This window comes from Sparus aurata, chromosome 21 (genome assembly GCF_900880675.1).
Source record: "Sparus aurata chromosome 21, fSpaAur1.1, whole genome shotgun sequence".
NCBI lineage: Eukaryota > Metazoa > Chordata > Actinopteri > Spariformes > Sparidae > Sparus > Sparus aurata.
In genome coordinates this window covers 16,126,753-16,265,704 of record NC_044207.1, presented here as the reverse complement: position 1 = coordinate 16,265,704, position 138,952 = coordinate 16,126,753, and the positions used below count along the sequence as shown (strand labels likewise).

The 138,952-nt window shown below is 41.3% G+C and overlaps 6 protein-coding genes across 12 annotated transcripts; 1 reads left to right on the top strand and 5 right to left on the bottom strand.

Moving 5' to 3' along the window:
- Positions 1 to 17,705: 17,705 nt before the first annotated feature.
- LOC115573345 (retinal-specific phospholipid-transporting ATPase ABCA4-like) lies at positions 17,706 to 56,705 on the bottom strand. Of its 4 annotated transcripts, XM_030404092.1 has the most exons (51): positions 56,268 to 56,705; positions 55,675 to 55,859; positions 54,524 to 54,636; positions 54,276 to 54,369; positions 54,010 to 54,151; positions 53,754 to 53,893; positions 52,910 to 53,037; positions 52,520 to 52,717; positions 48,027 to 48,116; positions 44,457 to 44,694; positions 43,424 to 43,563; positions 42,629 to 42,745; positions 41,375 to 41,572; positions 39,009 to 39,214; positions 37,828 to 38,004; positions 37,270 to 37,492; positions 36,834 to 37,055; positions 36,404 to 36,608; positions 36,221 to 36,313; positions 34,750 to 34,956; positions 33,683 to 33,860; positions 33,219 to 33,350; positions 32,913 to 33,052; positions 32,690 to 32,827; positions 32,164 to 32,345; positions 31,883 to 31,988; positions 30,982 to 31,187; positions 30,392 to 30,446; positions 30,109 to 30,156; positions 29,252 to 29,424; positions 29,019 to 29,143; positions 28,824 to 28,922; positions 28,160 to 28,441; positions 27,902 to 27,934; positions 27,693 to 27,798; positions 27,528 to 27,602; positions 27,084 to 27,253; positions 26,528 to 26,705; positions 26,316 to 26,431; positions 26,069 to 26,216; positions 24,262 to 24,385; positions 23,980 to 24,109; positions 23,676 to 23,796; positions 22,570 to 22,632; positions 22,098 to 22,204; positions 21,059 to 21,200; positions 20,681 to 20,815; positions 20,280 to 20,383; positions 19,969 to 20,061; positions 18,873 to 19,122; positions 17,706 to 18,589 (listed from the first exon to the last, which is right to left on the bottom strand). In XM_030404092.1, the coding sequence occupies exons 3-51, from the start codon at positions 54,587 to 54,589 to the stop codon at positions 18,473 to 18,475; spliced, it is 6,960 nt and encodes a 2,319-aa protein (XP_030259952.1). In that variant the 5' UTR covers positions 54,590 to 54,636; positions 55,675 to 55,859; positions 56,268 to 56,705; the 3' UTR covers positions 17,706 to 18,472. The 4 variants fall into 4 exon arrangements, with proteins under 4 accessions (XP_030259952.1, XP_030259951.1, XP_030259953.1 ...); XM_030404091.1 differs by lacking the exon at positions 55,675 to 55,859; XM_030404093.1 differs by lacking the exons at positions 30,109 to 30,156; positions 55,675 to 55,859.
- Positions 56,706 to 57,823: 1,118 nt separating this feature from the next.
- LOC115573003 (rho GTPase-activating protein 29-like) lies at positions 57,824 to 95,090 on the bottom strand. Of its 4 annotated transcripts, none has more exons than XM_030403564.1 (22): positions 94,917 to 95,090; positions 93,630 to 94,006; positions 76,964 to 77,107; positions 71,926 to 72,022; positions 71,634 to 71,706; positions 71,326 to 71,386; positions 70,598 to 70,768; positions 69,503 to 69,567; positions 69,300 to 69,410; positions 68,669 to 68,749; positions 68,115 to 68,282; positions 67,760 to 67,897; positions 66,751 to 66,938; positions 65,108 to 65,277; positions 64,429 to 64,563; positions 63,508 to 63,606; positions 62,571 to 62,734; positions 62,176 to 62,364; positions 61,875 to 62,012; positions 61,387 to 61,619; positions 60,561 to 60,861; positions 57,824 to 59,732 (listed from the first exon to the last, which is right to left on the bottom strand). In XM_030403564.1, the coding sequence occupies exons 2-22, from the start codon at positions 93,913 to 93,915 to the stop codon at positions 58,533 to 58,535; spliced, it is 4,212 nt and encodes a 1,403-aa protein (XP_030259424.1). In that variant the 5' UTR covers positions 93,916 to 94,006; positions 94,917 to 95,090; the 3' UTR covers positions 57,824 to 58,532. The 4 variants fall into 4 exon arrangements, with proteins under 4 accessions (XP_030259424.1, XP_030259425.1, XP_030259427.1 ...); XM_030403565.1 differs by having other exon boundaries at positions 70,598 to 70,747; XM_030403567.1 differs by lacking the exons at positions 76,964 to 77,107; positions 93,630 to 94,006; positions 94,917 to 95,090 and adding an exon at positions 72,988 to 73,310.
- A 3,333-nt stretch (positions 95,091 to 98,423) lies between these two features.
- On the bottom strand, positions 98,424 to 113,480 carry LOC115573341 (activin receptor type-2B). Its single transcript, XM_030404082.1, has 11 exons — positions 112,811 to 113,480; positions 110,567 to 110,774; positions 106,333 to 106,448; positions 105,813 to 105,964; positions 105,499 to 105,642; positions 104,299 to 104,442; positions 103,368 to 103,516; positions 102,163 to 102,277; positions 101,275 to 101,413; positions 100,899 to 101,029; positions 98,424 to 100,350 (listed from the first exon to the last, which is right to left on the bottom strand). Exons 1-11 carry the CDS (start codon positions 112,860 to 112,862, stop codon positions 100,156 to 100,158), a joined length of 1,545 nt encoding a protein of 514 aa, XP_030259942.1. The 5' UTR covers positions 112,863 to 113,480; the 3' UTR covers positions 98,424 to 100,155.
- A 2,959-nt stretch (positions 113,481 to 116,439) lies between these two features.
- LOC115572147 (gamma-crystallin N-A) lies at positions 116,440 to 118,886 on the bottom strand. The gene is made up of 4 exons (XM_030401976.1): positions 118,818 to 118,886; positions 118,360 to 118,608; positions 117,689 to 117,834; positions 116,440 to 116,710 (listed from the first exon to the last, which is right to left on the bottom strand). Exons 1-4 carry the CDS (start codon positions 118,836 to 118,838, stop codon positions 116,575 to 116,577), a joined length of 552 nt encoding a protein of 183 aa, XP_030257836.1. The 5' UTR covers positions 118,839 to 118,886; the 3' UTR covers positions 116,440 to 116,574.
- Positions 118,887 to 120,267: 1,381 nt separating this feature from the next.
- ly97.3 (lymphocyte antigen 97, tandem duplicate 3) lies at positions 120,268 to 122,221 on the top strand. Its single transcript, XM_030401873.1, has 4 exons — positions 120,268 to 120,332; positions 120,629 to 120,699; positions 121,573 to 121,695; positions 121,923 to 122,221. Exons 2-4 carry the CDS (start codon positions 120,651 to 120,653, stop codon positions 122,039 to 122,041), a joined length of 291 nt encoding a protein of 96 aa, XP_030257733.1. The 5' UTR covers positions 120,268 to 120,332; positions 120,629 to 120,650; the 3' UTR covers positions 122,042 to 122,221.
- Positions 122,222 to 123,836: 1,615 nt separating this feature from the next.
- LOC115573315 (GTP-binding protein Rheb) lies at positions 123,837 to 131,826 on the bottom strand. The gene is made up of 8 exons (XM_030404046.1): positions 131,497 to 131,826; positions 130,330 to 130,401; positions 126,583 to 126,650; positions 126,340 to 126,422; positions 126,178 to 126,234; positions 126,012 to 126,059; positions 125,518 to 125,599; positions 123,837 to 124,583 (listed from the first exon to the last, which is right to left on the bottom strand). The coding sequence occupies exons 1-8, from the start codon at positions 131,546 to 131,548 to the stop codon at positions 124,491 to 124,493; spliced, it is 555 nt and encodes a 184-aa protein (XP_030259906.1). The 5' UTR covers positions 131,549 to 131,826; the 3' UTR covers positions 123,837 to 124,490.
- Positions 131,827 to 138,952: the final 7,126 nt, after the last annotated feature.

Here is a 138,952-nt window from a genome sequence, read left to right as displayed (position 1 = left end):
AGAGGAGTGTGATATATCCTTTTCACTGACATACAAAGCATATTTGTGATTGTTCTGATTATAGCATGCAATGCTACAAATCATCCTGACAGCTGTGAGCTAATCCTTTAAGAGTGGGAGATCGCCTTATCAATGTGTGTTAAAATGGGATTCAGACATTCTGCCAAAGACAGGCATCACAGGAAAACTACGAAAGAAATAAAGCTGGGAAACAGATCTTTCCACTTTAAGATGGATGACATTGTGTTAAAAAAAGAGGGAAAAAAAGACAAAATGTCAGTCCTGAGAAATGGTGCTTTTTAAAAGGAGCTTTCAGTCCCTGTGCCAATTTCAGACCTAACTGAGGAAAGAAGTTGCTTTTAAACATCAATTCAGTTTCGATCCCGTCAGGTGTTCTCTTATGCAATCGAAGCACGTCCGAGGGCAGTGGAAAACAGTTTGAGTTCAAGACAGAGCCACAGAGTGTCTCTAAAACAAGTCAACTGTGGTGATTGAAGTCATTAAAGTTAACAGCTATCGGTGGCAGGGAACACTTAGACTTTACATTTAAAGCCGGAGTATAACAAGACAAGATTTAGCCTCCATCGCAGGCCTCCCTTTGTATGTCAGACTTGATAATTGGGTTTCTTTCCAGATGAGTAAGCATGGAAATAGTACTTTCATCGTTATGATACTTAAAGAAAATAACATTGCTGTTTTCAGTTTGAAAATGAACTAAAGCCTCCCCTCCCAGTCTCATTTTGCTCTGGATCTTTACCAAAAAGTAGATATTCTTCCCCCTCTTTGATCCTCAATGTTCCCATTTACAGAAATCAAAAACACAAAAGAGTTGAATATTTAAATAGTTGGAAGTGGTTCAGGTGAGGTTGCCAAGATGTAGTTAGCAACTTCAAACACACTTCAATAACCCCAGGAAAATCCATTACAAATGCAATACCATTTTAACTGCAATTGAAAGAGCTGTGATGAGACTGGACTTGGGTGGAGGTTTCATAATGTTTTTCCACATCCAACTTCTTTTTGCTGTCTGAAGATCACTAGTATACCGAGAAAGGTACAAACAATCAAAACGGAAGCAACCCTTACAATGCCAAAGACTTTGATTTGGCGTTGTAATATTAAATACATAAGCTAATTGGCCCTTGCAATAAAATGTTGGTCTTGGAGTTCAATTGTTTAAGATGCTTTCAAACTGTGACTATCATTTTATGTTCCTGGTCTCTCTCATTATATCAGCAAATTATTTATCTCTGTATCTCCTTCAGTTAATGGTGTTTATAATTGTGGTTATATTCAGAGAAACAGTGTTCCTTTTCAGCAAAAATGAACTTTGCCATTGCTTGGCCCTATCCCTATCCCCTGAACCCTAAACCCCCTTTTCGGGGTTTTGGGGTTAGGTCAGAGGCAGAAAACTGAAGTGGGTCAGTAACCGATGTTTCCATAAAAAATTTAATTCCACCAAAGTCCAACAAAAAAAGGCATTTGACATTGTGGCACCGATTTTGAGCCATGGGTCAAGTGACCTTATTGAAAAAGACGTGTTCCCATGTAAAGTGAATGGGATGGATCAGAGGTGAAATGTGTGTCAGTGTCACATGTTCAACTACCAAAAAAGGTCTTCCATTGGTACCTATTTGTAGTGACAATTTTTTTTAAACTTTCACATAGGTGGTCAAGTGACCTAGAAGTTACTGAATAAGACATGTTCTCATGCAAAGTGAATGGGATTGATCAGAGGTGTCAGATGTTCAATTTCCAAAAAAGTTCCTCTAGGAGGTGTTGAGGAGCATTTTTCGAGCTGTTTGGATTCCACTGGTACCTATTTGTAGTGACACTTTTTTGAAAGTCTTTTCTGAGCAGGCTTGTCAACAATCTCTAATGGTAGTGCTTTAAAATGGAAACACTTTGAAACCGCAGGCTGATCCACTTTGCACAAACAATGATTATATTAAGTGTTGGTCCAAAGATTCTTCAGAGACCGTAGTTTAATGGAATTATAACAGTTGGAGGCAATTATCTACTCACTGTGCAAAAAACAGTACACAGCTTTTAATGCACGCTTCACCACAATGGGAATCAAGTCTGCCTCTAATACACTGCTTGTACAAATAAAAAACAAAACATTAAAAACAGGACACTAACGCAACCAATACGCTTCACACTTCAACACATTTTTTTCCAACATCCCTCAGTCAGCAAATATTGACAAAACAAGTACACACACGCATAAATGTCACATTCCCTCAAGCTGCTTTGGATGATCAAAGCAACTGTAAACTCTGTACTGTCTACAAACAAACCGAAGCACTCAACCCAGAGGCAGGAATTATTATCTGAGATCATCTCAGATATTTCACTGTGGGAAAATAAGTAGAGGAAACAGACGTAGGGTACCTCTGAATTTATGGAAACAGAGACTGTGTCGATAGATAAAGATAGATGGAGAGAGATACAGCTGAAGAGATGTGTTTGTCCTTCACACCGATGCGCCACGCAATTGGTGTTCATTTTGAATGTCACTTGCTCAGGTTTGCATTTCTGTATTTGGCTGCACTCCTCTGCAATCATCCCTTATCTGTGTGCACAGCAGCTAAGGGTTCGTCCCTCTGAATGAATGGGCTCAATAAACCTGTCACAGCCCAGACTTGTTGACTCTGTATTGACTCATGTTACGACGATCCATCCTTTTTATTAGCTTAGGTTTGGCTACAGATTTACAACGTGATGTTCTTCCCACGCATGACAATACCACTAAAACACAAAGTCACTTAATATAGTACATTTGTTTGTTGTTCTGCTCAGTTGACGTTGCTCTTAGTACTTTGACTTGAAGAATACACCAGTAACTTGGTCGATTATTTTTCAGACTGGGACCATGGCCCTCTCTATTGCAGGGATGCCATCTACTCATTGACTGCTCAAATGCTTGGCTAAACAAAAGTGTATTTGAGAGTCCAGTCGGCAGAACAAAATATTGGCATTGTTTATTTCTGCAAACCACAAATACATTCAATTTGTACGTTTCATACTTATCATATCAACATTTATACAATAGGTTGATTGTCAGTGGCTGGACCTTCGTCAGATGCCCAGTTTGGTTGGGTTTTCAGCAATTAAACTACTTGGTTAGAAGTGGAGAAAAATCATGATTTGGCTAAAAATTCATACATCCCTGATTTAAGTTCGGCCACGAACTTACCTATGTAATGTACATAACTTTAAGTTATTTCATGTGTTTGACATAACTCAACTACATTTGTAACTATAATAACTCCTTGTTGATTAACACTTTCACACTGGACACAAACGGCAGACCCCTGGGTCAAAGTCCTGTCCTTTGTTGTCCTCCCTATGCAGACTTGTTGCACTTCATATTACGTCACCTGACTTCCTTCTTTGCTGTCATAATAATCACTACAGCCACTGGATGCCGCCTCCTCACGGGTAACTTGAATATCGATTGAAAATAACTGCTTTCGCTGTCGACCTTGTGGCTGTTCTGATAAGGACAGCCTGAATATTTACAGAACACCGCTATGACATAAACAGCTGGCCAGTCAGAGTTCCTATTTGCTGCGCTGGATTGTGAGTCCAATCCAACTACTTAAAAAAGAACAGAGCTGTCAAAATTAACAAAAATTTAAAAGAGAGAAACAGATCAACTGTTGGAATACTATACAGAATATACTGTATGCTTACACACACATAAGTGGTGGTAAATTTCATGTTTCATATCTTTATATCAGTGGAAGCTGGTGAAATATGTCAAAATAATTTGTCAGATGTGCTAGAACCATGTATCACCAGTAGGATGCACCAAAGCAACTGACTAGTGCTTCACAATAGTTTACTTAAATACATTTTTAAAATTAAAGGTGCAAGCAGCGATGTACCATCTTAAAAGTTCCTTTAAACACAGCAGCACTCTGCAGATGTTCTTGTACTGCTGCATCTAGTGATGCTACAAAATCCACCAGTCCTCTGAAAACACCTGGATTTTCTGAGCGTACACTTTCATCATGGCCATGCAGGATTAGCCGAAATGCACCACAGACCTATCTATTATTATATACCAGTCTATTATTTTAGACAGGATGTGCCTGCTTTTCAGATCCCTCTCTTGTAGCCTTCATCGAGCTGAGAAGCAATATTTATGTATTTATATTTATTCTATCAAACATGCCGAGATGCATGGGAATTTCCATGTGACCATTAGAATGCTCATGCCTTTAATCTCGCCGCATGCAGTTAGCAACGACTTCTTAGCGACCCAGCCTAGTGAAATAGACGGGGTGCACTGTCTCCAGCTGTATTGCCCTTGTTGTTTTATAACGATATCTGGATGATCAAGCCGAGGCTCTTTCACTCTAAGCTTTTCTTGCAGTGTTCCCCTCTCAATTGCTTGGCCAATTGTTTTCAGTGACTTCACTGAACTTTCCTTCTCCATTTCAATCTATGCTCTGCAACTCACTCAATCACACAAGGGTCCTCCAACTCTCCACGAACTTCAGCATTACCTGCTCCTACATCAATTCCTTCTCGTGCTGTTTACCACGGCCTCGAGGGTGGTGAAGCTCAGCGCAAAGCCAGCTCCCATCTCTTGAATAACAGTGAGTAAAGTGCACATGTGCAATTTATAATGGGGAGATTTTTGCGCCCGGGGCAAGAAATTTGTCGCCTTTCAGTAAATGTACACAACATAAGACATTTTTAATCTCCATTTTAATTCCAAATCATCCATTTTACTCAAATGTGTAATATCTAGTGTTGCTCATTTAAAGATACAAAGTCTTATCCAAAGAAGGTCTGATTCTTGGGAAGTGGGAAAAGTGGGGCAGCCCACCAGCACAGCCATCACTGCTGTATATTCAAGCAACTACTACACTACTACACCACTACGCTACTTAAAATTAGTAAGAGATTTTGACATGTTTTAGCGTTTAAAGGGATATTCCAGTGTAAGTTTAATCCATGTTCTAACACATCGTGACACCGAGTAGGACCCCCCCTCGAGAGATAAAGTTTGCGGACCACTAGCTTACGTAGTTTTAGCATCCTCAGAAACGACCGCATGACAACAATACATTGCAGTAAATGGATCCAAGTATAAAACCGCCATCAAAAAGCCACAAATAATGTTCAGAACAGCACCAAACTTTAGCAATATTAGAAATTTACTGCAATGTAATGTTGTCGTGCGGTCGTTTCTGAGGATGATAAAACTACATAAGCTAGCGGTCTGCAAACTTTATCTCTCGGGGGGGGTCCTACTCGGTGTCACGGTGTGTTAGAACATGGATTAAATTTACACCAGAATATCCCTTTAACATGATTGTTTACTGTGACATATATGAATTTTTATTGCGTTTTGTGAATGTTTTCGGTGCCCAAAAATAATGCAACACATTTCATTTGACCTTTATTGCATATCCATGCACATATGCACTAATATCCCTGACTACTTTTTAATAATGAATAGTAAATTGCTCAAATCATGCATAAAAGCCTAAAATGTAAATGTGAAATCGAGAACAGACTCGCAGTCACATATTGGGTCAGCTTTCAGTCCCTCTCAGTAATTTTGGTACTATGGGGTCGATGGATGATAAAGGGATGGCGGTCAACAGGTCCTGAAGAGGGCCATTTGCGAAGTTCGCTTCTATGGCTGTTAGGACAGGTGCATCGAGATCTTTGACTGACAGCCAAGCATGTCGAGGCATAGACGAACAGGCCCTTCTTCCAGATTAACTTTTTACTGCTCAAGCCTCGGAGACTGATCTGTGTGAAGGACTGGCATGGCCTTGGTGTGGGTATTGTAAAAAGAGATTGGATCTTCAAGGAAAGAGCTTCCAGGGATGTGGGGAAAGCAGCATGATCAAAGAAATATGATGCTTTTTATTAAATCACTTACAACCATTGTCTGTAATGTGTTCACTAGTTCAGGCAGGCATGGAAGTCATTTCAAAGTCATGCTCCACGCGCCCCTTGAATCATGCACGTCCATGACCAACAGTGTATGTCTCTATATAAACATATGGAACTCATTCAGTAAACAATGATGAGTTTGGTTTCCTCGCTGCTGCCTGCTTTCCGAAATGTAACTCCACACGCCTCCTCAGCTGCCTTCTTTCTTACTATCTGGTTGTTCATGAATTTGCGATGTTTGTAATATGTGTTCATGTTCATTAAATCTCTGCCAGGGGGTTTGTTAGCTCTGAGACAGTCTGTGGCAAATTTGCTCGGATTTGTTCCAGAGCAGCTAAATGTACTACAGTGTTATTATTTGTAAGTGAATCAGTGTTTGTGTGATTGTCTTTTATGACCATGCAGTCTTGCTAAGCAAGTATTGTTGAAGAGGGGCCGATGGAATATTTCAGTATTTTTTTGGAAATTAGCTTGTTCACTTCTTCTAAGCACGATGGAGGTAAAGCTGGCAGTGGTTAGCTCAGCTTAGATTAGCATGCAGACTAAAACTGGCCCCTTTTTACAAGTCCAAAAGCCTTCCTACCAACACATCTAAAGATATCTAATCAACATGTTGTATGTTGTCCCACTGCTAAACAGCTACCTCCTTGATCCAACTTCTAACTTGTGTAGGATATACTGTGAAGGATTTAGGGCAGAAATTGAATATAATATTGGAAGAACCTGAATTCAATATTGATAATTATGTTTTCATCAGTGTATGATAATCTGAAACTAAGAATATTTGTGTTTGCATTACCTTTGAAAGGCATTTTACATCTACAAAGGGAGCATGTCCTCTTCCAGAGTCTGCAATGTTCCACTACCATGTTTCTACAGAAGCTCAGAACGGATAAAACACTGGCTCTTTTGCATTTTTGGCATTTTTGGGCAGCTACCAAAGAGAAGGAGTGGGGTTGCAATCTTCAACCTCACCACTATATGCCCTTTATATCCTACAAACTCCTCCTTTAATGCACAGACATACGAATGGTATTGACCTAATTATTTTCTCTTGCCAAGATTATTCCCCGAACTGTGGAGCAATTCCTTTAACAGAGTCAACAGATCAATTTTTCTTTCTAAGCATAAAGTTTGTTTCATTCACTACATTGTTAGAAACATTAATGTAACCAAGAAATATCATTTTATATTAGTCATGGATACAGTAGAGGTTGACAGCGACCTGCAATAAGCTACAACTGCGGGGCAGTCAACCTTACTGTCTTTGACATTAAGGAGCTAACAGCAGGGATGGCATCGCCTTCATTACACTTAGCTGCTGCAGCAGGTTAGGTGGGACAAATTTGCTGTCAGCCTGCTCTGCATTAGGACAGATTGAAGAAGCCTGCGTCTGCGGATGTGTACGTCAGCTATTTTTAAAAGCTGTCACTCAGCAACTATCCTGGGTTTTTTTCCGACTGTATTGTCTCGAGATCAGCCAATGTGGGTGTGCATATATCTGGTGCCTTTGTGCAGTGTACAGTATAGATGTGCACATCTTAGCTAAATGTAACTTGCTCCGACTTTCTAATTTTTAATGGTCTAAATTTAAATCAATTAGACATTCATGAGAGATTAATATGTATTCCCCAGGCAAATGATTCAATTATGTTCCCTAAATGAGGCATGACTGACCTTTTAACGGGGAACTATTCATAGTTCGGTTACCACAATTGCTTCCACGGTTCAGCTAATCTATTTAGCATATTTTTATGTGTCAAATAGGGCTTACAATATCAGAACAATTCAGTCAGTGTCAGGTAACAATGTCATCTTGAAGATTGACCTATACTATAATGTTTAAAAACAGGAATATAGTTGGTATGGCAGAAATTGTGCCAGCGATGGAGACTCCCAGCTGTTATGGCGCAGTGAGGTAAAAATGTATGACCCGACTACCCCAACCAAAAAAGTACACAACAGTTCATCTTTACGCTGCATTAGACCGGCAGCAGATCGCCAACCATAAAGGGAAAAAAAAGTATTTGGGTATCTCATTAGCTGAAGGGCAAGTTTTGTGTCAGGGTATGATTGGCAGCAGCTGCCAGGCTGATGCTGCAATTCAATGCAAGTTGGATTTTGATATTTCAGTGTTGGTATTCCCAAATTCTAATCTGAATGTGCCTCAGTGCATCTACTCAGGAAGACATTGGACACCACAAAACATGGCACTTTAAAAAGTCTAGTTGGTGGTGCGGTCTTACTATACTGTTCAGTATCACTGCTACAACATGAATATAAACTATAGCAGAAGTTTGTTTTTTATGTTTTATTCTTTTAACTCACCCTGTCAATGCTTGTTCGGTCATTCAACAAGCAATAGTGCAGGACAAGATGCTCGATCAGTTTTTGTACTTAGAATAAGAGACTTTAGCTGCTGTCTGCCTATGATATAGCGCTGACACTGCACCTTTATGCCTCATTGCAGTTCTTAAGCGCTCAAGTTCTCACAGTTTCCATCAAACTAATGCAAAGTTAGAGGGTGCCATCAGGAAATGAAAAAATATTAAATATAAATATTTCATTTGTTTTCTCAAAGTAGAACACATGGCATGTGATTTAAAGAGCAGCTGGACTTTTAGGGGAAATAAAAGTGGAAACCTGGATGTCAAGGCGTTTATCTGTCATGGCTGGGAAGCTTCTTGGGTGATAAAAGTGTGTGATGTCACCACAGTCCCTCCATCTGCACACTCTTTTTTTAAAATACATTTTTCTATTTGCGTGATGGTGGTTTCTCACATTGCCGACTGAATCACCATAGAGACTGAATATAAATACAGGCTCTTCAATCTAATGTTTGCTAGGCTACAACAAGTATACGGTTGTGAAGGACTTATAATTTACCGTGACAGCTTTGTAGACCTCAAGAAAAAAAGGAATTTATTTTTGCTCCAAGATCTTAATTCAAAAATCACTTTTAAGAATCACATACAACGAGTGTCACATGAGCTGGTACGGCTTTCCATTAGCGAAGCCAGCTGTTCTTTATCTCCCTGACCTGTAGGTGAGACAAAAAAACGCTCACCTGTCAGACATTTCTCATAATCATAATCAGCCCAAGAATAGTACTTGAAGGTGAGCCACGTCGATCCATCTTCCTCAAACATCTTTTCCTGTCTTTGCCTCAGGTCGATACCTCTGCCTTTAGAGGCGACAACAAAGTTATTCACACCTCCACCAGGGAGTAAGAGCACTGAGCTGAGGTGCTGTGGGGAAGCTAATGAATGTATTTGTCATATCTCTAATGGCTCACTATATCACCACAGCACCTTGGCTTGAGATTTATGGTAATCATGACTGCAAATGCACTCTGTCTTAGGATTTTCAGTTTTTCTGTGTACACCGGGCTGCACTGATGAGACACCCAGGGAGAACATTAAATTGACAGCACCAGAGCATTTTTCTGAGCCAAACTTGTGAAAACGTTGACAATGTGCCACACCAAATGATAGCCATAACACACAGAGTTGGGAAGTTAGTATTCGCATCAGCAAGTGTGCGGGAATGGCAAACCAATGATGAGTCAACTCTGCTATTGATTAGAGCCAGTTTTTTTTTTTTTTTACTCCCTGAGGCACACACACACACACACACACACACACACACACACACACACACACACACACACACACACACACACACACACACACACACACACACACACACACACAGAGAACCAGTGATATTAGCTCGAGTTATGCTGAGATGTCTCCACCGATACCAACTACTAGGAACTTTTCACTCTACCTTCCCTTTTCTGCCTAACCAATCTTATCCAGCAGCAGAACTTCGTCTCCTTGCATTAAGTCCCAAGTGACTTCATTTTGAGACCATTTTTTTATCTCCAGTATGCACTCAAAATGCAAATGACCAAGAGTCTCAGTTAAGTGCTCAGGCAAGTACAGAACCTGACCGAATAAGATGAAAAAGACACGAGATAAAAAGTAGAAATTCAGATTAATTGATTTGTGAGTTTAGCACAACTTATCAGGGGACACGAGTCGTCCTTTACTTGTTGATCATCTCCATTGGGAGTGCTGAAGTGGGAACAACAAAAGTGTACTTCAGTTGTACGTTTTTGTGTAGCATGAATACTGGTGTGTGGGTGTGAGAGGGGAGAGAGAAATATTTGTTTCGGGATTTCTCAAGGGTGAGTCCTGCAGCTTCTGTAGAGACAAGAACACACAGGCACAAGGCGAGGAGATGCAGGCTGGCTGCACACTTCTGATGCACTTAAAAAGCACACTTGATCAGCAATTCCTTCTGTGAGCCTACACATCCCTAAGACTTCAAACAAGCCTCCTGAAGGTTAGGGGCACAGAAACTGAGGAGATGACAGCAGAGATTCCTCACTTTGTTGACGTAAGATATCACCGAGTATTTTCATAAAACTACTGCCCTCATGTGGTTGGTTCTGGGTCACAGGCAGGAGAAAACGTTACAAAACAACATAAATCATCAAGTTTTTATAGAAAGAAAACTGCTCGTCAACTGCTGCATCCAGTTGATCGAAAATCAGAATGATGAACATGCAGCTCTTTTACTGTAAGCTATCTACATTTTTGTAACAAATGATTGATGATTCCTGCCTTCTCGGGGAAAATGCGATCATTAGGCTAATCTAAGAAACAGCTGAGAGCTGAGGTACAGACTTTATCGATGTTCCTCTCCAAGCAATCTGATTCTACAAACTGTGGACCTGTAAGCCTTCAAGAGATCACTGTAAATATGTTTCCATCTAAGTACATTCAGTAATCATACCAATACAAGTGGCTAATTCATCAAATTGTTTTGTGTTTATGGCAGATTTGGACAATCCAATTTTTTTCAAAATTGTATTGTGAACTCTGGCTTTACCATTCTTAACATTTCATCTATGTATGTAAGTTCAGTTTTGCAGTGCTATAATATGAATACTGTACTCCTACAATAAAACCTTTTCTGAAGGAATTGTAACCTGTATGTGCTACAATGTGTTGCAGTATGAGAAAATAAAGGCTTTAAAGATTTGACCAGAGTCAGAAGAACTTAGGAAAGGCAGGAGCAAATAAAATGGGTCACTGTAGTGAAATAGAGAACAATACCCAGTAGTAAATTTTAACTATTTATAATAAACAGTTAGAATGGGATAATGACCAAATAAGCAATGGGGACCTAATGTAAGTTGAAGTTATAATGTACAGTATGTACATCACAATCAGCTTCCGCAATCAATTTGAAAACTAAAATAAACTGTACACTTTAAAAAGTAAATAAAGACTTGGGTATTAGTTTTTTTTATTTTGTATGAATCGCAATTCAAACTCCTGATCTGCTGCAGGACCAGAGTGAAGCAAGTTATGAATGCTATCTCCCGAGCTGTGTGTGTACAGTTCAATCCTACCGCACTTGAGTTAAGCATGGGTGATCCTTAGTTCACAGCCTTCTAACTGCAGACTGCTCAGTATCTCTTATGGGCTGGGCTCATCCTCCAGTATTTGAAGTCTCGCTCTGGAAACTGAAATTTTCTCAAGTCCCCCAAATCTCCTCTGTTGGCTGCAAGATTTCCTCAGGAGACATTCTGAACAACAAAACCTGACCTAAAAATGACATCAAGATAAAATAAGATTCATGCCAATTTCATGCACTCTCCTGATTAGGGGATAAAGCTTATGAAATAAACTTAATGCTCGAATTCATAAACTTCTGTTGTACAATAACAGCAATTCACTTCAGTTCAAAAATCACACCTACACCTAAAACAGCAGCCAAGGTTGCAGCAATTACAGAAAGAACACTAGAAGTATATCAAAAGACAATACCTAACAGTCACTTTAATGCACTATAATGGCAAAACATGTCTGCTTATCCACAATATTTCTTAAACCCCTTAAGGTTTTTGTTTTGTTGTTTATCCACTTTTAAAGTTTTTGGGTTGTTTTTTTTTTTACTTTTTTTGGCTTTATTGATAGGACAGTTGAAGACTTGGACAGGAAACAGGGTGAGAGAGAGGGGGAGTGACACGTAGCAAAGGAACCCAGACCTGGAGTCGAACCCGGGTCCGCTGCAGCAAGGACAAAGCCTCTGCACATGGGACGCCCACTCTACCAACCGAGCTAAACAGCACCCCTGTTTAAACACTTTTAGCATAATCAAATGGGATTTCACATTAGGTTAGCATTGCTAACCTGCTAGCATTGTCTTTCAGTAGTCTTTGGGCTCTGTGCAGACATCTCACTCCACCGATGTTGCTGATTCTCTGTAGTTTGGTACCAGTGATGATCTGGGCAGTTTAAATCACCTGCTGTAGAGCCTTCCTGTCCTTGGCCGTGAATGAACCGTGCCACTTTGTGATGTTACTAATCATGATGCTTTCTACTGCTCCTCTGTAAACACTGACAATAATTTGGCTCTGAAATTTAGCCATCTTATGTTCCCTAGGAAGCCTTTTCTGTGCTTTTTGTTGCCAGTGTTGTGGCATGCAACGACTGTGATATCTGTTTACGGTATGGAGTTAGATTTCATTTTGGTCTTGCTACCAAGCTATATCTTGCTGTTGGCTTATTATTATGAAGACATAACATTTCCAGGGAATGTTGATTCTTTAGTTTTAACCCAATTAAATGATTACCGAGCAACCAACTCTGTTAGCTATGTTAAGTTAGGTATATAAACATTACTAAAACAAAATCTACTATGTTTGACCATCATAATATTAGATGTAAGTATAAAAAAAAAGTTACATCTCATTTTTACTCATTCCAAAATAGTTGTATGCGTAAGCTAGATCAGTATCTTTATGAGTGGAGGTCACTGGAGTTTTTGGGGCTGCCAGACTCAACAGAAAAAACAGCTCCCTGTAGATCCTTAATTGCAATGATAAAAGCAGTTGTTTGCATTAAACTATACACACATATTCTGCATCCAAACATAGGAGGAAGAACAGAAAAAAGGAAAGGTTTTGCAGAACCGAGTGAACGATCTCTAAAAACGCACAATGCCAGGTTACAAAATGTACTCTCAGGGTCGTCCACTTCACTTCCCATCATGCGTTCGTTTGCACTGTTGAACACTTGTAGATAAAGCTGCACTGATTTATTTTAATTATTTCCTAGCATTGAACATGTCTATCTTTATCTCCCTTTCGCTGTCTCCTCTTATGCAACACAGGAAATCTTAATGCACGATTTTCCTCCTCGTGCGTCATTCTCAGACGGCAACCTTCGTCTCTCATTCTTCTGATGTTTATTTTGTGCCCGTTCTCTGTAAGTGACCTTTTTTGACTCCATCCTTTTACCATGCCCCCAATTAATCTTATGACCCAAAACATCCACAGCACTGGCTAACAAGCCAAAAAAAAAATTATGGGGGCAGACATATTTCACTTCCAAGAAACACATGCATCAGCCTCAAAACAGCATTAAGAGTTCAGTGTACTATGAAAACCACAACTTTTTTAGATTTCCCCCTGCATGAAAAACACTAATTCATAGTAAATCACATCATTTACCAAGATGGAACATTTGTCATCATTGCAGCTTACTGAGACAGCCAAGACAAAAGAGAGCTATGCAGTTCCCACAAGCAGCTTACAATCCTCTGAAACACCTGAGCCTTTGTCTTCATTATAAATCTTCTCACTTAATCATCACTCATTAATTTCCACTCAATGCCGAGAGCAACCTTATATCTTTTATTTCACACACACTCCCAGTGTAAACTATCTGCTAACCTTTTCATGTGGCAGGGGGAAAAAGCATGCAATTACTCTAATCCATAAGTAATGGAACTGCACTTACTTGCAATCAGATATGTCAGAGTGCATGCTCCTCTGATTATATTTCCTGAGGTTGAATGAGTAAACTATTATGATTATGGTACTTTTGAGGGAGAAATAAATCTCAATTTAGGCAGCCAAGGCAGAGATTCTTTAACGTTTACTCCCTTATATGGCACAAGCCATTTTGAAATGTCAACTCTTCTTTCCTGTGGTCCAAGCTGAGACTCCTGAGGTGATGTCACTTGAGCCATTTTTCCCTCTGTTTTCGCAGGCTGTGCTGGTAAATCAGTATGTGGAAGTGGTGGAAAGCAAAATCCCAAATAATGCAGATTGATTTGTCTGTTCCATCACACCAAGAGGCTGGTTGAGATCATCTCTGGTTGTAATTTTATGAGACTTCAATAATGTCTTTATAACATTCATATTGGCCAGTTCTCCGTGAGGCATTTATGTTGACAGCTAACAGTAAGCAGAAATCAATATTGTACTAGGTCATGTCAGGTGTGTTTATACCTCACATTCAATAAATTCAGTGGGGTTTTTATGACAGTGCTTTTCAGTTATCCTGAATACACCAAATACTGTAGATCGAGGCAAGGAGACTGATTTTGTTTTAGCTCAGGACAATCTATTTGAACCTAAGCACAGCTTTAGATCAATAAACTTTACGTGAGTGATTAGTAGGTACAACGGTATAGAGTGTAATCGGAGTGTGATCTGTAGCAGAAGATACTGGTCCTGTCAAGTCCCTAGACTAAGTCTTGTAGGATTAACAGTTCTTTATCTATACGTTATAATAAAACAATTACATTGATTTGACTTTCCTAAAAGATCTGAGCAGTTAAAATAGAGGTAAGTAACGGAGAGGGGGAACAAGGGAGTAACAATTGATCATGTTGGAGGAAATAAATAAAGATTATACTGGTTTCTTACAGGGTAAAGCACTGGAAAACAGAGAAAAACCAATACTGTCAGGAGGTTATTGGACTTGAATGGGTCATGGTGTGGATAGGTGGTGCTTAATGTGGAATATTTTAGTTTACTTAATTTGCTACTGTACATACATTAGCCGCATGGGACTTTGGGCCCCACTATTTTTCAAGGAAGTAGAATGTTCCTTTAGCCCATTGTTGTCCCACAAATATCACTGGATTAGTTTGACCTTAAAGACAAACTTAACAATGTGTTGATTCGCAGGCGGGTCAGGAGTTAAAGAGGTGTATATTTACATTTATTGACATTTACTTGCATTGGATGATATAAAGCAAATAAACAGAGGACAACATCACAGCACAGCAAGAGAAATCAGTGCATGATGTTTTGTCAATCACATCCTAAAGCCAACATGTAGATGGAGGGTTTTTGATATTATCTCTGTAATAACAGAAAAAAAAAATAATTTTATATTCTCGCTCTCAGAACACTTACATGACCGGGATTTTGCTGCCACATCCATCACCCGCTTTCTACACCATGAAATGAAACCCTTCATCTAAAAATAGTATTTCAGGAGCTTGATTTATAACGTGCCCTTAAAAAGGGATTAACTTTATTTTGCAGCTTATGTTTTTCACATTTTGGACAAAGATGTATGTCTCAGCATTACAGTTTATAATACAGACTGAACCTCTCTATAAGTTAGGCAACTTTTCTATTAATTTCATTCTATTAATTTAGGCAGCATTACATCAATTACTAATATACTTGCATGGATAAGATACAAAGGTCACATTCACTTTATTTTCCTATTGTAGCTGCTCCTTTATGTACTCAACACAGTCAAGCCGACTTTAGTAAAGTCACATTTCTGGCACTCAGCTGACTGACGTAATGAAAAAGTGTCACAGCCAAGTCTGTCAACAGCTGACATTCAGCAGTTCCAGGAGAATAAAGTTGGAAACTATGATAAACAAGAGTAACAGCTTTTCACTGATGTATGGCATGACCTGAGGGTGACCTCATGCCAAACTTCTCATCTCCTGTCACTCAGGGAGGACATTTCCATCATGCACTAACCATCCTACAATTTATTTACTTCCACATTTTTAGTGGAGGCAAGTAAGCTTTGCTCAGATTCAAACGGTTACTTACTGTGTTCAATAATTTCAAATTAATGCTCGGCCCATTTGATAGGCTACTTAAATTCCACTACATTGCAGAGGGAAACACTGTATTGTTTACTCCATTGCATGTATTTGACACGATACAAATTACTTTGCAGATAATAACCTCAAATACATGAACTTAGTTCAGCTTTTTAGCTAAATTCATTTCTTAAATGCAAATGCATCAGTGTCAGTTAGCCTAGAAGTGTCTGCGTAATGAGAGATTATTTAAAAGCATGTTGACATTTGCAATCTTTACTGGTGGAAGAGTTTTAGGCTCATTTGAGGTAATTAGTTTAAAGCTGCACTCTGGAGTTTTGAGAAAAAAGGGGATTTAGCCAGAATATTTGAATGGGCACAGCCCCCAGGTCCCTCCTTCTTCCTCTCTGCTGCACTGGAGCCCTGCCTTCAAAGACCCTCCCTGCAGACCCTCGAGCAGGCTTGTAACCACTTACCAGAGGACGCCTGATAACCAAGATGGCGCATTCAAAATAAAAACAACAACATAAGCCCTGATTGTTCCATTTCTGATCAATACAACAAAATTACAATGTGCCTCATGCAAATCACTGTAGATATCCCGTGTAACAAACAATATTCCTCACATCATGTTTGACAGAGTTACCAGGTAATCATTACCTGGTGCAACGCCATGCTGCCTTTCTGAAACATGAGTAATGTTATTTCTCTAAACCAATTCAACCACTTCAGAGCATACAGGACACAAACTAACATTATAACTGCCCGTTCACTTGAAAGACACTCTTGCTAACCAGTAGCCATGAAGATAAAGCTAAATAACGGTATGCTAACACCGTTAAGCTGATACCATTAGCATACGAGCTAACGAGCTCTTTACCAACAAGCTACGCAGCTCGACTGCAACATCATAGGAGGTATGCGCTATTGCAAGTAATACTGTTATCGCCGCCACCATAGCCTTGTGGTTAAAACACAGAATGAAACATCAAGCAGGGGTCCTTACTTGTCCAGCAGAAAAGTGGCCAACTCTGCATAGCTCTTGAGTCCTTACAAATCCCGTACTTGTACTGTCAGATCATAATGACAATTTTAGCAAATATAACAAAAAAAAGTTACAAACGACAACTTCGTAGTAGTTGTAGTTTCCTCCTTGAACCGGCACCTTATCGTGGTGGAGGGGTTTGAGCACCCGAATGATCCTAGCAGCTATGTTGTCCGGGGCTTAATGCAAACAGGTCCTAGGTGACGGGTCAGACTAAGATCGGTTCACTCGCCCCCAATGACAGTAAGAACAGCAAGGATGTGCACGTCGCCCGGATCGACGTCACCGGGAGGTGTTTTAACCTCTAATCAAGATGTTGTTGATATGAGTTTGTGCTCTTCTTAGTATTCAGCATTTTACAAACAGTCATATTTCACAGCTTGTTATGACTCCTTGGTTCTCCCACAGCGACACTATCCGTGCTCATCAGCCTCGTCCAGATGGCCATATGGGCCGGAGAGGAGCATGAGATCCACACCAGAGAATTCATTAGCAGCCCCATATCACACAGTGCCATCGTCCCTCTTGTTACTTTGAGGTAGCCAATGAAATTCAGGCTTGTGGGCGGCCTGAGGCAATGACACCACTACTTGCGGCGGGAGAACAGTAATTGGACTGTGTGTAAGATAAATCCAGGTTGTGACAAGCCACTCAGCGCAGTGTCGCCTTGGCCCTGATGCAAAGCTATCTCTCAGCCACTTTACTGACCTGCAGCAGCTTTCTTAGCTCTCAGCGGAGGTCAGTGGGGTTGCTTTCAGGAGGGGAAAAGACTTTCAGCTCCAAAGTAGCATCCAGTAGCTTCAAGGAAAGGGACCTTTTTGAGAAATGTATTTAAGAAATACTTCACATATACATTATGAAACTCTTTTATTTGTATGATTGCAGTGCAAATCAGCTAACAATGTGTGGAGCATGATATATAAAGCATGTTAAAGTTTTACTTGGGCAGACACAAAATATTGTTCCTCTTTATTTCCAGCTATACTTATCTAATCTAATTACCTTTTTTTCCCTCAAATTTAAATCATCAAGAGGAATATTTTGTACTGATATCGGAGAACAACATATCATGGCGATGTATGAAACACAGCGGACAAATAAATAATTGAATGCACAGCAATAAATGACTGAAAAGTATAGAAGCGATAGTCTTTTTGGAAAAAAACAACAACAACAACAACAACCAACATGACATTTGTTTACATACAGTATGTCACATAAAATTGAGGTGAGTGTGTTAATGTAAACATTAAAAAAAAAAAAAAAACTGCTTCTAAAGTGCTTAAATATTCTTTAAACATACAATATGTACAAATGTATACAAGCCAATCTCTCTAAGCATAATATATATTTCTTCTCTGCTTATTAGATAAAAAACCAGCTGTTTTTACATCATTACAAATCTAAGTGACAGTCAGACATGGCGTGGAAAGTTTATCTGTGACTGGAAAAATGAACTGTTTCACTTTGGCAGGTAACTGGCCAGGCTCAACTCTACCCTAAAAAGCAGTCTGGCTAAAGTAAAATATTTAAAGTGGCTTTTAAATTGCGGAATGTGAAAAAGTTACCACACCGCCCTGCAGAGTCTCTGTTTCTGTGCATTCACAGGCAGCAGGTTCATGTTTTCCTTTGAATAGGCGAGATCTTGATGTCTTTTCTTCCACCTGCCGTCCGCCTGTGCAACGTGACGTCCTCGTCCTCTCCTGTCTGTAGCTTGGCAAAGTTGACAAACACCTGCACAACAGACAAACTGTTTCAGTACAGACTCAACAGCTTTTTGGACTGAAATGTTCTTTCTTTCAGGTTGATTATACACTAATGAAAACGTGATTGTGAATACAATACTCCAATTCTGCTCCAAATCCTAACCCTGAAGTCCTCCACAGTGGACCTTTAATAAGTTATTGGTTGTTGATGGGATTCACAAATCAGGACAAATTCCCCTCTGGTTTATTTATCAAAGGTTGGCATTCTTTGGTCACTACCCCCTTCTGTCATTGTCTTGGTTCATGTGTACCTGGTCCAGTGTTGTCTGGGAAACGGAGTAGTCTTCCATGCTGAGCCTCTCTTTATTGGCCACCACCAGCTGAAATATCCTGGCGAGGGAGGAGGAGGCGATCTCGTACTGCAGCGTGTTGTAGTGCTTCTCCCTCTGAACACAGCCGGGGAAGGAGCTCTCCATGAAACTCTCAACGGGCTCCAGATCCGGGGACAAGCCTGCCTTAGCTGCCTTGATTTTCATAGTCACCACGTAACCGTCACCAAATCTGCATCGAGGAAACACAGCATGAAGATATGAGACGTGACCATAATCTTGATATTGAATGTGATTTCTACTATAGTTTATATCAACATACACTACTTGTACTACATTGAAATCATCATTTTATTTTGCAGAGGTTTCTTCAATGTGGAACATAAATTAAAAACAATTTCGTCACGTAGTTGTTGTACAACAGATACCAAGAGGAGCAGTAAGAAAACAAACTCTGGTGACCTTTTTTCTAGAACCTGATACCCAATGGTTTCTCCCCTGTGTTTCAAAAACAAGTGAAAAAACTGTTTTCCCAGAACAATAGTCTGAATTAAAAAAAAAAAAAAAAAAAAAATATATATATATATATATATATATATATATATATATATATATATATATATATAATGCTACTGCTGAAAATGTCCATGAAATACTACTTTAAGGTTTCTGATTGTGTCTTATATTTAGAGGAGTTAAAACAATGTACTTGCACTTTATACAAGTATTTGCAGTGTACTGCTTTTTTTTATTTAAATGAAATAAAAATAGAAAAAAACTGATGGAGATTTTCATATAAAAGCTATTCTGTACCGGCTTTAGTGCAATGATAAAATCACTGAGGGGGTGAGAACTGAATTCAATACTGATCTTTATCATGGTTTGCAATGTTTTTATTATTGTAAAAACAACCTTGACTTTTATTAAACTGTATTCAAGACACACAGCAAGTTTATATCGCAGGTGTTTTTTCTTCAAACTATGAAAACGAAGAGTCTCCAGACAATTTTGACCGTCAATGCATGCTGGGAAGTCTGTTTAAGATGACTGAACTCGGAAAATACAGGAAACCCCTTACTTGTATTTGAGATGCTGAATGGTACCCAGACACTTGAAGGTCCCGTTGACCATGATGGCCAGCCGAGTGCAGAGGGCCTCACACTCCTCCATACTGGTGGAACACAAGCATAATCAATCTCTATTTTTACTGCTGCTGTTTCATGTCTATGATCCATAAATAATCATATCATAGATCTCTGTGGTGAAATCAACCAAATGCTACTCTGGTCCTGATTTCATCGAGAGTCGCTGGCGGCAGAGTTAACTGTGTTTGGTCAGCTGCTGCAGCAGATGTGTGCCTCAGATTAATTTCATTATTAGATGTCGAACCTGTGTGAAGTGAGCACCACGGCCCTGCCGTCCTGAATGACACTCATGATGGCGTTCCACAGGAAGCGTCGAGAGTGGGGGTCCATCCCCGTCGTGGGCTCGTCCTAAGCACACACACAGCCACAAAAACAAACAAACTTGACTCTCTGAGCACATAATTCCATATGAACGGAGACCAAATCCTTATCTCTATCAGCATATGGCAAAGATCTCAGATTTATGCCAATTTGAATTGAACTGCGGAGTTTTCCTGCCAGTGTATAAAACATTCGAGGCCAGGCTTGACTGAACCCATATGGCTTCCCATCTGGATCCATAGACCATTTCATTGATAAATCCCTGCATAAAACCCAAAAACCCAAACAATGGGCTCTCGAGCTCCTCGTCATTGGCTAACTCACAAGCAGCACCAGCGCTGGGCAACCAATCATTGCAATGGCTGTGGAGAGTTTGCGCTTGTTGCCTCCGCTGTAGGTCCCTGCACAGCGGCCGGCATATTCTGTCAGACCAAGCTTCTGGATGCCCCACTCTGCCACCTACAGGGAGAAGGGAAACACTGAAATTACATTTCTAGGACGAGCAACCTGCATTGTTTAACTGAGCCCTTTGTCACAATTTCACAGCATCATTAAAAGGACACACATCAGGAGTAAAGGCACAATGTCCAAAACTAAACCAAAATCAACCAAATGCAGTGCTGAGCCAAACAATAGTTGCATTTAGACAGCAAAATGAAACATCCTTAGAGGGAGGATGCAAAGCAGCCGAGTCCGACTCACTCTGGGAATCTCTGACTCAGGTACCCCCCTGAGACGAGCGTACAGGTACAGATGCTCCCTGCCAGTCAGGAGCTCGTCGATGGCATCAAACTGAGGACAGTAGCCCATGTTCTGGTGCACGTCCAGAATCTCATTCAGGATGCTACAAAACAAGACACAAACAGACAACACAGAAAATAATGAATTAAAACAATAGCTGATTCCTCTTAATGGAATTATGTAAAAAATGAACAAATATTATTATTATTATTATCATTATCATTTCTGATTCTGATACATTTAAGTTTGAGTTTAAGTTGCATTTTTTATTACTGTATTATGTTCTGTATTTTTCCTTTGTTTGTGAAATATACGATTTTATGACTTTAAACTCTTTAGGCTTCAAATTGTCTTTCAAATGAAAGAATCTGAGAAAGAATAATGACTCTTTTGTAGGATTTGCTCATGTATCACATCCACACTGAGGCCAGGACCTGTGGGGGAGGGGTCATGAGGGCTTATTGCTTTATTTTAAGTTTGAGAACAACTGCAATAGATGGTTGGTAGAAATAACTGTTAGCCCAGACTCTCATTAATCTGGGATTTGATGGAGTTTCAGTGTTCATAAATGGTGCAAATGCAGTTTTGATGGGCTCATTCACCCTGACAAGAATTCTGAGTGGGCATGTCCATTTTGTTGGCATGGAAATCAGATGTTTAAAAGACAAAATATCACTTTGGGGTGATGCTCCACAACAAACATTCATTTGAGACTTCAACCGTCGATTGATCAAGCCTCTTTCCTATGTTTTTTTCGTATTTCCTTTACCACATGGGTTGGTTTTATAGCCAGATAGTGTCATCAAACAGAATTATGTTACATTGACCTTCCCGCGTTTAAACTTTCTAACTCACTGGACTGTTTCTGGTCCTCTCCCATCTGGAACTGTGCGCAGGACAAACAGGAAGCATTTCACAAATAGCATCTGATCCAGCCCCCGAAAACAGAGTTTGTGTTCTATCGACCATGTAGGGACGCTTTTGACCGATCTTTATATACCTGTAACCGGCCACGGTCGCCTCCCCGGAGCTGACATCAGTGTCACCAGTCAGCATTTTGAAGGTCGTTGTCTTTCCAGCTCCGTTAACTCCCAAAAGACCAAAACACTGGCAGGAGAAAAGAGGACAAATCAGACCTTTTGAGGACACATGCTGCTGAAATGCACTTTATGGAAAACAAGTTCATATAAAATCTATTTGGCTTCATGAATTGAGGAACGTCCTTGTATATGGATGCATTAACAAAGGAAATTTAACAGAAAAATAACAAACACACCCGGAAAAAAAATAAATAAATAAATAAACTTCATCATCTGACTGCCGGCGGTGAAGGACAACAATATTATCTACAACAGTCTGCAGCCCCTTCCACGCTAGACTTACTCAAGCAAACACCAGGAGAGAAAAACTTGAGTTGTACAAAGAAAAGAGACGGCAGCAGCTCACGCTGTAAATGAACTCAGTGACTTTACCTCTCCTGCAGGGACACCGACACAAATCCGGTCCACAGCTGCCCTCTTCCTGCCCACATACGTCTGTGCAGAGAAGGCAAGGAAACAATATTCCATTAGCGTCATACATTTTTTAAAGAATAGCAAAAATTAGAGGTAAAAAAGAAAAACAACAAAATATGCCAGAACCCTTTTTTTCTGCAGCATTAACCTATCTGCATAAACTCTCTTAAACCTGCTATTGTTTGTTCTGCACCGCAAATATGCTTTAATTTTTCCATATTGTACAGTTAGAGATTACTGAGAGAATTCTTGAATTTGTACAGACGACAATGCATGGAAATTATTTAGACTGTTATTAACATCCAAAAAATATGAACATAAAACACCCAGGTTCTCAGGTACCACAGGTTTTAGTCCAGTTTGACTTAAACTGCCTGCAGCTATAAAGAAATGATCATTTATTTCCATTATCTGTTTCTTTATAAGCTGTTAGAGACCGTAAAAAAAATTACTGAGGTGGCAATGGGAGTCAAATAAAATGTGTGTCTGTTAAGTTTTATATCATATCAGAACAACATCAGAAAAACATTTTTGTCAAACGTCCATCTGTCGTTTGATAAGGAGCTTCTGATCAATGATGCCTATAACAGCCACCGACTGAGTGAAGTGACCCACCTACCCACGGATTTGATGCTGACGGACTTTTCCACCCCCGAATGAATAATACAAGAAATATGATTCACAGAAGAAATTCAAAAAGCAAAAACAAACGCTCCTCCCTGCCCTCCTTCAAGCAAAATTTCACTCTTTTCTGACCCTTTATTTTAGAAGTCATGACGTTCATGTAACTTTTTATAGGTTGATTAATTTCTGCCTAAGAAAAGAGACGTAGGCCTGTAAGGAACGTGTCATTTTGTCTACATTGTTGTGTCCTGTTGTTTTTTTTTTTAATTATTATTTCTTCTCAGTTATTTGCCTGAGGAAAACCTGTAGTTTATTGCTTTCTATTTTTTTTTTTATAACACCAAATCCATGGAGGTTTCATGGAAATGCCTCAACATATTCCTTCTTCCTTTTTCCATGACTATTCATTCAACATTATAGTTGGAGTCAGTCATGTTTACCTTAGCGAGGTCTCTGATCTGCAGGATGTCAGACTTGCTCCCTCCGTCATAGATTCTCCGCCTCTCTGCCGCCACGTCGTCATCCTCATCCTGTCTTGAAGTCTGCTTGTAATCTGATAACCTGAAGCGAGCAAGAAATCATCTGTGTAGAAGCAGCTGGTACAACAGTGCTGCACTTTATCTGTTACAGCGCAAATATGAGCTCTGACCCTGTGTGGAAGTATTTCCCTGATCAAGTCAGGGCTCTGGTGAAAAGAGGAAAATATTGTGTGAATGTAAACTCTTACACTGAGCAGTTCCTTACCAGTGGTCTAAGAAGAACCGGTACTGAATCAGAAGATTGAAAATAAAGTAGACCAAGCCTTCTACTGCCATGAAAGCAATGTTTTTCCCCACAAAGTCCCACCGGAAAGGGTCCTGTATGTACTCTTCACCTGAAAGCAGAGAGGAAGTCTGTACTGAGAATAAACCCTTTGTTCAGTCAGAACAAAGTCAGTGTTTTCAACTGGCAACAAGCAAAATATAAGGTATAAATCTGTAGTATGTTAAACAGCATTTTCATAATGATGGAAACATAAGAGCTTACCAAATCTGGCGTAAACATCAGTAACAGCCTGGTTCATGGCCATGTCTATCAGCCCTCGCCCCAGGCAGAAGTGAGGGAGCACCAGCAGGCCTTTCTTCAGCCACTCATTAAACATCAGCAGAGACTAGCAACACACACACACACACACACACACACATACACACATATTCAATTCACATTTCAGTTGAGGGCTGAATGAATAGAGCACTTCATCATACAGTACCCAACATGCACATTAAAATAATAAACTAAATTAAAGTAGAATCATTTCTAAATATTTTGAGCCTCTGTATCATCAACTAAGCTCTGTGTTCGCCACACGTCAAGCATACTGTTGTTGTTTTACTCATTATCATTTAAATGTAAAGACTGGACGAAAACATAAATTTAACTCGAAGCAGAAAACGTGTGCAGTACATGGCTCGTCTGACTTTAAAGGTGCAATATGTAAGAGTTTTAGGTAAAAACATGTAAAAAATAAACTAAAAATATCAATCAAATGTGCATTTGTGTTGCAAAGATATATACTGAAGTTAGCATGCTAACAAGTTTACTATTTTTACAGACGCTTCTTCTATGCTTCAGTTTATTTCTCTTGATTTGGGAAAAAAAGATGTGAATCGTATATACAAAGTTAAACTTTCTTTAAAGTTAAACCTCAGTTGTACAGTAATCACTCTCCAGCTTGGTCTGCAATTATATACAGTTATGTGTGTCATAACGGATGGCTTGTCTGCTGCAAACCAGATCCACCTGCGGGAGCAAGTAAAGCATCCTGAACCTGTCTCTGCCAAAACCTAAATACTGAGTCTTTTTCCCACCGTTGCACACATAATCTTCAAGAAAAACGATTTTTAAGTTGTCTGTAAAAACTCAGACAAATAATCACAGGAGTGCATAATGATTCACTGTTGGTGACAAAGTTCAGACTCTTGGAAATAACCTCACAAAAATATTGCAGCGGCGTTTCTCTCATGAGACACCTGTTACGCGATTTATCAGTGAGAGCTGAGACGAGGAGTGCAGATGCGCGGTGGAGAGAGGAGCATCTGGCAATAATAACATTTTTCTTTTGACATAGAATGAAGTCACCTGTTACCATGACAGCAGCATCTGTGCCCTTTTGCACCTGCTTCTCTTGAAGGACTCACATCCCACACACCGACCACGGCAGATTTGTTTAAACACTTGACAGAGTGACTGGTGGCAGTTGTCATGGTTGTCTCATCTCGCCAGCCCTTCTGCTCCCCCAGCTGCGCCACAAAGTTAATCAGTCTGTGTCTGTATCTACCGTATAGCTTTTTGCTGTATACATAAGCTTTGGTTAAGTTTCACCGCTCTCCTAAAACCTGATTCCAGGTGCAGCATGCAGCTGTTTCCAGCTTTAAAAAGCTCTGATAAACCCACTGTGTGCTGCCTCCTCAGCACCAAACAGATGACAGACACAGTTAGCAGCTATAGCTGGCAAACATATTGATATATTCAGCCACTAAAGAGCCAGACATGTTCCTCGGGAGTTGTTCAAGACCCACGAGAGGCTAAAGAAGAGTGAATATTGGACTCAGCCACCCAGAAACAAGACTCTAAATGAATGCTCATTTTGTGTCTGCTGGATGTACAAATAAACACTTATTTATGTTTACAGCTTGTTCTACAAACTCCAAGCTTTCAAAAACTGACCTCAATGTATCTGCCTCTTATGACAGAGCTGCATTTGTTGAATTAAAGAATAATCAATAGAAATCAATAGTTTTAAGTGTGTGTTGAGTTTTTCTCTTGCAATAAATAACAATCCACATGCACTCACCCGATTGTTTTCAAACAGCTCCAGGATGAAGGTGATGGCGCTGCTGTTGATGCCTATGAACAGGTTGATGCAGGACAGCGACACGTATGCAGTGCTGGGGATGTTGAATATGTAGGACATGGGATACATCATGGGCGTCACCGACCACCTTCAAGACAGCCGAGTCAGAGAGAAGAGCAATGTCTCACAAACAATTCCAGTCAGGGTTTTTTTTTTTTTTTACGGATTAAATGACAGAAAGCCTCACCCGTATAACAGAAGCAGGGCTATCAGTGCCGGCAGGTTGGAAGGTGACGTGTAACACTTTTTGTCGAAAGCCATGAAAATGCCGACCACCATTGCGGTGCTGAGGCAGTAGTTAACCTTGGAGGGAAATAAAGCAATCACGTGAGAAATTATCAGAAAGAGAAACGATGATTATACAGTAACAACCTCTGTGTCCAACCCTGCTGGACTGACCATGTCCCAGAAGAAGTTGGCCACCCAGTACACTAAAGGGCTGACCCCGCTGACAAACTGCAGGTGCTTGGCCTTGGTCACGCGCTCCTGGATGAGGTAGAGGACGAAGCTGGCGGGGATGAAGGACATGGCGAAAATAACACAGATCGCCACCACGGCGTCTACTGAAGTGGTCAACCTGAGGAAGGAAGCAGAACACGTGTTAAAATATCAGTATAAACAGCAGGGTTCATAGCTAGTCAATGTACCTGAAATAAATAAATGAATTGAATTCAATAACACATATAGTATAAACTGTAGTCAGCTGACTGTCAGACAACTGGAATGGGAAATACATTAATTTAATTCAATGTAAATGGACACTGATGATACAGCAAGTTTGTCTTGCCTAAAGTTTGTATTCATGGTTATAAATGTACACTGTGTTAAATGCATAAAAGCAATAAGTACATGTTTTCAACAGGTGCTTTTGGTATGTATGTTATCTTATGTCATGTTATTAAAAACACAAATACAACATATTGAAAACATAGATACACGTAACGGTCACACTCACACTGTGACTTCTGACAGCTGTTCTTTGGTGAGGTTCAGAGGGTGGTTGATGACGGTGATGCCAAACTCAACAGGTTTGGCGGACGGAGGCAGGAGGGCCCGCAGGATGGCGTTATTGGCCACATTCATGAAGGCCACCATGGCGTGCCAGCCTTTGTTGTTGTACCACACCTGACAGAGGAGAGCGCAGTCAATCGAAAATGTTCCCGAACCCTTTGACTTGCTAATCGTGGACCTGATGCACAATATAGGCGGGCTGACCTTCCTTATTGTTACCTCAATGTTTAAACTGAAAGGAAAGCTATTACAGCGAGCACTTAGTCAATGTCTCTGAGATATGAACAGACTTTATAGATTAAATATTCATAATATAGAAGAACAGGAGCTGCAGCGGTATCATTTCTGCCACTTGCTGGGTTTATATCTGTATCCCGCCCACACGTACCTTTATGTTGAATTCGCTCTCCATGTATCGTAAGAAAGGGCCGATCTCTCGCAGTGCGAGCCGAGAGTAGTGACCCTGTGAAAAAACAATACTCATTGTAAGAAACTGACAAAATGGATCTAATAGAGGGCCCTCATGAACAGAAACAAGCAAGTGAGTACCCACCGCTGTGATGTTGAGCATTCGTCCCAGTTGGTGGAAAACACCCTGGATGTCTTTGGGGTTGACGTCCAGGATGGGAAGCTGTCCTCCCACCGACAGACCTCCATATCTGAGGGCGGAGAATACGTACACTCAGTGTCCAACATGATCGACTAAAGAGGGAGTAAAGACTGACAGAAAGAGACTTAGAGCGATAAAGTGCAAATGGTTACCTTTGTTCGTTCACCCAGTATTTGCTCTTCAAACTGTGAAGTGAAATTCAGAATTGAATCAGACAGGAAGGCAGTTATTCAGATGAATAGAGGGTGGTCAAACAAATTATTCATGGCCTGCTGTAGCATTATGAAGCTTGAAGGTCTTTCTGGGCAGAGTTTTGAAGATTTTCAGTAACAAACTTTTCTTTTATTATGATTTTAATATCTTTGAGGTATTTAACACATTTTTTGTGGGATTTTTCTTTGCATCCCTACCTGGTTCTGATGAGGCTGGGGTAGGTTTTAACCAGGTAGTCGGAGATGTTCCTGTCCGTCAGGTCCAGCAGTGTGTCTCCTGTGGCCTCGATTCGTTGGCGAGGCGGCAGGCCACCGGCTCCGGCGGGACAGATGGGCATCATGGTAAGCTTCTTACTGGTGCTACACTGGCAGGAAGGAGAAGGGTTCCTCTGGGTCCAAGCGGGACTCAGCAAGATGTTGCTGACCACGGGAGAGACATCGGGATACTCCCACTCTGATGTGCTGTTACTGCAGGACATTCTGGAGGGAGAGGCAAAATGAATCAGCAAGGAGATTGAATAAGTATGTAAGCACAAAAAGGTCTAGACTGGATCATGTGCAGCAATGGTGAGGGAGAGGTATTCTGATCTTTTATTTAGGTAAAAGTCCTGCATTCAAAATTGGACTTTGGTGGAATCTGACAACTGATGATGATGTGGAATACACTGGAGGTTCAAAATGTCATTTTCAGGCGAGATTAAGATTATCAGGGAAAATGTCTGCAGTTTTACTTGAACGTTTGTAGGTCTGCATGAGTTGAAAACGTTTGAATGCTGCAGGATTTCTGTACCAGTCATTTTGAATTCTGTAAATTCAATAAACATGCACTCGTGTAATGGTCCCATCCTGTCCTCATACTCACCCTAATGGTTCTCCTTCCATGCAGCGAGTCCCCAGGCCTGGTGTTTGCAGTAAGCGCTCCGTGAAGCGCTTCATTTTGGGGTCAAACGGCTGCTCGTTACTAAATTGGGATGAGGAAGTGTAGAGAATAAAATCAGTTAGTGATGTTTTATCTAAAGCTAGTGTCTTGTAGAATTCACAGTGTTTGAGGTCTGACCTAAAGAAGGTGAACTGCTGTCCATACATCCAGGGCGTCAGAGTCAGGCTCGGATACTCTCCGAACGGAGGGACGATCATGGTGAAGATCAGAGCGATGAGGACAAAACTGGCAGGAAGGACAATCTGAAATCCCCCAAAAATACAAGTAAGCAAAAAGTGGTGGAGGAAGTATTCAGATCCTGTTCTCGAGTAAAAGTAATAAATACCAGACTGTGAACATGTGAACTGTACCTGTGCCATGAAGTCCTTCTGGCTTCTGATGGCGTGGTGAAACCTCTTCACCAGCAGCGCATGGAACTGCTTCAGGATCAGAGTGGCCCCTTTCACCTGCCGGGAGCCCTTCCCTGCACTGCTGTCTGATGCACCATGGGTAACCCCGTTAGTCTCCATCACACCATTATGTCCTGCAATCAGCGAGAGAACATGCAGAAAATTACTGCACATGAACGATTGACATTTAGAAAGCAATTGCTAGAGAGCCAGTGGTAAGAAATCTAAACTCATCTGAGCTTTTCCTGGGCAGCAGCTGACAACTAACAGGCAGCATTTAAAGCAGTGTTGTTCTCAAGAACAGCAAGCAACCAGGGGAAGCTTTCTAAGTAAAGACTAGGAACATCGGCATAATAGCTGCTTTGTTTTTAAATCTACAAGCGGAGCTCTTGCTCCAGATTACAGATCGCTTAAACTGCTTGGAGCTTCCACAGGTATTGTCATTAAACTGATGACAAAAAGTATTTTAATGTCCAAATTACAGCAGAGCTTCTCAGGGTACCTGCTTAAGAAGCCAAAAAAGGTCTGTACCCTTCAGCCCACAATTTCTATCAGTCATTAATAATGAAAGGGGAAGCAATGAAGTAAACAAGATCCCAGATAGATTATAGTGAAATAAAGGTCTCAAACTGTTTTTGTTGTAGTTTATTTGCCTAATAAAGCAGTCCACCCACAATTTGAGAACCGCTGCTTTTGATAAGATCCCAGTTGCCCGCATGTGATGTGATTTCCTACAAACTTAGTCAAACGAACTGACATAGAAAAACAAAAAAAAAAGCGTCAATTGTCAGAAATCTTTTGCCTCTCAAGACTCTGACCTTCATCACCGACTTTGTCGCATTGTCTCCGCTGTAACATCCACTGTTCTAGAGGTGGGAACACACAGGTGAGACACAGACTAAAGGGGTTAAAACTGACACGGGATGCATCGCCATCAAGTTCACAAGTGTTGGAGATAGGAAAGTGACACAGCAAGAGCAGCATAATAAAAACAGGTGTGAGGTAAATTGATTAACAACACGGCAGAAAGACAGACGGGGCAACGGGTCAGAAACTCAATTCCAGGGAAAGGCCATGTGGAATATCAGCGGTGGTATTTACCAGGAGTGGTGGCATTATTCGCTGCTTCGCCGTCCGCAGTGACCTTTATGAATATCTGGAGAGAGAAAAAGAAGAACTTCCAGGCATTAAACATATAAGTCCTTCCTTTAAGTCTAGAAGTTACATGAAGTTTCACTTGGCTTTATTAACTAAAAAACATAATTAGAAGTAGACAGGGGAGATTCTGTCATCACTTACAGACTTATGGACTTATCAATAATATTGTCTCTAAATGAGTCAAAAAAAGTCAAACTTTTCTTAAACTACTGCAAAAATCTGACTTTTTGTTTGTTTGTTTGTTTCCAATACTATCAATATACTGGCACAAATTCATAGGAAATGTGTCTATTTGTTTAGAATAGTCCACCTACACATCTTGATCAGCTTCACTGGCTGACAGTGGAAAAACAAAAGAATCCTGCATACTCTATGCTTTGAAAGTTTGCAAAGCTTAATAAATGAAAAGCCATAAAATAGCCAAAAATCTGATACGTTCTGGAAGCTCTTATTTACCATATCCTTTCATGGAGTGTAAATGCAGCATTAAACCCCCGACACATGTCACTGCTGATGTCAGATGATGTCCCTACCTCCTCTAGTGACGTATCAGAGATGCCGAAGCTGCTGAGGCCCATGTCGGCGAGCGTCTCCTCCAGCTCCCTGAACAGGCTGGCGTATGCTCGGTGTTTGAAGCCCTTATTGGGCAGCAGGTAGGTTAGCTCCTGGCCGATCGTCTCAATCAGCTTGGCTTCGGGGACGTGGTGGTGGATGAGGCTGGTGATGCTGTCGATATCCCCTGAGAGGAGAGCAGAAAATCATCACTTATGGAGAGTTAAAGCGTTCCTACAAATAGCAGAAACCGAGTATAGGACAAAGGGAAGGGAAACCACTCATCGTGTCTGAAATGTGAAATGATTAAGAAGTAAGAATTTAGTAAATTTAGTAAATTTTTGTTATGTTTTTTTTGTTGTTGTTTTTTCTTCCTCTTTGTATTACTGATACTTTGGGTTATTTCATGGATTGCACAGGATAGGCAAAAATAAGCCTTGGCTTCAGCCTATTCCTTTTTCGGTTTGTTTAATATTTTTTTTGTGAGAAAATGTTGAGTGGAAGTCTGTATGATAATATTTGCCAGTTGACTGCACATAATTTAAGTATTTTATATTGTAACCGAAATAAAACTATTCATTCATTCATTCATTCAAAAACAAAAAACAAACACTATCATAGTAAAAGTTCTGCCTGAATCTTTGCATCTCAAGTGTCCTCAGGTGGAATGAGGAGGAGAACTTAACAGATGGACCAGTCATGATAATATCAACCAGCACACACAAACACAACCCAACAGCTCACACACACACACACTAAAGTGTGTACTACTGTTCTGTAAAGGGTGATCAAGGGTCACAAGAGGAGAACACGTGCACACAAACACAGCAGGAGCAGCTCATGTGTATGCAGCTACAGTAAAACAAAATAATATACACTTACCCTCCAGAACTCTGTCTAGATGCTGCAGCTGGTTCTGAGACTGGTCTTTGTATTTGGTGCAGATGGAGCAGGAACAGGAGCAGTCGGAGGCACAGTCGCAGTCGTTCTACAGGAAACAGAGGAGACGAGGGAACACTTTCACAGTTTGAAAAAATCCTCCCGGAAAAAAAACTGAAAACTTTGCTGGAAGAAAAGCAGGCGCTCTCTTTCGTGTGTCGGTTTGAAAACGGAGGGAAAAAGATAACACACATTATGAGCTGAGGAAAGAGCTCAACCCTCACCTCCTTTTTCCTGACATCCCTAATCCGGCGCACAAGTGTCAAATAGAAACCGACCCCGAAACAGTTCTTGAGGAAGAGGGGGGATCCGCAGCAGTGCAGCTGCCCTTTGGAGATGATGGCGATGCGGTCGCTCAGCAGGTCGGCCTCGTCCATGTGATGAGTGGACAGAATCACTGTCCGGCCTGCGAGGAGGGTCCAACTTTTATTTATATTATAAGTGCTTTCACCGACATCAGAATCCAAGGAACATTTTTAGCACATTGTGGATGAACAAGAGAAGTTATCACAAACTTTTGTGCATCTTTGCCAGCAGACTATTGATTTTATGACTGCAACCTTGGCTTTTGTTGTAGCGGTGTAGCTGAATTTTTCCGTTTGATCAGCTCCCTACTTAATTCAAGCACCTCGGGAGAGCTGTAGTGCTGCCATGGATTTGGTTTCATTCTTGAGTGTATTCACTGTAGCAGTAAAAAGGACCTGGAGGGCTAAAACATGGATCTTAATGTGCTAAATGAGACATTTTTACCAGCTCTGTATTTCAGTAGGAGGTCCCAGATGGATCGCCTGGAATAGGGGTCCACTCCAGATGTGGGCTCGTCCAGGATCACGACCTTTGACCCGCCAACAAACGCCATGGCAACTGATAGTTTCCTCTGCATACCACCTGTAGGGCGTGCGAGAGTCAGCTGATCAGAGCAGAGACAACGACGTAGGAGTTAATTAAATTCTCTGCGGAACAAGTGGTCGACCTGAGAGGTTCTGCGCCTCGTCGTCTCTCTTGTGTGGCAGCCCGAGGTCCACAAGCATGTCCTCGACCTCCCTCTCCGCCTCCGCCTGAGTGCGACCCTTCAGCAGCGAGTAGAACAGGATGTGCTCCTCCACCGTGAGACTGGAACAAGAGCAGGGCAGCAGTCATGAAGAAGTTTACTGAGGCGGAGTGTGAAATCGTTGTTTTGACAGTTGTTTGCCTGTGTGGACGCTGAAGTAAATCAGTCCATCTGGTTTTCAGCAACTGCTATCAAAGTCCTGTCGGCAAAATTGGTAATGTAACTCACTGTTTGAAGAGGATGTTGTACTGAGGGCACATCCCCATGGAGGAGCGGATAATGTCCATGTCAGTCTTAATGTCTCTTCCATAAATGTAGGCTGTGCCAGATGTAGGAGGGAACAGGCCAGTCAGGATGGACCTGGAGCAGAACAACATACAATACCATCACACAGGAGATGCCGACTCTGTGCTGCGATCTCATAAAGGATCCACAGGAAGGGTAATCTTAAAGTCTATGAAAAAGGCTATTAAAATGCGTTTCAGTGGAAAAAAAAGCCTGATTAAAAGCCAATATAATTCAATTTGGAAAACTACTGCAGGGGGGATCCTCACCTGCAGAGAGGATGTTTTTTGATAGACATACAAAGCAGCCTGCATGAAACTATGACCTTCTTAAAAATGAAAAAATTTGAGACGGAGGCTTTTACTTGACTCCACTTCATAATCACAGGGATTTTGTGACCAGCTCACATTGTGGTGGTTTTTCCGGCCCCGTTGTGCCCCAAGAAGGACGTGATCTGGCCCTCGTAGAAATTGATGTTGAGACAGTTGACAGCCGGACGAGAGCTCCCGTCAAACACCTTCACCAGGTCCTCGATCTGCACCCCCAGCACCAGGCCCAGCGGGTCGTCCTCGTAGAACAACTGACCTGCACGAGAAAGGGACGTTAATGCTACTAAACATTATACTTTTTATCAACCTTGACAACATGTGAGTGTTCATTCCAGATCCAACATCCAGACGCAAAACCATTTGTTCACTGTTAATATATGCCTGATAAATGATTTATTAACCTCAACAAGGTATTTATTTTTTTTTAGACCCAGTACAGCACAGTTCACTGCTAATAAATGCATTATAAAGTATGAATAATCATACAAAGCAACAAACCACAAATAATATAAAAGTCAAATTAGTCAAATTCAATACATTTGATTGTGATGCTAAAAAGTATAAAGAAATGTCCTTATAAGCACTCAACTGTTAACACGTGCTTCTACATGTCTTATAATCTAACAATAAACATGGTTATGATGCTACTATGAACACTAATATTGTCTTATTAACACACAGTAATGTTAAAAGGCATCTGAAAAGGGCATTATTTCCTATTACTCAAGGCTTATTACAAGGACCTTGATAGAAACTGATCACACTGTGGATCGCACAACAGATTTGCTCTTAATATAACGGTTAAGAAGAAAAAAAACCATAATGCATTAATCTATGGGGTATTTCACACTCTTAGAACACCACATGCCAAATATTAAGTGTGCCGTTTGAGAGAGACTTCCTTTTACTTTGAAACACGTATCAGACCCAACAGCAGACATTTGCAACAATACAGTGTAAATGTAACAGTAGAATTCCCTGCTCTCTTTCTGTCTTACACATCCAGGTGTGGTGTGTTACCCTTCCTGTCCACCAGATGTACTCAGTGCGCTCCTTGCATGCAGTTTTGCAGACTCTATCTGCAGTCAGCCCTTCATACAGTCCATGCTGTCTCCAGGGCTTCTCTTCAGTATTTGTGTCCTCACCTTCCATCCCCGAGTCCTGAGCCTCCTCCTGCTGGTTCGGACTCTCATGGTGTCGTGTCAGCAGCTCCCTCTCCCTCTCCAGACGATCCCTCTTGCTTTGGTGCTTGCAGGCTTTCTTGCTGCCTGAGCCGTTACAGGTGTACATCTCCGGCTCGTGGCTGCTCTCCACGTCCTTCTGCGCGTTGTCTGGCTCAGGCATCTCGTGATCTGGAGAAAGATGATCATCATAAATCTAAGGTTGTAAGGTGATGTCATTTTTATTTTCCAAGGAAGGTTGACAGAAAGGTTACTCTTTCTTATTTCAAACATTTAGTTGGACCTGGTTTCAGAGCCTACTGAAATGTCTTCTACCGAGATGCTGGATTCAGTTCCTGCTTCACGAGTTCTGGACTGAGCAAAGTGGAAAAACTTTGTGCGGGGTCTCGACTCATTTTATACCTTACACTGGCCTTTCCAATACCAAAACAACATTCCAGTGGGAATCAAAAGCCCGTCCTGGAAGCAATCAGTTATGAGACAAACAACAAGTACAGGCATTCACTTCTCCCACAAACCTCCAGTCACCGGGCTGTACATTAATTTTTTTAATGAATTGGTTCTTCAACCTTTATTTTAGCTCAGACATACATTGAGATAGAGACCTCATTTACAATATAGCCAAGCCTCCTAGGCTTAAAAAAAAACACACAAAAAAAAAAACAAGGATCAAATTAGCAAAATAATAAAACATGGAGAATAAATCAAATAACCAAAATTTAAGACAAATAAATCAATTAAAACAAGAGCAGCTGGATGTGGAGAGAGTAATTCAAGGTTGCAGATGCACAACACAAAACATTTTTTAATTTTCCGCTTATTTCCTTGAACTAATATTGATGACTCACTGAAGAAGGAGAGGAGGAGGAGGAGGAGAAGGGTGAATATGGATGCGTTCCGAAAACTGATTGAGAAACCACATTAAACCCTCTATCAAAGGCCGTGTCTCACGCAAACTACTGGCTACACCGCTACTCTGCTCCCCACGACTACAGGAGGTACTGCTCCGTTGGTCCGTATCTCTAAGCTTTCAAGAAATGTGTTGAAATGCGGACAAAATGAACACAGAGTACGGACAAAAGCCTCAGTCTGTATCCATATCTGTATGCAACGCTGAGTATAAATTAGTCATTACAGTGAGAGGGGGACGGCCAGCCTTGGCCCTACAGCTCACAATGAAGAGTATCATAATCATCACAAGTCATACATTTTAATGCAGAGTGATAAACAGCATCCAGAGGCTTCACAGTCGCAGCTGAAGCATGCATATAAAATGTCACCATAATCAGCGACTGATTAGAGAGCTGCCTCAATAAGTGCCTTTCTACAACGCAGAGGGAAAAAATTAGATTCCAACAGAAGAGGCCGTTTTTTGCCTTGATATGCTCACCAAATTATGAAGCACGTCAGAGATTTTAGAGTCAGTGATACTAACCTTGGGCAGCCCTGTCTGTGTATGAGCGAGCAGGAGTTTGCCAGTATGAGGGCTCCAATGGGAAGTAGAACCGTCGACCGATGCCATACTGTCCTGTGAGGGAGACATTTGACATTAGTTCTCAGTTCAGTAAACCTGAGGCACCTGTGTAAAGTTAACCGCACAGTGTATCAGCAGTCCAACCTGGGAAGACATTATCCAGGTACCAGGCCAGGACGCCATACAGGATGGCATCGAACACCATCATGAAGATGGAGGTGAGAAAGGAGTAGGTGTCTTTCTCTAACGGGCTCGTCTGGATGTTGTCCCACTGCAGACCCAAGCCCTGCTCCTCATACCGGGACAGGTACTCCGTCCCGAAGCCGAAGGCCACCTGAGACAACAGGCTCTACAGAAGCGGGGGGGGGGGGGGGGGGGGGGGGGGACAAGTGGTGCAGAATAATCACAAAAAGAAATCTCACTGCCAAATTGAGAGAATTTAGAGTGAGAGACAATGTTTGATAATTATGTTTTATGATGTCTGGATTGGATAAAAACTCCCTAAACTCACCATGCCCATCCTTGAACAGCATATATGCATTTTTAATATTGGTTACACAAAAGATTCACATACAGCAGCCATCTTCATGCCCTTGGTGATGCGATCCTGCCAGGCGAAGCAGAGAACATGCGGCAGATAGAGGGTGAAGTAGATGATGCCGCTGCAGGCGGCTGCCAGGTTGGCCTTGTTGAAGAACACGCTCATCAGGAAACACTGCATGATGGTGGCGATGGTGAAAGTCAGCAGGAATAAGAAGACGAGGATGGGGTTGCTGTAATTCAGCACTTTTCCTCCCTGAGAGAAAAAAAGACAGATATTCATATGGTGTGTGATTATATGGAGGTATTCACGTACACAGACACAGAGCCAGTGCAACCAGTGGCTGAACAGGACACATAAAAAAAAAAATCTCTTTTTAAAATCCTCCACAAGAGGGCACCATTACATGCCATAAAACTTGACCCTCGTCCATCACCATGTCCACCTCATCCATCACTGTCCCACTCACCATGACGATGGAGGTGAGCAGCGCTGTGCTCGCGGTCATCATGACGAAGCTGTCGATGAAACACGTGTACCAGATGACCCCGTTGTCGACCCCCATGGCTTTGAGAGTCTCCTTGAGGCGCAGCTCCTTCTCCAGCACGATGCTCTTCACAGTCATGGACACAGAGTAGATCCAGGCCAGCACCATGAAGAGGGGGAAGCAGCGGTTCAGTGTGATCATGAAGCTGGAGGAGAGGAGAGCAGAGGGGAGGGATGAAGAGGGAGAGGAGGAGGGTGGGTATGGATATGACCCCCAAAAACCAAAGTGAGAAACCTCATGAGGCCCATCTGCTGTTGTTCTCTCAGTAAATGCACATGAACATTAAATTGAATGATTTCAGTTACTGCAGGTCTCTTAGAAAAAGCAGGTTGAAGGAAGGAAACTTAAAGCCGCGATGTGAATTTGAAAATTTCACGCTTCGGTAGCACCCAGTGGTCACATTAAAATATAACAACTTCAATGTAAGGCGCTATCGACCCCACTAACCCAAGAAATCTGACCCGTGACATGTTTACTCACAGGTCATCTACATAGCACGGATATGGCATCTGCTGGATGTAGACCCCGAGCGGCCAGTCGTTGCCCGTGTGAAGCTTGATGATGCCGTGTTCGATCATGTCCTGCAGGTAGGCGAAGCCTCCCCAGATGTACCTCTGGTCCTCCATGGGGTCTGCTCTGGGGCCGGGGTCCCAGTACCTGAGAGGGGACGCGGAGAGTGACAGGGTAACAGCTATTGGTTCTAAAGTGGCCATACGACCAATAATAACAAACAGTTTGTTTAAGTATTTGAAATAATCTCAGTCGCAGTCTGCAGTCAAAACATTGTCATAATAAAAACAATCCCGAGTCTCCAAAGCCACACACAGACCGCTTGTACACTGCTTTTACTTAAGCGGATAAGTCGGAGGCAAAGCCTTCTTACAATCTGATTATTCAATTGTATAGAGGCTGCACTCCCACTGCGTCTATTACAGCCTGTTGGTGCGCTTCAAACAGCAGAAACTACTTGTTCGCCCCTGGAGCTATTGACATACTGTCTGTTTATGAATGGGGGATCAAAGGGAAGGGAAAATGCATGTGAAAGCCTCACATGGGAGCATGAAAGAGCAGGTACCGAGTTAATATGGAACCACTGAGAGACTTTAGAAAACACATTGAGGCCAGCTTGAGAGGTTTTTCTTGTCCTCCTCTGAGGAATGTGACAAATCCATATAAATTGCCTCATTAATATGGCAGTAACAACATGGAAAAATGAAGGAGAGGTAGGTTGTCAGGGTGACTTGGTAGTCCAAACGCTACTGGTTGGATCCTTTTTAACCCCTGTGGGTATGCGTAGCAGTTAGCCGCAATGAATTCCAGTGTAAAGTACCTGTGATTAGCCTTTTTCTTCTGCTAATAAAACGTTTATAGCCTAATTTCTTTTGTGCAATAAATTAGCCTCCAGGGGTGCTTTGGAAACCATGGCCCTTTTAGGACAGGGGAACAGTATGTGCTGCAAAATAAATCTCAGGTCTCAGCTGAAATCACCGTTAACCAGATGAAAAAACATGTTCTGCAAAACAAAATCCACACATTTCTCTGATCTCTCTCTCTCTCATCTCAGGCAATTGCTCAAATTTAATATGGGAAAATATCTGTGGACATCATAGACAGATACGACTTCTGATAAACTGTCAAAAGTAGACCCCGCTGCTACCGACCTGTCCTTGATCTTGTTGGTCCTCTCCACGGCGTCGATGTCCATGCGGATCTTGTACTTGACATGCGGAGGTACGCTCGTGGTCCAGGGATACATGTCCGTAAAGACCACACCAGCCCAAAACTTGTTCTCCTCCAGCAGATACAAGGCCTGATGGGTCATCATGGACTCATCCGTGTAGGCCACAAACTTATCCAGATTGATGCACTAAAAACAGAAGAGAACCGAGTTGTTCGACATCGAACAGTGTTAGTGATACTTGATAGTGTGCTGGCTTCGGTGCAGGTGGAAGCATTTGCTCTATGTGGAAACAGCTGACGAGTGGAGTCTGGTATTAAATGGTCCAGACCCCAAAATGTGTCCGAAACAAACTGCTACAACCCTGATTCCAAAAGAGTTGGGACGCTGTGTAAAACAGAACTGAATGTGATACTTTGCCAGAGCTCTCTAACATATGCTCAGCACAGAGATAACATCTTTGCTGTTTTACCTCATCAACTATTACACTATTACACACGCACACACACACACACACACACACACACACATACACAGACCTGTAGATATATGCTTATTGTGAATTTGTCGAATCATGATTAGGTACGAAGGGGCCATCCTCGAAAAAAGCTCAGTCGTTCACAAGCAACAACTGAGGTTGCTGAGGTTCGCCACCCTGTCAAACACATGATTGTGTGAAGGAGATTACTACATGGGCTCAGGAACACTTTGTAAAACAGTTCATTTGCAAATGATTTGTTTTATTTCTCAATGTTTTACACAGCATCCCAACTTTTGTTGTAATCAGGCTTGTACTACTACCAAAATAAGGACTAAAAATGGGACTGAATTCTGTTAACATACTATTAGTATACATATATAGATCTACTGCGGCCCTGGTGTCACCAGCGGGTCCTTCTGGGTTCGCGGGTGGCTCAGTAAAGGAGACCCTGCTTCTGCTACCATTGTGTTTTATCACCCACTATGTTAATATCCAGTATACAATGGAAAACAGTTGCACAGTCATCAGTTCCAAACCACAAACAAAATCTTCTTATGTCACAGTAACACTAATGTATTTATGCAGCTTTTGTAGAAAATATGGTTACATTCCTCAAACTGGAATGATTAGGTCATGAAAAGGTATCATTTTGAGTCTGTAGCTAAATCCATATTTGTGTCTTAACAGAACCACTGTTCACCGAGGGGATCTGGTGTCATGGGAAAATCTGAGCGGCTGCATTCGTTCTGCTGCGACACACACGCGCACGCAGAAAAGCAAATAAATGCGCTCATACATGCAGAAACAAACACACATGTACTTGAACTCGCACCTACACACAAACTAGTGACGCTCTCTCACACACTGCCACATTTTTCTCACACGCACACACGTACATGCTCTCTAGCTCCATGAAACACGCGTAATTACCATGTGAAACTCCCACTCTACCCACACACACACACACTGCTCTCTAACCCCCCCACACCCCTGTGTACACCATGTCTAATGTCTCCATTCACGTTACTGTACAATACCCCGGGATCTCTCAAAGGGACCACTTCCCATTCATCTTTTACGGGCCCATACATTCACAACACAATCATGTTCGCTCGGAGATGGCCCGAGAAGAAAGAGCCTCGCTGATACACATGTTCCAGTGAGAATTCAGTGTGAGAAACCAGCCCCTGACGGAGTGAGAGGACCTGCGGCAGTTATCCTATGGCCCGATGCTAGCTGACAGCTATACCTAATTGGCTAAACCTCGTGGGGTTTGTTTGTGGAGCTCTGGAGGGTCTCGACGCTGAACTTGGGACACAAAGGACAGATTGAGATGCCTGCACTGACAGGGCTCCCTCCAAAACCCGCAACCTCTGCCCCCCTTTAAATTCAGACGAGGGGAAGGCGTGAAGGATGGATAGAGTGATTTGCCCCTCTTTTATTTCACAGGCGCAAGGGTCTGCTTCAATGCGGGGCCGTGCACTAAAACAGCATTGAGCTCATTGGGGGGGGAGGCGACTCGCTTCCATCTACTCTCCACTTTATCACGGGGTCCACAATGGATGCCAAGGAGGGGGGTGACAGGAGGCTTGTTCTCCCCACTTTTCAGCCGACTGGATGAGAGAGCGGCTCTATAGTCGTGCTAAGTGGCCCAATCTGTGTTTCAAAGGAGCCTGGCTGCAATCTCCTGGGAGCAGACCTGGGAGACTGATGCACCTGTCTGGAGGACTGTGAGCCGGTGTGACAAAAAGGCTTGAACACCTCATCCTGGGAATGTGACTGAGGCACAAAAGAAGAAGAAAAGCAAAGAGGGAGATCGGGGATCAACAGGGGGAAGATAAACATACAGACTATCTTGTGTTGCTCACCTCTCCATACTTGTTGAACATGCGTATGAGCTCGTCTGTGATGTTGAAAATGTTCCTCCAGTCAAACTTGGGCATGCCCGGCTCCCTCTGCTCCTCCGCACCATTGTACAGGAAGTTAAGAATGTCTTTTGTGGTGAAGTTAGCGTCTCCCAGACTGTCGTCCATGAAGTCCATCACCGTTGGGTTTCTCAGGGTGTCCTGCAGGGATTGGGACGTAAACATGTTGCATTTGCAAGAACAAGTACCATTTATTTGGCTAAATGTTAAGTTAAGGAACGTGAAAAGTGCCCTTAAGTCATTGTGCCAACAAACTTTGGGTTCAAAGTCATCTGCATAATTCACTTTCACTTTCATTTTCAATTCAGTGCAAGTTTGGGCAGACTGCATGATCAAACTGAATGCTGATTCACTGAAAGCTGCTGCTGGCAAATAACTACACCCTATGAGGATGAGTCAGTGGACGTGGTGAGAGACGAGCTAGCTGGATAGTTTGTCTGCTGACTTCTGTTTAGGGCTCAGGGAGGGTCATTCTCTTTAAAGAGCACTCTGTAAGAAATTTCAACTCAAAATTATATCATTTACAATATTAATGAGGTAATAATACAAACTCAGAAACATTTATCTTTTCCATGACTGAATAAACAAGCTGTTCTCAGAGGAAAATAAGGCCCCTAGAACACTGTTCTAAGCTGGCAAGTTGGCAGGGTCCATCGAAATAAACAAAGTAAAAAAGTACGAAATTGTGTTGTCCTTTAAGATCAGTTTGTTTATTTAGTTTGTTTAGGCATAAACAAATGAAGCCAATGAAGATTTTTTTTTCTTAATTACTCATTTATTTCAACTATTGAAACAAGCAGACAACATTTTATAACAATATGATGGAAGAAGATGTAGAACAACTGCACTTTGTCTTTGCTCTACCTATACTATATCTTCCAGAGTAGTAAAGAGGAGTAAAGACATTGCAGCATCTGCATTTTAAGGGTCATGGGTCAAAAAACATATTTTCAAAACATGACAAGAATGCAAGTACGTATTTACTAAGAACAATAACTGCCGTTCTGCCAATAACACATTTTGTCTGGACATTGTTGGCGTAGTTGCAGCAGTTAGTCATTGTAGGGCAGCACAGTCCATCAAAACTCATTTGAAATGAGCGTGTGTTCAAGACTGTGTGCAGGTGTGACTCTCTCTCTTTCTCTCTCTCTCTCTCTCTCTGTATGTGTGTGTGTGTGTGTGTGCAGTTTTTCATACCCTGATCATGTTCATCTGGACACTGTTTTGGAAGAAAGCCCAGAGCTGAGGTCCCAACTCCTCCCAGGCCTTGGCCATGTTCTGTAGCCTCTCCAACTCCTCGAATGTTGTGTTGGCCTGTATTGCACACACGCACACAAATAAACACTATATCAAGCCAGCGCACACTGGAGTAAAGTTCACGTCACTGTCAGCAGTGAGAAAGAGCAATCACATGCTACCAACATTAATATCGCCTTCTGCTGATTCTTTCGACTGTGCACAGACAGAGTCGGACAAGCTACCTGAACATTTCATTCATCTGAGCTCTTAGCTGCAGCGCTCTTCGAACAGCAACAGGGCGCACAGTCACATTAGCTCGTTCTCTTGTCAGGAGCAGATTGCTTAAATCTCATTAAAAACAAACTCCTCCTGAAATCGAGATCTGTTCCGACTCACGACGACCACTGAATGAGATGTGACAGACAGGAAAACATTCTGTTTTTCCCTTCATGGCTGCGAGCTTGCATTCAATTTACTGTTTAATTCTCCCACTCCTCCTCCCTTCGCCTCACACCACAGTAGATTGCACCCCCTCCATCCCACCGCCCTCCTCCTCCTCCTCCGCTCTGCAGTAGTCAGCTCATTCCTAAGCAGGGTGGGAGTTTGGACGCATATAAAGAGATACTGAAAGAGGGGAAAGGAATTGAGAAAGAGAGGAACAAGTGAGACGAGTGAGAGAGAGAGAGAGAAAGAGAGAGAGAGGGAGAGAGAGGGAGAGAGGTGAGGGGTCGGGCTGGAGGTGGCCTCTCTTACGCTCTTTAATATCTTGTGGACGGCAGGGGAGTCGGGGGTGTACAGGATCTTTCCCATCAGCAGGGGCTTGACTGAATTCCACACGATTTTTGTAACAGGGTTGGACTCCAGGGTCTGCATCAAGGCGTTGCAGAAGGGGGCTAATGGGAGAAGAAGTGCAAAAACAAAGAGTTTAGAAGAAGAAAGGAAGCAGAGATAGTGAGGGATAAATCAAACGAGAAAGAGAGAAAGCATCACGCTGACTTATATTGACAGTATCCCCTCAGACCTGGTCACCATCAACAATCACCAAAACAAAGACAGGGTGTCTACATGTATAATACACACGTGATAAATGCTTTTTAAGAAGTTTCCAAGTTCATTTCTACCCAAATATTACCACTGGTCTTTGAACAGATGATCTTTGTCTTATGTAAAAAAGTGCAGGTAAGCTTAAAGGTATGAAGCAATGTGTGGTCCCATGGAATATGCAATAATTATTAGAGTGTTAGTCTGGTTAGGATAATCTACATTTTGCAAACAGGTACGGGTAAGCAAAATGTCAAATGAGTATTCAATTTATAGGAGGTTTAAGGATATGAATCATCAGAAATGTTGAAACATAAAGAAATTAAAAGATGAATAAATGAAATCAGACAACATCTTTTTGGAAATTAAAATGTAAGACTATCTATTGCTTTTTTAAGGCCTTATAGTGTGTATGTTGAATTAAACACTCAATAAGAATAAAGATTTTAGGGTTGGTGCTAGTCAGACTATATAACCAAAACAGACTATATAACCAAATGTATAAAATAAGAATAATATAATAAGATAAAACAATGATGAAATTAAAAACAGATCTGACAAACAAAAACAATAAAATCATTTAAAAATATATTTGCATGACATGAACAAACAGTAACCAGTGGAATATGAGATATATGTGTAAATCCTTACATTACATGAATTCACTGTAAACTACCTGCAACAACAGCATGCTATGAACCTTACTGGATCCATATCATCAGCTGTGCTACACCTCTTCACTTACTGGCGGAGTCGTCATAAACATAGTTGCGGCTCTTGGTGCCGTTGACCCCCAGGAACACCTTGTAGTTGTTGTCCTCGTACCAGTTGAAGGACAGGACCCGGGAGCCGCCCCCCTCCGGGTATCCACAGAAGAGGCTCGACACGCCGGACATGAGCTTGGTGAACGAGGGGGGACCGCCGGCTTGGAACAGAGAGGAGAGGGCCTTCAGGAGCTCCTGAGAGCTCTCCCGCTCCAGCAGCTGTGAAAGTCATACAGAGATTCAACATACCAGTTTACTTGATGCAGTCACGATGCTGGACAAATCCATCCATCGTCCAAATTACAGAATTTCCGTTCAGGTTTGGGAAGACTCAGAACTGAAGGCATCAGACTGCTAACCTACTGGCCTACATTTAGCCCACAATACAGCCTCACAGAGCAGGCACGGTCAGGCTGTAGTCTGAGCTACATGCTAACATCAGCATGCTAACATGCTCACAGTAACAGTGTTACCATGCAGATGTTTAGTATCTACAATGCTTACAATGTTCATCATTTCAGTTTAGCATGTTGGGATGCTAAAATTAGCTAATTTGCATTGAAAACACAATTGACAATTGAGGCTTGTGGTAATATCACAAAGTCCAAAGCAACTTAACAAAAATGTAATTGTACTATTGCAAATGGTCAATAACTATAACACGGGGTAAAAGGTAATATATATTGAGCTGTTAGCGGGATTCATCGATGACATTAAGCGTATTGTGTGTTTTAGTTTAGACCTGACCCAACATCTCAATAGCTTGGTGTGCTTAAATAAATGTAATCCAAAAGGCCCAGCTCAGAGGTGTTTCTTAAATATCTGCTGGTGTCTTAACTCTTTTATTTTGCTAGATAGTAGAAGAATCAGTGTAGTTACGCAGCGCTATGCTGTCAAAAGAGTGCCAGAAAGTTTAGATGCAGTATTTATAGTGTCATCTTAATTACTTCTAAATCTGCGATAGAAAAAATTCCCAACTTCAAACTTTTGTGATGTGGTCACACCAAAAATACCACCGACTAAGCTACAACTAGTTTATTTCCAAAGATAATTTGACCCATTTCAGGTAAAACGTATAGGAGGCTTAATGGAGCCACACCAGTGAGGATACTTGTCGAGTATCGCCTTAAATTGTAAATAATTAGCTCTGAGCTGTTTGACCTTCGTCGGATAATTATTTACAAGACAGGGATATTTATGTCTCTCATATTCATTCATACTGTGGGACTTGCAAAACATAAACGATCACTAGAAAACAATAGTTTGAAAGATAAGCAAACGCGGGACGGACGGCTCTCCTCACATGTCGAGGATAGTCTGGGGGTGGACTAAATATCCTCCTATTGATGGAACGAAAATAGCTTCATTTCTCCACAGCGTGTATCACTTCCTTTCTAAAGAAAGAGGGAGCGGGCTGCCAATACTCAGACAGAGGTCACTAACAGATCACTCCGAAGCTAAAATCAGATATTGAATGAAATCAGCCTATGATGACCCTAATTGTGGTGAACTGCCCTTTCAGATCCGCAGATGATCTCATGAGGGATCAGATTTTGGTGGAATTGAGTTTCTCCCAGATGTATGTCATCGCAAGTCTTCCTCTCTACAATCCCCTCGCCGTTTAAATGTGGAATATATTGCAACACTGATAATCAAACTGGTTCCAGATTGAGAATGACTCACTGCATTTCTATGTCCCTCGCTCAGCCAACAAGTTACGTGTGAACAATCGCACACACACACACGCACCAAGCTAAAACACACCCCTGAAATTATTTAACTTTCACTCCCTTTTCCTCCCAAATTTGTCATTTCACACAAACACACTCTCGCTGGATTAAGAGGAAGGAGAGGTGGGTAATGGGAGCATTTGGCTCGCCTCTCTGTCACCAGGGTGACACGAGGGTCCCACCTACAGGATGTGTCACCTAAAAGGAATGTCTCTCCCTCTCTCTCTGTCCCTCACCCACCCCCTGTCCCCTCTGTGTCTCCCTGACCCCGACTTAGGTGATGATGGAATACACCTTCCCCCGGGAGTCACAGTGAACGTGCCGAAACACACACAACGCAATCCCAGTCATTTATTCTTTGTGTGTGTGTGTGTAAGTTTGAGTTAATATTAGCACGAGGGGAGAAAAGTGTTCAGACGGGCCATTGTAGATGAATTACGTGACTGAAGTTCTATTCTATTATGTTTCTGTTCTTTATTTATTGTTTACTCTACTTTTTGTTTTTTTCTTCATTGGTTTTATTTACTTTTTCATTGTTTGTGTCTATGACGTGAGCTCAGTGCACCTGTTCCTGTCCTGCTTTTTTAAATATGAAATGAAGTGAGGCTCCTTGTGGCACATTTAAAGAGGACAATGGAAAGGTAATCATCTGCAGTTCAATGACAACTTCTGATGAAGATCATTTGATATGAAACAAAGATGTAACCCAATGATTGATCATCAATCAAAACACTGAATTTTGTCTCAGTTAATCATTTGGTCTGTATCATGTAAGAGAAAGTTAAAGATGCCCATCATCATTCATTAAAGTCAGAGATGAACCGACAGGCCAAAAACCCAAAGATAATCAGTTTTTGCTCTCAGGACAAAAGAATGCAGCAAATCCTCATAATTAAAGCACCATTGTGTAACTTGTTTACCTTAAACTAACACCTTCAAAATCATTTTTGCCAGTCCTGGGTGTATAGTGTCTCGGCCACATCTGGGATGCCAGATCGCACTAAATGCCATAACGTTTTCTACAAGGGCGTTTTGCTCCAAAAATGAACGAAAAGGAAAGTCCTGCATGTCTTCACTTGCATTCAGGAAAATGTAAGAATGTTTGGGTACTAGACCTTCATCAGACCTTTCCTCATAACACGATGAAGTTCTGTGTACCAAAGCGTGGGTTTTAAAGCAAGTAAAGAGGACAGAGTTCTTTTGGTGTTATTTTGTCGACCCCAAACGTTGTTGATCCACAGGAGTGCTAAGGTGTTGCCCTGCTTGAAAAATGACAAAAATGATTGCTCTTTTTTGACCGTCACCTTCAACTTTTGATGTCTGCGAATGAACGTGACAGCTGAGAAAAACTCCAGCCGCTGACGAAGTTCATGTGATCTGACTGAAAGCTCCAAGAAGTGTGACAAAACTGACCATGAGGCGAAGACATTCTGTTCACTATCATATTTCCCAGGATCTATTTCCGTTCTATTTGATTCTGATTTGTGATTCAGATGTAAGTGTAAAAGACACACACCGCATGTGCACGAACACACATACACACCCACACACAAATATTATGTGAGCCTGTACGTAGGCTCACACATCAGCAGCTGCACGGTCCACATACAGGCTGTCCACACACGCGTGTACACCCCACATTGTTGGGGCCATCACTCAGTCAGCTCCTCTGTGAGCGACTCTCAGACAGGGAGCAGCGGAAGGGGCGAGTTTCCTGCAGGGCTAAAAATACTGGTGCCTCTGATCCTGCAGGACTGAGGCGGAGGAGAGAGGGGAGCGGGGCGATTTTGAAAGGGGATATATGGACTTTGGAGCACTTACAGCTTGGATCTTCTCTGATACCGCCTTAAGAACCCGTCCCCAGAAGTGCAGGTCGATCCCCTCTGAGTTGCTGTCCATGACCTGAGGCATCTGTGGGGGGGAGGAGGAGGGAGGCCAAGTCACAAGATGCATCAGTCAAGCGTTTTGTAAAATGAATTGAGATTAAACACAATTTTCTCTTTGTTCTTTTGTATGCCTTGACTGCAAGTTCTCTTGGGAAAACCATGTCCCGTGACACCCTTTGACAAAAAAACTAATTCATAACAAGAAAACCAGTTAAACAACAACCCTGAGGAAGAGGAGGAGTGCTTCCAAGAAATGCTGGGGGAAACAAGTGTTTGAACACTTTCTTTACTTTACAGGCAAGCACAACCAGCAACCTGCTGGCGAACGCCACATCAGACTTTCCATTTGGCCTTCCCCCTTTTTTTTTTTTTTTTATTTGTGCCTGTGTTCACAGAGGAACTGAACCTGCATCAAACTTGAACCTCTTGATATGGAAACTGGCTGACATTATTCCCCTGAACTTCCTTCATCAGTGGCTTCTTGAGAAACCATTAGCGGTAGGTGTTAAAAAAAAAAAAAAAAAGCTCCTGCTCAGGGCAGAGTGCTGAGGGTAATGGAAAAGACAAATACGCACATGTGATATCCTTCCTCTCGCATTCCTCGCGCTTGCATTTCATTGAACGAAGGAAGGAGGGAGGGAGGCGGCGGCGGTGGCGAAGGGGGGGAAAGAGAGAGAAAGCGAGGGAATAGGAAAGGGAGGGCGATGAGAGGTGGACGGGACACCGGAGTCAGGAGCGTAATGAGGGGAGGGAAATTGCTACAAGGCAGAGGTCATGGTGGTAATGGGCTTTCAACCTAACAGAGCTAACGAGTTAAATACAGAGATCCCAGCTAAGATGTTACTGTAGTACTAATACAAAATGTTATACACTGGATTTGTTTTTACCTTAAAGGTCCTGAGAAGGTGTTTTCATTTCAGCCTCATACTGTTGGCAGTGAGATTCTACGTGAACGTGCAATCTTAGAAAAGCTTAAAGTGAATGGATCTCCACTGACAGCATGTGAATGGGGAGTAGTGAACTACAGGCAATCAAAACAGTAGTTCAGTTACATTTTGCAGTAGCTTGCTGGTGGTTCAACGACATTGTCATCTACGTTGCGATCCAAGTACTTAACTCACTCTTTTGTCTCACAATATTTTGTGTAATAATTATTGAAACTATAAGCAATTTTGGGCCACGAGAGGAAAGGACAACTTGAATATTTCCATAAGTTGTTAGTATTGATTTATTATTGCTAAGTTATGTCTCTTACTGACTAATTATGATCGGTGCGATACCCCCGCCTGGACTCTAGTTGACTGATGGCAAGTGTCTATGTGACAGACACTGTTTCCAAAACCAAAGCTAGAATACACTAGCTAACGAGAGTGGTCTCGTATGTGTATAACCTGTTTCATGTACATTGTCATTTTGATCCATTACTTTTTCATGTAGCTTAAAGAGGCACTATGTAGTTTTGGAAAATAAATTCAAACTCTAAAGCGTATTATTTACAATATTAATGAGGTACTAGTATAATACCAGAAATATTTGTCTTTTCCATGGCTGTATAAACAAGCTGCTCTCAGAGGAAAATAAGGTCCCCAGAACACTGTTTAAAGCTAGAAAGGTGGCGGGTCCGCCACATGTAAACAAAGTAAAAAAGTATGAAGTTTAAGCTCAGTTTGTTTATCCAAGTCATTCAGTCATGAAAACAAAGAAAGTTTGTTCATTAAAGTTTGTTTAGGCATAAAAAAGAATTCAGCCAATGACGGTCTTTCTCTTCTGATCAAAACTACACAGTGCACCTTTAAGGTAACCAGACGAGAGTTATCTGTAGAGTAGCTTGGCTTTTTTAAGTGAAGCAATGAGGAGCGTCCAAAGCTTATTGTCAAAGCAGTTTTCCCAACACTGGTGATGTCACAGATCAGATTTTAGCAACATCTGAATCAGAATCAGACGAGAGCCAGTGGGTTGTCAATCACCTACACTTCATAAATAATACCCAAAGATGTTTCTTTAACTCTGCTGTTGCTCTTTAGTCACAGGGTTTGTTTTTATCAGTTGTTGAAGCACATTCCTGTTTTGGAGTGCTGGGCAGCAAACATATTAAACACCAAAAATTAAATATGTAATTTTTTTAAATTTCTACAATACAATATGTCATATATATAAGGATGGATGGATCAATGTTTTTATTGCATTTAAAGGAAGGAACAGGAAGATATAACCTCAGATACGAGGGTTTTGTTCACCAGAAGTGTAGAGAAATAAATAAATGATTTAATAATTCAATCATCAAGCTAATGAAATGATCAACCTGTGAATTTGGTTGATGGTAGTCATGTACTCTATGAGCCTGCACCTCCTTTATGTAACTCCTGTTTGAATGTGGACCTCAGGCCCAACATCTCCTCCAGCCTGTCGACACTGCGGCCCTGCCGTCCTCTTCACTGTGTCGGTCCTGCTGTCGGGTTTTCTGGCAAACAGGTAAGCAGGTGGGCTAGCAGCTATGTTTACCGAACCGTTCAGACTGGCACATGTTGACGATGTATTTATGTGAGATGCAGCTTCACGTCTTATGGAACACCTCACAGGCTGTAGCTTGGGCCCGGCTAAGCCCATTAGAGAAACAGGCCAAGAGGGATAATGCTATGTCACCTGACCTGACTCACTCAGGCTGAACCCTGAGGACACATGCAGGAGAAAATGCAGGGTGTCGAGGAGGAAAAAAAAAAAGTTTAAATATAGCTCAGTTTGTTGTTGTTTAATCCTCCTTTTATTTTCTTTGGTCCTCCATAAAATGTCCTGTGATACATCTCTTTATATCTCACAAATATATTCAAGTAAAAAACAAATAGAATGGCCTTTTCTTTCAATAAAAGGACGGTCTGCATCGTGCGTCAGTTGTGCCTTCTCTGTGTTTCTTGCTTTCCATAAATACGTGTGTGTAAACAGTCTGAAGCGGAGCCTGCGGTTTGTTCCAAGACCCAAAATTAAACCAGTCGCTGAGTGAACAGGTCTGGCACAGACGCCTGAGAGCCAGAGTGAGCCGCCGGGCCTCACATGCAATCCTGGCATCACCACCGGCTCTACATGGAACAATGAGCCATCTGACAGGATGCAACTAAAATTCACTATTCTGAGCACAAAATGTGCAATCAGGAGGGAGCACATCTTGTCACGGTCAACTCGCAGAAACAATATCACAGGGTCAAATTGGCTGATGTTATTACAATTGTTATTATGAAAAAGTCCAGCTAGATATGTCTAACTGTGACTGTTATAGACTCAAAACCAACAAAGCTAACAGGCTGATTGCACTGACGAAAAATCAAGTGGTAACACATGGATTCATACTGTATTCAACTGTCCAAGTGAGTGTTCTCTGCTAATATTTAAGATATTGCATTTCCGTCGTGATAAATGTTTTCCAGGAGCGTGACTGAATTTCGTTTTTTTCCGGGTCATTTTCCCCAAGTCGCAACCTAAGATGATGAAAATGTCATTGGTCAGTAGGTAGACAAACATGTCGTCAGTAGACACCAATACTGCGACATCAGAGCGAAGTCAATGACAGTGTGTCCTTAAAGGATAAGTCCGGCTACATTTCATATGTTTCTCAAATCCCATTAAAAGACCCAAGCCACCAATGAATTTATCAAACAATGAGCTACACTGTTGCACTTGATGACATAGTGCTATTTTTCCATAAACACACACACACACACACACACACACACACACTGTAGTTTGTTTTGGCCATCCTGCTGCCAGAAACGTGTGGTCAAATGTGTCTGAATCTGCCGCTGAAAACAGTCCTCAGAAAATGCTTTTTACCCCTGATAAAGACACTTTGCTCACCCTCGCTAGAAACAACAGTGCCCAGATGTTTTAGGACATATGAGACTTTTTAGGAATTCAGTATATATATTCGTAGAATGGAAGGACAGACTTGTTTTTTATGAAATTGTTGACAATGAGAAATACAGAACAACCATCCGTATCCTTTAAGATTTTTCGAGGGAAACATTTAGTCCCCGCTGGTTGGCCGTCGCCTACCGCAACCGTAAAGAAGAATAGCTCTTAAACTTTTGTGGAATTACTGCCACATCACTTTACTATATTTGCTGTAAACAAATGAGACAATGAGACCGGGCTTCGCTGCCAGGGCAGGAAGAAGGGCACGATTCTTTCCAACAAAAACGCAGCCGTCAGAGGATCTCTCAGTGGAAATAATGACAAACGCGTTATTAAAAAGAGGACTTTCCAAAATAACAATATCAGTGACCACAACCAAGCCAAGGAGTGATGACTGGGAGCAAAAGATGGACGTGAGGAGCAACACCCACTTTATATCAGGAATCACACAATACAGGATAATAGATGAAAGTCTGACATTTATAAAATTGATATAATGACTGATTGTACTTTCGAACAGCTCACCAGTTTGAAGATCTTGAAGAAGTCCAGGTTGGCATAGAGGACGTCCTCTATCCTCTGCAGCCTCTCCTGGCTCAGGGCACACATGGCGTTGCGGACCCCGTTGAGCCCCATGCGACTGGGGAAGATGATGAAGCGCTCCAGCAGGGCCTGGCTGCAGGCGATGTCTTTTAGCTGCAGGTCCGGGATTCCAAAGGCAAACTGGAGAATGTGGCAGAGAAAAGAAAATGGCGAGATGCTGGGTTTATATTGTGGGATGTGTCTCAAAGAATCATCACATAGAACTGCAATAGCCAGGGAAAATGTGTAAAAGCATGCAGGCTAGGTTTTTTTCAACCGTTAAACCAAGATGACGCAGCACCAGTCTGCACGTCCTTCCTTCAGAAACTGCACCTGTTCTAGTCGTAACTTTGCATTGATGAGCTGGTAGACTATAGAGGACGAGAGGCCGGCGTCTCGCAAAAGAAACGCAGTGAGAACTTCGTCATCCTTCAGAATGTCTTCTATCTTCAGCCCACGGCCTGGAAGAAAAAAACAACAGCAGATAAAGTGAAAGGTTAGAATTTGTTGACCCGAGCAGCACCGGACTGCACGGAGGAAGTGATTCACAGCAGGGCAGCTTGGCAGAGATCTGATCTTTCAGGGAAACTCCAGTGAGGAGGATGTGTGTTCATACTGTGTGCGTGTCCTTGCCAGCAGGCTGAGCTCTAATTTTCTGAAGTGATATGAAGAACCGTTTTATGTTTGGCCCTCAGGCCTGGTCATGAACCATCCTCCGCATACGAATGTCCACAAGAGGAGTGAAGGGGAAAAGGGAGTTTATACAGCAACACCCTAGACAGAGTTGCAATGATTAATCGATTAGTCGTAAACTATTAATTCAATCGGGAAAAGAAGGCCAAATTCTCTGGTTGCAGCTTCTTAAAGGTGAATTTTTATTTTCAATGAAGGAAAAGTGAGTATTTTTTTAGTTGTGGCCAAAATTTGAGGACATCATATTGAAAACACTGATCAGCATTTGCTGTCGCGACAACAGAAAGAGGATGTTCATACAACAACAGAAAAGGATTTTCCATCTTGGCCAGAAAGCCAAAATAAAACATGGCTGACCTGTGTCAACAGTCTTGTTCTCCTCTGATTACAGAGTTGAAACAAACAACTGTTACTAACTGCTTTCATCTCGAGAGAAGTGCTTCCATCTGAACCATCTGAACCGTTTCTCACATTTGCCCTTTACCTGACAGCACAGATGGGTTGTTGCGTAACGCGTCCATGAAGTTTGAAAAGGATGACACGTCGTGCCAGAGACGGCCAAGCTGCTGGACTTCAGTCTCATTGAGCAGAAGCTCCTGGGCATCAACATAGAACCGTGCCAATCTAGAACAAACCGAAAAAACCCACAGAATTAGTCTAATTGAATAAATCTAGTGATTTATAAGTGTTAATAAGCAAATGACGGGGAAGATTTGAAAGAGGGCCACGATCAGGCTTACACTGAGTTGTTGTAGTTGGAGACGACGCCCGGAGACTCTCCTCTGGTTGGATATCTGAAGCAGGGGTTGTTGGCGTTGCAGAAGATGCCCTGGATCCAGGGAAGAATCCCTGCAGAGGGCATGGCCTTGTTGGGGAAGTGACCTGGGGAAAGAGTCAAAACAAATGAGGGCTCTTTAAAAGGAGTTGCACAATTGTTAGTGTCTATGAAAAGAACTCAGACTTTAAGAATTGCAATAGCGATCACCACGATAGAGTATCCCCTTACATTCATGCTGTTGGTACAGTGGATTGGCCTTCCTCAGCCACACCAGGCCGATGAATAACAACACCGGCCAGCAGATCTCGACCAGAAAGCGGACCTGGACAGAAACAAGTAAAGCGTGAGTTTTAAACACGGAATTGAATCTAATACAAAAGCCCTGAAACACATCCTACCAATCTGAAGCTCCTATTGAGACTCTATCAGGGAGATGTTGGATGCTGTAGTTCGATGTTTAGAAGTATTCATACTACCTTCTGTCTTTTGCGGAGAGTCCAGTTCTTCCACAGTAACAGGCGGATTTGGGAGCCTGTCTTCATTGCTCCGCAGCTTCTCCCCTGGAAGGGGTCATCAGACTGTGACAAACCTGCAGACACACGACAACAGATATTTACCTGCTTCTGTGGCTGATAACAACAAGATAAATCACATCACATTCTTTAAGGCTCCCAAGCTGCAGATTATGTACACCTGAGGGGGAGTAAGGCCAAGACGTAGTGAGTGACAATGGACAATTTAATGTTCCTAGTAGCTCAGAACAGATTTGTAGCATTAACACTAGTTATATCTTCTCTCAGAACCGTTGTGGAACATGTATCGCAGACTGCAATCATATTGTCCTCTTCTGAAAATGTCGAAAAAAACAAACACTTGACAACATGTTTCGCTCTGTAGTCAACACTGCACCCTAAAATGTAATTATCAGCGATAAAATACATTTCCCATCGTCGGGTCAATTATGTATTATGGCCCAGTAATGACACATATTGTGCACATTGGGTCACTGAGCCTAGAAGGCAGAAGGAGACCAAGAATAGTTTCTAAAAACATTTGAAAACATCCTACGTCACATGGCCCACCATTGTTGCTTTTTCTAGGTAAGTTGTCAGACTCGAATGAGTCACAAGAGAGGACAGTTTGATGAGAATAAAAATGACGTGACCACTATGAGAGAATAAAGACGGTTCCAGGAGATTTGTGTTGTCTCTTCCTTTAAATTGTCACCCATCTGTTTGTTTACTACTGATCCAGTCCACCGATCGATGGGTTAAACCCCACCAAGAAGGACATTTATTTTTGTTCAGGAGATGCACTGTTTCTGCTCAGACTTTGCTTTCAGACCTGACCTTGAGTCAAACTTGACTGCACCTGCACCGAGCATTACCTTGGATTTGCTCAAAGTGGTCCTCAAAACACACTCAAAAACCAGATTCAAGGCACTTCTTAGAAAGAGTACGTGCCCCACAAGCAAAAAGCTACAAGTTTTAAGGTTTTTTTTTTTTTGGTCAGCATTTTGGCAAATGGAGGAATTTATCCTCAGGAAAAATACAACATCATGATTAACAAACCTGTAAACATGAGCTTGTATGTCCATGCATTGTGAAACAGTGTATGCAATTTGTACCTGCTCAGTCGTAAAGACTTATTCCAGAGAACAAATTCATTTTCGAGCTGAACACCGAAAAAGAAAAACCTCAACAGCCGATCACACACGCGCGTTATTCGCAGATGACCTGGAGGAGTGTTGGACACGAAGAGTGATTTGTTCAGAAGAGTGACATGTCCAATAGATTACCGCAGACCGGCAGACTGAGCATGCAGGGACATAAAAACGACAGGACGGAGACCGTGAGGCTAAAAACAGGAGAGTAAAGGCTGTCATTGTGTCTGAAATCACCTCATCACTCCCACAGTAATTACACATGACAGGACTTCCTTGACAGAAACCTGAAGCAATTTTGTGGTAAACATGTCTCATGATCTAAATAAAAAACAAAACTAAAAAAACGCTACGTGTTTTTGGTCACAAATACAAGAAGTGATATCAGAAGAAAAAACATTACAGAAAAATCCCCTCAGATCTCTGTTTCTACATTACAAGATGTTAGAATTGAGTCATTAGACGAAACAAAAACAGTAATTAGCAGCCACACACCTGTCACACCTTACAGTCAGTTTTCCTATTTTGTCAACAAAACAGTTGGTGCTCATGCTTACCTCTTATGGAAAGATATAAAAGTCGTACGACATCTAGAGAAAAGCGGCTTCACGATCAAGCTGAAGTCATAGAAAACATTAAGCAGAAGGTAGAAGAGCTCCGTACGATTCCCCCCGCCGTCCACTCTCTCTCCTCTGCCTGCAGGTCAGCAGCTCGCCTAATCTGATTGCTCTAATCTCCCCAGCTCAACACGGGCAGGCAGAAAAAAGACAACAGTCATCCATTTTGAGGCAGAATTAGGGGGATATGTGCCGGGGAGGACAGGAGGGATACTGGTGGAGAGATACTGTCCCCTGTAAGAACCAAAATGCTTGTCAAGAAGTGTCCGTGAGGAAGATTTTACCTGCACAGTTGTCACTCTGCAAGAAATTCCTTTCGCTCAACACCTGCAAAATAAATCAGTTTTAAACTCAGTCACAGAGGAGCTTTTACAGACTCAGAGACGCGACGTTTTTGTGGCTGTTTTTGTGTCGCACGCGTCCGAAATGACTCACTCCTCTGAGCAGCCCAAGATGCACCAGATGACACAGGTAATTGGGTTTGTGGGATGTGAAGCCTTGACAGTAGGACATTAAATCCACTTGAACCTGTTGTAAACTGTGTGTACAACAGACACAGCTGTGGTGTGAGGTGAATTCAAGGCTTAAAAGTTGCTCAAGTCTGGGCATTTCTGGCGGCACAGGTAGTTTATGGTGTCGCATAACTCTCCTTATTTGTCAAATACACAATGTTTGCCAGAAAATCTGGGTTCGACCAGGGTTATAACACGTACAAAGTAAACTAGGGCTGCAACTAACAAATTATTGTCGTTATCAATTCACCTGCCAATCGTTGCCATGACTGATCTATGAAGCGATACATAGAAAGATTTGGTAAAAAAGCTCTTCACAACTTCCCAGCGCCCAAAGTGAAGCCTTCAAATTGCCTATTTTTGTCCAACCAACAGTCCAAAACTCTTCATATACTATCATAAATGACAAAAAAAGCAGATATCTTCACATTTAAGAAGCTGGAACCAGCAAATGTTTCAAAATTTGTAAGCGTGACACCTGAGGATATTTCTAAGGAGACCTCAGGACATCTCCAGCTGTGTTTTGGCGACCAAAACAGGTATTTTAGGCCAAAACATGCCTTTCCTAATCCTCACCGAGTGGGCTTTGTGCTGAAAACTAACTAGAGAATAAGAACAGTGTTGTCAACATTTATCTGACAACTGGGATTGTCCAGATTATATAAAGTGAGTATTTTCTGCTTTTCTTTCATACTGTTTCAGTTTTGTCATCCAATGATCTTTGTCAGCTACTGGTAAAACAAAACACACCATCTGAAGATGTCTCTTCAGGCTCTAGAATATCGTGACAAGTAATAATTGATAATAATTGAGTTGTCTCAAGTTGTGTTACCTGTACTCGCATTGAAGCAAGTGGGCTGGATAAAACACATAAACATACATCGCAGGGCTTTAAAAGAAACCTTTAAAAGTTTTAAATGTAAACATTGTTCTCTGAGGCGCTGAAAAGAGATCTTAAAAAATACACTCAACTACGAACCAAAATTACAGTTTTAACTACATTTTTAATTTGCAGCAAGTACTGTTGCATGTCAATTTTCCTTTGTATATTCACAATAACGCGATGAGACAAAATGACTGTGACAAACATGCAGTATGTATGAACGAATATAAAAAAAACGTAAACAGATACATAAGGTTTACATACTGAGAAAAAGATGTACCAATCACAGGCTACAATGGACACATTTAAAACGCTGAACTCCTTAAAAACCTCAAGTTAAAAATACTTCCATCCATTCCTTGTGGAATAAAATATAAAATTAAGAAAATTTTAACATTTAAATGCAACACTAGAATTTGAACCTGGATTAAGTGCATTGTGTGATTACAATAAAAATATAATTTTCGTAACAAATCAAACAAGGAAAACAAACGATAGGCTTCTTTACATAAAGATGTCAATTTGTGGTCGGCAAATTTCCTTTGACACAAAAATAGACAATTCATGTGTTTGTTATTTAAATCATTCAATGTTGGCATCAGACTTGCAGTATTTGCTTGTTTTGAACTGAGACACTTTCTGACTTGAACATGTACAACACAATATATTAGTACTTATAACACTTTCATGGTTTATTTTCACAGGCCTATATTTCCTCCCACTCTCAGCTTGTATGATAAAAATGTTTTCCCAGTATACACTATGGCACAGATACATTAATATTTACAGATAGAATATGTTTATTTGGTGTCAGACAAAATGAGCCTCTCTGTGTTCAAGCTCCTGCAGACGCCGAGGTCGCAGTCTTTGGTAGACGGGTTTAGTCTCGCTGGGGCTGAGGTCTTCGGGGCTGCTCGGGGGAGGGGACTGCGGGGGCGAAAGGGTAGTTGAGGTCGAGACCCCAGGGTCAATGGCGCTGTCGGTGGAGTCCTGTGTCTGGAGCCGTGTCTGTGGGGGGCTTGCAAGGGCAGGGGACGGCGTGGCTACCTCGGCAGGTTTGGTGGAGGGGAGCGATGAGGAGGTTGTGGTGGTGGTGGTTGTGAAAGTGGTAACGGTAGTAGTCCAGCTTGGAAGTGTTCTTGCTCTGCTGTTAATCGAAGCGGGGGGCTTGTAGAAAGTCCCAGGAGGAGGTTGCAGAGTTCTCGGTGCCCTGAGTGTTAGCGGAAGGTTTGGTGAGCTTCTGAACTCACTGACTGAATTATCTGTGTCATTTTCCCTTTTAGAAGTCCAGACAGGCTTGACTGACACTGTGTATGGGTTGTTGGAGAATATGGTGCTCACGCTGCTTGTGGTAGGGGCCACAGAGGCAGTAGTTACTGCTGGGCTAACAGTGACGGGCACTGTTGCCTTTACAGGTTGTACTCCAGAGCTGGCAGATGGCAGGTTGGCCACAATCATAGCAGTCCTGGGTGTAACATCATAGTGCTTGTACTTCCTGTCCCACGTTCTCCTGTGCATCGTCTGTGTGTCAATAAAAGGAGTGATGTAATAGGTGCTAACCCTGGACGAGCCACTTTGACGAGCCTTATCTGTCTCTGGTACCTCCTGTATAGTTTCAGAGACGGGGTCCTGCTCAGAGCTCGTATTAGCATATGCAGCAGTGTTGCGGTTATTCCTCTCGCTGATCTGGGCGGGGGTCGGCAGGCGTTCCAGTGGCATGCTGATCGGCCGAGAGATGTGTCTGGTGCGCTGGGTACGTAGCTGGACCTTTGGTGCAACGGCAGGGTCGGTGGTGGTGGTGGAGGGGATAATGGTGGTGCTGGGACGGCCAAACACTAAAGTTGACCTCTGGACTTCTCCTCCACTAGATGTCTGGATCCCGTTGAGTCTGTCCAGGGCTGAAACCTCCGTTCTGTCGGTTCTGTCTGTTCCTGGCTGCACCTCCTGAACCTCATCCAGGATATGTGAGGACGGGATTACTGATGAGTATCTTTTGTACACCTTGGCACCCTGCAGGGACAAAATCAACAATTAGATAACAATCAGTGCCACATATCAATTAGTAGTTAGTGAATACTGCTTTATGAATAGGATTTTATATTATTACATAATATAATAATCACATAACTTACATACATGCTTTAATATTCCTTTAAAGAGTCCTCCAGAACCAGAGATATCATCTTTTTTATTCCATGCATTCTACTCCATTGTCTTGACACAGCGCCGACATTACCCACAATGACATTCGACCACAAACAGTTGGAGTTTCAAGTGTGTTATGCTACGAGCCGCTACAGTAGCCCTCAGCTGCTAGCCCAGAGTCAAGATCAGGAGGCGCTACAAAGGTGTTTGAATCTTCTTTTCCGCTCCACGCTTTCAAATTAGTCTTTACACTCAAGGCTATTTTGTTAACCCATAACATAAAAAAGTAGCTTTATAATTTTGAGATAACAAATATATTAACGTGTGATCTTGAGATAAAAGCATTAAAAAGGTGCAATATGTAAAAACTGACCACCTCTTGAATTCATGCAAACAGCAAACAGCAGTGCAGCTGTGGTCCAGACTATGAGCTCACTTTTTACACGGCTAACAAGGGAGCTTTGGACTGAAACAGGCTGGGGCTAGCTGGTTAGCATGCCAACATCAGTAGAGATCTTTGCAACACAGTTCACAGAAGTCATAATGTCGAAAGTGTTATTTCTTCACATTCTGTGGATGATTTTATTCAATTTAATTACAAGACAGGTCATCCTCAGCTCCTGAAGATTGCTTCCACAATAGCAAAATAAGCACATGCCAGAGCAGTGAGATCACCCCGCCATCCCTCCTCACCTCTTTGATGTCCATCAGGGAGGTGGAGTATCTGCTGAGCCGCTGCACCTTCTCTTGTGGTGTGAGTCTAGGGGACGCCTGTCCGGCTGTGGTGATGTCGGAGCCAGAAAGAAGTGACATGTCAAAGATTGTTTGGAAGTGTCGCACCAGCAGCTCCACCATCAGGGCCTGGTAGGGGTAGTCTACCAGAGAGGACAGGGACACCTCAGCGTCTGTCTGTCGGGGTTTGATCAGCGTGGGGCCAAAGATGATGCCCAGGTTACTTGCAGTCATCTTGTTCTCCTCTGCCTGCTCGGTCACTCTGTGTGAGCAAAGAGTCATGGTGAGTTTCATTCATAAACCACACATACAGTATTTGATCTAGTCAACAGAACATTTATTCAGATTCAGACACAGGATGTGAGTAAAGGTTTCACCAAACAAACTTCAGTGGAAACATTCTGAAAGAAATGAAACCTGCCTCGACAGACTTAACAAACCAAATCCCCTTTCTGTCATGTGATGACCGAAAAAGTCTCTGCAATAACTTCAGCAAATTTAATTCATGACACCAAATACTAATTTCTTGGCCATAAAATCATCAAAGTTAATGTTAAGGTCACGAGAGTTCAATTTTCAATCTATAAGGATTAGTGCTGGGGTCAGATTTGAAAACCAACTGGACATGACTATCGAAAGAACATGAGCTTTATGTAATTTGTGCTACTTCCTCTGAGCTATAGGGAAGTCTCTGTTTCTCTTTGTGGCATGGGGAATTTTGTGAATCAGTTTATTTGTGCAGAGAGGGACACAGAAATCTTTACAATGGTTGAACTCTGGGTTTTACCTGTTGAGATGAGCTATAAGAAAGCGCAGAGTCCTGTAGTTGGCTGTAGGCAGCTGCTGGAGAAAGTCTCTGATCTTGAAAATGACTCTGTTGAGCTGGACGCTCGGCCTGCACTTCTCTCCTGCCTGGGTGCTGTGAGATTTATCAGCTTCCTCCACAATCACTCTCTGGCACTCTTTGGCCAAGCCAATAACATCGTTGTAGTGTCGATACAGGATCAGTGGCTCTGGTAGCTGGACACAGTGGGGAAACGGTGAAGTGTTTTGCGTTATTAAAAGCAGAATATGTGTGAATCTACATGTGAAGTGAATAAAGTGTTTTTCTTTAAAGTAAGTACAAATACATAAGATCAAAAAGTCCCACGTTCAATTACCCATTTTATGATTAAGAATTTGACTTGTGCGATACTACATAGAACAATATGTAACAAATGATAATTTGATGTAAATTTACATTTTTCAATTGTTCAGTAAGAATTTAAAACCCACCTGTCTCAGGTAAAGTTTGAGGACATTGCTGATGTCATGAGGTGAGAGATCAGACAGCTCAACTAAGTCCTTCCCATTTTCAAACGCCTGACAGAGCTTCTCGACACGTGATTTGGCACCATTCACACGATAAATCCCCTGTAAGAAAAAAACAGATACATTTTTACCATTATTTTCAAAACATTACCCAAACTGTGTTGAAGTTAAGAAAATAAAATGTGTATCGTTTGAAAAGGCAGTGCAATTCAAGATATCAAATGATAAAGATTAACAACTCTACTGTGTGAAAAACTAAGTTTACCTTGATATTGAGTGCACGACTCTCAATCTCAGAGGTGCACTTCTTGATAATAAAAGGGATACCATCTGGGCTGTTCTTTGATGCTTGAGCAAAGTCGATACCGAACAGGTGTAGTCTGCCTTGAAGCTTTTTATGGCCACACTGGATGGCAAGTGTCTCTAGACACTTCTTATGGCAAGCAAGAGAGCACTGGTAAAAGGAAAAGAGATAGAGATGTGAAAATATAGAAGAAAAAAAAATAAGTCGATTGATACTTTGATAAAATGTAATTCAGTCAGATGGCAACATGTAGTGGCTGTCTGCTATATTTGAAAATTCTACTGTATGAAGAAAACAAATGCACATACTTAACGTTATCATTTCTACAGTTGATGATAGAGTATATAACACCTTACCTCTTCACACTCAGCTCCATGGAAAACCACCAGACTATCACACTCTCTGCACTTGGATGGAGCTCGTAGTTTTCTCAACTTATGGGTTTGAGCAGCTTTAGACATCTGAGCATTTCTGAATGGACCAGGAGAACTGGCCGTCTCTGTCACCATCTCTGCCAGACCTGAAAAACAAGAGGCTCCGATAAGAAACTAATTTGACTGGTGACTTCATACTTTGTTCTTATACGGAGGAAAACAAACAATGATCCTCCATGAAGGCAATCAGAGAAGTCTTTGTTGATGTCACGCCATAACAAACAGTAAATGGCAGCTTTGAGTAATTTTCGTTTCTTGATTGTTGACACAAAGAGTCATGGAACCTTATTTAACTATTTTAAAAGAATCCCTCCAGGTATATAAAGTCAACTGCTGCTATAAAAAAGCCATTATTCTCATATGTTATGAATCCACTTACTGTCTGGTCAAACAGCACAAAGTTAGATGTCATCTTACAAGAAATAAAACAAAATCAAATAAAAAAAAAAAATAGAGAAAGAGCTGATCTTCTGCCGCATTTCAAAATGACAAAATAAACATACACACTGACCAGGACAGCTCAGCATAGATACAAGAAGTATAAGCTGAGGCCATACGCCAAAACTAACATGACTCCCATCTGTGCCGCTCCACTGAGTGTAAAAACATTCGAAGTAAGCAAAATCCACCACAGAGCCAGGCGCATAAAAAAGCACCTTATATGATTATATGATGTGTGCAGCAGTCTTCCTCTCTCTCTCTAACTCACTATTTGTCCCTCCCTTGTTTAACTTCCCTGTCACATAAATGGACACACTGACTGGTTGTCATGGCAGACACAAGGCCAAAATTGGTATACACATTAGCATGCATCTGCCTGAGGGGGGGGGCACATAAAACACACGCACACATGCCTTACCATTGTCTGAGGGCGACGGTGGCTCTCTCTCATCCAGGTCGTCAGCAGAAGACATGGTCCCAGTGGAAGGAGTCCTCGGCAGTCGTCGTTTAAAGTCACCTGGACATATATAGATAAAAAAAAGTCATGAATCTGTACATAACAAAGCTCAGATTTTCCGCACAAAGACATGTACCACTGCAATACTGAGAGCAAATAAGCTAAGGTGCTCTCTATGTGGAGATTTAGTGTTGAGTATCTGAAAGCGGAGAGTGGCAAGTAGTTTCAGCTGCAGAGGGAAGTGTTCCACCTAGAAATGAGTAATGCGTGGGTCTGTGGGGAAGTTAAACTACAGACAAAAAAAGATATCAGTAGAAAGAAATACATCATGAGTGCCTTCATCATCTTTTTTTTAGCTTTGTTGTGTTTGGGTATCGAAAAATTGTTTTGTTTGCTAACTAATTTTATAATCTCACTTAAAAGATGTTTTTATCGTCTTCTATGTGACATGATTTGGGTGTCTCGCTCTATCTTTCCTTGTCCCATGATTGCTTTGATTATTTTCATGTGCAAACACTCTCAAGACATTCTATAGATAAAAAAAAAAGGACTCAAGACAAACTTGTGACACCGTTTTCTTTTAGGTGTACCCAATAATATATCTTAATTTAATTTCTTAACATTATGTAAACAGGATTGATTGGAAAAACAATAAAGGTACAGATAAGTGCTCTATTTCACTTAAATCAGAGCACATACGACAAGAAATCTTGTCATAACCTCAAAAATATTTTCTTTGGTTACTTTTCTAATTTTTTTTTTTTCTCAGAGCTGCTAAGTTTCAGCTACACTGGTCACACTTGACACATTTTTTGGGCCCATATGCAGGCAAACAGTCCCATCCTGGAGCCCTGAAAAAGCATCAATGTAAAATCCTCCTACCTGGACTGGCAGTGGGAGAGTCCATGGATCTTGACTCGCTGCTGCCTCCAGCACTCTCCGAGTCACTGCACATCCCTCCCTGGCTACCCTGACTGCTGGAGGCCCAGGCTCTCAGCGTGGCCGGATTTCTCAGCGCTGCAAGAAAACACACAGACCATCAGTTACACACACACACACACAGAATAACAAGAAAGAAAAATGCCTAAATTTCCCGTTTAGGGATTTTCTAAGCATGAGATTCAGAGACAGGTGTTCACACAGATATTCCAGACAAGACACAACTTTGAATGTTTTGATTTTAGTCATGACTAAATTTCTGTGACTCAGTACACAGGGAAAGTCCCCAAAAGGCTCATGTAAAGATACAAGCAGGTTTGCAAACTGATCTAACCAACAGATAGCCTGCCAGCTTCTGCTGTTATGGGTTTGGGGATCACCCAGTTTCTAAAATATTTCATATCCATGTCGGAAAAAAAAAACATGACCTGAGGTTAACCTCAAAATGTAAAAGAAAACAACTTGACACAATGTCTAAAAGTGGTATTTTTATCAATGACTGACAGATGTTACACTTAAAATTGTAACAGCACATATCAAAGTGGAACTTCTCTGAAGTCTTCTGGTGTTCATAGTAATTGTAAATATCCATGTGATCATTTCTTGAGTTCACATTAATAACCTTGTATGTCTGCGCTGCTGTTGGACCTCCGCTCACTGATCTTCGCAGGCCGGTGTAGTGGACTGTCCACTTCATCTCCGCTCAGCAGGTCACAGGAGGTGATGGACGCCTGTGACAGGTTGCCATGGGAGGAATGGGTGCTGCCCACTGACCTTTTGTTGAAAACAAACCTGGGGAAATAGAGTCAGCATTTAAGGTTACATGTGATGAATCTGCTTGTAAGATAGATTTCTATTGTCCCAAAGCTCAGCCTTATTGTATTACACAGTGTGCAATAGTCTGGTGTTGTTGATCAACACCAGTGACTCAACTATTACTACACCAGGCCATTCTGGCTTTCATTTTCTGGCATGTAATCTGTTTTGCTAACACCCACCACCAACACTCCAAATAATTTATAGCTCCTTTGGAGCAGAGTGCTATGAATAAGCAAGCAAGTCACATTTCAATCTGTTGTGCCAAACTGACAACAGTATTACTGAGAGTAGTTTAGCAGGTTATATTACCTCTTCATGATTCAATTAATTGAAAAAGAAAACAAGCCTTTTAATAGAGCGCATGTTTCTGTCTATCACATGCTAACCTAAGCTGTACTGGAAACCACTCAAGGTCTTCATAATCCCAGACTTGCAAACAGATGTTGATTAAAGCCACCAAGTAAAAAAATACTCAGTTTGATTTGTTCTGAGTGACCTCAGTGAATCGTCAGAAAAGCTAGTGCTGAAGGCTTTACTAAGAATGAAAGACAGGATAAGGAACAGAAAATGAAATGAGTCCAGCCAGCAGACCACTAAAACATATAATGTCACGTCAAAGGCGTTTGTGGCTACCCAATAATGGAAGTACGAACATGTTTAAGCTCTAAACTAGGTCACCACCGCATTTTTACAGTCATTGTCAACATTAGTGATTTTATGCTTTACGGTAACAAATAGAGCAACAACAGCTTCATTAATCTTACCGTTAACATGGTATTAAGAAAGTGAAGTTGTTGCTGCTTGTTTTCTTAGTGGTAGTCAGTGTGTGTGTGTGTGTGTGTGTGTGTGTGTGTCTGTGTGTGTGTGTGTAGGAAGCTGATTCTGACGCTGCTTTGACAATAAGTAGAGTCTTAGGGACAGCTTCAAACCAGAGCCAAACTCTCACGCTCACAATCTCCCCTGCTGCATTCTGCCTGCGCCACAGATATTTCCTGAGGAAGGGCAGAAAATTCAACATGCATTCTGTCTCTCCTCGATTCTCTCTCTCTCTCTCTCTCGCTTCCTCCCTTACTGACTCACTGTTACCTTTGCTGAAAGAAGAACTAGGCTATGAGCAACTTCTAAAAAGAGACAGGAGTGACTTAGAGTTATTTTGTAACAATCGCCTCTAAAACTGAAGCTTAATCTAAAACAAAACTCAGACCACAGTTGGGCTCATTTAACATAGACTGTCTCATGTTACGGCTACATGTGAAACAATCTGTGATGACTATGATTAAACTACAATAAACCCTAATAAAAGCATTGCCACAAGCCGATTTCATAAGCAACTCACTTATAAAGTGCTTGCACAAAGCTGAGGGGTTTAGGTCTGACTTAGGAGGTATTGATATTCTGTTTGGGATAATTTCCAGAATCTTACTGAGCATCTACAGTCTTTGGTACCTGGTATTGTCAGAGGAGATGGAGTCCGAGTGCACACGCTCTTTAGGCAGATTTTTGGGAAGGTTGCGGACAAACTCAGCATAGCATTCACCCGGTTCGTACAACTTGGCACTCTCACTCAGGTCCTGGTAGTGGGCGGGGAGCAACACAGTCTGCCCCTGCTGCATCTGAAACCAGTTCACTGTCACCTGAAGAATGACAGATTGTTTAATGAGTAAATTAGTGAGTAAATGATGTCTGACCGGGTGAATCAAAGTGATTGTAAACAGATAATACAGAAATACAGGCAGACAAACATTCTTGCATATACTGTGTTTTCTCTTTTTCCCCATTTAATATTAAAAAGCTGACAATCAGAAAATATTCAGACAGCGACTAAATAAATAGGATTGAGAACCTGACAAAGAATTATGTACAAACTTTCAGTACTGAAATCTGTTTTCACAATTTGATTAACCACTGCCATCTTAAAAATGCATACTGAATCTGAGTAACGGTGAATGTCAAATAGTTTGTTATGTCACTTAATAGCAATTGTATGATTTTGTCAGCCTATAGATGGTTTAAATTAGCTTCTATTTAATCTTAATTATGGAATCATTTTGTAGTATCAAAAATCATATTTAGCTAAGTAATGAGGTTTCTGCCACACCATCAGTCATTTTTTGAGCACATGTATTTGACGGATATTCACATTCATTAAAAGATAGGGCTCCTTTATACAATGTTAACACGCCATTGAAATTATATGAAAGCATTTAAAAAATAGTGTTGTTGTTAAATGTCCCTTTATTACAAGATCTTTCAATGTTATTGAAAGTGAAAAAAAGTCTTGCCTTGTTTAATTCATGTGTTTTCCATTTATGGTTGCTAGCTTCTATTTTGTTTATCATGCACTGTGCTGACAAGATATTCCTATAACAGACTAAATTCTACTGATAAGTCCAGTTTCTTTTCTCATTTCATTGTTTTGTTAGCTGACTGCTAATATTAAGTACTATCCACTCACTGCTTTGAGCGTGAGGTCACACTGAAAGACCATCTCTCGGATCTGCGTGAGGATGGTGCTCTTGGTGTTGGCCAGATCCATCTTCCTGACGCCTGCGTCAGCCAAACAGCTCTGGTACTGGTCCTGGGCCTCCTCCGCCTGACCACAGCAATGGATACAGAGAATAATGTGAGGGTGTGGATGAAATTCTAAATTGCTAAGTAGAATGAGTGGGCAGACATTCAACTGAAAAGCACTGCTGCAAAGATAGATTCTGACAACAAAAGGGTGTCAGAGTTTCTACTGGCGCACAATACATGCTATTATTAACTGCCCTATCAGGATATGTCACACCAACTATTTTCACCCTGCCTACCTTTTGCAAAGCCTCTTCCTCCAGCCTCCTCTTCTTCTCCAGCTGTTTGTTACCAGCATTTGACTGCTCCTCCTGGGAGCGGTTGGTGGATGATTGGGCTTTCTGGTACTCCTCTCTCCTCTGGGCCTTCAGCGCTCGCGCTTTACGCAATGTTGCATCTGCCTCTTGCTGCCAAAACCACACACATCAACCACAAACACTCATGATAGTGAAAAATGCAAGTGTGCAACAGTTATCATGAATATAATCAGACAAACCTTTTGTGGTTAATTAACCTTCCATGTAAAGTGACACAGTAAACGATGAAAAAAAACCAGGGTAAATAAACTCTCGCTTCGGTCACTGGTTTCACAAATTCAAATAAAACTATACTGACAGTTAGGTATCAAACAATCACCTGGCTGGTTGATTACTTTACTTTACTGTGGAATGCTGCTGTTAGTAATGATTTTGTTGCTCTGTAGTGCACAATGAAAAAAATATATATCATCGCTATCGAGCTCAACAGTGTGTATTTAATTAAGTGTGTATCTAAAAAGTAACTTGTTACAAACCATTTTCTTTTGCTCCCTCTGCCACTGCTCCTTGATGTCTTTCCTCAACTTGTCCAGTTCACTCTTACGGGCCACAAGAGGCTGGGAAAAGTCAACAATTACACACAATTACAATTTTAAAAAGTCATTTTTGTGAGTACGTTTTTTAATTTAAGCTTTAAACTGAAGGTAAGACATAAGGATGATAACTACATCAGAGATGCTTTTGTCCTTATCAGCAAGTACTGTTACAAAATATCCCTACTGACTAGAGGATAACAGGAAGGCTTTCTGACTTAAATTGCTTGAAGTCTTTGGCAATGGTTTTACAAGAAATTACAACACCCATAAGAGCCTGAGAATAGTCGGATTACAAGAAAGACTTGAAAGATAAGAATTACTGAACTAAACGCAGATTCATCATGTTGAAAATTGCTACATTTTTAACAAGAAGCACAGTGTACTTTTTTCCCATAGAGTAAATCTACAACGGGCTTTTGCAATGTTTTATTTTGGCACTCACTTTCAAAGAAAAAAAAAAATGCCTCTGCTTAATTTATGCCTTTGAAATGCTGAAGGTTGGACGCATCCAACAAGTCTGAATTTGGATGAGGTAAGTGTTTCTTCAAGGACTTCCTTTTTGCATTCTTACCTGTATGAATTTATTTGTTTGAAGTGCCACTGCAGATTGAATAAACAGCTGTCTGTACTCAATGTCATTCTTGAATGTGGCAACGTAGATATCGCTGAATGGCATGTAGTCCTTGGAGAAACAAAACAAAGAACATCTCAAAAATAATTTCAGACAAATATTTTCAACTACAGTTTTAAACAGAGTTTAGGTTCTTCTTTTACCTGTTGACTGGCCAGTGCTTTGGCAGACTCCGCCATTTTGGCATAATTTTTGGCATACTCGATGTCTGAAAGAAAAGAAAGGACAAGGAATTATTTTTCTATATCGCTGTTTTAAATAACTTTTTTTGGACAAAAGCATGTTTAATGTATTTCATCTAATTGCACGATGGCCCCGACCGAAAACAGTTTACTCACAAGCTTCAGCTCATACAGGAACTTATTGTAGTAACCACATCACCCTTCATACTTTAGTACATACTAGATATTTACCATAAACGCAACTGGAAGAATTAATTGATTTAAAGAAAATTAATTACCAACTATTTTGATATTCAATCAAAATATTTCTTTGGTTTGAGCTTCTTATATTTAAGGCAGTGCTGCCTTTCTTTGATATTTCCTTTTGTAAATGCAGAGTCATTTGGTTTCATACTGTTAAAAAAAGAAGAAAGTAATTTTGGCATTTTATAGAATACAGGATAAACCAATAACCTGTGAAAAGAAGTTGCAGCCGTATAAATAAGTTCTAAGTAGATGGAACAAACAATGAGGCTAGCAGGCAAACATTTTCTGCTCAGACTGCAAAATCAATATAGCTCATTAATACATAACAGCAGAACCTATGGGATGACAATACACGTGTAGCCTTCTACAGGCCTATTAGTCAGAGAGTTTGCTTGTTAATAAAGTCACCTGAAGCATAAGCATACCTGGAAAAGGCTTATAATCACTCAGGGGTCATATTTGCAAGTTGGATATCTAGGAAGTCTAGATTTTTTTTTTTTGAGGCATAGACACCTTTATTTGACAGTGGATAGATCAGAAAGGGGAGAGAGATGGGGGGATGTGACATGCAGTACAGGTCCTCCGGCTGGATTGGAACCGGGTTCCACTGGGTTCGTGGCATGCGTTCTAACCACTCGACTACCTGCGCGCCCTAGGAGTCCTGTTTTAACTACATTGCAACATAAAATGAGGCCATTTCTACCACAGAATTCCAGTTCAGAAGTTATCAATAAACCCATGCTTCCACATAATATCAAGTTTATTATCTTAATGCAGCCCAGTGCACTGTCAGTGATGCCCTTTTCTTACCCATAGCCAGTCGTTTCTCCATCCAGGCCAGAAGGTCTTTAATATACTTGGACCAGGCCTTGGCGTAAAGTAGAGCAGACTCCACCCCGCTGTCATTCTTTTGAAGGGTCAGGTCAACTTCTTCCTCCCGTGATAACTGCACCTCTGGGCCTGAAGAGTCAGCAGTGGAGTCTTACACATCAAACAAAGTAAATGTCTCTCAGTTCTAGCATCCCAACAGGTGTGTGTGGGAGGTAAATGAGAACGCAAACTGAGGTCAAACCTGGGAGTGTGGGAGGATATGAAAGTGCTGGGCATCTTTTAAAGTAGTCCAACAGCGTTATTTTCTTTTGACTGGTTACACTGTGATACACCTCTCCCAACCGCCCGCCATCGGATTTAACACAAACCCCATGTGTTTCCCATCCCACACGGAACTACTCCTAAACAGGCAAGGAATGTCAGATATGTGGAAGGCGAGGGCAAAACGAGCAGCTAGTATGAAAAAAGAAGCAGAAATAACAGGGGTGGAAGCAGAGGTTTAAGGCGGGTCCACCTCAGGCATTCAAGAGTCCAAAGCCTTAATCACTCAGCTAACTCACAGGCTTGACACTCCAAGGTGCCCCGGGCTACAACGGCACCATTAAATGCTTTGTAAAGCAGCCATTAATAGCCATTACATATCAGGATTAATCTATTTCACACCCGCACTGCTAAGAGGTAAATTAAAGAATGTGAATGAAACTTACCCACAAGGTCACTTTTCTCTGAAACATATCCCTCAGGATCCACAGAGAGATTGTCAAAAGACTGTGAAATAGACATTTCCAATTATAAGGGGTTAAATAGCAGACATACAATCAAAGTTAGACATCAGAAGCAGCTGGGTTTTCAACACCCAAATTAAGTACAGAAAGCAAGTCTTTGAGGCTTTTTTAAATGGAGGCGTGGTAAAATTGCTGCTTTGAGTGCACCCTTTTGAAAACTGCCATGATTGAACAAAGCTTTGAAAACAACAACAGTAAAAAAATTGCCGGCTCAAAAGCTGGTGTCTCACCCTGCTTCTTCTGGTCTGGGGGATCCCCAACCCTGAGCCGCTGTCCACATCTCCCATAAGGAAGTCAGAAACTCTGAGTGGTAGATGTGAAGATGCAAATATATGTCAAAAATACAGTTGGAATACAAAACAAAAACAATTACTACAATTGGAAAAACAGACACGCAGAGGGCAAAAAGATTAACTCAAGGTTTTAAAGATTGGGCGAGTCAGCCCACTTTTCTTGGCCGCCACACCAAAAAGTAACAATAAATCTTGTGGTGTTGAAAAGGTATACAAACATTGTACTCACACATTGCCGAATGTGAATGCCAAAGTGTCAATGGATGCGTGTATCTCGCCAAATATAGCTTTTGTGCTTTCGGGGTTCACTTCCTTGAAGTTAACGCCTGTGGAGAGTGATAAAATACAAGAATGTCAGCCAAAATGTTACAAACCCGCTTATCTATACTCAATCATTCAACAGACGTATTTACACGACAAGGCCGGTTTGTGGCTGGGCCATGAGTTCTTAAACATAAAAATCATAAACAGACATAAACAATGGATCAAATAAATAACATGTAAATGAAAAGAAACAGCTATATTCATTTCTAAAAGCAAAAACCATGTATCCAATGCAAAGTAAATGTATGAAATTTAAAAAATCTGTTTTCCTTCTCCTTATCCTTTCGCAATCATAAGTAGTAACAACCATAGTTCACTATTTTGATTTTGTGAGTAGTGATTTATCGTCTCTTAAAGTGCTAAAGTAGTTTCAGTCAAGTGTTGACATTCTCTTCGATGAGACAACGAAAGTCAACCTCCTGGGTGGTTAAACAGGGTCAAATGTTTTAAAGAAAAGGCTTTGCAAACAGATTAAATAACAAAACTGTTAATGCCTGTCTGAGCCAATGCCATGTGCAGTCCCTGTCTTCCTACCAAATCAAAAACGTTTTCTTCTGAACAGCTTCAAGGATCTTCAAGGATGAATGTTCAAGGAATATTCAGAAACAATCCCAGATTTTCCCTCCTTTGTTCCACTGTGTTATAATTCCACATGCCATCGTCCATGTTAATCATGCTCAGAAGAGGTAATCAATCGAAGACATTGCTTTTAGATGTATTTCCATCAAGATGTCCACCGACTTAAGAGCTGCAGGGCCAACGACGCTTGATAAATCTTTGAGAACGAGATGTCAGGAAACGGTTTACTCAGCAAGAAGGCATTTGCAGAAAGCAAGTGGAGGAACATAAGAAACAGGCAGTGAAATCCGACTAAGCTGAGTACTTCCTGTCTGCCCGCAACAGGAAACACTCACACAGCTTGAGTTCTGTGACATGTAACACTACAGACAACCTTGACAACACTTACCTTTTCTCTATGAAACCTGGCATCATTGTCTAGTAACTGGGACCACAAAACCTCAGGTGCTGGGAAAAAACAGCCCTAGACAGCCCCAGCTCCCAAACTGCTTTCTAACTTTTGTGCTTCCATTTTCTCTTCACGAGAGCAAATTCAATCCATGTCAATGGCGGTTGGGTAATTGTAAAGTCCCAACCTAAGACGAAGCACAGCAGGGTCATGGCATCCTGGGTTGGGGAGGCAACCCCACGTTCCAGGGAGACTCTCGAGGACACTAAGAGAAGAGACTGAGCGATGAAAGCCTCCCTGCCGTGCACCTCCCTGGCCCTGAATGCAAGAGTACAACTCCGCGCTGACTTCTTCCTCAGGACATCCTGTGGGTCTCATAACAATGATTCCAGAGCTCTGCCCCCCTTGTCACGATTGAAATATGGAAACTGCATCATTCAAGTACAGGGGCCATTGTTTTCTCACGCTTGAGCCGTAACTGGGACAATTAGCCCCTAAAAATGCCTTTAATGAGTACTATTGAACTTATATTGATTTTCTTTGGCATGACAGGCCAACTAAACACAGAATTGTGTTTAAATGCAGAAAAGAGTGTAAACAACTTTCCTTAAATTAATCAAATAAATCTACAACTTTTTTGTTCCACATAGTGATAGAAAAATGCCTTTAACATTCACATACAAGATTGATTGCATTAAACAAACACACTCTGTCAGCTGCCAGCATCTTCCCCTGACAAAGGGCGACAGAGAGCAGGGAAAGAATTTCAATAAGTTGTGGAAGTTGACACTTTTATTGCAGTGCCCTGCAGTTTTTCAGTAGGAGGAGGTGAAAATGAACACTCTCTCAAAATGTGACCAGGGAAAAGAAACCACTGTCTGGGTCTGGTTTTTAACCAATTAGAGTCCATGGAAAGATCATATCTTTGATGACACACAAACAGAGAAAAAGTACAGGCAATAAAACAATAGGCGTCTCTGTCTAGTATGAAACCCTTGGAATTATACAACTGAGTGGAGCTGAACACGTCTCTTAACATTTTCAGGTTTATTAAAACTTGCCTACAGTCTCAGACAAAAACAATAGTAAGAGAATAGTTTGCGGATAACATCTGCATGTAAATGGCATTTGAAACTGGTTAGACAACCATGTGTTTGGAGAGGGGGGAGGGGGATTTCTTTTTCCAGTAAATTCTGGCAGCTGTCCAAATGCCCCAGGTGTCATGACCAAACATCAAAGGGCAACAAGGATGAGGAGACGACACACTCTGAAGACACTGAGACACACAAGACCTGTTATCATCCAGACCTTTGAGTCCTGATCTCTGGCGTCTCACTGATTCATTCCTCTTTCAGCCTCTTCTTTTCAGTCCTCCTCTGGCTCCCTGACTGTGTCTGTATTGTGTTACCTACTGGCCATTAGGGACAGTCCAGCCATAGTGTGCAGCAATGTAAGGCACCCCCTTGTGGACAGGCAAATTTCCAAGATTCAATTATGCATTTACTGCCTGAGTTATTGACTAGGCTATCCTTATGAAATAGGAATAATGGCATGCTGCTGCACTACTGTACTGTACAGCAGAACCACCATTCTATCGCAGTTAAGGTGTTTGAGCATATTTTTGTGCATTTTTAGCATACAAGATGATAATAAGTATCTTGATCAAATTATTCTCTCAAAGAGAAATGCCATCTTACCCACAAATTAAGGAACAACCTCGATTCAAGAGAATTGGGGCACTTTATAAAATAAATAAAACAGCCGTTGATAAATTGTTTATCCTATTAGAAATTTGCTCAACTGAAAACAGTAAAAAGACAATATATTTAATGTTTCACCTCATCAACTCTATTGATTACTGTCAAGCATATGGCGATTCTGGATTTAATTACAGCAACACATTTAAAACAAGCTGTGAAGAAATTAGGCTTCACATATATTTTACAGTCTAAGGCTACGTTCACACTGCAGGTCCTAATGCACAATTCCGATTTATTGCTCAAATCCGATTTTTTGTTTGGCTGTTCACATTACCTCTTTAAATGCGGCCTGTCTACGGATTGCTGTGTGAACAGCTCACGCTCCTGAAGTGACCCACATGCGCAGTTGATCATTGATGACATCACGCCACAGCGGTGTTTACTGAAGCGAACATGGCAACGGCAACCGGTAACGTGGGACCGTATGGCTTAATGCTAAAAACAGTGTGTGGCGGCAGCCGGCAAATTTGTGAGCGGGTGATATCACGAAGGAGGAAGAGGAGAAAGAAAATTCATACTTTAACGATGGCTCTATGCGGAGCAATAGCGGCAACATTCGTACAGAGGAGTATTTGGATGCGGCGTCAGAGCCAGGAGTGGTGGGATCGGGATGTGGCTGGTTACACCGAGCAGGATCACTGCTGTCCTCCATGTTTGTTTTGATTATGTTCGTGGCTACCGCTCGCTCCGGCCTGTGGCACACTTTTTTTCAATCAACTTTATTTGTCATTCATTTACAAAACAGTGCAGCGCGGGTCAGAATGACGTCAAAGTCGCATTAAATGCGACCTGGCTGTTCAGATTGCGGTCGCATTCAAAAAAATCCGATACGTATCCGATTCAGTACCACATTTAAATGTGGCCTGAATCTGATTAGAAAATGTCAGATTCAATGCGACTTGTGCTGTTCACACTGTCAAAAGCAAATCAGATATGGGTCACATATGAGCGAAAAAATCGGATTCAGGTCACTTGTAACTGCAGTGTGAACGTAGCCTAAGTGTATCAGATATTTTGTCACTGTACTCTGTATAAACTGGGATTTTGTTGGTCGGTTCTGTACATGAGACATCTATCGCAAGTCTGTAAGTCCTCAAAGACAGATCCCTGCTCTGAGGCCCTTCCTTAAGTTTATTCCACTTTTCTTTTTTTCTTTTTTTACCAAACTACAAGGGTTTTTTTAAGGGATTTTTTCATTCTTTGAACCGACAGTTTAAGGACAGAGGATGTTTTTCACTGTACAGAATGTAAAGCCCTCTGAGGCAATGTGATTTGTAATTTTGGGCTATATTGTAAAATTGACTTGACTTTGACACACACATTGGAATATTTTTTATTTGTGCTAACATAGAACAGAGTTTATTGTGGCTTTTGAAAGTATTATGGCAGGGGTAACTGAAAGAATGTGAAACTAAAAAACAAAATTGGTGCATCGAAACTGTCCTTTATAAATGTTTATAAATGACAGAAGCCTTCAGTCATGATGTAATTTTTCCATCGTCACTGAAGTTACAGTCTGTTCCATCATTTGAGTCTCAACAATGCCAATAATTCCTTTGTCTGATCTAATACTAGATCTCTTTTGTTTCCTGTTTGCATTCTAAACATTGTCAAAGCACCACTCAGTGGACTGCAGATGCACACGTGTATTCTGAAGCATTCTTAAGGAGTAGGTCACAACTCAGGTTTTGAGATAGGGCAGATGAGCTGTCAGACAACCACACACCTCACGACATGCAGAAAAGAATGAAGAAACGTGGACGCGCCTGACTGACAAGCGGCCTGTCAAGGGGCCTCCGCGGTCGCTGAAATATGGAATGCAAATTACAGCCACCTAGTCTCCTCCGTACAGATTCTTGTGTGCAAGTCAAGTGAAGAAATACCCTTGCAGTGGATCACGTTTCCAGCAGACTGAACTCATGAGCTGAGAATCCTTTTGTTTGTATTCATTAAGTAGACGAGAAATGGATCTGTTGCTGAAGGAATAATAACTTCTCATACTGTGACCTTTTTAAAACAAATCTCCAAGCCAACTCTAACCAAGCACAGAGCTATAAAACATTTCTGCAGGGTATTTCCCATACAGTTTCAAGACTGATGTAGACCCTTTGCTTGAACCTGTAATGCAACAAGATATCTGAGCATCATCTGGCCACCTGTGTGTTATTACTTGTGCATCTGTGTGTGTCCATGCATACTAGTTAGTAATTACTGACCTTTGACCTTGGCAATGACCGTTCCAGCAGCTCCTAGGATGTCCGCCGAGTTGAGTGTCTGGTGTTTGCCGATGACAGCCTTGAGGACGCGGAGTAACTCTGCCAAACGTTCCTGCACCACCTCCTGAAGTTCTTCCAGATTCTCTGGAAAAAGAAGAGGAGGCACAAGTAGGTTAGGTCATGTAAGTAGAAAGACCTTGACAAGATTAACAAAAGTTGTATTAATTCCAAAACCAAAGTACCATGCACAGTTTGCAATCACAAACTTTTATCTTCATTAGTCAAAGTCTGTACCATCACACCCCATTTTTATGTGATCCAATCACAGGTGGAGCATCAAGTACAAAGGAATCCAAGATGCACTGAGATTCAGATTGAGATCTAATCGCTCAGACCACACACAGAGACGGTCTGGGACGCATGTGGCAACATTCTTTAGAAGTTTGTACGCAACTGTGTCCTGGGCCACATGTAAGGATTGCCTACACAGAAATGACATCATCATGGAGTAGGTGAAACACACTCTGATTTCCATTTGGTTAACTGTAATCCAAATTCCGCATTTAGGCTCTCTTATCTTCCAAGCCAAGCATCACATTTTTGTGAATGTACTGTCTGTTTCAACTCATTTCATTAGTGAATTTGAGCAATTGTGAGAGTTGTTGAGTGAGCCCAAACTAAATTAACTTTACCGAAACAGTTCCGGTAAATTCTTAATCAGTCATGTTTTCTAGAAATTTGATTACTCCGTGCAAACATTTAGTCGCTTTTTGAATTAACAGTTTCAACTGATTTGACCCTTATTTATGAAGCAAGACCACCAACTTTAATGACACAACAACTTGTCCAACTTTACAAATACAGTAAAAATGTGTAAAAATTGTGCCAGTTTTTCCAACAATAATGTATCTGGTCTTTAAAAACAGAAAGATGTACATGTTTATTTGCATGCAGAGCCAGGAAATGAGATCCAATCACTCAAGAAGCATGTGGAGACGCACGACAATGCCAGGTATGAAGCACCTCTTTGAGTCACAGGTAAGCCAGTGATAAATACATTCTTGGCATTCCTTTAGTCTTAGCCACACACATCATTTGGCAAGCACTTTGTCATTTTGAAACTATGAAACTTAACTGTCATCTTCTGTCTAATCCAGACAAATCCCCTTAGGGCAAAATAATACAGTACATGTTCTATTTTACCCACATGCACGGTTGTGCGCTCAGATTAAAAGTGTAAGACAGCTGTGGTTGAGTGACAGTGACTAACACAGTTGGTGTTGCACAAAACTGCTGTGATGAAACTTGTTCTCTGTTTCCTCCAGGCGTGCAGTGACATTACGTGCACCGGAAGAGACATGTATCTATGTAAACAGGTCACACTGTCTCAGTCACAGTTATAACATTCCCAGACTAGTGAAGATGATGAATATAGAGATGATGACGTGCTTTTTGTGCTTCTGTGGTCACAAGTGGGGTGGGGTAAATCAAATGTCCCTGTTAACAAAAAAGCCACAGATTTTATCTGTGTAACAGCCACCTTTGAATTATGGTAGAGTCAGGAATGACAGCTAAATGTCAAATTTATCTATTCAACTTTGTACTTCTTCAGAACTCGATAAATACAAGTATAGCACAGAGTCTCTGTTTGTGTATGATAAGACTTGTTAACAGTGCACCATTAAAAGGGCACTCGTACCACATAAGTTTGAAGAAATTCAATTTCAGTGGCAGTTATTGTGAAAGCATTCTTTCTCTACAACACAGTGTGTGTGTGTGTCAAAAGAAATGTTGAGACGATCTTTCGTCTCTCTGCTAAGGGTGAGGTTTCAAAAGATGATACTTGAGGAGAAAAAGAATGTACAAAATGCATTCAGATTGCATCTCTCCCACTTTTTTACCAGTCATATCACATCAGTCATTCAGCTATGAATGGCATTCCCTGTCTATAGAGCCAGGCAAAGCAGTGAAGGGTGTAAAGGGCTTTTATCTGTATTTATTTTGCCAAGGAAAAGAAAGCTACGCTTCAAAACTTTATAGATTCCATGTATTATTGGTTCTACAACTTTCCTACAGGACTTGTCAAATAAATGTGTCTTATAAATAAAATTAATCTCTATCGAGACCACAGGAGAGGAAGGAGCCTGTGTCCCGCTCTGTTGCAGGCTAATCAGAGGAGGCACCAGACAATAGGTGAGTTCATGTCTAACTCACTGTTTTGGAAGAAGCAGGGACACCGGCTGGAAACTGTAGAGTCATCTGTTTTTCATCAAGGCCCACCCCACCAGGCAGTAGGGTGAGATGAGAGACTGAATTTATTGGAACGTTCAAAGAAATTACAGAGGCTGACAAAATAAGAGCCTGTGTGAGTCTGTGTGTGATACCAATTGACTCCTCTCTGACTCAAACACACACACTAATTCAATAGGCTGCTGTAAAAAATGTTAGAGGGGGCATAATCCGCGAGTGAGACATAAGCCCTGGCCATCTGTGACTGTATTTCACAAGAATGGCCGAAGAGATGGACATTAATGTAGACATTAGACAAGAAAGGTTTGACAAAGAATAATATGGGAACTAAACACAAAGGAAGACTTGGAGACACTCTCCAAATGTCCAGAAATTCAAGGATGCAAGTGCAGCATCAGGGACCATCTTGTTCAGTGGTTCCCAAACTTTCTCTGCTGGGCCCCCCTTTGGCTGTGAGAACATTTTCTTCGTTTCCCCCCCCCCCCCCCCAGGGGATATGCAAACAAATATTTGGTTTTCAAACTCCATTGCAGTTTATTTCATACGTTGTAATTAACACAAACTGCTACTTTCTTTTAAACAAATAAAAGTGATATGCAATTAACTACATCCTCATTTGGAATAACAAATAAATAATAAGATAATAAAACACCTTTAACATTGTAATTATTTTCAGAGTAACAGGTTTTTTTAAACTGTGTAACAGTATTCAATATTGCTGACAAAAATTTCAAAAATTGCCTCTCTGTGCAAAAAAAATTTGTTTTAAAACATGACAAATTCCCTGAAAGGTAAAAAAAAAAACAAAAAACAAAAAACTAAAGATTTGTTGTGCAAAAATTACACCTTTAACCCCCACATCTTTTCAGTGACTGGTGTGGGCTTGCTTCATGCAGCACATCTTCTCAAATCTGGGCTGCAGTTGTGAGACTGCCACTCTGAGTTCATTTTCAATGTCCAGCTTTGATCTGTATTTTGTCTTGATTGAGGCCACTGCAGAAAAACCTATCTCACATAGGTAGGATGTGGCAAAAGGAAGAAGAATGGTCAGGGCTCTTTTACCTAGCAGTGGGTAATCTTTCTCTGCTCCAATCCAAAATGCAGCCAGTGTCTTTGACTTAAACTGCAGCCTCATTGTTGAATCAGAGGTGACATCAACAAACTGTTCCTCCTCAGCTGTGCTGAAGTCGGCAGGTGGTGTTGCACTGAAGGGGTCACGGATCCAGTCATGTTCTTTGGGATCCTGCACCGGAAAATATCTCTGGAAATGTTTCTGAAGGGCAGAGAAGTGTGCTTCCATGCATGGGATCACTGTGTTCTGCAGCTTGTTGACTTCAATGAATGATTTCAAGTTCTCAAATGAGTCAATATTTCCATTTTTCACTCGCTGCTGCCACATCTCAAGTTTTCTGATGAATGATGTGATTTTATCTGCCAGATGTGGAAGGTGTGTGTTTTTGCCCTGCATCTGCAAATTCACTTCATTGAGTTTCAGAAACATGTCACTGAGGTATGCAAGTTTCATGAGGAACTTGTTACATTTAAACTTTTGGGCAAAATCGCTGCCCTCTTCCTCCAAAAAGATGCAGATTTCATCTCGCAGTTCGAAGACCCTGGACAGCACCTTCCCACGTGACAGCCATCGGGACTCGCTGTGAAACAGAACAGCTGTATGGTCGGAGCCCATTTCATTGCATAGTGCTGAAAATATCCGCGATTTGACCGGTCGTGTTTTGATGTAGTTGACTGTGGCAATGACGTCGGTCATTACATCGTTCAGCTCAGGACTCAGCTGTTTAGACGCCAGCGCCTCACGGTGTATCATGCAGTGTGTCCACTGCACATTTGGGGAGACGCGCTTGATGAGCGCTTGTAGCCCTCCACGTTTCCCAGCCATAGCCTGAGCCCCGTCTGTGCAGATGCCCACACAGTCCTCCCATTTCAGATTGGCCTCTTTCAAGTAAGTGTCAATGATTTTAAACAGTTCTTCTGCAGTGGCTCTGCCAAGAATTTTTTTGCAGAAAAGCAGTTCCTCCCTCAAATCATCTTCATCAATGAATCTGACGTACGTTATCAGTAAACCGTCTCTGTTACTGTCAGTTGCTTCATCCATCTGCAGCGCAAAGCGGGTGTCGCGCACCTTATCATTAAGCTGCTCCTCCATGTCCTTTGAAATATCATAAATGCGCCTGGCGATGGTATTGTCGGACAGAGGGATCGCCCTCAGCTTGCTGGCTGCTGTGTCATCAAGCATAGTTGAAACCATGTCCATAGCACAGGGAAGTATTAATTCTTCAGCTATTGTGTGCGGCTTTTTACATTGTGCCACTCGGTATGCAACTTTATACGAAGCGAGTTGGGCATTTGCGGCCACGGATGCAGCTTTAGTAAAGCGACACTGTTGAGCACGGCAGTTTATGAGTTTTTTTCTGAAAAAGTCAACTGACTTGTCTTTGTGCTCCGGGTGTATTGTCTCCAAGTGGCGCCTTAGCTTGTTTGGCTTCAAACTGTCACAGGCTAGTATTTTGAGACACACAACACACTGTGGTCTCTCTTCATTAGCCACCGTTGTACAGGTGAATCCAAAGGCGAGATATGTCTCGTCATATTTTCTTGTCTTTGGCTTGCCTTGTTTTGGGAGCACATCGGGTGACGGTTCATCATCTGCTTTACGTTTAGGTGGGAGCCCAGTCAAAAACTTGTCCATGTTTTGCTAGCAGTGTGCAAGCATGCTTCATTCATTTAGCCGAGTCGCAGTACCACGCCCCCCCGGCAATGGATCTGCGCCCCCCCTAGGGGGCGCGCCACCCACTTTGGGAACCACTGATCTTGTTGATTAGAGGCTAACCAATCACTGTCTGTAGCTACCACCCCCCAGGATTAGAGAAAAGGTATCCTATGGAGGAGGGAGACTAACCTGCTCACCTGCCCCAAGGCAAGAGGTCCCTGACTCTGCAACACATACTTTAAAAGGTCCCCCTCCCTGTCAGCAGTGACAATAGGCCTTCATTAAAAACCCTCCCCTTCCTTTTAACCATCCTTCTCAGTTGTGGTCATCAGGAGGATTTTTGGCTAGCTCAATGGTATCTGAAGATTTTTTTTTATCAAAGACATATGTGGTTTGACCATTAGCACATAAGAACCAGTCCAAAAAATGTCCACACCTGAGAGTTTCCACTTTGCAAGACATTAATCACTGCAATAATGTTGGTTAGGATCACACATTTCCCTTTCCTCTCAAAATAACAGAATTAGACTAATCTGTTCAGCAGATAAGAGAAAGGGGTACAAATTGTGAGGAAATAAATAACAATAGCTGTGATGTTGTGGCAACAAAAACAGAAGGATCTCCTGAGCCAATCTGTTGGACTGGAATGCCAGCCAATCAGGGTATTTTCCATTGGATTGGTATTGGCTGTATCTTTTGTTTACTGTCACCCACTGTCAGCTGTCAAAGATGCTCCATTGCACAGCGTTAAAAAACTGTAATGGAATGACAAAGGCAAACAAACAGATAGCAACCAGCATTTTCAATTAATGATACACAGACTGGTAGCAAGCTTCAGAGAACAAAGACCACGTCGACACTAATGACAGCAGAGCTGCTTTGGAGGTTAAAAAGCACTACCCATCATGCATCGACTCTAACAACATTTCCCACCAGATCTCAAAGTTACAGGTGTAAAGAGGCTGTCCAAATCCTGGCTATATTTCCTGCAACAAGTTATACTTCATGCAGGCTGTATATTTTATACAGAGCTGTCAAACATTGAATCTCCTTTCCAAGTCATGCCTCTAGTAAAGGCCTACTGTGGGCTGATTATGCAATTGCTGTCATATGACGGAAAGTATAAATATTAGATCATGACAGAAATTTTACTGAAAGTACTGAATTTTAATCAAGGACTCAGATCAAGGTCTAAGGGCAAATAATGCCATTAGAACTGTCCAAAAATTATTATTGAAGTGTTTTAGATTCAAATCATTTCACAATGGTTTAAACCTAAAGGCTGCAACAAACGATTATTTTCACTAGCTAACAACTAATTGATGCGGCTCTAATTCAAAAATGACAAAAAACATAATGTATATAACCTTTTTTGTCAAATTCAAGTGTGTGAACATGTCTTAACCTCCACAATATACATGGTTATGTCAGTACAGTCTGTGTGTAATTTGGCCTCTTAGATCATTATCAATTCCTCACCTTAAAAGCCCAGATTAAAAAATGTAAACAAAAGAATTCTATTTAACATCAGAAATGAGAATAAAGTTATCAAAACAAGGTCAAATTTTGTGTGACAGCTCATACTGATCACCACCATTGTTTCCCTTTGAATTGTGTGAGAGGATCTGTGCTCATTGCAGCGGGAGACAGCTGAGAGAAAGCTGGTAAAAATCAGTGGTGAGTGGTTTTGTCACAACAATGGCTTCAAAAAGCGCACTGGAAATCTGCGGCCGATTGTGGGGGGCCATGCCATTGTTTTGGTAAAGATAACAGCGCTGAGGCACTGAGCTGGGCCATATTGTTTAAAGCTGGACCCCCTGCAAACGCCAACGCAGCTTAAGGCTGCCTGGTCTTTCTTTACATTGGTGGGATGAGCTGGTGGCCCAGCCACGCTTCACGCTCGGTCTGCTTCATTTATTTCCTACAAGCTCAAGATCCCTTTCTTGTTTGGGCAGTTTCTAGTAGTTTGAATCCTTGAGACTGCTACGTCATAATAACCGATATACACAAAATTACCTTTTTCAATTTCAAAACAGAATTAATTTTTTTCTTAACACAAACACCACACTGAAAATTTGGCCAGGGGTCCAAAGATAAATCATGTAAAACAAGGAAATTTGCATATTTAATACTCTGGGACCATCAAATGTTCCGCATTTGGCTTTGAAATTAAACAATGAATAAAATAGTGTTATTCACTTTTCATGTGTTTTTTCTCAGTCAGATCAGTAATAATTTTTAAGCTCTACATCAGAGTTGACCTGAGTTGTTTCACTTGATCCATCGCATGTACTGTACATGCTTCTAGTCTCTTTTTTGATACAGAACACCCAACAGCTGAGTGTTAAAAGATACAATTATGGTTAAGTGGATTTGGCTCGAACTGTACAGAACATTTTATAAATCTACTTTGCGATTAAAAATCACCTGTCTGGGAGTTCATAGGATTCTACATTTACTTTCAGTCAAGGTTTTCATTAGAGTTCTAAGACGGACAGCATCTCTAAGGTTGAAACATCTCTGACAACATGTGTTCCAATGTATCATTTGGTAATTGATCTTTCAAATATAAATTTTTCTACCGTTCAGTATGTCAACAGAAAAAGCCTAAATAAGTATTAAAATTCATAATATAATGTTCTGCAAAAAAAAACTCAAAATTTGGACCTGCATGCCCCCAAGTGTGGCATTTTTAAGTAAACTAGAGCTTCAATTAAAAATGTATCTGTGTATTAAGATGACATCCTCAAACATCTTGTTTTGTCCACAACCCAAAGATGGTACATTTACTGTCATAGAGGAGTACGAAAACCAGAAAATATTCACATCTAAGGAGTTAAAATCAGCGAATTTGGACATATTGTCTTAAAAAATTACTCGAAAGACCAATCATTTATTCAAATAGTTTGTAATTAATCAAATAATTGACAACTAATCAAATAATCTATGAATTGTTGTAACCATAAAATTAAGTATGCATGAATTAATTGCTTAAGCTCTTTAAATAACAGCAATGGTTTTGCAGTTTATCCGAATCCATTAATATCTATCCCCTAGTGACCAGTTTTCACTGGAGAAGAAGGGATGTCAATCTGTCAATCTGCATACTGAGGACGTTGCAAAAACTTTTGGCAAAATATTGCTAAATACTGGTATTGTGTTTGGAGTATCACTGTCAAGCATGTTTAAGTAGTTACTCAACTTTAACCCTATATAGTGGCTCAAACATTTGCCTTTTAAATTTATGTCTCCTCAGATATTGTTGTGTGTGGGGGTCCCATTGTGTCTAACAAAGCTCATTGTGTGTCTGGTGCAGAGACTGACCTATCTAATCCAAATCTTCAGGTGGCCTGACAGAGGTTACAGCTTCCGCTCCCCCCACTGATAACAACATGCAATCAACTGGCCTGTCTGGACATGCGATCTGCTCGACATAAAACAAGCCTTGGCAGCTCTGGTGACACAGTGCTGCTTGGGAAACAGCCGCAGGGCTTTACTGAAAGGCCAGGGAGGCCATGTTTCTCCATCAGCATCCCTCCTCCTCCTCTCGTCCTGAAGGAGGGAGGGTGAAGGATTCACACCCGCAGCAGCAGACGATTTTCAGGTTTGCTTTTAGATGTGTATCCGTCTATCTCATTCCAGGATGGTGACGCATTGCTCGCTGTGATGACTAAGTCATCACCTTAATGCTCCCCTCAAAGCAAAAGCAGCCCCTTTTTGTCCTTCCCACATACAAACCTGGACAAAGAGTATCCCCAAGTCTCTTTGATCACAAACCAAAAGGCCAAAAAACATGAAATACTCATAGTATCAGACTCCGCTCGCATTGCTGGGCTGCCTGCAACCTGATCTACGACAGGTGGAATTGTTTGGTCAGGATTCCATCTCCAAACACTAATTTCCCCCCCTGTCCAAACAAACGCAGCATTGCTTGGTGCCTCTCCGTCTTTCCCATGCCTTGTTTGGAGACAGAGCAGGCCTCAGACATCACACAGACAGTAAACAGCAGGCACTCCATAAACAGCTACCTGCCCTATTAGTGAGCCACACTCTGTGAGGTCTGGGCCTCACACTCAGGCTTCTTTAACACTTCAGTACGGCAGGTGCACAACCAGACTGCATTCTTAAATTAACACACTACATGTAAGGTAAACATGGAGGTGAGACAAAGCTCCAAAGGGAAACAGGAAATAAATGCTTGTACACATTTAACCACTGCTCGAAGATTCCAGTCCAAGCCATGGTTTTAGACATTAAGAAACAAATTAACTTCTCATTTTTATTTTAGTCGAACTAACACCCTCCAACATTTGGCTTTTGTCTTCAGTAAGAAAGGTTACAATCAGCATTCATCCCAGAGTCAAATGACTATACTCAGCTCCAGCTTCGATCTGCAGTAATGGAGTCATGACACCCAGATGGTGACACTAATGCTCTCCACTTTTCCAGTGTGACGATATGAAGTTCAGTAGTATTCCATGCGTTTTCCATTCAGGCAGCACTCAAATATTCATTGGTCTTCCTAGACTTTGATAGAGAAACTAAAGCAAAAGCTATCAATAAAAATTAATTATAACATTGCTACTGGTTTCCTCTTTTCTGGTGAGTTTAATTAGAGGGGAAAAATATATTTATTTCACAATTAATCGCAATTTATCACAATTAATTGTCTTTAGAATCCCAAGAACAAACTGTAACCCCAAAATATAAAAGAAGAAACAGCAAATCATCATCCCATTTCAGAAGCAGGCAGCAGACGATATTTGGCAATTTTGCCTTTAAATTGACTCAAATCATTGAATGAATCACTTCAGTTCTAACTGTGATGTTGCAATGCTACCAGGAACAAATAACGGCTTGTATTGTGAGCCAGTTTTATTCCATCCAGTTCCTAGATGACAAATAGGCCTCTAGGGATTGCTTCACCTTGAGAAGTTGGTAGCACAATGCTTTGCAAAACACTTTCCACCTATGGGAATGAATAATGTCATTTCAGTGTGTTGGAAACTACTGTGTTGGTAAGAGAAATGACTTGTTCTTTCAGACGTTTGAAACAGGGGATCTAAGAATTTGCTGGAACAGGCTGAACTGTGATTTTGTTTTGTCTTCTTATTCAGATCAGCAAACACAACATCAGCTGTTTCTTTGGTACACATAAAAACAACAACAGCCAGCCTCACAAGTTGCCTCTCTGTGCAGGCCTGATCCACAGCTGTAAATTTCAGCAGGTCTGTCCAATCATCAGCGGTGACGTCCCCCTGCTAGCAAGAGCTCCACTGGCCAATCCACCCCTCGCCATGACCAATCTCCTACACAAACATCCACAGCCCATAACCATAAATCCCACCCCAGGAAACACACCCCAACCACAAGCTTGCACAAAAACATCCTTCAGCATCACAGGGGAAAGTTACTGCCCAACAAATCTCTCCTTTCTTGCTCCTAAGAGCAGCAGGCCATTAAACCATTATGTGTTAGAATTTGGCTTTTTTTTTCGCGATTAAAGGCACCAGCCACAAGTGTCCACTTCAGTTGGCACAGGGGCACTTGTATGAGAAGCAGAGATACGTGAGGTAGCTTTTGCTGGGTATGTTTTATAAGAGACTGGTGGCAGCTTTAATGGCAGGGTTTTAAACTGGTCAACATGTGAAAACTAGGCCTCATTCAACAAGGAATGTAATGTAAGCATTTACTCTGATAAGCCTCAAAATCATACATTTTTTTGGTTGGTAACAGTTCTAGTCATATACAGTAACTTGAATACAAACCTTTTCGAGCAGAAAGAAAAACAAGTCCATGACTAAAGCACTTTGTCTACTTTCAGTAGAAAGGTAAACATGTAACTGCAAGAGACATCCTTTCTCACACACACAACACTGTCTGAAGATCTGATCAAATACAGCTCTAGAAATAAAATAAAAAGTCTTTCCTCCTGATAACACCATCATTACAGACTGGCACTGAGAAACACAGAACAATGCAGTTTAACTGGACGACAGCCAGATCTTATCAGAGTGACTTGATGACACCAACAGTTGAAAAAGAGCCAGTTTTTATAATGAAACAAAGACTTGTGAGTCAGCAAGACATGTTCCTCCTCAATTACAGAGAGTGAATGCCTCTTCTCATGCAGCACTTTGCTGTGTGAAGCATATTTTCTGCAGCACAGTGGGAGGTAATACGTTCCAGAGTTTATCTGTGGTAAATATAAATGTGCCTTTAACCTCATGCTTCTCAACTATGCGTGAGATGTTTGTTTTACCCTGAAGTCTAAAAGAGCTGGTGTGAAACACTTCCGTTTCTCTATTCCACCTGAAGCTAAAAGGCTAAAATAAGGTACCCAAACTCTCTGAAGCAGAGAAACCTTCAAGGAAAAAGACTTTCAGACATCATTCAGAGGGCTATTCGTTCTTGTAACAAGAGTCATTTAAAGCTAAAACCTCATCCTGTTCAACATTGTTGGCCTATCCATAACTTCCACCACACATTTCTCAACACACATTCCTCAACTTTTTTGGCTTGATAAAGAAGGAAATGTTTTGTTTCAGCACATTGGGGATACAAATGAAATTTAGAGTTGTTCTGTCCCCATGTGTCCACCAAAAAGCAAAACATGAGCTTATGCTTCAATGGCATTTTGTAAAGTGAGACTTCATAGCTTAGAGTGAAAGATCTAACTATTCAAACAATTCTTAAGCACACATACACACCGTTGGTTTATGTACATAAACATGTTGCCATGTTTTATCTTTCACAAGGCCTGCAGCTATTCCCCTGAGATATTCCCCTCTCGATTCCAAAAAATAGGTATATTTCTTCCACTTTCCTAACCTCAAATGTTCAAATTAAAGGCAACCATGACGATGTAGCATCTTTTATTTATGACCACAAATCAACATGGATTATTTTAAGGAGAGATTTCATAGTCAATCTGCCTCACACCTAGTATTAGTCTATTGAAGGCACTATAGCTACAAGTGAACATTTGTTCTAAAGGAATGCAGAGTATGCAGGAGAGTTGGGGGATGGGAGGGGGACAGCAGCCCGGCTGTGTGTGGAGGAGTCCTTTTCATCCCGATTAAAACCATTAACCGAGCTGTCTTCTGCAAGGAAATGCAGACTCAAACAAAAATTTCAGAATTCAGGGAAAATCCTGACTTGTATATTGCATATTCATTTCATTCTATTGGCCCTGAAAAGTTGTACCATTTCTATGAAATTCTTTTAACGGTGAAAATCAAAGGAATTTAAGCCAAGCTGTGTATAACTTGAGTTAAAAGCAAAATAAATATTCCAGCAGAAGATAGTTTGACTTTGTTGTCAGACTAATCCACTGCACCATAATATGATTGTGTTTTTTAAAAGTGGACATTTATGGGGACGGGAAATTGTTTAGGGTTCATTTTGTGACAACAAGCTGAGCACTACTGGTTTCAGTCCTGCTGTTTTCAGTGTTTTTCTGAAGTTTGTGGAAGATGGTTCCTAACCCTGAAAAACTTCATATTTTTTTTAATTAAAAAAAATTGAACTCACATAATTTTGGACAATTACTATCACTATATCTGTGTACACAAAGAGAGCTGATATCAAATAAACAACACATGAAAAGCTCCAACTTGCTAAAGAAGCCTACTATAACCATTAGATTTGGGAGACGTCATTTGGTTAAAGGTTTGGGTGTTTAGCTAGGCCTTATAATGGTAAGGAAACCCTGACTGTTTCCCACTTCCTTTCAAAACAATAATGATGAATTATGCTTGACTACCTGGCAGGTAAGCAACTTATTTACAATTTTGGGTCATTTCAAGTCAAACATTAAGGTTAAATGATCAAATGCAATATTGCGTTTGATGCAGAGCAGTGCGAGGTTAAAGTTGGGGATGGGGACAGCAGTCACCTACTTAGTCAAAACTCATGCAGCCTCACATTCCTTACTAGGGTTACATTCTTTGACAGCCTGACTATTGTTGGGCAACAATTCTTGCAAGCGCTGTGACAAAGAGGTAAGTTATGAGAGAAAGTGTAAACCTACCCCACAATCTGACCCTGGGGAATCTATAGGTGTGAAGCTGTAGGTGTGAGTGTCGTGGGTCGAGTTGACTCAAGCTTACGGTCACAGATGGAGTTCCCATGTGGGTTTATGACAACTGAACATGCTGCGTGCATATGCCTCCCAGCTAATGACTGGCGGGTGCCCTGAGAGTAAAAATAAACACCTACAAAGTATTCTCTGCATAAGGAGCTGAATCAAACCTGCCTCTCGGCAATGAGAATACCAACCTGTCAGTTCACAACATGGCGCATGCCTTTCATGAAGAAAAAAATAAAAAAGCATTGTGTCAGTTTCACACAGTACTCCAGTGACAGATATATGAAAAGAATAACACGAGGGGTGGCATGTGCCTTGTTAACCTCCTCCCTGCTTCCTCCACGACCTTCCTCCACATGGAGACCTGTTGTTGATGTCAGGCTGTTTATCTTTTCAAAGAAAAAGCTAAAACATGCTGATAATCACACAAGAGTAACACATAGGGCAGAGACGTAGCAAAGTGTAACACTGCCTTTACTCATTTTAGAAATATTTCTTTTAAGAAATACAGTTTAAAATCACACAGCTGAAAAATATTGTGAAAAATACTGCTTATTCATGAACATTAAACAAAAATTCTAAAATTAAATCTGACTGTTATTGCTAAACATTTGATATTTCTACTTAAATATAATTGAACCAATAGGAAGCATATGTTGTCTGTGATGGATAATACCCTAATACTGAGGTATCATAATAGATATTGCTTTAAACTCCCAACATAGAGGGCCGATGAAATAAATTAATGTTCATCAAATGTGCTTTAACTAAAATAGAGACACAGCCTGATTTAAATCAGTAGAAAGCAGACCATTAACTGATCCTTTTTCCAGAATGTTTAACCTCCCTGCCTCCTTATACAAAAAGTCATTACTCCAATCCAATTATGGATGTCAGCACTTAAACATAATAAATGAGATGTAGAAATAGTGCAATAGCCTAAGATTATCAAATCCCTATAATGTAGAAATCCATCAAATACCATAGACCAAAAAAAAAGATATACTTTTCTTATAAAAAGCTTAATGACAAATACTGTCTGTTGCAAAGCAGAACTGGCATACCACAACAGCATGTCAACAATGATTCAACATCTGAACTGAAAGCATCCAGTTGTTATCACCAGCTCACCAAGCGTCGCCAACACAAGGTAACGTAAACATTGATGTTAGCGAATTCAATGTAGCCTACCATCGCTAGTTAGAACCGATGGTATTTGTAGAAGCTGTAGCCTGATGTCGGTCTGACTAGATATCATGTTAAGATTTGGATACTAATTTGTGTTGAATTGCAAGAGAGTAATAGGCTACAACAAATAACTCCTTTCCACACACACTCTCATCTTGTCTCTCTCACTCTCACTCATGCGCACATGCACACACAAACAAACACACAGCCTTACTCCCGGTGTTAGGAATAGCTGGAATAAATATCTGTGTGTTTTTTTCAGGAATAAAAGTCATTTGCTTGGTCTATTTAACACGCCTGTCATTTTCGTTATGCATTATCTGGTATTGTTGTTTAATAATGCAAAATAATTTTTTATTAGATTACTCGATTAATCGAATGGATAATCGGTAGAATACTCGATTCTAAAAATATTCGATAGCTGTGGCCCTAATCTAAATGATGACATATGTCTCGTTTCCATGCTTGTTAGCTTTGCAATCATTTTGCTGCTTAATTTGGGTTTGTTGCTATTGGCAGACAGTGTATTTCTAATACTAAAAGGATTTTAATGGTGACCATCTTCCACCACTCTGTTACCAATAACTAATGAAAATTACTCAATGTTTGCTTCTGACTGGATAGAGAACCCCACTATAATAGGAGCATCTTGCATGAGTTGTTCCACCATACCGCTTGTGTCACTTTCTCAGAGAAAAGAAAATAGAATAGAAAAATAAACCACTAATCCGAAATGGGGAATAGCTGAATGACATTATAGGGTCATATGGTATGATTTCACACCCACCTGCTAAATAAGAGCCGTTGTGAACTGGGAGGCAAATATCCCAAATGTTTTTGGGATGGCTCAGAGCAACACTCAGCATGATGCAAACCAAGGCTCACTCACAGAGGCCTCACTCCTCCAGCCAGAGGAATGGCTAAACAACTCACTCCCACTGCCAGACCTGCAGTTGGACCCCAGTATGTGTGAGGGATAGTTTGTGTGTAGGTATGTGTGTTTTTGCAGAACAGTAGGAGTAGTAGTAGTTGCAAAAGTGGCAGCCTCACATTATTCATTCTATAAAGACAAATGCCGTGAAACAAGCAAAATAAGAGGTCTGCTCACAAAGGAAATACAGAATATATTGCTATTATACAACAAATACACAAAATGTAGAGATCTTGATGTGTTAAACTGGACAAACCAAGTAATTTCAAATTGTTACTTTGGGCTCTGGGTACTTGCAATCCTGAATTTTCATATTTTTTGACAATTAATCAAGCAAATGTTTAATTAATCCAAAAAACAAATAAACTGATCAGAAAAAAAATCATATTTAGCATATAGTAAGCTACTGTGTTCATGTAAAGCCTATTGAAAACGCTACATGAGTGTTTGTGTGGGTTGACAGTTTGTATGTGTCTGCAAACAAGAGCAAAGACACCAAAACCAAATGCGAAAAACCGAAAGACAGTACATAACCTGTGCCTGCCATGCTTGTGTGTGTGTAGTGGTGTGTGGGTGTGCAAAGTTATTAACACTCAACACTGCAAGTGCTCCAACACGTTAGCAGTGAGGCTGTTATGACACTATAAACTGACACTCCACAGGTGGTTCTGGGTGTCTAATGATGGCTAACTCTTGGCTATAGTTATTTATCTATACCATTAAAACAGCACACAGAGCCTCCTGGACATTTAATCCCAAACACTTGGGTGATGGCACAGAAGGCATTAAAGCAGAACAGGGTCTGCGTGTGATATACAGTCCCACCTATGAGTCAAAGAAATGTGCTCACTGTTTAAAGAGCTGTAGGTGTGTTTACATAAGTAATTGCGATTCTTGTGGACAAATGGACAAACAAAGACGACATGACACATCGTCAATACAATCCCAATGTATCTACAGTGGAATTTGCTGTCAGAGAACTTTAGTTATCTATAGCAAAGCATCACTGGTAAACATCAGGTTTTAACGTCTATAACTCAATATGAAGAGCAAGGGGTTCCTTTCTAGTCAAATCATCTGCAATTACACAATGAGAAATCTTTCACAGAGGAGAAAGAGACATGTTCTCTGTAGACGGTAGCCTTTTCAGACTAGAATGCAATGAATGCAGCTAAGTCGAAAACCTTACTTGTTCTTATGAAGCTGTGGATGTTGCTTTTTCAATCACCTGGGGGTTTGTCAAAAGTATCTGGGGGAAGTTCAAGAAATTGCAACTTTCGTAGAAGTGGGAGTCCGGAAAGCGTCAGACACCATCGGAATATGACACATTGATTGCACTGAACACAACACTGATTGTGCCGGACAAGTATCCGAAGATTGAGTTTCTTTCTTCAACTATGTCATTTTACGATCTTCCACTCCACTGACCTCCACAGCTCCTGCACAAACACCTCCACATTCCAGCACCCCTTGAACTCACCATTACACTGGAAAGCCTCCTTGAGGTTGAGCAACACGTCAGCGAACCACCGGACATCATTCACCAGCTGCATCACATACTCCGGGTCCACTCCCGGTGCCCCCACCAGGTGAGACGTCAGCCCCATGCTGCTTAGAGGATTGGAGTTCCTGGAACTTCGGCCCATATCCCAAGTCTTTGTTGATCCGGCCGACAGAGATCCTGTGTGGTGCTTGGAGAGGTGTCGTGGCAGACCCTGGGTGTGCTTGGTCCCACCGCCACCACTGCTGCTGCTCTTCCGTAGCATCCCAGCAGCCACTCCAGCTGCCACCCTTTACAGGGGGTACAGCAGGCCGGCTAGCCCCTGAACTCACCAAGCTGCCCTGTTCCCTGGATGGCTGAAAGGAGAAAGATGGGTGAAGATGATGATGTGTGTGGTCTCCTTTTCAAACCCATTACTCTACTTCAAAGTTGTAACTGAACTGTTAAAGACCTGTTACACATATATAACAAATACTTGGGATCCAAAGCGTAAACTCTAAAGTCAAATTAACAGTACATCACTTTATCCTGGAAATACACAACACAAAATTAGTAAAGGGACGTTGGGATATTTAAGTGTTTCACTTGATTGTTATACTGAAACATATCAGAATTGTTATTTTGTGAATATTGTTGGTCCCTAAAAATATTGCGACACATTTAATTAGACGTTTAATGCATGTCCATGCACATATGCACCCATATCCCAATAACGCAAACTCATTCTGAGCAGTGTGATCACCTCACCATTACTGCAGATGTTCTTCTGTCTTTTGAGTGATATTTTCACCGAAACTAGATGTTTTTTGACACTGTGCTTTGAGCTCACAGCATATATTTTATGGTCCTTTTTGTCTCCCACAAAAGTCCTTGAATGTCTCGAAATGTTTAACTTTTTGTGCCACAATTGATATTACTGTGAATTTTTGACGTCAACGTTTTTGACGTTAATGTCACCTTCGATGGGTGTTCGCTAGCTTGTTTGTAAAATAACGACATCTGCCAATACACATAAAAGCACTCCCACACATTCATATAAACACTTTTTAAGAGAAAAACACGGGAGGTAATAACAAAAATGCCAACAACACCGAAAACATCACGGCTTCAACACTTTTTTTTCCGGGCAGTTTACAATGAAAAGTGATGCTGCTGCTGTTGCTGTTGCTGCTGCTGCCGGTAAAAAGGAAAAAAAAAAAAAAAAAGTCGACCCGGGTCATTAAACTGCTTTGCTGGCAAAGCCAAAAAACCCTACTTTAAACTTACCTGCTCGGCAGTCTAAAGACATAATGGCCACGATATCCAAGCAAAACTTTGCTCAATGTAGCCTGGAAAAACCCAAGAGCATTTCCGTTAGAGAAACAAAACTCCAGCAACGGCAGAGAGTCGACTCATCCGCTTTGAGTCACTGTACATCGAAACGTTGCTCACTATCAGCAGCTCTCAGGTCAATCGTAATTTACTAGTCGGTTTGTCACATGACGGCGCCGGCGCGCTCCGATTGGCCAGATCCACCCAGCGGAACGGAACCTATGATGCCTTCAGACGTCGTCGGACGTTTAGGTTAACCGTTTGAACTGCAGATGCTTTACATTAATTTGTCGAGAGAATGAGATTCATTTTTATCAAGCACATTTTAAACTTACTTCGAAGAAATTATTTCTGTCATTTTAACTTACTGCCTCGCCTGAAAACCTTGCAACCCTTAAGATGCCAGTTGTGACATTATCGTCCCATGTTAATAGAAACTGAAATGTTCGATTACCCCTGAATGTGCTATAATATGTAGCTTTTTTTCATTGAACCATTGAAAACACACAAAACATACCTTGTAAACAATAATCAACGAAGATGAGGATGAGGTAAAACAAAATAAAATAAAATAAAATAAATAAAACAAAATAGAATACGGTGATTTATATATAATGAATATAAACAACAATAATAAGGAGAAATATCCACACCTATTTTTTTTTTGCAGTCTTGCTAGAGTTCTTTTTTTGTTTTCATTGTATCTGTCCAAAATCTTATGGCACACAGAAAAGAAAACTTTTGTTCCAAGGTGTTCTCATTCTCATTGCAGAAGGTACATGGTTCCACTTCAAATTCAAACCATTTTTTAAGAAGTTAAAAAAGTTTGTTTGTTTAACTTTTTGGGAAACAGGCCATTTCATAAATTTGGACTGTGCTCTTTTAATCAGAATGTTAACCTAACATTTGGATTGTTGGATGGACGTTTTAAACGACACAATAGCAGTGGCTCACAGGTAAAAAGCCTACGTCCGTAACATTTGTTGTGACAAACGTGCCACACCTTACGCGTGTTGTAAAATAAAGTATTGCTTAATCATGCCATTTTTTCTTTTTACACTTGGTTTATTATTCTTTGTTTCAGTGGTGAAATTATTTGAGAAAAAGCTAAGAGCATTGAAAGATATGCTAAGGACTCATTTCTTTCTTTTCCTGTTCTTTATTATTATTCTAGAAGTGATTATAGTGATAGTAGTTATAGTATGCTCATAGTATTAGAAGTTGTATCATTTTGACACATTCATTGTATAATTTTGGTTTGTTTAAACTGGGCAGATGGATTCATAGAGTGCATTTTTTCGGTTCCTGTTTTGCGATAGGTAAATCAGGATGTTTTCGAAGCATAGACGTTGAGTATTTCTAACAATTTTAGACCTCATATCAGCGCCAAACGACAAGAAAAACTGAAAAGAAAAGATGAGAGCATGACTGAAGGAATAAGTGACAATGTAATATATCGTTTAGATATGAAATGAAAGCTTGAATACATTTTAATACATTTTTGTTAGATTTGTCTGTGTCCAGGCTGGGAAAATGAATGCTCAGCCCTCATTATTCTGTCTCATTGCCAGTTTTGATCAATGGGTATTGTCTGAGGCAAATAAAATAATAAATCAAACCAAACTAGTGACGCCACTGCTGCCATCTAGTGTACATATGTAACAATAGAACATTTACAGTATGTCACAGAAAATGGTTTAGGGATGTTATTTGATACAGAACAAAAACAATCTTGTTGGTCTTTCTAAAAGGCATGATTTAGGATTTAACCAGCTTTTTGTATTAACAACTACTGCAGGCATAACCAAACTATCAACTTTCTTTATGGATTTATCAAATGAGACCTGTGTTTTGTTTTAAGTCGATGTCATTTATCAGATGTGAGCTGAAAAAAAGAAGAAGAAAAGAATCCCATTTACATGGTTAATCAGTGTTTGTCTTTATTTTAATATACAAAAAGATGGATGTATTCTCATCTACTTTATATTTCTAAGCATTTCAACTCACAGATAAAATTACCATTCGTACTGTTTTAGTGAAACCAACCGACACACCCACTGCACACATACAGGCACACTTTCTTTCTTCACATAAACAGGGAAGGTCACACGATTCAGTCAAGCATCCATTCACACTACAAGAACTGAACAATATGTTGACTGTAAATAAAAAAAAAAAAAAAAGGATTTTGCTTTCACAGGATTCACACATGAAAAGGAAGAAACCCTTTACATTTGTCAAGTAAATATATACACGATAATTGATATTTTTTTCTTTTTTTTTTTTGAAGATGAGACTGACTCCATGTTAGTGTTACTAACGAGGTACTGCATGAGGTAACTGGTTTTTTCTGTTCAGAAGAGCTGGGTGTAAGACAGCATTTGGAGGTAAACGACCGATCACGACAGATTTTTCTTCCTTTCGTGATCGTCGTTTTTCTGGCACAATACGTGAAAGCACCTGGGTCACGTTCAGCTCACGCATACACTGCATTTTGTCTGTTTCTTCCATCGGGAGGCTTTAACATGTGTCCCCATCAGAACATGATCCAGGTGTGATGAGATGGACTTTTTTTGATCCGCAGAGGAAAACTGCTAAGTCACAGCAGAGTTTAATTACATAAACTATGATATTCAAGTGACTATTGCTGTGTAATAAATATTGCTGGACCCTCAGACCACGCACATGCCATCGTTTACATGAATCGTAATGGGGCTGCACTATCAATCAATCGTGTGGTTACAGACACATAGATGATTTCCAAAACACTAAAAACATTGTTCTGTAGTGATTGATGTTTTTTTTTTTTCCTCTCCCCCCCAACATGTTCTTTACCAAAAAACTGCACAGGAGCAAGCGTAACAGACCACTGTTAAAATCACCATCTTTTCCACAGCACTGATCAAAGCACAACAGATGAGCCTGTGTGTCGTCCAACGTGGCTAAACTATCACTGAACAAGTCCGACTATCACATCAGCAGGTTAATATTGAGGTAATACTGTTCAAACGGGCAAACCCAGCAAGTTGCCAATCACAGAAGCCGCCAGCAAACCATCAAGGATTCTATTTTTTTTTTTTTTTTCTTTAAACGTGTTTTTGATGATAATCACACTAAACTATCTAATGTAAGTGCTACCTACACAGCTTCTGATCCAGAGCAACTGATACCATTATTATAGAAATCAGTAACACAACCACCAATCTGGTAAAATCTGAAAGAAAAAAAAATATATATATATATATATATATATATATAGATATATATATATATATATATATATATATATATATATATATATATATATATATATATATATATATATATATATATATATATATATATATATATATATACATATATATATATATATATATATATATATATATATATATATATATATATATATACATACACACACACACACATTTAAAAAATCACAGGGCTAGTTGTCAAAATGACTTTTAAATATGTAGGGGTGGAACTGAGATATCCCTTTCCATTTCTGTGAAATGAGAACGTTAATGCCCTGATTTTTTTTTTTTTTTAAATCAGATCAGTGTTCGGCAACTGTGTGTACAGGTCTATTTACAAGAATCTGCCTCTCTTCTTTTAGATTTATACAGCATTAACACCGTGACAACTGGTCAGGCTCTTTAAAAAAAAAAAAAAGGTAAAAGAAAGAAAAAGAAAAATCTCCACAGACAAAGAGGCCCAACCGGCAATAAAATATCTCCACTACTAAAAAACACAATAAAATACATAACACAACTTGATATACATGTAGAAAAAGCCTGAGGTACTTGTCAGAATATCTGAGGTCAGTCTGGAGGAGTAAGCAGCTGAGGACTTACCCAGTCAAAAAAAAAAAAAAAAAAAAAAACACACACAAAAAACAGAATATTAGCCTCACATAATATCATTAGCGTTATATTAACAAAGAATACATGTACATCTACAAATCCTTGAGTATCCTGGAATAGTCACAGCAGCATAACGGACATTCAATGTATGGTATTCATGTTATGGTACAACTATGGCATTGCATTTGAGACAAAGGCAACCATTTGAGCTCTCCTTGCATGATGTACAGTGACTGAGGTATCTGGGGACTGGTGTCCAACTGAGTCTATTGAACAAACACCCATGAAAATTAAAAACAGACATGTTGCTTACTCAAGTATGGCCCTCGCAAGGATAAAACCCCATCTATCTGTCCATAGTTCTTACTTTAAAAACGCACTCTCTATACATCTTCACATCATTTAGTCTCCGCACACAGGCACACATACACACACGCAGACAGTTAAAATCAAGAATGTGTAACATTGCAACTCCAGGCAGCATCCGTCAATGCCCCTGGCACTGGCAAAGGAGTAACTCTGAATTCCTACAATTAAAAAACAAAACAAATCCAGGAATATGTCCATGGTAGCTAGCTGGATAGCTTGGCTCTCAACTTAGAGAAAATGTTCCAAAGAAGCCTACTGGATACCTGAGAGGTAGTTCCCCGGGGACAAGACGCTTGTCCCGAAATCTTCAAAAATGTCCAATACAACTGCTCAGCGCTCCCACCTCAGCTCCTCCCCTGCGTTAGAACAGGTGTGCTCTGATTTTTTTGATCTTTTTTCTTTTTTCTAATCCCATTCAGAGGCATTCACAGGTTTAAAATAAGGGAGCACACTCGAGTTTAAAAATCGAGACGCTTCGACCCCTGAGGAAGATGAATATATTTTGTAATATATAACAGTCTCAAAACGGTTCCTCCGAGGTGTGCAGCACGTCGTCCGAGGTTTGGAGCAAAGGTTCATTTCATTTGGCCGCAGACGATCATGACCAAGACAGGAAAAAAAGACAGAGATCACAACTTATGAGGTAATAAAAATAGACTAACACAAAAGAAAATACATGAGGTAATGACGACATTTAAGATTTGACACATGGGTGTTTATCAGATGTGCCCTTCGCATAACTTATTACTACAGCAGATGGATGTGTTAGTAAGATTCGACATTAAAACATTAAAATGAAAAAAAAAGAAAAAGAAATACCAGTATTGGGATAAAATAGCAGCTGCATTCACGTTGCTAGTTGTTGTTTTTTTATGCTTTTAAATATTCACGGAGATCCGCTGAGTTTGGATTTGAAAAAATAAAAAGTCAGGAGCTCAGGTGATGGATGGTTGTCGCCCTGTTCAGGTGCTGGACTCTTTGGGAGGTAGGTCCTCGTTGGTGAGAGACGTCACAATGGAGACAGGGCTGTCTGAGGTAGTGCTGCTGATCGTCCTGGCGATCTGGCCGATGCGCTCCTCGACGCAGCCGGCTGACAATCGCGCCTCTGCGTCATGGTCCCAGCATTCTTCGATGGTTTCGCACATCTGGCTCAGACCCTGTAGCAACGAACCAGAAGATCGTCAGGCTGTGGTTCAATTTTCCTTCTTTAATAAATAGGGCAGTTCTATTTGTGCACAAGTTTCAAACCTGCACAGCTTTTTAAGAGTCAGATTTAAGCACGTTTCAAGAACTTTCAAAGTACCTAAATCCAAAACTTGAAGCCTTTATCATTACATCTAAATTGAAACCATAAATGCAATTGCAAAAAAAAGTTTACAGAATTCTTTTACTCAGCAATAGATCTATGTTCTTACTTTCTTCATTTTAGATCTATGTTCTTACTTTCTTCATTTTACCATCATATTAAATTTGATTTCATGTTTCGATCATCAATCATTTTATTCTCAAAATCAATTTCATAGGCCAGAAATCTCTCACTTTTTCCGCGACCTAAATACTATAAACATTACTGACGAGAAGTTTCAGGACCAATTCAGAGAAATATGAAGTCAGCTGACTGAGCTGCTTTAACGGGAAAAAAGGATGCATGACATCCTGCTATTGCTGTTGAAACTGCAGGAGCCATTTTTCCACCGTTACTCACAGGATGTTTGAGCCAGCAGTCCTTGATGGCTGGACGCATCTTCTTGTGCACGACCACATCCTGCAGATCCTCCAGGGAGGGATGCTGGCCTATTTCATCCTCGAACGGCAGCATATACTCGCCAACCGTACCTGTAGAGGGGCAGAAAGGCCACAGGATGGAAAGCATTACAAGGATATCATGTCAAGTAAAGAGTACAGCGTTTGAATCTTGAATCATCTCAAACTATCGCTCTCTCTTTAAAGACGCAACACATTTTAAAACTGAATCAGATGGCTTTCCCAGACAAAATAAAGCATAGCTCTATGAGGTCAGCCTGCAGCACGGCAACCTTTCACCTGTGGGTGAAGCAGCGTTCCAGCACCGTTAAACTCACCGTCGGCCTCTGTGCAGCGAGACACCAGCTCCCACAGCACCAAGCCCATAGCATACATGTCTATCCTCAGGAAGGAGTCTCGCTGGAAGTTGATGGCTCCCTCGAGCACTTCTGGAGCCATGTAACGCCTCGTACCCACCTAGAATGACAATAGATTGTAAACATGAGTATGTGCATGAAGGGTGTGTCAACAACCGCAAAAATATGGAGCCCATATTCCAAGATTTCCATATTGTTTCTTACACAATTTGAAACTTTCTACATGATGGATAGAAGGTAACTATTAAGAATAAAGCAGTTTAAGCAAAGCAAAACAATGCTTTCTGATCCTGATTTGCAGATAGAAGCAGTACTTTTGAAGCTTTTTTTTCATGGTGAATTTCTACCAACATCTCTTAATTCAATGTCAAATCCTACAATAGGAAAACACACTGCATGTGCCTTAGTATTGACTCTAACTGAAAATATTCTAAAAAGGTTGTGACTTAAAATAAAGAGGGTTGGTTTGAAAAACCTTTTTTGTAAAAAAGAACTTTGGCATCCCACTGAACTAAAATTGCACCCCTGTAACATTGTTGTATTTGTTTAGAAATGTCTAAAAACAAATGATCAGAATCATCTTGAACCAGAGATATCGCCATTTCCCCCCCACACATTCCTGTCTCTTTTCAAGTCCTGGCCCCTACATTACCCACAATGCAACTTAGCCATGAGAGACATCACTGGAGGTAGTGTACCAGATAACAAGCAGCTTCGTCTGGGGCCACAAAAGGTTTTATACTACTTTTTTAAAAACATAATTAGTGAGATTCTCCTAAGCCTGTAAACATGTGTGTAAAATTGATGGAGATACCCATTAAAAAAAACGTTATTTAAGTGATTCCATACCTGGCCATGAGTATCTCCTGGAGGTTTTCCTGGCTCAAATCGCACAGCGAGCCCAAAGTCTCCAATGACTGCAGTTAAATCATCGCGTAGCATCACATTCTTACTCTTGAAGTCCCTGGGAGATTCATTTGAGGACAAATTCATTACAGAGATGTTTAGTCACACATATTAAGCCATAGACTTAAGGCAAAATTACTAAATCAGGCAGTCCTAATAAAAAGGCTTCATCTATCAAATGCAGTCAGTTGCCCCATTCACACAAAGAAGCCGCATTAATGCCACAGCGTTGGTTGGCCAATTCTCCACCGTTGGTCGTTCACACAGATCAAAACATCTCCGCCTTAAAGACATGTGTAATTCACACAAAAAGCCGGCGCTGCGGCTCCTGAAGAGGCGTGACAGTACATGTCATGAAGATGACATCTGTGTGTTTTCAAGGTGTTTCCCAGGTGTCCTCCTGTCAATCTAAACCCGCGGATAGTTTATAATCATATGGATGCTGTTATAATGTGTTGTGTTTGAAATCCTGACCCACCAAACATCCTGGAAAGTGACACAGTTATGTGTTTTCGCGCTAAATTACATAATTACATAATTGCCATCAGTAAACTGGAAGCTGTCTGACTCTGTCACTCACGGGGACGGACGGAGGCTGTTTTCCGGGGGAAAGTTCACTGAAGTCTCGGTCGGGAGGGCTGACCGTCGCAGAGATTTTTTTTCATAACAAATGGTGATGTTAAAGTTTTTTGCCGGTGACAGAAGCTGTTTTTCGAGCAGAAATGTGAGGAAGAGTTGGTATGACAGACAGGAAGATCGACGCTGCTCCACATATATCTGCAGTATTTTTTTCCTCATATAAAGGTGCCAAAGACAGTTACTACATTACTTTTGTTTGGTCATGTAATGTTGCTATGTGGGACATTTCTCTTTATTAAGTTGAGCGAGAGACCTGTGTAGTAATCAGACTGTCAGATCGACACACCCTCAATACATGCAGCTGGCTTATCCGTTCACACTGGTTCGATTCGCCAATAACGAGCCCCTGATACTACCTCCAAAGGCGTATCAGCACTGGGGTGAAATTTCACCCCTCGCTGCCTCCAAAAGATTCACACAGAGGCGGAGGTGGAGAATTGGCGCAGAAACCCCACATCCAAACCGCATCGTGAATGGGGCTAGTGATTTGAGGTTCAGGGTTTCTCTACCTGTGTGCAATGGTGGGTTTGGGCCCCTCTCCCTTGTAGCTGGGAATGTCCTCATGGAGGTAGGCCAAGCCGCGGGACATGGTCTCTGCTAAGTGACACAGCTCACTCCAGGTCACAGTGTTACCCTTCAGATGGTCTGTCAATGAGCCCTGCAGTGGCACATAAATGATTCAGGAGCAAAGGATTAATAGGTGCACAGGAATCTCATTCTACTATCAGCTGGAGTCCTGGGGAATAGCCAACCATAGCCTTGGAATAGATTGTTTTTAGCTGTGTGTTTCACTTCATTTGCCAGCAGAAAAATGTGGACCTGACAAATTGCCAGAGGAGTCTACATTCACATGGTATAGCTTAACACATCATTAAAAACGGTGACAAAAATGGAAACACATGGAACACGGAACAACAGATGACACGTGCACTAATGGCACTGAGACAATAACTGTAACTAAACACGCCTTTACCACTGCCATGATTAGAAGGTGCTACAAGGGCAAGCATTAAAGTCATTACACAAATGTAATGCCACATTTGTGCTTATGGTAATTATTGTTTAATCCTGTTAATACCTTTGTAGAGAACACCAGCGAACAGGATGTTCTGGTTGCCTCGAGGCGTTCAATCAAACTGTATTATTTCACCAACGCTTGCTGCCATTATTACTTTTACACTCCATGCTTAAAGAAATAAGCTATATAAATCTAAACAACAAAGTTCTATCACTCGGAGGTATACAGGGTGACTGCAGGACTGCCATAGGTAATAAAATCCTCTTTAATAAAAGCTATGATGCTCTTTTGTTGAGGTAAATAAAAGCCTCTGCCAATATTGGAAAATGTCCAGCAGTTCCAGTAAACACAAAAGCCTCTATACCTCACCATGAATTTGCTGTATATAGGGTGTGTGTGTGTGTGCGGAGGCGTGCATTCACCCTCTCATGAAACTCGGTGATGAGCCACAGCTCCGTCTCCAGGTTGCTCCCGTGCTTCTCTGCAGCGATGTAACGCAGGAGGTTTTCATGTCGCATCCCCGGAGTCAAGAAAATGTCCCGCTCGTTCTGCCACGACTGCTTATCCTACACACAGCACGGAGTCATATTTAGGTCTTGGTGATTCAAACATGCACTTATGGAAAAGAAAATTAAGTTCCTTGTTTATGTTACACAAAGCAGTTAGCCCCAGATAGTGCCTCTCACTTGAAAGTCAGCGCTGCAAAAAGTATATTACACCCTTTGAACTTCTTTGGAGTTCCGCTGCTTTGAAGGCATTTACAGAACCTTCAAGGACTGTTAACCATCTGAATGAATTAGAAAAAACACTCATCCGCTGCATGACAAAAAAGATCCTTGGTCTGTTTCCCAAGGTGCACATGAAGCGACTTCAAAAATCTTAGTTGTATTCGTATGTATTCGTCTTATATAGTTCTTTGTATCTACACACATTAAAATGTACACGCTAAGTTTTTCTACTCATCTCTACTTACTTTGTCTTTTTTGGCTGCTGTAACACCCAGATTTCACCTCTTGGATTAATCAAAGGACTATCTCATACTGTATCTAACTTTCCATTATATAATTTTTGCATACAAAATAGCATGTGAATTTCTTGCACGTGATTTCAAAAAGAAGCAATATGTAATGGCTACCTTTGCGTCAGGCTCCCTGATGTTGAAAATACAGTAGCACTGCAACGAGTAGTCAATAAATTGTTTTTCAAGCAAAAATGACAATCGTGTGTGTCTTTACATGCCTTTATGTTTCTAAACGTAGACTGGACAGCAGAAGCAATTTGAAGATGTCATTTTGGTTTTTGGGAAACTGATGGGCATTTTTTTTGGAAGACTTAATGTAAAACTAATTGACAGACTAATTGCTAATGAAAATCATCGGTATTTACAGCCCTACAGAACAATCAAAACTGGAGAAATGGGTTGAAATCTTTTTTTTAAATTATGCAATAGATGAGATATTTGTTCAACCAGATGGAAAGAAGAGTCTTTGAGGCCTTCAAAGTGCACAGGACTCAAATGTACACTAATGTTAATGCATGATAGGCACAAAGTGGAACAACAAAGCAGCATTCAAGAAAATACAAAATTACACAGGTTCCTCGAATTAACACTCCTGGCGTACCTGAACAGGGAAGACCTTTACTGCGACATATTCGCTCATCAACTGGGCTTTCCAAACACAACCAAAGCGCCCCCTAGCTTTGATTTCCAGCAGCTGCAGTGGTTTCAGACCCACATGGGGCGATGGAGGAGCTGGTCCAGGATCCTGAACAGACAAGTAAAACCAGTTGAAATTTCATTTCTACTGTATAACAGAAGAATAATTAGGATGAGCAGCAGTTGCCACCACGATTGATAAGCAGTACAGAAACCCCAAAAAAGACACCGATCTCTTGTGATCACCACTTTAAACGACAGAAGCATGGCCACTCTCACCTCGCTCAAGTCTACGTGGCCGTAGGGAGGTTTGCGGTGGCGATACATCCATAATGCCAGGACGAGGGCCAGGGACAGCACGCAGAGAGGCAGCAGGGAGTACACCAGCACATTGAGCAGGGAGGGCACTCTGGGTGGAGGCCGGATTTTCACTGTCAAAGGGAAACAGAATAATTAGCCAGCTTTCTGGCTTGTAGGTTATAGGTAGGTTTAATTTTTAAAATAAAAAAAAAAAGGTACTGAAGGCTGCAATTCCACATGAACAAAGAAATGACCTCAGTGTACTCTTTACATTCATTATAAAATACAAAATATTGTGAATGGTTAGCATATTAGCTACATTTAAAAAGGACAAAAAGAAAAAAGTCTTTAAAATGCACCTTCGATTTCATCATGTGAAATACACAATGTTCTTTTTTACTGCTACATGCAAGGCTAAGCTTCACTCCCACTAATCGGAGGGGAAAAGCAGAGACCTATTTTTTGCCTGTACTATATGTGGGATGCATTTGCTGCTCACCTCGGTTGCCACTGCCAATCATGTCAGGAAGGTGGGTGAATCGCTCATTGCAGTAGTTGCCCTCGCAGCAGCAGAAGAAGACCTGAGGGTTTTCCTCCATAGAGACACACTCTTGCCTGAAAACGGTAGATGACACACCTACGTTATTGTTTCAATAAACAAAATATGGAAACCGGATACATGTCAAACTTGTGATAGTCTACCTAGTCAACATAGTGTTTTGTGATCTAGACTCTTGTGTCTGACTGTTGTTTTTTCTCCCCACTGCTTCTGCTGTACATAAAACACTCTACAGACAAAGAAACATTTGTCCTGAATATTGTCAGGTTACTGTCTAAAATTCACGCTTCAACCCTTGGTGCTGGTTACTGGTAATGCTGTAACGGTTTGTATGTTCGTGCCTAGCCGTCATGGTACAGTGCACGAGGACTAAATGTTAACTGATGCACATGATGCATCACAAACATCCAGACACTAGGCTGTCACAATAACAGAATTTTAATTTTGATAAATAGTTTGAAAAAAACAATACTAAATACTTCTTTTGACATAAAGGCAAAAGAGGGAAAAGGCCCTACGCAGATTAACATAAGCTTTCTATTTATTTTGTTTCTTGCCCTGTTTTTACAGGTAGCGTGAAATAACATGAAACAAACAGTCATCGTGTTTTTTTTTTTTTTTTACCAGGTTCTGGTAAAAACATGTGTAGAACAGTCTGTTCTACAAAAGGTCAGGATAAATTCATGCCGATATATGCTACAGTACACACAAAGAGCAGATCTTGGAATAATCGTCAATAGTCCCCAGTTATTATCGAATAGGATTTTTGCTTAAAGGAGTCATCACCTGGTTTTTTACATATCCAGTCCCTCTTGGATCAATTCTTAAAACTTATTAGAAAAAAAAAAATTTTAAAAATAAAACATAGAGCTTGTTCTGACACTTTTTCATACCGCGACTTTCTCACGCGAGATTATGCGCGAGGTTTTGACCGGTCCGGATGTGCATTGTATTAATATGTAATGAGGCGCGCGTTGATTGGCCGCAGGAAGGACAGAGCCGGAATGGGGGGCGAGCCTGCATGCACGCACAGACTCCAAAACATAAACAGCCCCCTGTCATGGCGCACACACTAAATGACGAACCTTACGGAATTCAGGCATTTATGTACGAGCCAGAGTCGGAAACCGAACGGGAGAGTGAAGAGGCAGAGACGGTGGAAGAGACACGTTTACAGCGGGATGCCTCTGAATGGTAAATTCTTTTTTTTTTCCGTCTTACTTTTCACACTCGTGTTTTACATGTAAGACCTGAGTTTTAATGCTGGCGGTGACAATGTATGGCGTGAAAATGACAGAGAAATAAGCAGATTCGGCGTGCTCACTCAGAAAGTCTGGCTGAGGACGGCTGTGAGCCGATGCATATGCAAGTAGCCTCCTGTGGTAACGTCACCACAGGAGCAGAGTCAAAATCTCGTGCTTTAGGAACGCGCACTACTGTGCGCTATTCTTGTTTGGAAAAAGAGCCAAAGCGAAAAAAATAAGCCACTTTCAAACTCCAGCTTTTCAGGCAAGTTTCAACAGAGGTCCAACACCAATATGCATGATTTAACGAGAGAAATTTCCGGGTGATGACTCCTTTAAAATGCTCTTCCATACCATACAGTGTTGGTGCAGAAACAGTTTATATAAACTACACCTACACATTTCTAATAATGTAAATATCTGTATAGCTTTGGGTTGAAGACATGGTTGTGGGGTATTTTTTTATATTCATTTTTTTTGTTTTATGTAAAAGCTTTGGCGCTTTCAATACAATCGGATGAATACTCAACAATAAGTGTGGTTTTAAACGAAACGGAAATGGTAAGTATCAAAGGTTACAGGGAACATTTAGCCAATCACTGTTAGCTGAGAGAGTGTGTGATGGTGTTGCTCCACTGTCACATAATTCATTTAAATATGGGTGCATTAAATGTCTAAATAAAGCCTATGTGGAACTACTTGAAACCTTATTTTGTGTTACTCTGTTTGGATTATGATGATTTTTATTGTGATGATTCGATTTCGTAGAATAAAGAGATGCTTTTCAGTTTCATATCCTGTTGTGACTTGTTCCCTTTTAAGAAAGTGTTCAGTGTTCGTTCAGTGTGATACATAGTTATGTGAAATGTTCCTCATTTCTGTAATGAAAATAATATAAAGAACCTCAGGCCCCAGCGAGAGCATGAGGTCTGTCTTTGACACGTGCACTACTGTCAGTTCAGCTCATTCATGAGCTACTGGCTTGTGACATCATTACATCAGTATTGTAAGGCTGTGTAATAGGGCTGTACAATATGGTAAAAAAAAAGAAGTCATTATTCATTTTCACTGAAATAACTAATTATGAGTCTGAAGCAAACAAGCCTGTTTTCCTACAACGGGAGAACAAGATGCGTGGCACAGAGCCTCTCTGCAGTGCTACAGTACTTCATTATGTCCATCATGCTGTTTTGTCACACATTTTACCTTTATCAAATAATTGCAGCCTCTGTGATTTAGATACTGCCCATGGCTGTATTAATATTTCAATAATATTTTTGATTAACTGTGCCATCCTAATGTTGTCTATGCCTTAGAGCTGAAATTATGAAGAAATTACTTAATCCTCAGAATGAATCAAGCTGTTTTTAATGTCAGTTGAGTGAGTTTACAAGCAAACATGCTTAAATCTGCCAGTATAAGCTTCTTAAATAGGTTTTCTGCATTTTTTTGATTTGCATCGTTATTAATTTAATTTCTTTTGAGTTTATATCTGTGGTCACATGATCTGGGGGGACTTTTACTACAAGATCACTGCCCAACCCTCCTGCCTCTGTCATTTACTGAGGCTTACACCACCACAACGTGAATTCTGGAGAAGAACAGCTTTACTATACACTCCGAGCCCCTAATCTTTAAACCATAAAGGCATTAATCAGATAAAACAAGCTATTTCAATGTGTTATCTTGGGCTTTTTCCATATTTACAATATTTCCTTACATTTTATAGATAACTACAAAAATCTTAAGCAGATTCACTGGCAATGAAAATGATCACCATCCTCCAAGGAGGTTAGGTTTTCACCCGTGTCCGTTTGTTGATTGGCTGGTTTGACTACAGGATTTCACAAAAAGTGCAGATGGGATTTACGTGAAACTTGGATGGAGGATGGGCCCAGAATAGACACCAGTAACATTTGGTTCAGATTTGTATAAAAGAGACGGATCCAGGAATTTGTTCTGAGTTTCTTTAACATTGCGAGAATGGGGCATTCATTTGCATTTAGAAGTACTGACATGGTTGGTATCTATGAGTGAGTGCAATGATGCAGATCTTTGTGAAAATCTATTGTTCTTGCACAATACATCTGCATTGCTGGGTTGTCACAGATCTGGTGAACTCTGGTGAAATTATCATTAAGCAGCTATGGGTGGTTTACCAATCAAAGTGATACTGGACTATTGAGTTTAATACTAGACAGGTTGGATTACGTTAAAGAGGACTGTTTGGCCTTGACGAAGGTATGAGCTCTTGCTGCGTGCCATTCTAGTTTGACAATGAAAATATTTGCCATACCATCCTATTCCTAGCTTCACGTGGAGTAAGTCACTGTGTGTATGCAATGTAACTGAAGAGGTCTGTATGTTTGCTTGCTATCTTAATAGATATGTGTTGAGACTTTAATGGAGAAGTTGGTGATAAAATACTATAAATATCCTTTTTTAATTTTTTGCAATTGGACCTCAGCTGATCTGGTAATAGAGCCTCCATCTTTTCTCTTCATGCCATGGTCTGTCAAGCGTGGATGTGTTTAGCTCTAACTAAGGATTTCCAAATTGTTAAATCTGCTGATCCAACAAAATCAAATTGCTTGTGTTGTCCAAAAACAAAATATTTAAATGTGCAGGGATGTTATAAAGAGAATAACAGAGACTTCTTACATTTTTATTAAGGCTAAGACCCGCAACTATTTGTCATCTTTGCTTGTTCTTTCCCCAAATTTGTGTTGTCTTATCAGGGAATCGCTCTGTTTATTTCTGTCCCTGAAGCTGCTCCAGGACCCACAGTTTGAAGATGCACTGGACTACACTGTGAGTACTGATGCAGATATTTATGTTGTACCTGCTGCCAGTCACTTAAGGAAGCAAGCAGCCACCTAAAATATGAATGTGAATGCGCATCTAGCGAGGACCCCGCTCAGTGATCCGACCTGTCATAGCAGTTGAAGTCGTCCAGCCAGCAGCCTTTCTTCACCAGCTTGATGGTCCCTGAGGAGTTGAGCCAGGAGGCATAACAGTGCAGTCGCTTGTCCTTCTCCCCCTCACAGCGCTCGAAGCCGCTCTGGTTGGTCCTCTCTGTGCGCCAGTTATCATTGTAGTACACACACTCCCGGGTCTCCGCTTCGCCCAGACTGTACCCTGTGATGGACAGAAGGCCTCAGTCAGCTCACATCTTAATGAATTGAGAAAGTCAGCGGCGGAAGCGCGGACATATGGCGCAGGATCCGCTCTGTGCCACGAAGAAATATCTCCGAGCAGAGCCTCTATCATCACTCTGGCACACGGCCAAGTTTGGGAGCTCTCTGTAGTAAAAAGGGAGTTCCTCTGGGCTAAGAAAAACGCTGCTGAATAGTAGTTTGGCATAATCCCATTCACTAAAAGATCTTTTCAGAGAGTAACAACTAGAAAAGAAGGGAAAAAATGACGGAATTTAATTAGCTTTGGAAACAAAACAATGGTATGCCCCACTGTGGCGTGGAAACACACCACACACATACACCGGTGTGCTACTTGTACGCTATGTTGTATAGATAAGGACTCTTGTAGCTTGCTGGAGTGTGACACATCTGGACAGACAGATAAGACCTTCTTTAAAAGGGCCTTTACTGTCATTCAACAGGAAACGGTCCCCTCGAAACAAGGACGAAACGTAACAATAGCTGTCAGTCTCCCACTGTTGCACAATTCCCTAATAGAAAAGGGGGTTTTCATTCTTCCTGCGTGTGTGGACTCGAACATCGGGAAAAGCACTCGAGGCGAAACATGTAAGGCGTGTTTTCTGATGAACAGCGAGGACGATAACACGCCATCTGTGTCGTTCACAGTGTGGCCTGGACGTTCCATGCCTAATCTTTGTTCACAGAAAAAATAGTGCATGTCTCTTTAAATCCCTGCCTATAGGAGGCTGCCCATCCCCCAGTGTTACCCCCACAACCCATTCCCCACACACACACACACACAGAGGCAGGAACGCATCCACTTACACATACACTTAGTTGTTCAGCAGCATACAATGGATTTCATTATGGCATATAGGGATGCATGCAATGACCAAACATCATGCTCATTATTAAGGAAGGAAAGTAGTAAGGACAAAACACACACACACACACACACACACACACACACACACACAGCAGAGATGCTCAATGCTCCATTGAGCAGAGATGGCATTTCTGATATCTGTGGTCACATGATCCGGGAGGACTTTTACTACAAGATCACTGCCCCCCCCCCTCCCCCTCTGTCACTTACCGAGGCTTACACCACCACAACATGCATTCTGGAGGAGCACAGCTTTACTACACACTCCCGAGCCCCTAATCTATAAACCATAAAGGCATTAGCCAACAGCGCTATTTGGGCACCACAGCTGTGTGCTCAATGAAAATTTCATCACAGTTGGGAGGGGGGGTTCAAAAACACACCGTTGGGTGGTGGTGGTGGAGGTGGAAAGTGGTTATGATTGTTGTGAAGTCATAGTAAAAGGGCTGCCTAGCTATGGACACACACACAATACAACCTGCCATGTGAGTGGCTGCAAAACAAAAAAAAGAAAAACAGAAGCCAAACAAAAGAATAACGAGCCAAAAATTCACGTGGTTACAAAGTCCCAGGCTGTTGTTACACACAGCTGCTGTCTCTTCGCATACGGAAAAAAAAAAAAAAAACGCCACTGATTTATGGGAAAGCCGTCCAGAGAAAGTGTGTTTTCCAGAAGGCTCTTGTTCGGGGGGCTGTGACCACAAAACAAGAGTGCAGACCTGAGACGTAAGCCTCTAAGGTTTCAGGATGTTGGTGCAGCTGCTGCCTTCTATTCCTGCCACCGGGACGCAACAGTTTTTACATTTGAATTTATTTATTTAAAAAAAAAAGGAGGGGGGGGGTTCTCGGCGTGGAGGAAATAGGCTTAACGTCAATTTCTACGCACAAAACAAAAAATTTAAAAATAACATTAAAAAGTCGTCGGTCTTTCTTTGAAACTTGAAATAGAAGCCTTAGGTTACCAAAGTAAACCCCCCTCCTACAGCTGAACGGTAGTATCCACCTCCAAAGCAAAGTTTAAAATCAGCCAACAAACTCGTACGCAGACAAAAAAACGTGTCCGCCTCAGGATGGGGGGGGGGGAACTGTTGCAATAAAATTCTGAAAACCTACAATAGCGGGGTGCTTACCTGCGCACAAAGTTCCCAGAAGAAGTGAACAAGTGAACCATGAAAAAGACATGTTCCGCGTTAAATACAGCACAGAGGTTTCCCTTCGCTTTCCGTCGCGAACCTTCAAAAACTCGGCTCGTCCGAATACAACATCAGTCCGGGGGATCAAGACGACCACAGGCCTCCCCGGTCCCTCCGCAGCCTAACCACCACCACCACCGCAGCAGCAGCAGCAGCGCGTGTCAATAGCCGCGACGCTGCAACAATGTTGCAAGAAGAGACGACGAGGAGCTGATGAACTGCCCGCCACGCTGCTGCTAGTCCGTCCGTAGGTGCGGCATCTCGCGTCGGAAGTGGACCCCCCCCCAAAAAACAGGGCGAAAACGGGAGTCTTGCTAAAAAAAACAACAGCAACTAAACAACCACTCGAGACGGTCTCCTTTTCTTGCAAGTTATTCACTGGGATAGTAGCACCGCTGCATCGGGAGGTCGGTCGGGGTTTACATGCATGTTACTGATCTGTGTCCAAAATGGCTTCTAAATGGGGAATGGGCTGCAAACAGGGAAAACCCGGATGTGTAAACACAAAGAGGGGAATTCAGGCAGCCAGCGGAGTGACCTTAACGCGACACCGCGGATACGAACGCCTCGAATGGCTTTCTGCCCTCGGTGTTTTATGGCGTTATTTTAACCGTTAATAACAGACCCCGGCAGACGGAATGTGAGGTTTGCTGCTGGGAATTTTTTATTTTTTTATTTTTTTATTACACGATTGTGTTTGTCCCGCTTCCAGCTGATACAACACTTGCACTTTCTGTGGCCAGAGTTGGTATTTTACGGGCTACTTTTCGGTTCTCATATTTAGCCCGGAGTTTAGAAATGAGATTTTTCAGCTCGTGTGTGCTGTTTTCTTTTTATAAATAGAGAAATTAGAGCTTTTAAAAAATATAGATATAATGTACGTAATAAGAGCAGACACAGTCGACTGAGGTGAGCTACACACAGTCTGTATTTTAATTTTACTTCTAGTATATTACCACACTTAGCTTAAGAATATTAATCAGCTCCTAAGGTATTAAAGTAATACTATATCTTTTATTCAGTGCCAGTGCGGCCTGATAAATCTCTCACAGCCCCACAAATGTTAAATTCAGAGGGGTTTTTTGTCTTATCTGAATGATCTTTTATGCATAAGTGGGAGTGCTAAAAATAGCTGACCTAATTTGGAGTAAGAGGATACAATAAATGCTTTTTAAAAAATGTATTCCCTTCTAATTAGTCGTCCCACCCGTCAGACAGTCTTTAATACAAAATATATCCCGCACAGCAAAAACCAAGATAGAAACCAACACAATCATACTGCTCATCATGAATCACTGAGCATTTTTGTATTATTATTATTATTTTTATTATTATTATTATTATTAATATCCCAAAACAGGAAGTGTGGAACATGAATATTCCCCCAATTCTTTTTATAGTGTTTTCTAATGATAAGTGACAAATATCATGTGACATTGTAGATGTGTGCTATGGAGTGCTATGTAACCTTGGCTACTAGAGAGTTTATTATTATTATAAAATGTACAACAAGATGAAAAGGGCTTCACATGAAGGTGCACAGGAAACAGGCATCCACACAACATATTACAAAATACAGGCAACCGAGCACAAAGTAGATAATATTGCAGGTGCGTATAAGTATTTTGCAATGTTAGATTAATTATTTCACAACGTAGGAAATGGGGATGACTGAATAAAACAGAATAAACAAACTGGCCTTAAAGGACAACACAGTTTCATACTGCTTTACTTTGTTCAGATGTGCGGACCCTGCCACCATACTAGCTTCAAACTGACTTATTTTCTTCTGAGAACAGCATGTTTATTCGGTCTTGGAGAAAAACAAATTTTTTAAGTTTGTATCATTACCTCGTTGATATTGTAAATATCAAAATTCAGAGTTTTAATTTCTTCCCCAAGACTGCGCTGTGCTCCTTTAAAAAACAGAAGTGTTTGTGTCATAGGAGTGGTCAGCCTGCCTTCTCATCAGGTCTCCCAGCCAACCGCCAATAACTTTCACAAGTATTTCCTTCAAAAGTCATTTTCCTCTACCTAATTGAGAATGCTTCTCTTTTGTAATCCCCCTCCCACTAAAGAGGAAATGCTTACCTCCATTAGAGCAAGTAATCAAGGCTTATCTATGACGAAGAAAAAAAGATAGATCTATAATAATAAAATAGCATGTCTGCGTAGCATTTAAGACCAGCTCATTCAAAACTGAAGTCCATTGTGTGCAATAATAAATCCCATCATCAGGGAAAATCAGCAGTGACATTGTTAAAACGCCATTAAGCCGTGCTCGCAAGGCCTCCTTTTCCCCCTTCTCTCTGACATGCAGACTAATGGCATGTTGGTGACACCCGGCCAATTCAAGCAGCAAATGGCCTAGGAATAAGGTTAGACATAGGTAATCGCCCTTAAACTAGTGCCGCCGAGTGTAACTCAAGACAAAGCATTTCCTCATTAGGCTATCCCATATTGACCCTGTAACTCGATAGAGGCCATGAGCGAGACCTTGTAAAGATAGGTGATCTGTTGTCATGACAGTTGGAAGAGAAAGCACATGAGCGCTCATTAAAGGTCCAGAGCCACGGCCACGGTGTGACATTTCCAGAAGAATGAGAGCCCGATGCGGGGAGATGATGCAGCGGTGCATAGAACAACATAAAACTATGAGGTAATTGTGTTGCGAAAGGTGGTGAAATACAACTTATGCCAGTTTGACACTGCTTACGCTGCAAAAAAATGCATAATGCAAACATGTTATATGCTTAATATGATGAAAAACTGCTTATAAGCTGAACAGAACGTATGTGGACAACATTAATTAATGCCCTACTCAGAAAAACTGTTTCCGTTCTTTGTTTTACTCTTCATATTCCCCAAAATCCAGATATATTTCATGTGATCGCGTCACTGCTGTTGAAAGTCCACATCGTGATCTCTTTGAAAACCCTGAGGTGAGTGTCACGACTTCACCGTAAAGTAGATAAATGACACTAGGTGGTAGCAGAGCTCCCGGGAGCAGGTGCTTCAACCTGTGCAATATCTCTGTTACACCCTTGATTTATACCCTGTACATGTATGGAGGGCACTCAGTGTCTATTGTTCACAGCTGACTGCAAAACATTCACTTGTGTGAGGGAACGCGTCTGCTAGAACTGCGCTAGTGTCTCAATCCAAGCATTTTCTTTTCCTTTTTTAACGGGCTGCAAGTTTTTTTTTCTTTTCTTTTTTTTTTTTTTTTACCAATAAAACGTTTTCATTTCTGTGCCGGAAAAAAAAAATGCTCACATTGCTAACCATTAATCAGTGGCATCTAATGTAACCCTAATGGATCTTTTAGTATGAAGGAGGAGGCACTAAACGTACTGGAGTTATGGCAAGTAATAGAAGGCAATTTTAACCTGAATCATAGCTTGGAGCCATTTCTATAATAAAATGTAATGGTTAAATTAGATTCACGGTGAGCATAGAAGGGAGGAGGAAAAAATGGAAATAAAGATTGTAGATGTTGTAGGGATCACTGCTTTATTTCAGCCGTTGAATAATTCAGTACAAAAATAAAACAACAAGCAAAGTCAAACATTTTCTTCATCTTTTATTATTTTACAGCCCCACAGACTCAGCGGGAGATTATTACGTGACAGCGTGCAGTGTTTCTCCTCACTGGATGATCTCATCCCAACTGTATTGTTGCCTGCGACGGTCGAGGTGGTTTAGAAGTAGTTCGCCACCCTGCGGACTGACTGGATGTTGGGGTTCTCCGCCTGCCACTCCATGAAGGTGCAGTAGTTGCCCCTCTCCACGATGTACATGCGGCCACGGTAGTTGGGCTCCTCGTACAGCACCCAGCTGTTTGGGAATAATAGATCAATAACTTAGAAATAGTAAAAAAAAAAGTAGAGGTTTGGGAGGTCTGGAAGTCATAGTTTATCATATGTTTCTGACAATATTATGTCTGACTTGGAGTATGTAACATCTAAAATATAAAAACACATTTTCTTACTTACCTTTAGTGGTAGTTTAGTTATGCACTTAAAGGGTAACTCCACCAAATTCATGCGGTACAGGGTGTTTACGGTTTTGGGGGAGTACTACTGCATATGTGGAAAAAAAAGTAGTATAAAGCCCTGGCAAAGCTCCGTGTTGTCTGATAGATTGCCTCCAGTGCTGTCACTCAGTGGCCAATTTGCATTGTGGGTAAGGAAGAAGAATGTGTGTAATGAAAAGGTGATAACTCTGGTTCTGCTGTATCAGTAGTTATCTTTTCTTTTTGAACGGTCCATAATGACTCTGACAGACCAGTGGATTGCCATCTGAAACTGGGCGCCCACATTACCCACAATGCAGCCTGTGCCATCACTGAAGGCAGTTTATCAGATTGCATGCAGCTTCCTCTGAAACAACAAAAAGCTTTATACTACATTTTTCATATTGTAGCAGTGCTCCACAAGACCTGTAAACACACTCTAATGTGTAAAGTTGGTGGAGTTACCCTTTAAGTTCTTAAGGTCTTTTTTTTCTAATGCATGTTTGGGGTATTTTATGTTCTCATAAGTGTTGACAGTTCAGAAATATCAGGAAATGACTGGAGAGAAAAACTCCCCTGGGGCATCCTACCTCCGAGATTTCTTACACCACCTGAGCACAAAACTCGTGAATCTTTCTTATAAGAGACATTTGTTGTGTCACCCACCTTTCCTGTCCATAAAGGCTTAAAATTCCAAATAAAAAGTTATCAGAGTCATCAATCAATGACGCTGCTAAACTAAACTAAATATTTTAGGAGAGGTCAAAAGCCCTTAAGGAGGTTAACTCAGAGATACGTACGCTCCGTCTCCATAAACCCTGAGGGAGTTAACGCAGTTCTTGGTCAGGCCTCGAGCCTGCAGGAATGGACAGTCGTCGCACAGCTCCACACACTGGCCGGCGAATTTTTCTCCCTCGAACAGCTCCATTCTGTAGTGCTCTCCATGCTGGGGGAAGGATAATGACATGTCCTCTCGCTTAATCATTGCAACAAACATTCGCCTTCACCTCGCACTGCAAAGGACCAAGGCCTCTTCCCTTTATGTGGCAGGGACTGCAAGCAAACACTTACACAGACGCCCCTAAAGAAATCTAAGGATTAAATGCGCATGTGAAGGACGGTATGTATAGATCACAGTCTGTATGTGAAGTGCGCTAATGTGCTGCTTTCCTTCTGTGCCAGTATGTGATGTGAAAAATTGCAAGTTGCCACTACGCCTCTGTGCTCTAGGATTCAAGTTATTTCAACAGTGCTGACCAGTTTATCTAAAAGCAACACGTCTACAATGAGACCACACACACACACACACACACACACATGCCAGTCTGCCTGCCTGCCAGTGTTTTTTAACGACCAAATATTTGTCTGTCCCTGGGGTCTCTCTCTCTCTCTCTCTCTCTCTCTCTCTCTCTCTCTCTCTCTCTCTCTCTCTCTTTCACTTGCACACCCACACACACACACACACTCCTACCATCCTGACTGGCCTGCAGGAGCCCATGTGATCGTTATGGGCATTCCAGCGCTGGAATTCGGGGTACTCTCCGTGCTCCAGAATGTACTGCTGGCCCTTGAAGTCGGGATGGTCAAAGCAGATAAAGGCGCCGCTCTCCACGCGCACAGAGTTGACCCGGTTCATGAAGCCGCGGTCCTGGAAGTTGTCACAGTCGCTGCAGATCTCCAGCTTCCTCCCAGTGAAACATTTTCCCTCATAGAACACGATCTGTATTTTTGATTTTTTTTTTTTTTTTGCCACAACAGTTAACATGAAAAAAAAAAAAAAAGTTGTACTCTGTGTTGTAGATATTCAGCCTACTCATCTAAAGCTGGACCCAGTCATCTACATCATTTGTGATTTGTTTGTGACACACATGCGTAAGTTTGGGAAGGCTCCAGTGTGGCTCCATCACCCTCGCTCGTTGTGGTACTCACCTTTCCTGAGTACTGAGACATTTTTCCACTGTTTGCTGTTTGTCCAAACTAGTCACACAGTATAAGAGTGGAAAAATTTGGACGTTCAGATATATATGGCCGACAGACAGCGCGGTGGTATCGCGAGGCCGGGGCAACAAAGGCACAACAATGGGGGATTTAGACATTTTGCCACATGGACAGTTTCCCTTACATGTGCCAGTGCTGATATTGGAGTTTGTCTCTGGGTGGCGAAACAAAAGAGGGAGAGATTTTGCTTTGATTGGGCTTTGGGAGTGATGTGGCGGGGGGGGGGGGGGCTGCAGAGTAATATTTGGGTTGCGTCCAGATGAGAGGGGAAAACAAACAGGAGAGGGAAAGTTAAAGCAGAGGTTAAAGGATATGGATGACCCAGTGCAAACAAGATATCTGTCTCCTGACTGAGAAAATGTAGACTCAACGAGGCGTGGTCCCGCTTTCCCGTCTCCATCCGAGTTTAAGCAGAGTTTAGATGGTGGCAGCCTGAGCAGGCCTGCCCACATCTCACACTCCAAAGCAAATTTTTCCCTCCAGCTTTTTTATTTTTTTCAGGTCCCTCTCTGTTGCTGATTCTCTGATCCCAAATCTGGGAGGGACATTCAGTTGCAACATCGCAAACCCCAGTTGTGATGTTAGGCAGGTGGAGCAGGACACGAAACAGAAAAAAAATAAACTGTTTTTTTTATGTACTGCATGACTTCAGACCCCCTCTCCATTTGATTAGTAGAGAAAAAAACTAACGATTCATCACTAAAATTTTAGAGATGAGAAAGTAGAACAGGGTTTGGTCATTCAAAGCCAGAAGTGGTTAGACCTTTCGAATGATTTCACTCCATTCCTCCAACAAGTGGCCCCTTTGCGATACGTGAAGGTTTTAAATTCCTCACATTTATCGAAAACCATCTGAAGCTGTGGCAGCCATTCCCGTGGAACAGCTAAGTGTTTTATTTGGTCTTTTTTACTTGTCTTTCTGTATGAGATGCCAGCTCTTTCACTCTCTTCCATTAGCTTTTTATTAATAGCTCAAGTAAATTCAGAGCTAATGCTTTAAATTCCCATCCGGTGCCTTTGTTGGTTGGAGAGCGCTGAGCCAAACACCTCATCTTGGCCAGACACTATTCACCTCAAGCAAACACACCGTACCTTTAACTAATATCCATTTCGTCCTCTTTAGGCACAGATCCAACTAATGCAAGGCCTTTCATTCAGGCCTGTGACAAACGCAGACATTCATATTTGCAGAAGTCTCATTAATTATATACAGCAGTGGACAAAGGGCGGGCAGCTCTTGCATAATGCAGGAATCCGAGCATTGGGAAACTGTAACCCCTGAACACAGTGTACCTAGGGTGAGCGAGGCGCTAAGTATATAGACTTAACAGAGATACACCGCTTAATGGGACGTTACCATGGCAGGAGAAAGTATAAAAAGAGGAGATGTCGATGAGTTTGTCTCAGACGTTGGCAGAAGCAGAAGCAGACTGACACATCAGCGAGGTATGTAAACATCAAAGTTTTTCGTAATTTGTGTATTTAGACTTCAGTTCTCAATGGAATGTGTTTAATGAGAATATAAAATCCATATTTGCTTGATGTCAAATGTCAACATCTCCATGTATTACTGTGGATTTTTCTTTTTTTTTTCTTTTCTTTTTGCAGTTTTGTCATATATACTGTTTATTTCAAATTACTTATGCACATCTCTTGTTTAATGGCAGACATGCAAGGAAATCTGGAGGGCTGAGAGCATTGCACATACTGTATTGTAAAAATCTGTGCCTTATCTCTCACAGGCTGCAGCACCTGAACGGAACAATGAAGTTTTTGGTCTTGGCTTTAGCCGTCGCCCTGCTGTTTACAGCTGGTGGGTCTGTCACTGATTCTCCACTGAATAAACACAACCTCTGCTGCTGTGCAACACAGACGTCTGCTCACTCTGCATTGTAGTCCCAGTCAGATCTGTCTGGAACTCGAAGGCGGTCTTTTCATTTTGCAGGAGATTGTAGATGGTTATGCATAAAGAAATGAAAGCAATTATGCAAAAGGAAATTCATTTACCTCCTTTGTGGCTTCATGCTCACCTTCAACTTCTATTTACCAAACTGAATCTTATTAATAACTTATTCATAATAATAATTCCAGGATAGATTTCTATAGAAAGAGACACTAAACACAGTATGAGCTGAATTCTGTCAGATAAGGCAGATCTGCAACAGGGATGTCACAAAGTCAGATTTTCACTACAAGATTATCACTGCCAAACTAAATCACAACAACGATATTGCAGCAAACAAAATCTATCTTCAGATTTTGTAACTGTGTGTTTTGTCTGTTTTTTGGCAAATAAAACCCTTAAAACACAAGTGTAGAGAGGTGGAGAGACAGTCTGTGACCACAAGTGTAATAAACAAAGTGTAAAAACTTTCAACTGCTCAATAACTCTTGAAAAGGCAACCAGACAAACTCATAAAGAAGTCATGCACAAGGCTGCGCATCTTCAAGGAAACCAATTGCCTCAAAAAGAGAAGTGGAAAAACAATTTCAAGTGGTTAAAACTTTTTAGCTCGTACAAATTAAATCTAATAGTCTACTTTACTTGGTAATTCTGAGGTTTCCTGACTTATAAAAGTGAAGCCAACTTTTAAGATGACAGCGTATGCATATTATTAAAAGTTAATATCACAGCTACCGTGAAAATTGCGAAATTCCTAGACTGAAATGTGGTTTTTCTTTTCAGGTGGTGCCCTGGACTGCCACCGCTGTGTCTCCAAGAAGGCCGGTGGAACCTGTGAGCTCACCGTGGAGACCTGCAGCCCAGAGAAGAATGGCTGTGCCGCTGCCAAGTTCCTCAGAGAGCCACGTGAGTTTCTCAACATACTCAAACTGATAAAGCAGTTAAAACTGGAATGCAAGTATTAAGAGGACCTCTTGTGGCTAAACATTATCAGGCGAGGTGAAAGCGTGAAAGAAATCTGCATGTCAAATGCCTGAATCATGTAAATATGCCAAAACATACTTCCTCTACCACAGTGAGATGGTGTGTTAAGAGCTGACCTTTACCTCTTTTTCCCCCCTTTATGTTCTTAGATGGCCAGTACCAGAAATGCATGGCTCTGGAGTCCTGTGAAATGCTGAAGATGAACGCCTACATCGACATGAAGTGCTGCAGCGACGACATGTGCAACACCTTTGATAATTCAATATAAAAATTGAAGAAAATGACAGCGCATTTAAGTATCTTTGAGCGTTGCACTACATCCCAGTGACTCCTGCAGACTGTGGTTGCTGCAGGCGGCTCCCAGGTGTAAACTCATGTATGAATTTGAATACTTTATCAAACGTGTCCCTTGACAAATAAAAAAAAACGTTGAATGTCAAAGCGCAAATGCCTGTTTCTCATTCTCTTTGGAGTGTTCTTGTTACTCCTCGACAGCCGAGTCAATTCGAAACTGTCCGCCCGCTCAATAAAGTAGGAGTTATTAGATTCATGCTCAGAAAAGTGTTAGAGAATCTCATCCAGGCTTTTATTTCCAACTTCTCGTAATGGTCTTTTTTTGTCTCAAGCGTCCTCAAAAAGGCGCCCGGGCAACTTTCAATTCATTCAGAATGCTGCTGATACAAATCGTCACCTATCAGGGATGGAGAAAAGCAATTTATCACCCCAGTTTTCAGGGCTTTGCATCGACTTCTGACAGCATTTCTCTATTCAACCCTGTAACATTCAATCTGTAATGCAATTAAAAACAATTATAAAAAAACTCATAAGGCTTAAATCAGCATTCTTAAGCAGCTTTCACACAAGTTTCTTTTAAGTGCTTACAAATGCCATTGGTATTACTTGACGATAAAGTGCAAAAATGTAAGGAGTTATGACATGATAATGTCATAAAGTATTTAATGTGTCCACTGGTAACTACTCAGTACCAGGTCTCATTTTAAGTTAAGGGTTACAAAAAGAGTAACTAATGGTTAAGTAATGGGTATTTAATGAGTCTAACTTCTGAGCATTATGTTTCACTTTACTTGAAGGTGCACGAAAAGAGCTGATTTATCACTCAGACGCTGGTTCATACTCATGAAGAAAGTTGCCAGTATGTCGCGTCAAGGACATTTAGGAGCTAATCATTACCTAATGATTCATTAATATAGCAGCTCCCAGTCTGTTCTCTAGTAACTCATCATTACCTACTATATGGTTCTCTAATGACTCTTCTTGCCAATTACCTAGCGATTACTCATTAATGATTTATTACTTTATTATCAATTAAATTTGTGTACCTTATTGTAAAGTGTTACTATGTGTGATTACCTATCAATGTGTGCAATGCTGTTATTAACTCGTATACAGTCTTATTTGTACATAATAACGTTAATGTAGATGAAGAATGGGGACTTTATTACCTATTTACTAATGCTCATGGAAGGACAATATTAAGTGTTATCAGCTGTCGCCACACTCAGATTCTAATTAGTGCACTGAAGTTTTTCTGACCAGTGAGAGCAAACAGAGAGAAAATGAAATAACCGTAAGTGTTTTAAGTTAGGAAGAGAGTTGTGTGTTCACTTAGGATACTGTAAGTTTGCAGGACCATTTCATTTGTAAAAGGTGTATATCTCTAATTGTCTATTATTATGTTGAGCTCTCTCAAGGCATATGTTGGTCTGCTTATCCAAAAATACAACATGGAAAGGCAACATTTTGATATTCTTCCACACAGAGGTGAAACAAAGGTTCTGAAATACAAGATATATTATAATCAACCGTGCACTTGGATCCTGCTCCCTCCTCAAGTAATTTAACCCCTTTTCCCATTATGTATCTACTGTAGCACATAAATTAAGTGGCCCTGCCTCCCAGGTGACAAATGTCTCAGTCATCAGTCATCAGGTAATAATCCACACTCAAAGCCGGCCGCTTTACATAACCACTTTTTGCTTTAATGATTACAATCAAAAACATTTGTACAACATTTTCAACATTAGAAAATGGATGCAGATTTTTTTTTTTTTTGGCTGACAGAAACCGCTATGAAAACAAACTGAGGAACAGAGAAGTGGGTGCTGCGCGGAGATGAAGTAGAAAAAGAGCTGTACGTTGGAGAGACCAAACAGCCGGCGATGTATCAGAAGAAACGTCCGTGTTTACTTATCCGTTTTTCAGAGCGTGTGCACGGCAGACATGACATTTCTCTTATCTCTCGTTATTTAAACAGAGTAGGGCCCGTAGCCTAAAATGGGAGCTGCATAATGAGAAGCTAAGATGCATCAAGCCACTACTATCTCTGGCCTTCGTTACGGCTGTCGTCGCAACCGAGCTCGGGGGAAACATTTTTTCTGATACACCCGAATGATGTTCTGTGTTTTGCATCAGTGCCGAGCACAGAGATGGAGGAGAGGTGGATTGTGGGAAATATAAGACACGGGAACCACCACTCATCCTTTTTTTTAATCACACACACAAAGAAAAAAAAGGAGGATGACAAAAGGGAATAGGAAATACTGATAAATAACAGTGGAATCAGAGCCATAAATAGACAGTATTGGATATTTAGGACCCTGGAGGGGTGGAGTCAGCTGAGGTGGAGGAGAACTGGCAGCTAGCCTTCAAGTAACGGGATATCCCAGTGCAGTGTCCTGTGTGTTGATTGGGCGGCTCTACATCATGGAGCAGGACGTTTTTCCTGGCTGCACGCCGCCGTCCATCTTCTCTGCCTCCAGGATCATCCTTCGGAAAACCTCCACGGCCGTCTGGGAGACAGAGAGAGAGAAACACACACACGTAAACACCCAGGACGCTGTCACATGTTTCAGTCACGCCACTTTGAATGTTCCAGCAGCACACACTCGTAGCCAGCGAAGCCTCACAGAGGCGACGCTGTTGTTTTGCTAACTCGATTTGAAGCAGATAGACTGACTTCCTGAATATGAAACTTGTGCTGTGTTGAGAAAATACATCCACCAGAAAATGGAAAGAGGGTTTTGAGAATCGATTCCCGTTTATTTTTTTAAGCTCTTGTTGGCTAAGCTTTAGCTTTGCTCGTTTAGTCTATAAAATGTCGAAGAAAGTGTCGAAAATCATAATTTCCAAGAGCCCAAGGTTAAGTCTTCAAACTGCTTTTGTTCAACCAACAGTCCGATACACAAATACCACATGACAAGTCTGTTTTAAAAAAATAACACAATTAACAGATTATCAAAACGGTTTGCAATTAACTGTGTTTTCATGGACTAATCAATTTATCGACTAATAGTTGCAGCTCAAACACAAAAAAAATATTGCTCAGAGCAGCTTTAAATCCCTAAAATGTCACAATTCAGTTCTATTTTAGATTTGCAAGACATGTGGTTACCAGTGGTTATGTTAAGTTTGTTTTCACAGTGAAGATCCCTGAGTTTCTCTTGAAACCGGTGAAACACGTTACCACTGAGGGGGCGAAAACAATGCAACACATGGACCAGAAGTGGAGCAACGTCGTCAGTTTGAAGCACATCCAAACAAACCTTTAGAATCTAGTGCGGGAAACGCTTACTGATGACATCAACAGGGCTAATTTTCAGAGCAACAGAAGATGCCGCACAACTGTTCACAGGCTCTCCACTATCACAATTAATGATGATCTTTGCTCGATAACAACCAAATCAAACACAGAGCACTCGCAGCTCTGCAGCCTCGACTCTTTACCTGGTTCTCTTTAGCTGAGGACTCCATGAAGGCAGCGTTCCAGGATTCAGCTAATGCTTTTCCTTCTTCACAACTGATTACTCTAAAGTAAAAAAAAAACAAAAAAAACACACACACAAACAAACAGGTTAGAGTGAAATGTAAATTTGTGTAAGTAAGGTCGCAGTCAGAGAGTTAAATTCATGAGATATCTGCTCTTATGAACTTCGATCGAGTGAGGCTGATTTGCAAGTATAACTAGGCATGCTGGATACATATGGCTTCCCTGTCTTCTGGGTCATCTGTGAACCAGATATAAACATCTGCTCTATATTTCTGTTTGTGTGTCACATGTTGGGTGTGTTACGAAATGCAGTTTTGCCACCAGGAGCCCACAAAACCACAAGAAATGACACCGAAATTAGGAATAAAAGAGGCAAATGCTACTATATGCCTCACGTGTATGTGCTAATGCATGTGACAAAGTGTAAAATTCAGGCGTGTTCCGTACGTACCGCTCCATATGTAGGTCGTTCTTGTTTCCGACGAGCATAATTGGTACTCTGCATCAGAGGGAAAGTAAACAGCACATTGTCATTCAGGCATAATGTCTTACATGATGTATTACATACGCCTTGGAATGCCTCAGACAGCAAAAGAAGAGGAGGAAGAAGTACTTACTGAACTTTTCCCACCATGTCCAATAGTTTTTCATGGATAACTTGTACAACTTCAAAGCTGCAAGGAAACGAGGGCAAAGTTCGTTCTTCAGCACCCATCAACTGACTCGTTATAAAGAACTCAACAGATATGTGTTTGTTTTTAAAAAAGGTGGAGCTTTACCTTTTATTAGATGTGACTGAATAGACCAGAATGTAACCGTTGATATCTATGGAGTACGTCTGTGGGAAGATGGAGTACTCATCCTGTCGCGACAGAAACAGTCAAGAGATTAGCATGCAGAGCCGCGGGTTTGGACCAGAGACAGGCAACAGCAGTAATTGATGGCACAGGTTGACACCAAACTATGAAAGAACATCATCGCAACGGCACGTAATTACATAAAAAATCAATAACGAGTCATACCTGTCCTGCTGTGTCTACCAGTTGGAGGTGGTACTCCTGTCCATTTATTGTGATCATTTTAGTAAATGCTGCGGTTAAGAGACAAGAAGATGAAAGTCAATCAATAAGAAACGACATAGTTAAACATTTTAAAGGAAAAGTTCACCCGAAAAATAAAGAATTCAGTGGTTATATCGTCACCTCCGTGCTGATGGAAACTCAGGGGGAAGCTTTGTGGTGCACAAAACATTTCTGGAGCTTTAAAGCAAAATAGGTTTGCGGATCTCTCTTGGCTTCCAGATAAATGGATCACGTTGGATGAGCTGTATGGAGCCATTTTATGTTGGGTTTCTTTACGTTTTAATGTCTCCGTCTTTATCAGTTGTTTAGGAGAACGCTGTAATGCTGTTTTGCTGTGAAGCTCCTGAAATTTTTTGTAGACTATGAAACTTAACTGACTTCCCATCAGCATGAGATAACGACTGATCAATGATTTTCTTTTTTTGGGTGATCTTATCCTTTAAGGCATGGAGAGCGATATGTTTCCTTTTACAACAACACTGACAAAGACAGGCAACACAACACCACAGCACATCCCAACTGTACAGTACAACGCAGCCGACTGCATCTTTATTATTGCGTGGGTCTCGAGACATGCTACTAGACACAACCCAGTTATGGATCCATTTTGGTACCACTGAGCTCATTCAGGACAGAAATGTCAATAAGTGCCTGGAGACGGGTCATATCATCCGCAGCAGGACTGAGGGATCGCTCTGCCCGCAGCATCTCGATGATAACGCTGACACTACACTTTACGTTAACCACCCGTGTTTTATTTATAGATACAGACCACACAGCCAAGAAACGCAAGGCGGTATGCGAGCGAACATGTCGGGAAAGAGAGAAACAGCCTGCAGGGAAAGTTTAGACTCAAATCTCTGGAGTGTCTGGGGATATATGTGTGTGTGTGTTTAGGAGGTTGATGAATGAACTGTACGTTCTCCAGCTTCGAGCGAGACTCCCTCTGTAACGTCGAAGATTATACTAGCAGGTTCACGAGGGGGTTAATTCTGACCAAACACCGCCACCGGCTGATTGCACAAAAGTTCGCCAGAAGTCTGTCTTTCTGGTTGGAAGTGTGGAAACTAGTGCAATCAGCTGGTGTGGTGTTTGGACACATTGGTTTTGGAGGGAACATGACGCCCCGGTGGGTAACAATTGTCGTATTTCCTCTTAGTGACATTTATGTTAAAGGGTTATCAGGATGCACGGTTTAGATGTTCAGATGATGATAACAATAAAGGTTATGTAAAAAAAAAATAATCTATGAGGTATTTAGAGATTTAGTGATAATAATGTTGATTTCAAATTGTTAATGTGATCTTTATTTGAGCTACAAGGGCTATCGGTAAGTCTGTGAATCTAAAATCTGCAAAATTGCCAAATATTCTCTGGTTCCAGCTTGTCACATGTGAGGATTTGCTGCTTTTCTCTGTTTTATACCAATTTAAATGACATATTTTTGAGTTTTGTACTAACAGCCAGACAAAACAAAAATACAATGATGTCACGCTTAGGGCTGCATGGGTAAAAGATTGTCACAGTAGGATAACCGTCGCAGAAAATATCACGGCTCCACAGTAGCACAACCCTGTATACTAGGGCTGCACGATTCTGGAAAAAATGTGAATCACGATTTTTTTGCTTAGAATTGAGATCACGATTCTCTGGCACGATTTTTTTCACAAAATGTTTATTGCACTGATGAACTAGAACAAAACAAAAACAAAAAACATAGTAGTATGGCAGAGGCTACTACTACTATGCCTCTGCCAAAGCAATGTTTTTTTTGTTTGTTCAAGTTCTATCATTGGATGAAAAATTATTTTTACAAGAGTAAAAAAAAAAAAATTGTCTCCAGGATGAGAGGGCATCCTTTAATACCTCATGTTGTGCAGTGTTTATTAGGGCCGTATCCTTGGCTAGGTGATATGTGATAGCTGCTGTGATCGGCTTTCTAAAACGGAGGCATAATACTCCTCCTTTTCCAAAAGCCGCCTCTGAGGTAGGCGTAAACATGTGACGTGACGTGAAACCCGAAGTTGGGCTGTGAACAGCTGACAACGAATTTGTCTTAAAAATAAGAGCTTTACATTGCACCCCATTGGAGTTTAGAACTGGGTTCTTAGCGGGGGGGCTTTTAATTTGAAAGTAGCGACCGTTCCTAGATTGTGGCTACAACAACAAGCTAACACAACCATACAACTAGAGATCCAGGAGACGCTAGCATCTCCCGGATCTCAGCGGCTGTCCAGTTGCTCATCTAGCAGGCGAGGCGGAAATAAGTGGACCCTCCGAGGCGGCAAATCGGCGGACCTAGCCGCCAAAATGACGGGCAGATTGGCGGCTTGCTGCCCTGTCTAAAAACGGCTTCTCACTCACTCCTTCCAAACACTCAACTGCAGGCGGGCTTCCTCCACTGAATCACGTGTTGTAAAGACGCTTTACCACAGGTTGAGGGAGGAGGCAGCGGCAGTGCTGCGTTTGGGGGCGCTTTAAAAAATCCGGGAGGAAAATAGGAGCATTTGTTTGTGATTCAGCTCGAGAATGCTTCAGAATCGCCGTGTGTAGAAATGAGATCACGTGTATGTGTGAATCGAGATCGCGATTTTTTAACGATTTTTTGTGCAGCCCTACTGTATACTATACCAAAGTGCTGTTGCTTTATCAGTTACGACGACACTTAAAGGAATATAAACGGAGGGATTTATTATAAAATCTCAAAATATTATATCCTGACCGACACGAAACTTGATTTAAACTTAAAACATTCCTTTTTAATAAGACTGATATGGTAGAAGTCAGTATTGTAGATGAGCAAACAGTTTCATAACCATCAGTCTTTATGGCTTGCTTTACTGTTATACCACTGCAAGTCCAGTCAGCATGGACACTGGGAAAATGTTAAGGTTAATCCTTGTTATTTTACAAAATTTAATAAAAAAAGCTAGTAATCAGCAGATTTAATCAACACTAAAGATAATCATTAATTGCAGCCCTATTGAATACTTTGTTGTCCCAACAATCAGCGAACGTGATAACAACCAAAGCATCTCCATCGCAACTGAGTGACTCCGCCCACTGAGGAAGACCGTAAGATGGAGCAGAAAGCTCTGGAAAAACCAAGTGCGTTGACAGGAATTACAATTATAATATTGATTTCAACCAAACTGACCAATATTGGGTCCTTTTTTTGGGAGTTTTATCCTCATCAGCACTGAGGCTCTAAGAATGGAGAGTGCCGTACGTTGCTCAGGTCGGAAAAGCCTGCGACGAATGTGTGATTTATTTTTTTGTCTGGTCACTAAAACTGACGAGAGCTGACTTTGTGTCGGACAACCGAACGTGAACGACATAATAAAATCACGCACACAAGGGAAACACTGAGCAGAGCAGGTAAAGGATAATACAGCCTACACCTCACATATGCCGCACAACAAAGAGATGTAATGCACACTCAGGGTTTCCCACAGCAGAGGTGGGCCACCTTGCCTGGAGACCACCTCTGCCAGGGTCATACACATGAGAAAATACAACACCGGGGTAGGAAAAAGCTGCTATTAGATACAGCGATTAGAGCTATTTGATGCTGTTAGCTATTAAGAGATGCACCAGTGGTTTACCACTTCCACTAAAAGAGTTTCCTGTGGGGAAACCCTGTTTGTGTATTGAAGTGTGACGGAACCACAAAAATCCTCTACTTACTGTTTTCTATTGTTGGGTCATAGGAGTCCACAAACTGGCCTTCCACAAACTGAATTGTCAAGGAGGACTTTCCTGCAAGAGACAGAAAGCAAACTGTAAACAGGGACCAGGGTGGTACTCACGTCGTTTTAGAGTGATCAGTGTCACAGTGTGATTTCTTTCTGTCAGATTGCTGATAAAATAAATTGGTCAGAATCTGTAGACAATAAAAACGGAATAATCAGAATGTGCAAAGTAACGAGTGACAAAATGTGTCAAATGAATGCGGAGGAGAGGAAGTATAGAGTGGAAGATGGTGGGAATACTCAAGAGAAGCAGATGAAAATTATACGCTAGTAAATCGTATTTAGGTTCATTCCATCACCGGTTGTTTGACATTTTGACCCAAAGACTTCCAGTTTTACAGCAAATGAATATCGGTGCCAAATATCGGATATCGGCCTCCTTGATTTCTAAGCATCGGTATCGGCCCTGAATTAGCCGAATCGGTCGACCTCCCAACAGGGACCCTTCAGATGATGAAATAAAATGATGAATTTACAAATTGTTGTGTTTTTATTATACCTTTGTTTCATCAACCCTGTTCACTGTTATCCATCAACTTAAAATGACCACCTTGAGACCACAGAGCAGCAGCACCACGTTTACTATCATCTCATTATGGAGGAGTCAGCCATGAGCAGCGCTGGCACGCCGCTGGGCCTCCGGTCGGAGCTATCTGTGTGTGCCATCTTGCCATCCTCAACACACCGCACACAAACCGCGCTTCTCGAGGCTTCACGTACCGCACAGCTTAAATGCGTCAAACTGCGGGTTGGTCCGTCGGGCCTTTAGGGTTGAGGGTCAGCGATCGGGAGACGCGTCGATCCGATCGGGACAGTTGGCGCAATAGAACACTCTCTGTCGGGCCACATAACGGGCGGCCCTCGTGCGCTTTGAGAGCCACAAGGCCACGGCTCACCTGGTGGCGCTATGAGATGTCAGATCCGATGTGCTGTAAGTCCACCACGGGAGGCGTAAACCTGCCCGGATGGTGGATTTTAAAAACCGGACCCGAAAGGCCGCTGAAACCTCAGCTTCAGCACCGCATCCGAGCGCCCCCCCCCCCCCCCCCCCAGTGAGTTATAGCCTTGTCGCCCCGACCTCTTTATCTCCGTCTGGACTCACCTACGGATCTGTACCCGAGGATGGCGATTTTACGTGATTTCGGCTGCGGCATATCTCGTTCTGGTTATCGCATCTAGTCCTCGGGGTGAACCGCAACCTCCAACCGGAATGGCATCCAAAGATTCAACGGGCGCGGAGATTCGACATACAGCCTCCAGACGACGACAGGAACCCCTCCTCTCTGCTCCGTTCGCGGGGGTTTCACGTCCGCGGGTCCGAAATAAAATGTTTATTTCAGGTCATGTAAAGAAAGCATGGAGTATCTATGGATCTACAATAACTGCGTCACTCCCCTTTGCGATGTAATGAATTAGTAATTACTGCCGCGTCCTAATTGGCTGCGCGCGGAGCGCAGGCGGGCGTCGGTGCCCGTTGTAAAGCCCCGATTGGACGAGGCGGCTGTCCGTCGAGCCTCAGTGCGCGCTCTCTAGAATTTGATTGGCTGCTACGCGCATTACGAAGGGCTGGGTGGTCGGGTGCAGTGTCATTCATGTGTGCAGGGTCAGGGAGCAGAGATGCTGGCCTGGATGTTCCAATGAAGACGTCATTTTGTGATGTTGACACAATGTACTCATTTTGTAATTACCTGGAAAATACACAATATAGTGAAAAAATACATGTAATTATACATTCTTATAGTGGTTGTAAGATAATAGGATAACTCATTATTTAACATGGACAAGTGCCCATAAAGACATTGTAGAGGTGTTAGAATGATAAATGATGAGTTTAAACCTGCAAAGTATGAAAGCCAAAGTGTTTAAGTGGTGGCAGTGGAAGAAGAATTACTCTAATTCCAAGAATTTACAGTTTTGTGTGGTTTGATTGCTACTTGTGAGGTTGTTTCGACTTAATATCTTTGAATCGGCCTGTTTTTACAACAACAACAACAACAACAAATAATAATAATAATGAAAACACAACACAGAGATTTCAAATATTCTGTAATAAAACTGAATCCTGACAGTGTGTGAGGGCCCCAGAAACAACACTTAAACCAAGATGCATGAGTTATTGCCATGTAACCAGAAGAACTGAAACATTTCCTACAAACTTTTTTATAGGCTAGTCAAACATTTCTGAAGAAGCAGGGCTGTCAGCGGCTGCCTTTCTCCAAAATCATAGGCTGTGTCCAAAATCAGCCAACTCCCAACTATATAGTGGACTATGTAGTGATTGCGCCTTTTTGTAGTGCCATCCGAATGTATAGTGGGAATTATTATACCCTATATATTTGTATAAGTTAAAGAACAAAAGTATTACCATCAAAATATACCTTAAAAAAGTACACACTGCTCAAAATTAGTTAGGGACATTTTAGTGATTCACTTGGTTGTTTATTTGTGATTTGTGAACTAGTCTTGAATAGTGTTTCTCATAATATCATCTAATTAGTGGTTACAGATAACTAAATGCGGGCCCATTCATTATACTACATCCTAATTATTGGCAGGGATGAAATGTAACTTAAGTACATTAACTCAAGTACTGTACTTAAGTGCAATTTTGAATAGGCTTACTTGTACTTTATTCGAGTGTATCCATTTCTGCCACTTTACACTTCCACTCCACTAGTGGAAAATATTGTACTTTTCGCACCACTACATTAACTCTCTAACTTCAGTGAATTTAGTTTTATTGCTAGATTCTTTAAGACCTTTCCTTAAGTTTTATTCGTCCTGATGACTTTCATTTTCACCAGAGTAATATACAAGCACAATATATCTTTATGCTTTTATTAAAGTATGACATTTCTACAGCACTGAATGGTGTCGGAAAATATTTTACCCACGTGCTGTGCATAAACATGGTTTTTAGAAAGGCTTCTTTACTTGAACATTTGTATTTTCTGACACTTTATACTTCTACTCCACTATAATTAGGAGACAAGTACCTCTTGGTGATTCACTACATTTGTTTGGTTACTTTGCAGAATCAGATAAACATAATTAACAAATACATTACAAAGTCGATAACAGCTTGTGAATTTCTCCGGGGGATCAATAAAGTGTAAACGAATTACACACAGGGGCATGTGTAATCAGTGGTGGAATGTAACTGACTCGGCCAAATTTGCTTCAGTTAAGTCACTTTTCAGAATATAATCGTATCCTTACTGTCCTGTAAATAGATAGATAGATAGATAGATAGATAGATTGATTCAGCAGTAATGTTACTCTAAAAAACATTGACAGCGACGCTTTTACTGCAGAACAAGTTCTTTCACTCACTTAAAGTGAGTTTTGCTGACAATACTTACTATGTTGTTTAGACTAAATATCTCCGAATGGGCCTGTTATATGACAAAAAGTAATTAAAAAAAACATAATAAAGAGATTTCAAATATCCTTTATTAGAATTCAATCTTGACAGTGTGATGAAAGCCTTGAACCAAGATGCATGACTTATAAGCATATAAAAAGAAAAATTGAAGAATTTTATATACACTTTTTTTTTTATAGACCAGCAGGGCTGTTATGGGGCAAATTAAAACTTAGAGGCTCAATATTTCTAAAAAAATCCTGGTTTCAACACCGTACGGCACAGTCACTTAAAACTTTCATTTAGTATCACATGCACCAGTACCAATCGTAAAATAAAAAAATAAAAAAATTTATAGAATAAAGGAATAGTGAGAGTGTAAAAGGCACAATAAGGACACAGTGATCTCACAGCAGATTTTCAGTATGCAGATCTGCTATCCAATATTACTGCAGTTATATGAGATGATTTTACCCTGTCGCACATGAATTATTAAATTGCACAGTAATGTATATTTTTTCAGTTATTGTTGTTTACCCTTAAACATGAGAAAGTTGAGCAATTAACTTTTTATTCTCAGACAGGTAAAAACAATATTTTTTAACTAAATACGAGATGTTACTGTTATCCAGATTATGAAAATATATATTTTTTCCCGGATGTTATGCGCCAAAAAAGCCCATGTTGAGATAACATCTGAAAGCTATTCAATATTGCAGTAAAATAAAACTGTTCAATTGTAAATTATATTGTGTTTTTGAATAAACCCACCCAAAATCAGGGAGATAGAGAATATACCCCTTGGCGCATCACATCCACTGGAATGAACAAATGCATACTGAGCCACAGAAAGAAAAAAGTGGATGAGAAAAACTAAAAGTGTCTTCCAGTGTAGTGGACACTGTACATGAGAGGTTATGGTGGTGTACAGGAGAAAGACATAATCTTCTTCACCTTCTCATAGACGTCCAGTAGATGTCCCCATAACACCATTTATATCTCACTCAGGGGCCACTGACAGGACCACAGGCCCCCCTATGAGTAAGAACTCAAATAATCATCATATACATTCCCACAGAAACATCGCCGTCTAATTACATGTTATTTCCATCTACGTTTCTTAAGCTGTGCATTACAAACCCCCTAAACATAGAAACACCGCCTGCACCAACAAACAACCTCGCACATAAATCAGACTGCGCACGTCCCCGATTATCCAAGCTGATACAGTATTCTGTTATGGATGTTAAAACAGCCAGGTCTTAATATAACTGTGGCCTTAAACCAACCCGCAGGCATGCAACAATACCATAGGAGCGCAGGCCACAATTAGCGGGTTAAGCTCGTAGGCAGTCGCTGGAATTCAAGGCGGGCGCTGCGAAGGTGGTGAGATGGTGAGAGTCCTCTTTGCTTTTCGACCCTAACGTTTCTCATGTGTCACTCACAGCTTAGTGCTTCAAATTCTATAGATTTTAAAGGAACGGCCGTCGCCCAAATCAAAAACACAAAGTTTTCCTCTCAGCTGTAGTGCCATTTGCCAATCTAGATTTTCTCGGTGTGAGTTGTCGAGTTTTGTAGATATCGGCCTTCTCTCGAATATAATGGAACTTGATGGCATTTTTTTTCCTTTCCCCCGCACAAAAAAATACTAGCTAACTAAGCTAACTGACGTTGCAGCTCAGCCGAGGAGGACACCATTATTGTTGACATCCCTCGAGCGTCTCGCCCATGAGTAGATGCACGTTAACTTCTGCGCGGTGACATGGTTGGTGGGTTTCCTTAGAAAGAAAAAATACAAAACAAAATTGAGGAGGCAGGAGGGGCATTGCTCCCCCTGGATGCTGAAAAGTTTCACTACATTGAGTCTAAAATAGGTCCAATAAAACCATTATTATAACCATTTGTATAATCAAATGTACTTTGTATGGACCCTGAGTCTGAAATAAAGCGTATCTATCTATCTATCTATCTATCTATCTATCTATCTATCTATCTATCTACTTCAAAGCGATCTTAACAACTAAGTGGTCAGAAACACATTTTATGCTCATTTGTTGGGGTATATGGCCGGCTTGGTACTACTGTCCTCTGTTACTGTATACGAAACCATAAGAAGGCTACCCTGGTTGGTTTAAAACTGTTTGCTGTGGATTGTCTTGAATAAAGGGGTGCATGATTTCTGGAAAGATACATCGCTGTTGAGTTTTTTAAAAATCTATATCAGTGGCACTTTGAAGTTCCATCATATTCAAGAAAAGGCTGACATCGTTACGGGAAACATCTCCTGAACTCTGCAGCTCACACCACAACAATTAGCTGGATAAACAGCACTACAGGTGAGAGAAACACAATATGTATTTTTTGATGTTGGGAGACTTGGAGCCAAACTCTCGAAATAATTACCCACGCTCTCTTCGAAAAATAGCCCACAGACCCGAGGGTGTGCAGTTTTTCCTGCCCTGTGACCAATGAAATCCCCTGTTTCCCCGTCACGTCCTGGACCATTACTACTTAATCACAGAACTGTCCAGCTCTCCGTCAGTAAGACCCGACTGTTTTGCCTCCACACACACTTCTCAGCACTGGAGACAAGAAATCACTGGTGTCAGCAATAGGCGATTTGTTCTGCATGACATTGGGTGTCAAAAAAAAAAAAAAAAAAAAAAAAAAAGCTCAACTGAAATGGCTGAAGGGTGCCTGCAATCACTGGACACACAAAAATACACACTCACGGGGCATGAACGCTGTCACTGTCTCTGCCTCTCTCCCTCTCTCACACACACACACACACACACACACACACACACACACACACACACACACACACACACACACAGGAAATTATGATGACCAAGAATAGGTCACACTGGTAATACAGCCATGTTCCAGCCAGGGATTACAGTGTGCTGACATAGGCCAACAATAAATACCCCCATGCAGGAACAACAGGTGTCTGACAAGATTGTTTCACTTTAATAAAAGGCTTACACAAGCCTCAGAGAAATAATACATTAAGCTCTTTCAGACATGTTGGCCTTTTATTGCTTCATCCCTTGTGATTGGAAAATGTCTTTTTTTTTCTTCACCTCAACCCCGACAATTAATCTCACAGAATCTCGCGCGCACGACAAAGAGGAGGCGATGTGATTGCGCGTGATGGTTAATGTCAAGCGATCCATATTCTCATCACGAAACTGTGATGCAGGTTAAAAAAAAATAAAATAAAAAAAAAATAATTCACACTCCAGTCCCTAATTTCTTTAGCCGTGCGAGCTGGTGGACATGCAGCTGGAGCTTCTGAACCCTGGGTGTGTGGCACCGGCGCCAGCCTCTTTCAACTCACTGTGAAAGCACCCCTGGCTCTGTTAGTATGCCAGCCTGAGCGCCAGTGGAGCGAGTCAGCCACATCCTCCAGCTGGGCCTGTGCCACTGACGGGCACCTGGACCCACAAACCTCATGAAACGGAATGCATATTTAACTCAGAGGAATGCATTTGCGCGGCATCTCTCGAGTCTGTGCGTGTGCATGATGCCCAGAGGACACCCGTTGCACCTTTACTCGGCTCGTCTGTGAGACTTTTATCTACCTATAGGACACAACGCAGACTTTTTAACTGGCAGATCCACACTTCAGGCTGTGCCTCGGCTGTTGGACCGTGTCCAGAGTCGCACAGGCCTGAAAGACAGCCATCGTTATCCAACTCTCACAAGGTGTCATTGTAGGGATCCAATGATTACCATATCAGCACCACATGAAACATTTATGGCTTGCTGGCAGTGACGGCCTGGCAAGCATCCTAATTTCCAGGACAGAGCTTGTCACATTCTATTGTTTCAGGGTCTGGTGACAGGAGCAGAACTTGTGATGAAACTGTCACTTTTGGTCAAAATAAAAACTTTGCCATTATGAGTTTCTCCAGCTCACCTGACACACCACCAAAGCTCAGTTCAAGCAGGCAACTCACACGCATAATATTCTCCACACACTCCAACATGTATTCAACGCAGCCTTTGCAAATGGCCCTCTATTGAGACTGCCAGTCACCCACTCCTTCCACCTCTTTCACTCTGCTGTCCTGCTGCTGCACGGCTCATTTGCTAATTTGCAAACCCTTAATATTGCCCCTGCCGATGCCGCTTATGTAGCGCTTCAGGTGAAGTCTGACAATGAGACTGAATTTCATCACATTTTCTTGAAAAGATCTGAGATGTGGGAGGAAGTTCAGTGGTTTAGAGCCAGGCTGTGTCGTCTTGACTTTGGGAAATCGTCCCAGTATTTAGACTTGAAGCCGTGGTCACCCAAACTGACAGGAGCAAATAATCGCCTCCTGTTTTATATGCACGCGAAGAGGCAAATAAAACATTTGCACCCGACCACATCTTGGCTTTTTTTGGGGGCAGTTTTTCCTACTCAGGAACCAGGGACTAAAGTCTGTAATGCCCCTTAAGGTAGATTTGTGATTGTAATATTATCATCATTTGATGTCAATCAAAATGAATTGACCTGACATGCTTTGAAATATCAGTTAGCTTTTAGGCTAGCTATGCCAGATCTGTAGCTGCTGACCCTCCTATATGTAGCAGCCTGTTTACAGTGATATCAACTGTTTTCTTTATCAGTTTATATGAGTAGTGTGGTAACATATGAATGAATACTCATGTTTGAGTATTATGAACAGTCCCTGGGTTGTCTCTTGGAATGATTTCGATCCAGAGCTAAGGCTAAATCCTAATTGATCCTCAATTTTTAGCCCTACTTTTTTATTCAAAAAAGAAAACACTTCATTTCCTTGTCACTTGTGGTGCCTTATAGCTTGTATAGGCTTTGCATTGATATGGCAAAATGCAGGGGCTGCTATACACAAATCAGCAATCACAACATAACGTTAGCAAGCTAGCCATTTAGCTACCAGGACATTATTTGGCATCATAGATTGCTATAACGAAAATGACCATAATACATTGGAATGCACACAGCGGCCTCCACCTTCAACATCCCATCAAGAGTCAGGACTTACTTCTCCTTGATGTGGATCTACAAAACAGAGATGTAAGGCTAACTGGCAGGGGCACTAAATCGGACATTAGCTAGTTAGCCACTGGGATGTGCCGGAACGCGTAAGCACTGTTTAAAAGTAGAATATTTTTTTTACTCTTTTATTCCTTAAACTGAAGACCCAACTCAGCCAATTTC

What these genes read in the sequence shown, in the direction of transcription:
- LOC115573341 (XM_030404082.1), bottom strand. Translation starts at nt 112,862, where the DNA reads ATGTCTTTTTCATGGTTCACTTGTTCACTTCTTCTGGGAACTTTGTGC. An exon ending in TCACCGAGTTTCATGAGAGG is followed by an intron (nt 103,517 to 104,298) that starts GTGAATGCACGC and finishes GTGCCACTGCAG; the next exon opens with GGCTCATTGACAGACCATCT. An exon ending in TCGCTGCACAGAGGCCGACG is followed by an intron (nt 101,030 to 101,274) that starts GTGAGTTTAACG and finishes GCCCCTCTACAG; the next exon opens with GTACGGTTGGCGAGTATATG.
- LOC115572147 (XM_030401976.1), bottom strand. Translation starts at nt 118,838, where the DNA reads ATGTCTCAGTACTCAGGAAAG. An exon ending in CCTGCAGGCCAGTCAGGATG is followed by an intron (nt 117,835 to 118,359) that starts GTAGGAGTGTGT and finishes TCCTTCCCCCAG; the next exon opens with CATGGAGAGCACTACAGAAT. An exon ending in AGGGTTTATGGAGACGGAGC is followed by an intron (nt 116,711 to 117,688) that starts GTACGTATCTCT and finishes ATTCCCAAACAG; the next exon opens with CTGGGTGCTGTACGAGGAGC.
- LOC115573315 (XM_030404046.1), bottom strand. Translation starts at nt 131,548, where the DNA reads ATGCCGCAGCCGAAATCACGTAAAATCGCCATCCTCGGGTACAGATCC. An exon ending in CCTCGGGTACAGATCCGTAG is followed by an intron (nt 130,402 to 131,496) that starts GTGAGTCCAGAC and finishes TGTCTCTTGCAG; the next exon opens with GAAAGTCCTCCTTGACAATT. An exon ending in TGGTAGACACAGCAGGACAG is followed by an intron (nt 126,423 to 126,582) that starts GTATGACTCGTT and finishes CTGTCGCGACAG; the next exon opens with GATGAGTACTCCATCTTCCC.
- ly97.3 (XM_030401873.1), top strand. Translation starts at nt 120,651, where the DNA reads ATGAAGTTTTTGGTCTTGGCTTTAGCCGTCGCCCTGCTGTTTACAGCT. An exon ending in CGCCCTGCTGTTTACAGCTG is followed by an intron (nt 120,700 to 121,572) that starts GTGGGTCTGTCA and finishes TTTTCTTTTCAG; the next exon opens with GTGGTGCCCTGGACTGCCAC. An exon ending in CAAGTTCCTCAGAGAGCCAC is followed by an intron (nt 121,696 to 121,922) that starts GTGAGTTTCTCA and finishes TTATGTTCTTAG; the next exon opens with ATGGCCAGTACCAGAAATGC.
- LOC115573003 (XM_030403564.1), bottom strand. Translation starts at nt 93,915, where the DNA reads ATGCTACGGAAGAGCAGCAGCAGTGGTGGCGGTGGGACCAAGCACACC. An exon ending in CCCAGACCAGAAGAAGCAGG is followed by an intron (nt 71,387 to 71,633) that starts GTGAGACACCAG and finishes TCTATTTCACAG; the next exon opens with TCTTTTGACAATCTCTCTGT. An exon ending in GGAGAAACGACTGGCTATGG is followed by an intron (nt 69,568 to 70,597) that starts GTAAGAAAAGGG and finishes CTTTTCTTTCAG; the next exon opens with ACATCGAGTATGCCAAAAAT.
- LOC115573345 (XM_030404092.1), bottom strand. Translation starts at nt 54,589, where the DNA reads ATGAAGACAGGCTCCCAAATCCGCCTGTTACTGTGGAAGAACTGGACT. An exon ending in CAAAGTTACGACTAGAACAG is followed by an intron (nt 52,718 to 52,909) that starts GTGCAGTTTCTG and finishes CACATTCTCCAG; the next exon opens with TTTGCCTTTGGAATCCCGGA. An exon ending in GCCCAGCGCTGGTGCTGCTT is followed by an intron (nt 20,384 to 20,680) that starts GTGAGTTAGCCA and finishes GTGTGTGCTTAG; the next exon opens with GACGAGCCCACGACGGGGAT.